General features: G+C 52.0%; 2 protein-coding genes across 4 annotated transcripts; both read left to right on the top strand.

Moving 5' to 3' along the window:
• Positions 1-47561: 47561 nt before the first annotated feature.
• ARSI (arylsulfatase family member I) lies at positions 47562-53384 on the top strand. The gene is made up of 2 exons (XM_010991169.3): positions 47562-48309; positions 51725-53384. Exons 1-2 carry the CDS (start codon positions 47993-47995, stop codon positions 53124-53126), a joined length of 1719 nt encoding a protein of 572 aa, XP_010989471.1. The 5' UTR covers positions 47562-47992; the 3' UTR covers positions 53127-53384.
• A 6989-nt stretch (positions 53385-60373) lies between these two features.
• Positions 60374-121022, top strand: CAMK2A (calcium/calmodulin dependent protein kinase II alpha). Of its 3 annotated transcripts, XM_031449336.2 has the most exons (19): positions 60374-60594; positions 75492-75586; positions 82320-82379; positions 88274-88328; positions 89067-89132; positions 89245-89317; positions 92355-92457; positions 93781-93864; positions 94003-94097; positions 95103-95225; positions 95607-95690; positions 97194-97236; positions 99741-99781; positions 104407-104439; positions 105438-105486; positions 112468-112543; positions 115144-115238; positions 118938-119166; positions 119459-121022. In XM_031449336.2, the coding sequence occupies exons 1-19, from the start codon at positions 60533-60535 to the stop codon at positions 119460-119462; spliced, it is 1470 nt and encodes a 489-aa protein (XP_031305196.1). In that variant the 5' UTR covers positions 60374-60532; the 3' UTR covers positions 119463-121022. The 3 variants fall into 3 exon arrangements, with proteins under 3 accessions (XP_031305196.1, XP_031305198.1, XP_064340507.1); XM_031449338.2 differs by lacking the exon at positions 104407-104439 and having other exon boundaries at positions 60375-60594; XM_064484437.1 differs by lacking the exons at positions 104407-104439; positions 119459-121022 and having other exon boundaries at positions 60375-60594; positions 118938-119170.
• The last annotated feature ends 3860 nt before the right edge of the window (positions 121023-124882 follow it).

Below are 124882 nucleotides of genomic sequence, written 5' to 3'. Positions count from 1 at the left end.
TGAATTTCCTAATCTGCATCTCTCTCTAGGCCTGAACTTCCAGTTACCCACTCATTTATTCACAGATTTTTTTAGAACCCATGAACTATTTGTCATCATTCATTCACTGAACAAATCCTTATTGAGCACCGTACTTTGGGCTAGCGCTTGTCTAGAACTGGGGGATAAAAAGTTGAATAAGACCTGGGAGCTGCTCTCAAAGCTCACAGGGCAGGAGAGAGACAGTCGGCAGCCAAAAAACCATGGTTCGGTGCCTTCTGTGCGTTGTCCGGGACAGGCGTAGCCTATGGAAGCAGGCAGGAGGCGCCCCTAACCCCAAAGAGACATCTAAGCTGATGCTTAAAGATGGAGTAGGAATTTCTAGGTGCAGATGAGAGGACTGGCATCCCAGGCAGAGGTCACTGCATGAGTACAGATAGGAGAAACCACACTGGTACAGGCTGGGAAACACAAACGTAAAACCGAGTCTGTACTGCTGGGCTGTAGAGTTGAGGGGAAGAGGGAACGAGTGAAGGCACAAAAGAATGGAGAAGTTAACAGGGCCTATAGCACCCTCTCCCTTCAGCAGAGTTTGAACTTTGTTCCAAGGGCGATATAGACTCTGACTGGTTTTATGCAGGAGGGTGACCTGGGTATGTGTTTTTAAAAGACTGCTATGACCAAAGCATGGAGGATGGATTTGTGGAGAATAAAGCTAGACGTGAGGGTGTTGTAGTTGTGGAGCGGAGGTTGGCAGGGAGAGGGTGAGCAAGGCTGGGGAATATTTGAATCACCAGTTCTCAACTTCATGGACCCATTGATAAACTGAAGACAACATGAACCACCTAGCCTTTGCTGTAGAAAATTTTGAAGGTGTCCAGACCCATAACATTTTCCATCCAACTTTAGGACACATACCTGAAACTCCTAGAGTTAGGAACTGCTGCTCCAGGAAGAAACAGGGACAGGACCAGGTGACTGTTGGAAGGTGGTGAGTGAGGAAGAGGGAGGAGACTAATGTACATTCAGCTATTTAGCAAACATTTATTGAGCACCTACTATTGGGGATAAAACGGTCTCTAGCCCAACAGAGTTTATAGTCTAATCTGGGAGACACAAACTAAACAAATATTCATACAAATATATTGTTACAAACAGTAAGTGCAGAAAGGAAAAGGATAGTGTTTTCTTATGGAATAGTAGAGTGTTTAAAACTATGCTGGAGTCATCCTAGTTGGGTTCAAATTCCAGCTTTGCCTCTCATTAACCAGGTGACCTTGGTGCATTACATAACTTCTCTGTGCCTCAGTTTCTTCACCTGTAAAATAGAGATAGTTATAATTTCTAGCTCATAGGATTGTTGCGAGGAGTAAATCAGGTCTAAGCAGAAGTGCATAGAAGAGTTCCAAAGGATAGTGCTGAGCTCGTGTGTATGTTAGCTGTTACTGTGAAAGCATTTGACAAGTAGGAGGGATTAATCTCTTCTGAGGGGTTAGGGAAGGATTCCCTGAGGAAGTGATATTTGTGAGGAAATCTGAATGATGTGCAAGAGAGGATGGGGTATTGGGGGGAATCCTAGGCAGACAAAAGAACCTGTGCAAAGGGCCTGAGGCAGAAGGTACAGCTGAGAGAAGAGGCAAGAAAAGGCCTTTGTAGCAGAACCCACGAGGGAGAGCAGGGAATAAGGGAGTGTAGAAGGTGAGCAGAGACAGATTCCACATTAAGGATCTTTCTCTTCATCTTCAGAGTGATGGGAAGCCACTGACAGTGTAGGTCTAAGAAGGACAGGATGACATTTGCATTTTAATGTGACCTGTGTGAATGCCTAGTGAAAAGTGAAGTGTGTATGAGTAGATGCAAGACAAGTTAGGGTCAGGGGTGCAAGCAGGCATCTGGGGAGAACATCATGGGGGCAGGGCCAGTGGCAGTGCAGCTGGACAGCGGTGGAAGATTCCAGTCATCAGGAAATAAAATCATCATAGAGATGTGTAGGAATGGAGGGTAATGGAGAGGGAGTGTCAGGTTGGACTCTGAGGTTTCTGGGCAAACAGGCAGGCAGTGGTTTTCACTGAGACAGGGGAAACTGGAGACAACTGGGATGGGGTGGGGGGCGGGTGAGTGCAAAGAGGAGGAGGGAGGAGTGAAAAGTGCAAGTTCCACTTTAGACATGGTGAGCTCGAAAGACCTTCGGGACACTGCGTGTAGATGTTGAGTAGGCACGTGGAGGCCTGGGTTTGGACTCACATGAGGATGGGAAGTTGTCAGTAGAGAGATAATCACGAGAATGAGGGCTGGATTGCTCAGAGAGATGAACTTGGAAAGAGAAGAGAAGGCACCCCAGGATGGAGCTCGGAGGCACACCCACAGGTTAGGGCTGTGAAAATGAAGATATACCTGCAGAGGCTGAGAAGGAGGGACCAAGAGGTGGGAGAAAACCCAGGAGAGTGGGCATAGGGAAGGAAATGAAAGGAAGGAAGCCAAGAGTATCAGGAGGGTAAGAGGAGTCAACGGGGAATGCTCTGAGAGTTGGGAAGGATGAGGATGGAACCACCAGCTTTGGTTCATGACAGGCATGGGGACTGTTGGTGGCTTTAGGGAGCGTTGTTCTGCAATGATCAGTACATATATGTAAACTAAAAAAAAATATGTGCAGTATATTGTATATATGTATTTAAATGCAATATAATGTATATGTGTAGTCAAACTGTAATAATTCTACCTAATAAAACTAAAAAAGGAAAGAAATCTCATTTTAAAAAAAGGGGTGCTGTTTTCTGCAGAGTGATGGAGAGGGTCAGATAGCGGTGGACTGAAGGCAAGGGATGAAGGAGGCAGTGGGTCTTTTGAGAATTTGTGTGAAGGGGAGGAGAGAGATGCTGTGATGGGGTCAGTGTGTGTGTTGGGGGGAGGCACGTTAAAAGGTGGAAGAGACCTGAGTTTGTTTTCAGGCTGATGGCAGGTTAAAGGGAGAGATTAATGAAGGGTGTGGGAAATAGGGGAGATAATCAGCGGGCGATGATCACGAGCGTGTGCAAGGTGTTGGGATCAGGCGTGTAGGTGGAGGGGCTGGTCTGGGAAAGGAGGAGGGATGACTTCTCTCGAACCAAAAGAAGGAACAAAGAGAGGACGGGTGCAGATGTAGATGTAGGTTTGTAGTGGGATGTTAAGGGAGATTTCATCTTGAGCTGCTATTTTTTTCTGCAAAGTGGGAGGCGAGGTCTTCTGCTGAGAGCGAGGAAGAGGTGGTGAGGAGTTTGAGGGAAGGAGGAGAGTTTGCATTCAGAGACTTGAGGAGCAAACTTGCCTACGAAATCCCCAACTGCCTGACAGTGTTGACAACCCAGCTGGTTGTGGTCACTAAATGCCGTGTGTCCTGTCAGCTGGGTGATTTCCCCCACCATGGCTCACCTGCCCACGTGCAAGCAGGGGAAAGTACTAGTGGGGTTTACCCAGGCCCAGGGCTTTGCCAGATGGCTAGGGGGAAAGGGCACAGGGATCTAAAGTTTTGGGAAAAGAGATGCCCAATTTTGGGGCCCTGGATCTAGGCTGGGCAGAGAAGGAATTGAAGACAGATGGGGTCAATTTTCAGGGAGAGTGAAAGCCTTTGTGGACTGGGCAGCCACAAGGTCAATAACCATGAACCTGAGCTCAGAGAGAACTAGCAACTCGAATTGATGGTTATGCCCTGGTTACTGACTGGGTGGCTGGATGGGCCACTCACTGAGGTAGTGAACAGGGTGATGAGCGTGCAAATCATTGGGAAGATGGAAGATTTTTTCATCCCTCCAAGAACCAGTTTTCATCCCCTTAGCCCCAGCTGAGAATGCCTGCCTTAGTAAATTCCCTGAAGGCAGACTAGGGGTCCTCCTGTTGGCTGTGTTATCCCCAGTCCTAGCCAATAAGTACTGGCCAATGACAGGAGCATATAGCCTGTCTCCTGAAGAAGAGGGGAGGGCAGAACAGGCAGGGCGTACACCGTGAATCCAGGCCTGGACACGGAAATGTAGAAGACTTCTAGGAGGCAGTAGAGAAGGAACTGGGTCTTCCATCTCTCTCCAACCTTGGAAGAAATAGAGAACTGATACCTGGTATTAAATTTAAAAAAGAAAAACAAAGACAAACCAGGATGGTTTAATACCTTTTGTCTGGCAACAGGTTGTTTGTTTTTGTTTTGTTCCTAATAAAACTCATTTTAGGCACTTATGTTTTATCCTTGGCTCCTGGGAGGCTGCCTCTTCTGTGGACAATTTCTTTATTTCCTTGATTTTCCAAATCATCCCCTTCACTGAATTGCCTTGGGCCCCAAGCACAAAATCAAAACATTAAACTGATCAAATATAACATGGCAACAATTAAGACAGCAACAAACAAAACAGTGCATTAAAAAAAAAATTGGCCTCAGAGCATTTTTCCACCAGTTAGAAAAAAGATGTCTTTGTTAGTGGTAGAAGCCAGAAGCTTCCAGACCACTCAACTGTGAGTGCCTCTTGGGTAAGCAGTATGCCTTAATTGTCCTGAATTCTCCAGCAGGGCTCTCAGGAAATGAGTGAAGGAAAGTCTGTCAGTAGAAGGGAAGGAAACTAAGCAGGTAGGGCTGTATACCCTTCTCTTCCCAGCAGGAGTGGCTTCTGCACAGAGGTGGAAGGCAGCACCATACAGGGAGAGGTTATTGGGCCAGGAGTCAGGAAACTACCTTTTTGGCCTGACTCTGCTGTGTAACCTTGGGCCAGTCTCTTGCCCTCTCTGATCTTCAACATTTCTTTCAGTTGGAGAGGTTGGACAAGACCCTTCCAAGACAGACACTCTCAAGAGAAAAGCCCACCTGGGAAGGCTGCTTTTGCCATCAGAACCCAAAGACAGCCCCTTCATCCACTGTGACAAAGGGTTCTCTCTGTGCCAAGTCACATGCGCCAGCAGATTTCCTATGGCCTCCTTCCCTCTCCTGGGATGACAATTTCTTTCTTTCCTTTTTTTCAACCTCACTGGAGATTTTAAAGGTTATACAAGATTTAAAAGTTACTTAAGTAACAAGTCAAACAATTCATAGATATATAAAGACCAAGTTACTCTTTCCCTCTCTCTTCCATTCCCAGCACACTTCCCCACACTCAGCCCCTCCCTTCCCCAAACAATCTTAGTGGCCTGACGTCAGATCCCTGCCCGTCCTTCCTCTGTGCTGACACAGACATGCTTCATAGGGTTTCAGTGCTCTTTTCCATTCTCTCTTCCTTCTTCTTCTTTTTTTTTTTTTTTACAAAAGGGGATCGTACTAAAGACACAAATCTGTAATTTGCTTTTTTCATTTAATAACACAGCAGAGCCATTTCTCCAGACAGGTGGATCTGCCACGGCCTTTTTGAGTAATAGTGACAGCTCACATTTGTGCAGTGGGTACCATGAGCCAGCACTATGCATCCTAGGAAACATGTAGCTGGTTATCAGCCCTGTTTATAGATGAGGAAACTGAGGTCCAGAGAGGCCGCACACCCAGTGGGCGGCAGGATTCAGACAGGCTCCAGCAGCTGGATGCTCTCAAACAGTTCCCGGTGGGATGACTGACAGACAGAGGTGGCAGATATGAGATAGGCTTGTTCCTTCTAGTTGCTTCACTACTACAACAGCGCCACTCTGAACCTAGTAAGTACAGCCATACAGACCGGAGCTTTAATTTTTGAATTCTGAATTTTAATTTGGAATTTGAAATCAAAAGTGGGCCGGATGAGAGGCATGGGTTTATGTTAATAGCTAAAGCCAGACTAAATGCCAAAAGGGTTGAAGCAATCCACAGTCTCATCAGCATCATTTCTTCTTTATCTGGTTTCATTTTTCAGAGCTGAAAGGGTCCTTGCAGGGCATGGAGCCCAGTTCTCTCCTCTTGCCCATAAGGAAACAGGCCCAGACGTAGGAACTGACTTCGCGAGGTCCCCAGTTGGGTAGAAGCAAAGTGGGCCCTGTCCCTCTTCGCCTGGATCACTGCCACATCTGCTCTTCCCTCCAGGCGGCCTCTGCCTCCACTCTCCTCTCCCCTGTCTGTTCTTCACACTGCGTTTGGCATTGCACCACTCCTCTGCTTTCCAAACCTCCCCCAGATGAACCACTGACCACGGGATCAAATCACAGCTTCCTAATAGGCATTCAAGACCATTCCAGTCTATTCACCCTTCAAAGCCAAGTGCAAATGCCGCCTCCTCAATGATGCCTTCCCTGACTACCCCAGCTTCTCATCTTCACCTCGTCATCTGCAAGGAGGTCCCTTTTTTCCCTACATTGCAGAAGGACTGGCCAGGAGGGGGCAGTGCACAACCAAAGGAAGGTATCCCTAAAGGTCAAGGTCACCAGGGCGCCAGGAACCCACGATGGGCCCTGTGGTGTGCACCCCTTTCTCTACAGTGTGGATGCCTGTGAGAATAATAGGACCACCCCCAGTGGTGTGACCTTTGGCAAACCCCACCCCTCCCCGCACCTCAGTCTGTATCCCTGTAAAACAAGAGGGATGGACCAGTTCAGTGTTTCTGAAAAGTACGGTAATGTACAAAGTGACTTCAGGAGATAAAGAGATGGACATTTAAAAATGGAAAGCATTATGTATTTATTTTGAAGTGTATTGGACAAAAAATAACTATCACATCAAACCTGTTATTTCACAGATATGATTGCTTAGAGTGGGGCTAAAGTAGGCATTCAAGTAAAAAAAACAGTGAGTCAATGTAAAAGAAAGTATCAATTAAATAATAGTATAGGTGATAAGACGGCGGTGAATGGCTGCAATTGTGAAAACACTGGTCTGCCTCTGACATTCTAGGACTCTGTGATTTGCAGTGACTCCTGCCCTCACTGGGAGTCAGGCAGGAAGGAAAGGGAAGAGCTGCCTCTAGGAGCTGGGCTGATGGTTCTTGGGGTGGAGGGACAGGAATTCAGCAGATGGGCCGTGCCCCCTACCTCTACCCGTGGAGGGTATGAGTGTTTGCCCCTCTCCCCGCCTTCTTTCTCAGCTTCCCTGCAGTTACCAAGGAGTGGGAGGCTGAGAGGGGCTGCATTCTGGAAGCTCATCTGCTCCCTCATTCTCACCCAGCACCCGGCTTGGCATAAACTATTCAGGGTGATGATTAACAAGGATGCAGAAAGGCGCTGGGGGCGGAGACAGAAAATAAGGCAGTGTGGACAGTTTTCTCACAGACATGAATGTCCAACCTGGAATGGCCGTCGAATGATTGCCAGACTAGCCCAGGCATTGGAATGACCTGGTGATTCACTAGAAAGACAATTCCAGGGCCCCACCTCAGGCAGTTCCAATTACAGGCCCCTACATCTGTGTCTTTCAAAGCTCCCTAGTCAACGCTTATGCTTCTAGGTTTGGAACTACCACGTTTAACCACCCATATCCCTCCGTGCACCTGGAGAGACATTGATTCTCAGAGAGGTTGTGTCACTTACCCAGAGTCACCCAGCAAATCAACAACATATGTCCTCACTCCCAGCTCAGTTCTTTCCACTGAGCATCCCTTGTTGAGTCTAGTCCACAGTTAGCAAAGAGAAATCAACTGACAAACGTGGTGCGGTTTCTTTGAGACTTCTTTGCCTCCAGGCTTCTCAAGGACTTTCCACAGAAAAGAACATGCTGTGTGTGCAGCCATCTGCTGAGAGGGCTGGGAAGGGTGATGAAGGGTGGGGAGGGATGGCAACGGAGCGGGTGGCTGAGAGATGTGGGCTCCTCTCTGCAGCTGGCAGCCTGCACAATTAACCTGCTGAGGGCAGGAGCCAATTCGGATGTATGCCACCAATTGTTGGGTTTTCACATGGGCTCCTAAAAGAACAGAACTAGGAGCAATGACTAGGAGGAAATTTCAGATCAAATTTTTGAACAGTGATCACTGACCTGGGAGACAATTGACCCTGGAGCCACTATCCAGCTCTCTGCTTTATTATAAAATATTTAACATGAAAAATATAGGGACAAATACATACAGCTCCCTTGTTCCCAGGACCTAGATTATGAAACAAGACATCACAAATAAATAGGAGCTTCTCAGCCCATTTCACTCCCTCCTACCTAGAGAGTCACCACCCCATTCCCTGAGGTTGGTGTGAATCCTTCCTGCACAGATTTTCATATTTATGCTACGTATGTGTATATTCATAGAACGTATAAAGTGTTGCTTTGCAGATTTTTAAAGTTTTCATAAACGATACAATATTGTACTTCGCCTTCTGCAACTTGTTTCCGTTCAACATTTTTATCTGAAATTTATCCACGTTGACATGCAGAGCTCTGCAGAATACACTGTCACTCTTCCAATCCATTTCATTATATGGATCACAATTATTAATCCATTCTCTTGTTGATGGGCACTTGAGTTATTTCCAGGTTCCCACCATACAGACCACACTGCCATGGACATCCTTGCATCTGAAGGCCTGGCCAGTTTCTGTTGCTTCACAGCCAGACTCAGGCTGACAATTGTCAGACTTCGGAATTTATGCCACTCTGAGAGGGGCCAAATGCCTCTCATTCGTATTTTTAATTTGTATGCCTCTGATTAGTGGAGCTGAAACTTTTTTTTATCATTTAATGGGCCTTTTGGATTTCCTCTCCTGTGAACTGCCTTTGCATCCTGGCCCATGTTTCCCTGGGTTGTTTGTGACGTTCTTAATGATTTGTGGCAGCTCTAATCCTGGGTCTGAGGCTACAATCTTATGCCAGTCGGTGGCTTATCTTTTCACTTTATTCATGGAGTCTTTTGATGCACAAGGGTTTCACTTCCCCTCTATGCTCCTTAATGGAGGCACTGGGGATTGAACCCAGGACCTCATGCATGCGAAGTGCTCGCTCTACCACTGTGCTATACCCCTCACCCTGGGTTTGACATTTTAATATAACCAACGGTGCTGATCTCTTCCTCTGCGGCCTGGGCTTCCGAGGGCTGCAGAAGCTGAGACCATTTTGTGGGAGTAGCGCCCTCCTTGGGGGGCCTTGCAGTGGAGGGAGAGGAGAGTGGGTCCTCCAGCTGGGCCAGCCTGGGCTGCATTCAGACTGACAGATTTACAGGCGAGGTGATCTTGGGAGGGAGTTAGTTTACTTCTGGGCTCCTCACTTGTGAAATAGGGATAAGGACAGTCTCGCGTTCTCTGGGGGGGCTGGGAGGTGGGGGGCAGTGGCAGAAAGTCCTGAGGCCCCAAGGCGAGGGAGGACTCACTGAGAAAAGTCTCTGGGGAAGCTGTCCCCTGAGACCCACTCGGTGTGGCTGCCCCAACCTTGTCTGGCCAAAGGGATCCACAAACCTCTTCACATCTTACTATCTCTCAGAGTGGAGCTGGGTCTCTGGAGGAACTGGGACAGGGGGAACCCAGGTCTACCATCCCTGGGTCCTAAGGCCGTGTTTGATGACTCTGGAGGCAGGGATGTGTGTGGAGTGGCATCCTGTTCTCGCACGAGTGGCGGGAGGACACACACCACAGCTGCTGAAAGCCGCCCATTCACCCATGGCAACCAGCTTGGGAGAGCATCTGATGGCTCCAAGGGAAATATTTGTCTGGGGAAAGAAAGGGGCACATGTGCCCAGTCACTTTCACTCATATGTGACCACATGACAGCCCACACAAACAGGTCTCTTGAGGTCACAGCAGGGAGGGCACTCCTGTTACCTCCAAGTAATTCATCCCGGGCACAGCACCCTGTTGGGAGGTGGGCGAGCAGAGCACTCTCGGGTCAGCAGCCTCTCAGATGAGGCCAAGAGCCATGGTCAACAGGGCCAGAAGATGCCTCTTTATTCACTCCACTTCCTGACCCCAAGTCACCGCCACTGACACCATCACCACCACGGAGGGGTCAGCTTGCTCAAATCCCCAGCGCACTGGGATGGCAGTCAGCAGCACTGTTTACATCAAAACTCATTTCTGGAGTAGGCGATACAAACCCATGGTGCAAAACTGTAAAGGTACAGAAAGGATGCAGAGAAAGGTAAGTCTCCCAGCTCCCCACCCCTCCCCCTGCGTCCCAGGAGGCAGCAATGTTCCCAGAGAGTATATACATATATGTCTGTACATGACGTTGATAGTGGCACATTCTACACACTGTGGTAAACCTTATTTTTTTTTCCTTCCCAATCTTCTCTCTGCCACGTTTAGGGCCTGGACTTTAACAGGCAGGAGTATATGTTTGAAGAATGATGGATTAGTGAATGGGGTGGTGGATGAAAGAATGCTGTTCGTCCAGGTTTAGGCCTTCTATGCTCTGCATTTCGAGACCCATCCCTGACCTTGGGAGGGTCACTCTTCCTTTGCATGTCGCTGCAGGTGGGTGAATGCAGGCCTTCTTGACCCTGGCACAGAGCCATAATGGGGGAACAAAGTGAACCAGGCAGCTGAACAGCTTAATTGTCATTTCCACCAGCAGATGGTTACCAGGGAAACTCAAAGAATGTTAGAACTGGGAGGGGCTTTTCAGCGATGTGGAGGCAGCCCGACAGAATCTCAGATGGGTTTGGGGGGAGGCCCACAAGTTCTTTAAGACTTTAATTTTTTCATGTTCAATGATATCTAAAACAATTAATTATATTTTTGGCTCATCAGGTTGTCTGCCTGATAACATTGTGTGGCCACATGACTATACCCTTGTTGGTGTTTGTATTTATGATCACATAGGGACTGGGATAATCAATGATTCCACAGCTTCTGAATAAACCAAGATTGTCACGTAGATCAAACCCAGCAGGTTCTTCTGTTTTGTGTCTGCGGACCCCTGCAGTTAAGATCCCTAGATATATTCTTAGGATTGGTGAGATTTTTTTTGTGTGTGTGAGAGAATTTTTCAAAGTCATCTGTACATTACTCTGGTACCAAAAACCCTGGTGAGATAAGAGGATGCCAGGCAAGGGTCAGGAGCCTGGATGCAGGCCCTGTCTCTGCCTCTGATTGGCTGGGTCACCTGGACTCTTCTGTCTCTTCTGCTTTAATTTGCCCGTCAATAAAATAGGGATCAGAATGCCTTCCTCGCAGGGTATTATGAAGGCAAAATGAGACAGTGAATGTGAAAGTTCAGTCTTTACAAGCATGTTCAGCCCTCTCATTTTACAAAGGAGGGAGACGAGGCCAGAGGAGGTGAAATGACTTTTCTAACAGCAGTTATCTGCTGAGCTGAGCTGGGAACTCAGGCTCCCAAACCCGCCTGGCACCTTCCCCACTGCCCGGGCACCTAGGCCATTAGCAGTAATGGTGTGATTCTAATTCTGGAAAGTGTCATAATAACTTCTCAGGTGGGGCCTGCCACTATTTGGGCAAACCTACTATCTTTATTTTTATTTGTTAAAGAGATTGAATTAAGGAAACCAGACAAATAAATGAGCACGTTGAATTCCCCACAGCTATAGCTCTCTTCCTGGAGCAAAACCAAATTCTTCCTCAGGCAAAAGGTCCAACAGGAGACCAGTAGAGACAGAACACCACCCAAGCACTGCAACACTGCCAACACTTTGATTTTCTACTTTGCCAGGGAGGAGGGCCACTGGGCCAGGGGCATGGGCTTCAGTTCAGCACCTGCTGCTCTGGGGGTGCGGTTTCAGGGTCTGGGTCACCCAAGGTGAGCTCCAGAAAGCAGGGACCGTGTCTGGTCAGTGCTGCTTCTCCCAAGCTCAAGGCCTGGCATACAGTAGGTGCTCAATCAATGTTTTGAGACTGAAGGAATGAGTGGCGTCACGTTCTTTGTGTTTAAAGACTTGGAGGGGCCTCTCAGGGGAGATGCGTCTCCCTCACAAATCCTCACTCAAAATTAGGAGATCGGAAAGTAAGACAGCTCAGCAGAGAAATGGCTTCTTGCCTGGATTTCAGGGACCAGGCAGGAGGGAAGCAGGGAGTGAGGCCCAGTCCAGAGGCTGAGGTTGGACACAGCAGGTTGATGGACTGATTGATTGATGATTGGTTGTATCAGGTCTCTGTGCCATGCATCTTCCTTATGTCAGGCTCTGGGCTGGATGCTGGAGATCCTGAGTGGAAAAAGTCCTCCACCCCAGGAACCTCCAGTCTGTGGTGATGAGCCCATAGTGGTGAAGAAGAGTCTGGGCTTTGGAATCAGACAGATGAGAGTGCAAACCTCAGCTCCACCATGTGTGACCCTGGGCAAGCCTTTTCACTCCTCTACAGGTCAGTTTCCTTCCCTGGAAAATGAAATGAAGACTAGTAACTGACTTCTTGGCTGGTAAATAAGATACAACCCGAAGGCCCAGAGTGGGTGGTTAGTATCTGCTGTCCAGCCTGACCATCTGATGGGGCCTGGGCCCTCCTAAATATGGGCCCACCTCCTCCATTTGCCCTCAGCCCCGAGTAGCTTCACTGACCCCGGCAGGAGGAAGCAGCTTGGATGGGCATCTCCTGTCCATGCATGTCAGGTTATTTATAGTTGATTTGCTATTGTGGCTCTTGTGGTTGTTATTTCTACTAAGAACATTGATGCTATGAATAAACTGTGCATTTCTCTTGGTGAATGTGGAAAAGAGTTTCTCTAGGGTGTACATAATAATAAACAACTGGAAAAATAGGGGTGCTGAGCAATCAGGATGAATGCTCTGGAGCTGGAAACTGGTCCTAGAGGTGTTCTGAGAGGCCAGGTGTTAACCTTATAGCTGCTTGATCATGCAGAGTTTGGGGAGGTCCCCAGAGGAGGAGCTGGGGTGGCTAGAGCACAGGGCATCTCATGGTGAAGGGGTTAGGGGGAGACTGCGAGTAGTAACTATTGACCAACTGGTATTAGTTGGTTACTGACACCAACATGGAATTATTTCAAAATTTTAACAAATTGGTCAAATCGGTAAGCACTGGCATATATGTGCCTGGGAGTACATATGGCCAGGAGTGGAACTGCTTATTTGTAGGCAAAGTAAACGATCAACTTTATAAAACATAATACCAGATCGTTTTCCAAATCACTTACCTGCACAGACATTTCCTCCAGTAGTAAGCATCCGGTTGATCCACATCCTTGGCAACACTTGCTATTGTCACGTTCCTTGTTTTTTGCCAATCTAGTCATGTAAAATGATGTAAAGGTCTTAGTTTGTATGTCTCTGAATCCTAATGAGGTTAAACATTTTTTCATATGTTTATGGGCCTAGAGCCATTTGCATAAAGGACCTGGGCGTCTGATATTGCAGAGAACTTTCTGCTACCTGCCATAATAAACAGTCAGGTCATCAACAGTCACGTAAGAGCACGGGGCAGGAAGCCCGGAGACCTGGGTTCCAGCCTCAGCATAGTCACACCCCTACTCGGTGGTTGTAGGCAAGGCATTTGCCTTTTCTGAGACTCAACTTGAGTGTCAGTCAAGTTGGGGAGAGCCTTATTCTGCTCACAGGTTGGGCAGCTAAGAGATCAAATGAGATCATGGAAGTAAAGGTGCTTTGGGGACTGAAAAATCCTGCACCAGGCAGGGATATGTCTCCCATCTTTGAAGACAATTTAAGGAGGCTTTGAAGCCCAGGGGAGCAGGAGCAGCCAGCAAGCCTCCTGGAAGCAGAGAGCATCAGCTCCAGCCTGAATGACTGTCTCCTTCCTTCCTTCCTGCCCTCCCTCAAGCATTTTCTACCCCCATTCGGCAAAGAAGGAACAAATTCCTTTAACTTACGGCACAAACATGCCTTAGGCACTCTGAGAGGTTTTGGGAACCCAAACTCGTGCCCAGGCTGCTCTAATAGAAAGATGGCAGGCCCCCTGGGGCCGAGTCGTTTCCTGGGAGGCCTGCAGGGGAGGCAGCTGGGCCAGCAGGTGGCCACGGGCTTAGCTGCTCAGGCTAAGACACAGAGATGCAGCCACACAACAGAGCCCAACTCTTAGGTTCATGGCTCTTTCCTCTGTTCCTTCTGATCTCATATTCCTCATCTGTTCAGCACTGGGGTGGTTGGGGCGCCTGGGGAAGGGGAAGGAAGAATCAATATGCGCTTTGCTTGACTCACCTCAGTGTCATATAGTGTCCCGCTGGCTGGTAGAGAAATACACGGTGGGGGGGAATCACCCCACTCTACCCTCAACCCCTGAACATTCGGTGAGGAGGAAGATTCAGCAGCGCACAACAGGACGCTGAGGTGGGTATGGAGAGACAAGGCTTCCTGAAGTGGTCTCTTTAAAGGCAAGACTTAAGGGACCACTAAACATGGGAAGAGGGCAGGAAAAGGGAGCCCCAGGCAGAAAGAATAGCACGTGCAAAGTCCGGGAGCTAAGGCAGAGCATGCAAACTCACATACACAGTGGACGGAAGGGTGGGGGCATGGGAGATGAGAGGCCTGGACGTCAGCAGAGGGTAGTATCACCCAATGCCTTGACTTTGAGGCTTCTAGATTGGGACTGGGACAAAGGAGGGGAGAGAATTTGAGCAATCACTGAGGCAACAGAGGGCTCTTGGCAGGAGCTGGGAACATGGGAGGGGGCAGAGGGAGGGGACAGGGTGGCGGTGGTAATGAGCTTGGCTCTGGCCTCTCCAATGTTGAGGTGGGTCACTGCTAAGGTTGCTTCCAGCGCTGACCTTCTCAACTTCCCTGGAAGGAAGGAACATCTCCCTGCGGCCCCTCCACCCCTAAATATTCCGAGCAGGAAGGATCGAGATCTGTTTTGTCAACGCAGCTTGCAATAAAGAGCCTCATTCAGGGAGGCAAACAGCTGCTTGACTATTAATAGGCAGGGGCCTCAGCCGCATCCTGCTGGGAGGGCCTGGGCATGCAATTCTCGAAAGGTGAATCGGCTCCTTCTGCCTGTCTGGATTTTGCACCCCGTGTTGGGACAATTGGCCAGGTGCTTATTTCTCAGAAGGTCAGTCACCCTAAGGCTTGGCTGGGGCTGATTGGAATGTGTGTGGCAGGCCCCGCTGGGATGCTGACCCTCCCGCTTCCTGCCAGACCCAGCCTGAGGGAGAGGGAGCCTGAGGACCCAGAGCTGGCCAGAGAAGCAGACATCCATGTGGGTGGCTGGTGCCGAGGAAATGTCTGGTTGGGGTCTCCACAGCTGCTCTTAGGGAGGATCAGGCACCCACCTTGGAGGGGGTCATGGAGAGACTCAGAGTTGGGTGACTGACGGCAGTTGGGGGTGGGGGTCGGGTCAGTCGAGAAACAAGGGAACTGACAAAAGAAAATGGAGGATAGAGGAGGCGGAGGTTAAGCCTGGGGTGGGTTAATAAGGGGAGGGCCTGTGCACCGGGCATCTCAGGTCATGAGCCAGACCAAGGCTCAGAGGAGCCTGGAAGTCCAGACCTGAGAGGGTGAGGCCTGGGGAAGGCCACAGGCTCCTTCTGGCTGCCGCCATCATGATGCACGACCTCATCTGTGGCTGGCCAGATCGCCCCTCTGAACCGGCCTGTGGAAAGGCCGGCTGGGAGCGAGCTAATGGAAACCCGCCGGGCGCCCTGGGCCACAGCGAGGCCCAGTCCTGCCGCCCGAGCGGCCCCGTGGCGCCTGCCGGAGCTGGGGAGTGGACGCGGGGCTCACAGGCTGGCTTTGTTCCCGCCCTCTCAGGTGGCTGCTTCAGGTGGTGGCCACTTCAAAGAAGCCTCATTTAAAGCAGGGCCTCGCCTCAAGTTTCCTCAGGGCCCTGTCCAGGCTAATGAGATCATTAAGAGGCGCCTTGTTAAATGGGTTTAAATAGGGTTTGCCTGCACAGCCTCTGGCTGAGCCCTGCGCTCTGGGTGCAGTATATATATATATATATTTTTTTTTTAATTTTAATGTGTGTGAATTTGTATCTGTGTATGTACTTAACAACATGTTTGACTGTGTAGGTTCTGGCCTTGGATGGCTGGGATTGAATCCTGCCCCCCTTACTTTCTGGTATTGTGACCTCAGGCCAGTTGCCGGCTCCACCCCTCAGTGCCTTGGTTCCCCCACCCATAGAAGGCGGCCGATGCCTGTACTGCTGAATCGCCTAGAACCATCCGGTGACCCCCACTGCCCTCAGGAGAGGGACCAGGTTCCTTAGAATGGCCTGTGCTTGGCCCCATTCCTCACCACACCCCTTCCTCATTCTTCCTCACTTGGACCCTGAGGACCAGCCTGTGAGATCAGCCTTCAGGAATGCTGTTTACTCATCGTGGGAAGATCTTGCCTTCACCTTTCCCTGCCTCACCTTCCTTCTCATTGAGGTCCCCTCCAGAGTACTGCTTCCCAGGGAGCCTCTGCTGGTCACTCACCAGTTCCATCTGTCCCTCATGACAGCGCCCTCTGCATTGTGCTGAAATGCCCTGCCAACTCAGTGGCTTTCTTTGCTAGGCTGTAAGCTCTGTGAGGACAGGGACTCAGCCATGTCCCCAGGGCCCAGTGCTACACATGATAGTTTCTTAATAAGCCTCTGCCATTTATTTGTAGTTTGTTTAAAGGTTAGGCTTCCTTGGGGTCTCTTGTCATTGGCTGTTCCTTGAAGTTGTCCCCCACTTCCTTCTCACTGGCTTTGACCCAGAATCCCAGTGCAGCGAAGCCTGTGCCAAGAGAGAAGTGCGGGGCGGTGCGGAGGGGAAGAGGTGGCACCCAGACCCAGGCTTCCTGGAAGCCAAGCCCACCTGGATGCAGGCTGTCATTCCTTCATCAATACCACGAACCCAACCTCTTGATTAGGCCTATCCGGGTCCGCTGGGCCTTCACCTGAGGTTGGTATGCAGATTTCCAGAGCATTCTGAATTTTTGTAATTGTTTTCCCCAGAACCCCACAACATTGGTGTCTAAGTTGATAGGGAGGCCCATGGAGGGGTGCCCAGCACTGAGTGGGAGGTCTAAGGCCATTTGGCCAGCGTAGCAGGAGGGAGCTCAGGATTCTTACTGAGGGGGGAGTAGCATTTTTAAGTCAAAGGGGTGAGGAAAGAGCAGATAAATGGAGGCAGAGTAAGAAAACTAAAGCTGGGGGTGGGACACTCAAGAGAGAACCAGGGCCAGCTTGGAGGAGGGAACGGAGGCTGGTGGTTCAGGACAAGTGTGTGAGCAGATGAACCCACCACTACTTGAGCCATCAGGGAAGCTTAGAGAGGCCACTCAGGCTAGATACTCATCTTCCCACTAAACCAGGAGGTCCTCAAGGAGACAGACCATGTACTCTTGACTTCTGTGTTCCCTGGATTGCAGAATGAATCTCAAATCTTTTCATTCAGTCAGCATTTAACAGAAGAGTTCTCTCCTCTGGGCGTGTGAAATTGACAATACTCCTCCTCTTCATAAAAATAGATCTAATTTGTCGAGCTCTTACCATGTACCAGGCACGGTGCTGAATACTCCACATCCATCATCTCCAACTCTGTCAAGTCCACAAGAGCAGGAACTGGGCCTGTTTGGGCTCACCACTGCGTCCCAGGGCCAAGCGCAAGCCTGACACAGAGCCGATGCTATATATGTATTTGTTGAATGAACAAATAATCCTGCCTATAACCTGTATTTTACAGATGAGGAGCCGAATCTCTAACAGACTGCATAACTAAGGTTATTCAGCTAGTGGGATGGGGAAGTCAGGATTTGTACACAGGGCTGTCTGACTCCAAAGTTCACGGGCTTAGCCTTGCTCTGCCGTCACCCCTGTTATCCCAGAACTCACTAGCAAAACGTGGCCTGAGAACCAGCATCATGGGCACCATCTGGGAGCTGACTGGAAATGCAGGCTCTCAGCTGCACCCCAGATCTATTGATTCAGAAGCCGCATTGTAACAAGCATGACGAGCCCGTTTTCAGTGGCACACACTTCTTCCCTCCTCCCCAGCCAATCCGCCCACTCCCACGGCCACTCAGGGGGTCTACACTTTTGGCTGCCAAGCAGCCTCAATCAGACTGCACTTGGCCATTGGGTCCTTTGTCCTTTGCCACGAGACTGCTGGGTGTAATTGTAGTGCTGGCAGCTTTGGCCGTGACTTTTAAAATTATTACCACGGAAGGATCAAAAGCATATTTTCACCTTTTAAATCTTGTACAAAGTCTCTAGCACCTTGAGGTTCATGTCCATGAAAATGGGGGCAGAGTTTTCTAGCTCGTGGTCTTGCCTCTGAACAGGACCGTTGGAGGGGGTCTCATCTGGACAGCGGCTCTTGATCCCCTGCTCCTCTGCATCTGATCGCAGAGGTGATGGATTCTCAGCCCGGCTTCTGTTTATTATGAACAGACAATTTAATCCAATAATTATATTCATGAGCAATTCCCCAATGATTTAAGAAACTCTGCCTGTTTACGTTTTGAAGATGATGAGTTTGGGCTTTCGAAACAGCTTAAAGAATTGTTTCGTCTAACCAAAGGAACAGAGAAGATGGCTCATGGTTTATTTCACCCAAGTTTCCCACTCCCCCACTTCTCTCTGGACGAGGCCTCCCAGGTCCCTAGGGCACTGACCCCCTTGGGTCTTTTGTCTCCCCTAATTCCTTTTGTGCTGCTCATGTTTGACAAGTCAACGTAGGGATTTTCTCCAGACTCACCTAACTTCTGCATATGGGTTTATCGAAGTTAAGAATTCTTAACCTGAGTTCTGTGAAATGAACTAGGAAACCTATGATCACCAAGACATTGTATGTGAAATTTGGTGCCTGTGAGCATTTTTATGGGGAAGAGTCAGTAATTTTCTCAGATTCTTAGTGGAATCTGTGACCTCTAAAATATCACTGGTCTTTCTTGCCTCTAAACTTTCAGGACCCACATCTGTCTTTCATTTTGTATTCGAGTGACTTGGATTCTACCTTATTTGAGAAACTGTGAGCTCCACATGAGTCAGGACTAGAACCAGTGCCACTCACATCAGAGGTTCTTCCTTTTAAAGTATGAGGCCCTTCTCTGAAGTGCATTAACCTCCTCATACCAACACACATGAAAGGAGTTGCAATTTCATTGTTTTCAGACAGTCCTTGATGTAACAACAACCTCCCGGACCACTTAAAAAAACCTCTGCCTCCTCGCCCCCCAGGAATCTGTAGCTCACAGGTTGAGACTTTGGTCATAGATAATAAGAAAGGAATGATTCTTAGATATTATCGAGTTCAATTCCCCCATTTCACAGATGAGGACACTAAGGCTACTAAGAAGAGAAGTGACTTGCCCAAGGTCATACAGAGTGTCTGTCAGAGCTGGGGCTAGGAAACAAGTGTTCTGATTCCCTGAATTCTATGCCTATCCCCCAGTGAGGCCTGTGTAGATGTTCTCAAGAAATGTTTGTGAAATAAATGAATGAATATTGGGCAGGGGAAGGATGCCTGTAGATCTGAAGTTTTCTCTAGTTAGCTAAAATAAGTTGACAGAGTCTGGTTCTCTCCCTCTGTCTCTCTCTCTCACACATATACCCCTAGACGGGGCTGATGGAGCAGTTTGAGCCTGGAGGAAAAGACCGAAAGGACAAGGGGGCTTCTCTCTTTGGAGCTTAAGGTTAAGGAGCCCTAACTTGATTTCATTTGAATCCCAACCTCAGTTTCTAACAATAATCCTTTTTTTTAAAATTTATTTTTACATTTTTTAGTTGGGGAGGTAATTAGGTTTCTTTTTTTATTTTATTTTATTATTTTTTTCAAATGGAGGTACTGGAGATTGAACCTAGGACCTCGTGCATGCTAAGCCCATGCTCTACCACTGAGCTAGACCCACCCTCCTCTAATAATAACACTTATCATTACCACTTTTCAAGCATGCATGCATTCATTTGATTATTATTTATTGAGCCACTTTTATGTGTTGAGCCCTGTGCTGGGCTGAGGATGTGAGGATCAGGAGATACAGGCATGGCCCCTGTCCTTTGGTTGCCTGCAGATGTGATGGCTATAAACCTTTAGAAACCAAAGAACCGATTGTCTCCACTCTCCTGACTGCAAGTCTGATAGATCTTTGTTGAGCCAAGGGAGTCCAAGCAGCCAGGATCACTTCCTCCTTGGGGTGGGCACTACTGCTCTTGCCGTTCCCAACGCCAGGACTGGAAGGAACTTGGAGGGCATGCAGTTCAATGTTTTGTTTCATATGGGGAAACTGAGGCCCAGAGCACCCATGAGACTTACCTAAAGTAATCAGAACCAGGGGTCCAGCCAGGATCAACACCTGGGTCTTGGAGGGTAGTCCTCAGGGCTGGATAAACCAGGGGCAGAGATGAGGGCATTCCGGGGGAAGGTGGGAGCAAGGGCAGAGGCCAAGAGGTGGGAACACACATGGGATGAAGGGAACAGGGAAGAAGGCAGCCCTGGCTTTTCATATGTTGCTCTGGAGTCAGACAAAGAGAGGCTGCCTTGGATGTGAGGGCAAGGTCACTATCACAGAGAAGTTGTCATGCGGCCAGCTGCAGAAGCTGAGTCCAACGCTGGCCTCAGGCACCAGGGGACCTGGCAGGAGGGAAACAGAATTGTTATCAAGTTTATGAAGTACCTCTTTGTACCAAAACATTTATATATATTGACCCTGTCAAGGAGAAACTTGCTGCCCATCCCACCATTCCCCAAAGAACCGTGAGGATCAAATAATAATTATTATTGTTACAACAACAGTAGCAGCATCCATTTATTTGAGATGCAAACGTGAGAGTCATGAGCTAGCAAGCAGTCAGATGTGATAGTCAGAGCCACTGTATCCATCCAATTTTACATCAAGGAAGTGGCTCCACAGAGAAGGAGACTTGCTCATGGTCCCACAGTGGGCCAGTGGTGGGTGGGGTTAGGACTTGGGTCCTCCTGCCCAGAGGTCAGGGCCTGGCCTGATGCTCCTTGCTCTACAGCCAGCCCCAAAGAGGGGGAGCACAGCCTTCAACCTCGAGGTATGGGCTGGGCCATGCCTTGCAGTTCCCGGAGCCCCCCACCCTCCCTGACTCTGGGGATGCAGCCCCATGGGGTCTGTGGCTGCCCTCTCTGCCTCGCAGGCAAAGACATCACCCACAGGTCCCGCTGTCATCAGACCTGCCCTGAAGCAAGTCCGCTTCTGCCTGGCCAAGTTGTGGCAGCGGCTCTGGGGCCGCTGATGTCTCTGGCAGTCACCAGGTTGTTGGCTTCGAGGGTTTCCAGTTTCCCTCTTCTTAGCCAGAGGGAGATGAGCAGAGGAAACCCCAGGCCTAAAGTTGAGGGCCTGGTTTTGCAATAATGCAAAAAGGACCTGGCACAAAGCTCGGAAGAGAAGAAATCAACTGGAAAAGTGTAGGCAATTATCTCTGGACAACATGTGTGTGGTCTGGGAGGTGAGAGCTCCAGGTGCCTGCACTCACATAGCAGAGCAGGGTGATTTACACAGCGAAGGGACACACTCTTGTGATGAATGTAGATGGTGTCTAGAGATGGTGCTGTCCATGGAATCCCTTAATGAGAAAGAACTGAAAAGTTCAGTTATATTTTCAGGCCTTCTCATTATACCATTTTAATTTGATGCTAACATGTCTTTAATACCTCTCTAAGCCTTGCTAGTGTGTGTGCGGTGTGTGTGTGTGTGTGTGTGTATATACACTGAAAAAAAAATGTTTTTAAAGCAGGCCTTGGGCTCGGAGCCTTTGGCAAGCAACAGTATCTAGTTAGAATTTAATAACATTGTTTTTATGGTATTTATTTTTACTTTTAGCTCCTATTTATGGCAGGTGAGACTGGTTTTCCATTTGCAGTAGTGATATAAAGTTTCCATTTTAAAGGTATTTGTTTAAGTTAAAAAGAGTCTATTTAAAGAAAAATACTAAATGAATAATAATACAGGTGGTATGCAGACATAACCTACTCGGTAAAGGTGGTACAGGTCCCACCGAAATTTGGGAAATACTGACATATGCAATCGTGGAACAAAAATGTCATGTATTCTCAGAATCAAAGACCGTTGAATTTTAGAAGCCCGGGATTCTAGAATCCCAGAACACAGAATCTTAGCACCATAAATCCTAAGACGAACAATATAATATATGAGATACTACAAAACACAGTCTGTCACAAAATCTTAGCATGCGGGGGAGAAAAGTCTTGAAGCCATCTGTTGGTTCAGTTTCCTGATGTTGATGTGGGGAAACTGAGGCCCCAAGAGATTAAGGATAGAATGAAATAACACATGTAAAAGAGCTTTGTAAAACATGTGTTCTTCAAACATTAGGGAGATTTATAAAAGGATCCCCCAAAGTCACAGGGCTTTCTGCACAGAACCCAGACTGAAATCAGCTTTCTTGACTCCTGCCCCTGCATGTGGCACCTTCTCGTCCCCCTCAGCTTATGATGAATTTCTTGAGGTTGCTCCGTCTCTGCTGGGAGCTGGGGGGACACCTGCTCAGCCTCCTCCAGAGCTGGGAGAAGAAGAAGGGGAGGCCGTGTTCAGGGGTCCTGGGTGTAGGGACTCATGCAGTGCAGTGGGGGGTGAGGGGGCACATTTAGTCCTCTCCCTTCTCTGAGCTGAGTTCCCACCTGTAAGACCAGTGTGCTGCCAGATGGCCTCTGAGGGAAAACCTATTTTATGATTCTAACTCAGCTTTTTTCTGGGGGCTCAATTTCTTCTTCTGTCTGATAGTCAGGAAACCAACCAACACTTTTGCTAACCCCCAGAGCTGTGGGCATAATTCCCAGAGTCTCATCTGTAAAGAGAGCAGGGGTCCATCCCAAAGGCATCTTGGAAGGTCTCACTGGAGACCAGGACAGTAGGCAAGGCGAAGTCCTGAGACCTATTGATGGGATGAAGGGAAAGACATCCATCACTGTGCTGGGAGAGACCCCTATCCCCAGCTTCTGCAAGAGTGACCGACCTTCCTTGCTCCATGTACCTGAAATTCCTGGGCTCTCCTTGGCCTGGGGCCAACTGCCCTGAGAGTTGGGGCTCTAAGATCCGGTGACAGACTGCACCGTGCAGGGAGGTAGGTGTGCTGTTCCAACTTAATGCCTCTGGGTACCCAGTTTTTAGAACTGCCCACCAGCCCACAGGCACAAAGTGTGGCCCCATCCAGGTCCCAGGCCTTCTTTACACTGCAGGGAGAGGACGCCTCTGCCAGGGGTCACGGGAGTAGCAGTTTCCTCCAACCACACAGCCAATGAGCCCTTTCTCCTGATGACCAGTCCTAAGGGAACTCCTTCAGATTAATTATCCTGGAGATCCAGGGCCACAGAGTTGCCCCCTTCTCATGGGGGCACCTCTTCTGCCAGGCCCAAATTTTCACACCCACTTCTGAAGTGTGTTCTCTCTCCCTCTCCCCCAAGAACTGTTTCATGTGGCTCTTGGGAGGGGAAATGCCAAGGGTAGTTGCTTCTCTGTAGCTGCCTGGCTGGGGCCGCAGCAACCCCCTTTTCCTGAGGTGGCCCGCAGCCCACCTCCCCGGTGCCAGGGGCCCTGGGTGTTCAGTGATGTGGATTCCTGTGCAAGTTCCAGGTGGCCCAGCAGCAGCCCCCACCAACACGACTGACCCTTCCCGGCCCACCGTCCTCCAGACAGGCGCCTAAGGAGGAGGAAAAAAAGGACCATTTCTGCTCGCCGCCGGCCCTCGGAAGCTTCTAAGCCATTCTCCCTACATTAATCATGGAAAAGACAGCATGCCCCAGCCTGGGAGGGAGAAAGCGCCTTTTTCATCTGTCTGGCTAGATGGGTCTCAACACAAAAGTTCAGCTCCGGCCAAGCTCTCGCTCTTGACAGCTGTCTCGCTGTCTCTGACCCATCTCGGCCTCTTCCAGCCACACCCGTAAAAGGTAACAGGATTAAGTCAATTTCACTCTGCTGAGAAAACGCTCCGCAGTCTGTCTTGTCCACTGTGCCATGGAGGCCAGCTCAGGCTCCTTGGCACCCATCAGCGGGATCCCCGCCCTCCCCGGCCGTTACCCTGGGCTGGGACTGTTAAGTATTTCCTCATTAAAGGCCTGGCAGCTCAGCTCAGGTCTGCAAGCCAACACCAATAGTTACAACCGCCCCAGAATGTTTGGACAGATTTCTGCAGTTACGAGTTTATGAAGTTGAAAGGTTTTATAGATGGGAGACCATGTTGGTGTTAGGGAGACCATTTCTCCGGGTGGAGGGGGGCACTAAGTCTGCTGTCTTAAGATTCTAGCGGCAGGAAGAGAAAGGGAGAGGCCAACCAACGAGCAAGAGTAATGAGCCCATATCACTGGGAGGTAGAGGCAGGAGTGAGAGGTGGCATCAAGGGGCACTTTTGCCTCCAAAGGAGGAAATGTAAACTCCACAAAAGGGGAGCGCCAAATCCTGAGCACCTTTTGCAACCAAAGGAACATACATTTGATCTTCGTGTTTTCTGTTCCCAAATCAGAAAACCTCAGCATGACCAGGGAGCCTGGGGTAGGTTACAAAGGGGCTGGACCCCCCCCCCCCAAACTGTATGCAAAATGTGTGTCTGTGCCCTTGGTGAGAGGTTCCCTAAGCTGTATTTCATTTGGAAAGGTATCTGTGCCCTGAGCTCCCGAGTTATACCTCCCCTCTCGTTGTATTGATAGGCAAATTGAGACCCATTCTAGTCATTCATCCACCTGTTCATCAAATATTTATTGACTGTCTAAGCACTGAGGTCACAATGGGGAGCAGACAGAAGGTCCCAGCTGGCATGATGCTGATCGTCTCAGGGAGGCAAAGGCGAGGTGGGGCGGGCGTGCACACAGACAATAAAGAGAACAAACAAACAGGATATGTTCAAATGGTGACGAGGCTGTGAGATGCTGACACAAGCTCGTGGGCAGCTGGGGAAACCTCTCTGAGAAGTGCTATTTCAGTTGGGGCTCCAGATTCAAGAAGGAGGCAGCCATGTAAAGATCTAATGAAGAGAGTTCCAGGCAGAGGGAACAGCCAGTGCAAAGGCCCTGAGGGTACAGGAGCTTGGAGGGAAGGCAGGGGGCTAGTGTGGCAAGAAGGGCATGAGCAAGAGGCAGGGATGTGAGGACAGGAGACCAGTGAGATGGATCGTGTAGGATCACGGCAAGGAATTCAGGATTTATTCTCAGGGCAGCTGGAAGCCACAGAATTTGGAGTAGAAGGGACAGAGGTCCCAAGAGGGGCACATATTGCCCATCTAGAGACTCAACTTAGAATGCCAGAAGGCAAGCCCAGCGTTCTTCCTGCTGTACCACAGGCCTCTCTCCCCAGGCTGCCCTGCATCACTCCCTCTCTGCTCTTTGTGGAAAAGGAGGAAACCCAAGAAGGGATCTGATGGGTGGGGTTGCCTCGTTGGCTATTACAGTAATTCAACTGTAGACCATGCTGTATGAAAGGGCCCTACTGTACCATTAGGCCCAGAGAGGGAAAGGGGCTTGCCCAAGGCCACACAGCGCGTTCATGGCAGAGCAGGGAGTAGACATACTTTCTCTCCCAGGCCCATGGTCTCGCCACTGGTCCACATGCTCTGGTTTATCACAGCACAGTCTGGTCCTGACGGTTAGCCATAGGTTAGGGCCAGGCTGGGGCCCTGAAAGGGGGTGGGCTAGAGTCTAGAGCCAGAGGGAATGACAAAGAGAAAGCAAGTGGCCCTAGAAGGGAAGCTTGGAGAATGGCCAGGAAACTCCATAAATCTTCCTGTCCTACAGGTAAAAACCACTAAAACAATGAATCCATGCACCCGCCTCTTTTCTATTTTAAAGAAATTCACACTTAAATTTAAAATGTTATACGGTGGGGGGAAGGGTGTAGCTCAGTGGTAGAGTGAGTGCTTAGCATGCACAAGGTTCTGGGTTCAATCCCCAGTATCTCCATTAAATAAATAAATAAGAACTTAATTAGCTGCCCCCCGCCCGCAATGAGTTACACAGAAAAGTAGAAAAAAATTCACCTCTGGTCTCATCTTCCCAAATAGCTACGGATGAACAGTTTGGTATGTTGTAGATCTGCTTTCTCTGTTGAAATTAACTTCACCACTGAATGGAAAGCGGCGACGTAGAAAGGAAAGAGCTTAGACTCTTGGGCCACTTTGCACATGGCTTTAACTTTGTTGGGCTTCCGTTTCCTGGGAGGTCAGATGGGGATAATTGAAGAAGACTTTTTTTGCAGGGTTGTCTTGGGAAGCACATGAGACCAGCTACTGGGGGGAGCCTGTGGGCAGGCAGGTACCCACTCAGGGATGTGCTGCGTATTCCTCCTCCGCTTTGCTCCCTCCCACACCCCACCCTGGAGCAGTCCCTTGGCCCTGGGTGTGCAGTGGTCCCTGCCCTTCCTGGCCTGGACCAGTGCCCCCTTCCCTGAGAGGCCTTCCCCAGGATCTGCGTGGAGAGACCTCCCCTGAAACTCTTTGGCACTTTGGCCGACGTCTTACCACTGTTTCTACTTTGGACTGTGATATCTTGTGTCCAGATGCTTCTTCCTCCTCAACTGTACACTCAGATCTGGGATTTCATAGACCACACACATTTCAAAGCTTTTTTTTAAATCAAAAACTGGGAGACTGAGATTGGATTGCCAACTACTTTCTTTTGCTAAATACATTTTTTTTTAAAGACTATTGTTTAATATAGTGATGATTACCTTAAAGAAAGAAATTTGGTTATCAAATAAAGCAGGAAGGGTATAACTCCTGAACAAAAGACCATTTTTTAAACTGAGCAAATGAAGCTTTAGGAAAAACTGCAATGTTCGCACTTTCACTTTGCTACAGAGCTATGAAGTCTTCCGTTTGGACCAGATTTGGAGCTGTTCCTCATCAGACTCTGCCTAGTTCTGCCTTAAGGAGCCCCTTGGCACTGCTCTCTGGACCAGCAGGCTATTCCCCCAGACCCTGAAAGCTGTGATAGCCAAGAGGTTATTTTTTTCACCTTGAAAGTGCAGCAGGGTCTGTGGATTCCAAAAACTGTTATTAATCCTTTAAAAAATTCCATGTTCCAACCAAAATGTGGACATGCTTGTAAATGTTTGTAGTGCCTCCCTCTCTCTCTCAGCTTTCAAGAAGTGAAGACTTCAAAGGCCACTTCCTTGCCGAAGTAAATACTTGGGGTTGGAGGTAGGGGAGAGAAACATGGGCTTGTTGAATGGAAAAGAAAATTGTATTTTCTTTCCAAGAGGCATCCAGTCCCATCACTGAGAAAACGGCCTCTGGTCTGGAGGACAAAAGTTCAGAAGGTTGAGGACAAGGGCTGGGGGGTGTATGTGGGCTGTGATGACCGTTCCCTTTGCCCTTGTGTGCTCCAACATGGGGCGGGGTAAGCCTGGGTCTCTGTACAAGAGCTATGTTGGTGCCTTCGAAATGCTTTATCAGTTGAGCTTAAGAGCTTGACTTTGCAGCCCACTGGCTTCAATTACAGCGCAGTCACTTAGCAGCTGTGTGGATATAACTTTTCCTTGCCTCAGTCTCCTCATCTGTAAAGTAGGGGCAATCGTTTTTGTGAAGCTCAAGCCAGTTGAACGCATGCGTAATGGCCTAGAGCAGTACCTGGCACACAGTAAGCACCAGATAAGTGATAATTTGTTGTAATAATTATTATTTATGAAGTTGTCTAGAGGGCAGGATGGCTACCTAATTCTTTTCCCCAAGGTTTTGCCCAAACTTGAAAAGATCTATAATTCTGATCTCTTCCCAACCCTATCCCACTCCCTCATCAGGGGAAACTGCTGAATTCCCTGGAGCAGGAGCAGACCGTTGGCTCACTCGGTGGCCCAGGCAAGCACCGCCATAGGAATGCAGAACTGGTGGGCTCTGCATGCTCTGCTTTTCCAAAAAGGGTGGAGGGGGAGATGGCGCAGAGGGCTTTGGTGCTGGCGCCCTGGCTTGGAGCCCCTGCTCGAACACCTACTAAGGCAAGGCAAGTGTTGTAGGCCTTCATCTGTAAAATGGGACTAACAAGAGAGTCCTTGTGGGGATGCAATGAGATGAGGCTTGTAAAGGGTGTGGTGCAGGGGAGCCCTGCTCCTTCTCTTCCTCCTCCTCATTCCTCTCTGTCTCCTTCTCCTTCTTCATCTTTGTCATCGTCTTCCCCCTCCTCAGTAGAGTCTGCCTGCAAAGGGCCTCCCTGCCCATCTTCCAACAACACCCGGGGCTGACCAGGGCCTGACTCTAGGAGGAAACACAGGGTTGCACCCAAGCTTCAGGGGAAGGGAAAAGATGGGTAGGGAGAAAAAGTAGAAGGAATCAGAGTGGCGATGCGCTGGAAGTGAGGCTGGAGAGAAAGGAGCCCAGTCTGGAAGCTGCAGCGCAGTAGAGATTGGGGGTGAGGGGTGTCCAGAGCCCTATCCCAGTGTGTGTGCCACAGTGGGAGGGAGGGCATGCTCCATGGTGGGGGTTAGGCAGCTGCCAGTCCACCACGAGACAAGGACACCTCAGAGAGAAAGGACCTGCCACCTCATGTGCAGAGTAGACAGAGGGCCTTGCTTGGTTGAGGGTGGGAAGGTCTAACCAGGCAGCTAGGGAGAAAGGGTTCCCAGGGAAACAGGTAGAGGAGGCCCAGGCCAGGATGGCTCAGCACTGCCCCTGGACTGACTGCCATGGTCCCCACCAGGCACCTGGTCACCCAACCTCCATCCCCTTCCCATGAGTGACCACTCAGGTCCCCTGTCACTTACGCTGAGAAGCTTTCCTCTAACTCCTCCCTGCCTCCCAGCCTGCTCTTAGTCCTATTTGTCACATGATGCCCTGTTCTCCGTGATTGCACTGACCACAAGACTGGTTTATTATTTGGCTCTTCCTCAGAGGCTGTAAGATCTGAGAGGAGACAGCCTGGAGCGCCAAGTTTTACTTCCATATCCCCTAGGCTCAGCTCCATGCCTGGGTTAGAGCCAGTGGGCAGTAAATATTGGTTGAATGATAAATACAAGCTAAAAAGACATTGCTTAGCAACCGCTATGGTGAGAAAGAACAGGCTTCGTAGGTGATCTTGGCTAAATTCATGGATGTAGGGAACATTCCCTTCCTTCTTTCCTTCTTCCCTTCCTTCCTTCCTTCCTTCCTTCCTTCCTTCCTTCCTTCCTTCCTCTCTCCCTCCTTTGCTTCCTTCCACAATATATCAAGCACCTACTATGTGCCTGGTCCTATGTTAAGCACTGAGATGCTGTGTTGAATAGGATGGAGAAGGTCCCCATCATTACAGGGCTTATGTGCTAGTGGGGGAGCCTGGGATGCAATAAGCTACAAATTAAGTGTACAGTGTGATATCAGGCAATGAGAAATGTTTTAAGGAAAAACAGTATCAGGGCTGTGTATACACATGTGGTTTCAGGTAGGGTGGGAAGGGAAGGCTTTCCTGAATCTTGAAGACCTGAATGAAGTGAAGCAGTGTACCGCGCACATGGAGGAACGGTGCTCCTGGCGGAGGGCACAGCTGGGGTTAAGGGCGGGTGGTGAGGGTAAACTTGACATGTTTCAAGGGGTGGCTGGTTGTTGAACTGGAGGACAGGAGACTGGCCTTTCATCCCCGCCAGCCTCTTCTGTGATAAAGGAGGAAAGATCCCAAAGAGGGGAAGGAATTGCCCAAGCATGTCAGTGGCAGAGCAGGAAGCGGAGCCAGGAGCCCTGGCCTTTGAGCTCCTGCCACTGTGCCCTCAGCCCCTCCTGGTCGGGGCCAGAAGTGCCCTAAAGGATCACCCCAGGCTAGAATCACACAACAGGAAAGCTGGTGGAACTCGCAGAGATTGCCCAGCCTCATGGTCTCATTGTGCAGACAAGAAGACGAAGGATCAGAGAAAGGACACCGTTCCCCAAGCCACACAGCAAGCCTAGCCAGTGCGATTTATAAACCAACCAGATCCATCCTCTTTGAAGCCTGGCAAGGCACTGAGTAGGGGGCTGAATCAAAGGCTGCTGGATGAAGGCATGAATGAAGGCCCAGAGCTAAGGGGAGATGCAATGGCTCCAACGCACTGTCTGTCCGTATGCTGTACGTGCTATTTCCCTGTGGTGATGATCGAATCAATATTAATGAATATTTATTCAAATGTACCATGTGTCAGGCACTGTGCTGACTTAACTGCACTACCTCTAAATTTAATCCTCCCAACAAGCATATGGGGTGGCAGCCAATCTTCCTACTTTACAGAGAAGGAAATGAAGACTTGGAGAGCCAAGGAATTGAACTAAGGAAGCCAGGAGAAAGGATGAGTTCACAAGGGAACCGCGGGGATGGAGAGGGTAGTGGGCTGAGCGTTCAGCCTCGGGCATGTCTGATCAGCGGGATCAGCAGAGAAACTGTCATTGCAGTAACTTCCCAGCTCAAGTGAGAGGATGAGAGAGAGGTCAAGGGCTCAGAGCAAGTCTTTGGATCTGTGCTCGGGGTTTCAGGTGGCAAAGCCCCACCTTGTTTGGGTCTCACAAGGACCTGGTTGGGGATGGCAGTGGGGGATGCTTTTCCTCTTCTTACCATGAAGAAGAATGAGGCCAGTAAGGGGAGCACCCAGGGTCACCCTGAGAGCTGAAGGCCGTGTCCAGGTGTCCTGGTGCCCAGGCCAGAGCTCCCCACTCACCTCCTCTGTCCCAGTTTCTATGGCCTCCATGGGGAAGCCAGAGGTCAAGGGGCCATGTCTCCCGACTCCTGGTGTTTTGGGTTAAATTTTGTCCCTCCAAAAGATATGTTGATGTCCTAACCCCAGTACCTGATTGTGACCTGATTTGGAAATAGAACCTTGCAGATGAAATCAAGTTAAAATGAGGTCATACTGGACTGGGAGGGAGGGCCAATCCAATAGGACTGGTGACCTTATAAAAAGAGAAGAGACAAACAGGAAGAGAATGCCACGTGACATGACAGGGCCAGAGACTGGAGAGATGTTTCTGCAAGTGAAGGACGACCCAGGATTGATGGCCGCCACCAGAAGTTGGGAGAGGCGAGCAAGGATTCTACCCAGAATCTCAAAGGGAACATGGCTCTACTGACACCTTGATTTTGGACACGTAGCCTCCAGAACTGTGAGAGGACAAATTTCTGTTGTTTTAAGCTACCTCAGCTTGTGGCACTTTATTTCGGCACCTCTGGCAAACTAATAGATTTGGTATCCAATCTTTCCACCTAGTATCCCAAGGGATCCTAAGGAGTAAGGGGGGAGGGTCCCAGGCCTCCCACGCCCCAGCCAGAAGCAAGGCCAAGACAGGATTCCAATGAGCAGGGATCGCAGTTTAGTTTAATGCTTACAAATGTCTTACTAAGCAGCAGACAGGGTTCCATGGGCTGTACCCGTATTAACACACTGACTCCTCACAACAGCTCTGTGAGTAGCAGAGTCATACTGCCATCTCCACGTTATAGATGAGGACACTGTCTCCCAGGGAGGTGAAGTGACACGTCTAGGATCACACAGCTAGCAACAGGCAGCGTCTGCATCCAGACACAGGCACTCTGCCTCTTGACCACCACACCGGGTTGGTGCAGAGATGGGGGTGTGTCTCACGCCTGCTAGAGCCAAGTGCACAAGCAAAGCTCCAGGAAGGGGAGAGTCAAGGGCACTTAGGGGAAATAGTTTGTTCTCCAAGGTAGTGAACTCAGGGAAGTGGATCTGATAAAGGTAAGAGCATTCGGTGAGAAAGACAAAGACTTGGCCTCAGTGTGACACCGCGTTTAAGACCGTGGGCTCTGCAGAGAGGGCTTCAACTTCAGTGCAATTCTGGATGACATGCTGCATTAGTCAGAATAGTCAGGTTGTGCCGTGTTAAATAAACAACCTGAAAGCTTTAATGGCTTATGACATCAGGGCTTATTTCTTGCCCATGTTATATATTCACTGTGGCCCCATGAGGGGTTCATCCTCCATGGCACTGGCCTCACTCTGGGAGCCAGACTATGAGGCATCCACTTTCTAGAAAAGAGAATTTTGGAGGTCCTCAAACAAGCAATTAAATGCTCCAGCCTAAAATAATGTACAATTCAGGACCAGAGCTGGTCACGTGACCCCACCCAACCACGAAAGGCCCAGGAGGTGCCATCCTTCCTTGTGCCTGGGGTTGGGGGGCGGGGTGCAGAGAACCAGAGATGTTTGGTGAACGGCACTAATGAGGACCACACAGTCGCGCTGCATTTTTAATGACTGGGAAGCACATGGTGAAAACCTGATTTCCTTTTCACTCTCATTTTCATTTCAGATTCCTTCAAGGAGAAAGCCTCCGTTCGGCACTCGTGTGTCATAGACAGTTTTTCAACGTGTGTTAATCTCTCTTTTTCATCAGTTGAGAGCCCCTCTCAAGTTCAGGCCTTTGAACAGCAACAGTATTTAGTTAGAATTTAGTTAGAATTTACTAACGTTAATTGGTTTTCATTGCATTTATTTTTACCTTTGCCCAATATGGGTTTTTCATTAATAGTTGTAATGAGAAGTTTCCTTTGAGAACAAAATTAATTTAAGTAAATAAAACAAGACCAGAAAAAAAAAAAAAAAAGAAAAAGCCAGAGTGAGCTTTAGACTCAGAAGGCCTAGGTTCAGATCCAGATTCTTCCATTTAATAGTTCCTGGACATTGGGCATGTAATTGAATCTCTCTAAGCCTCAGTTTCCCCATCTGTAAAATGGCAGTAACATGAGCAACCACATTACAGGATTGTTGTGAAATGTTGGTCAATCTCTGACCACAGTGCTGACCCAGAATAAGTCCACATCAGCAATTATTATGATCTAGCTGGTGGCCTCAGTTTCCCTGTCTCTGAAGTGGGTTCAGGTTACTACAGCAGGCTGTCATATTTGTTTAGGAGAGTCACTGTAGATGCAGGTCCTTGAATGCCAGTGTGAATGAACTCTGTAGGCAGGGAGAGGACCCCAGTGAGCCTGGCAGTCCCCCGACCATCCCCGGTCCCGGTCCCTCCCTGCAGGTGTTGTACTGGGTCTCTGGCTGACAGCTGTGTTTTCTCTGCTCAGCAAAGGCCTTAACCATAAACAGCAGAAATCAGTGAAATTCAGCCCCCAGAAAGCCTCACTCCAGGGGCCTGGGTGAGAAAAGGCTCCTTGTGTCTGGGGTAGGGGGTGATCCTGCATTCCTCAGGTCTGGCTAGTTGGGCAGATTTGCTCCAGGAATGCAGCTGGAAGGCCCAGGCCCCCCCCCCGCCAGAAGCAGCCGGCGCTGGGTGGCTTTGCTGTGGTCTCCCTGCTCCAGGGAGCGGCTCGCCTCCAAGGGCCCTGCTAATGCTGGGAGGGCTGAGGGTCACAGCAGCCTGGACAGGACACAGGCTGCCCCCTTGGGAAAATGGTCAAGCTCTTCCCAGCTGAGTTCTGATTCAGATGTTCAAGGGTCTTGCCCTGGAACCCCAGCCCACAGAGGCATGGAATTGCACTTAGAAAGACATGAACACGTTTTAACACAGCCTGAAGAGTCCTGCCACTCTGGGAGCCTCCTTGTCCTTCCTTCTGCAGCAGACCTTCCCTGGGCGCTGGAGCTTGCCCTTGCCCTGACTGAAGCCCTCCTCCCGGTTGGCCTCTGATGGTTCAACACTTGCATCTCATTGTAAGCATCACCCCATTAGAGAGGCCGCCTCTGGCCACACCATCTAAGTGGCCTCCCCTGAACACCCTCAACCATATCTGTCATTTTCTTGCTTATTATTCGTTTACCTATTTACGATGTCACTTTCCCCCACCAGGATGTAAGTTCCACGATCGTGGAGGTTGCAGCTATCAATATCTGTGCTTTCTCTGCTCAGCCAATGAACATCAGCAACTAGATGAACTCTAGTCTCTAGAAAGCCTGTTCTCAGCTCTGTCCCCACCTGGTAAGTACTCGGTAAATATTGGATGAGCAAATGAATGAGTGAATGGGTGAATGAATAAAAGAAGAATGCCAGGAGAGAGACTGGACAATATTTACTGTTCTCTTAATAAGAAGCACTCAGTTGTTAAGTGCTTTCTCTCTGCCCTGCACTCACTGTGCTGAGTGCAGTATATACATTATCTCATTTAGTCCTGCCGTAGCCCTCTGAGGTGGGTACTGTTTTCCCATTTTCAGAGAAAAGTTAAGTAACTTGCCAAGTTCCCACGTGCATAAGCAGCAGACCCCAACTGCAAACCAGGTTTGTCTCATGGTTAAGTCTGTGCTCTTAATATTCCCACCCTGCACCCAGAGGTGGGGCATGACTTGCCCAAAGAAGGGTGGAGGGGTTGTCGGAGAACCTTCTCACTGCCTCCCACCTCCTCTCCTATCCTAGACAGTCGCCAGGGCCTGCCACCCCAGGCTCCTTCACAGAGAGCACATGGGGTCAGCATCCAGGTTCTGGGCAGCCCAGAGGTAGCTGAGGTTTCTCTGAGTCATCCGAATCCCCAAGGCCCCCACAGTTCAGCTCCCAGGCTGTTAGGCCATGACCTGAGGCCACTCATCTGGCTGACTCTCGGACGTCCAGCCTAGCTGGAGGATGCGCCAGGCTCACAGAGGTGCAGGGGAGGGCCTTGTGGCTGTACTGTGGTGCTCTCAGCCCTGAAGAATGCTGCTGACTCACAGCAGGCTGGCTGGCCCGCTGTGACTCAGGCGTGGCACAGGCACAGCCCTGGGGAGAGGGGGAGGGGGCTCTAAGTGGAATGCAGGCTAAGCCCCAGCTCGGGACCTAACATGCCATGAGGGCTGTCTCTACGTGAGCCACTGTTACCCTCCTGCTCAGGGGTCTCAGACAGCCCTTCCCTCAATGGGCCTCGATTTCCCTGTCTGGGCATGGGCAGAGTGTGACCCATGACCGGCTGTCATCTTTGATTAAGATAAGGAAACAGGATGAGAACCAGGTGATGCAGGGCCTTGAGTGCTGTGTGAAGAAGCCAAAGTCCCAAACTGGGAATTGGGAATCTCGGGTTCAAGTTGCCCCACTTAACACTAACTCATTGTATGACCTTGGTCAAATTACCTCCCCCTCTGGCTCCTTCATCCATCAAAGGCTGGCTTCTAGTGGGCAGAGTGAATGGTCACTGACTTGACTTTCGTCCACAGTGTTTCCTCTGCTAAGAAAGCCCTGGCTGCCGTCTCTGCCTCTTGATCCTTTAAGGGCCTGTTCAAATGCCACTTCATCAAAGGAGTCTTTCAGAGCCTTCCACTCAAAATTGCTTCTCTCACAGATATTAAAATGATGGCATGAATCTACATTTGATGACATTAAAAAAGTCCAAAATAGATTAAGTGAAAAAAGCAAGAGACAGAATAAAATGTATTAAAGGCATTTTTATCCATACGTGTGTCTGTAATTGGAAATGTGCAGAAGAAAGGTCTCATGATAATGTGAGTCACGAAAGTTATGCTGATAATATTTTTCTAAGTATTTTCAAGGTTTTCTAAGTTGTATGCAATAAGCATGTTGCTTTTATAAACAGGACATTAGAACTTCTTTCTAGTTCTCTTTGAGCTCTGATGTTTAATGGTTCTCTTATTTATTAAACTATAGTTTCATCTCCTCAGATGAGCACCCTGTCTCCCACCTCTTCAGGATATGTAACTTCCCCCGACTGTAACTATGTGTCTCCAGTGGGAGCAGCCATCTCTTTGCAGATCTGCCCCCGAGTCCCTGTTGATTGCCTAGGGTTGGCACCTGACCCAAGCTAGGCCAGTCAGAGCTCTTCTTTGGGACTTTGACATTTTATTGTGGTGAAATTCACCTAACCTACAATTAACCTTTTAAAAGGGAGTGAACAATTCAATTCAATGTCACAACCATCACTTCTCTTGAGTTCCAAAACCTTTTCATCACCTCCAAAGGAAACCTCATATCAGTTAAGCAGTTGCTTCCAGTTACCCCTTTCCAATTCCCCTGACAACCTACCAGTCTACATTGTCTCTGTGGATTTACCTATTCTATTTATTTCACTTCGATGGAGTTATATAATATGTGAACTTTTGTGTTCAGCTTCTTTCGCTTAGTATATTAGTTCCGAGGTTCATCCACATTGTAGCATCTGTCAGTACTTTCCATCCTTTCCATGGCTGAGTACTATTTCATTGTATGCATTTTCTACAATTTGTTTATTCATTCATCCCTTGAAAGACATTTGGGCTGCTTCCACCTTTAGGCTGTTGTGAGTAGTGCTGCTCTGAACATTCACGTACAAGTATATATGTTTGGGTCCCTGTTTTCCATCTTTTTTGGTACATGGCTAGGAGTGGAATTGCTGGGTCATACGGTAATTCTAGGTTTAACTTTTTGTTTTTCACAATGATTGTCCCATTTTACACTTCCATCCTCAGTGTATAAGTTCTCCAGGACCTTTTAACTTGGACCAACAAAGAGCACTCCTGAGTTTCTTCCTGGTGAGCCTGGGGGCTACTTGTCTGGAAGAATGAAAATGACACTCTTGGAAGGGAAAAGGCAAAAGATGGAGAGAATGCAAGTCATTCCCAAAGCTTCCCTCCATCCCACCTCCTTCCGCATAGTTACACAAGTTGGAAAACTTCCCCCTCCTTGCCTAAGCTGGCAGGTTGGGTTTCTGTGCCCCCAAGCATCCTGATGGATACCCTCTTCTCAGAGATAGCTTCAGAATCTTGACGGCTCAAGTTGTGTTTGAGGGTGCTCCGGACACGACCCTCCACCTGGGGAACCACTGTGTCCCACCTGGACCCTGAAGCCAAACCACTCAACCAAAAGTTCCCTCTACTGCTCTCTGGGTCCTTAGACAAGAGCTCAGACAGACCCTAAGGAAATCTTGACCCTGGCTGGTCCTCTGATGACAGAGTCCGCCAAGAAGTCTGGTGGTAAGTACGGGCGGGAGGTGGGTTACAGGGGAGAAGACGGCAGGGGTTCCCCTGAGGACACCGTGGAGCAGAGAAAATGGAAGGGAGGCTGGAGGCCAGGTGGGGGGCAGGGGGAGGAGGAGGAAAAGGTGGAAAGAAAAACCTGGCAGAATCGCCAATGTTTAGATGGCCTTTCACAGGGTAACTGAGACAGCACGTCTGTGGCCAAACATGAGGGCACCGTTCCTTCAGGTTCTAAGAGGAAATAGCTCTGATTTTGTTTTCTGGGTGGGGAGAGGGACAGGAAGGGTGGCTTTGGAGATAGAGTCCAGGCTGCTCTGACCCCTTTATTCTCCAGAATCTCAAATCTGCTGTCTGGGCCCATGGGAACAGAGCCCAGCTGGTGGTTTTTCTCAGCCAGACCTGGGGAGCACACACCGGGCCCAGGATGAAGGTCCCAGGAGTGGAAATAGAAGAGTCCTAGTTGTGGACAATGGGAGAAAGTTCTGGATGGCTGGAGCAGTGTAGTATTTGGAGGATGAGGAGAGGCCACCCGTGCCATCTTAGCTTTACTCTTGGTAGGAAACTGATTTTGTAATCATTTCCTACAGAGAAAACAGAAAGGTAATCCATTCTTTCCTCATACATGGTTAGTTGCCTTTTTACAAAAATTCTGATAGTTGGAATGCACAGCACATGGGACTTCACACAAGGGTGTGCTCACTGTCCACGGTACTGTTCCAGGTCTGTGGCCTACAGACCCCGGTCTTCTAGCAAATTCTATTTCACAGGTGTATTTGTTCACCAGAGCTGCCATAACAAAGGACACAAACTGGGTGGCTTAAACACCAGAAATGTATTACCCGTCTCCTGTTTCGGGAGGCTAGAAGTCTAAGGTCAAGGTGTTGGCAGGGCTGTTCCTTCTGAGGTCTGTGAGGGGGACTCTGTCCCAGCCTCTCTCCTGGCTTCTGGTCCTTTGCTGGTAATCTTCAGCTTCCCTTGGCTTGTAGATGCATCACCCTGATTGCTGCCTTCATCTTTACATGGGGTCTTCCCTGTGTTTGTGTCTCTGTGTCCAACTTCCCTTTTTCATAAGGACATCTGTCACACAGGGGTTGGGCCTACCCTATTGATGTAATTTTAACTTGAGAACTTCTGTAAAGACACTTTCCCCAAATAGGATCACATTCTGAGGAGGGGGAGGCTATAGCTGAAGTGGTAGAACACATGCTTAGCATGCACGAGGTCCTGGGTTCAATCCCCAGTCCCTCCTCTTAAAAAAAAAAAAAAAAAAAAGAATAAACTTAACTACCTCCCCCCTCAAAAATAAAAAGAAAAAAAAGAAAGATCGCAGTCTGAGGTAGTGGAGTTTAGGGCTTCAGCATATCTTTTCCGAGGGACACAGTTCAATCCATTGCCAAAATGATACTTACCAAAAGGGGAAAAAAAAGTTGTGGTGTGCATATAATTGTATCAGTTGTGTTACAGGGAATATTCCTGGCAGGAAATAACTTCCATTGTGTCTAAGTACCTCTGAGCACCAAGTCCTCTGCTTACAATTGGACAGGCTTGATAACTGGAAAAATTTTCCACAGCCTAGTTTCTGGCTTCCCAGATTTCAAACTGTCTGTCCTCTCCAAGACACGGAGTTCTGTTGCAAGATACTGGGGGACACACTCACATCAGTGTGAAAGCTCAGAGCCCGGACCGTTGTACAGGTGAGTGGGCTCAGTGGACAGAAAGAGGGTCCTGTAAGACATTTCTATACAAGACAGCTGACTTAACTAGACATGGAACTTACACAGTCACCATACGCAAACTAAATGTTTCCCCAGTTCACCTTCCCCTTAGCCAGACCCCAAAATGCCACAGCCATTCTAAAGCCATCCGACATGAGGAAAATATGACAGCGAGGAAAGAGGTCAGAGAAGAGTCAGTGATCTCAACCTACTGCAGTTAAAATGACTTGTGCAAATTTCACAGAAGCACATGACCATGCGAACACATTGCTAGGGCCCCTCCCAGGGGTTAGGGAGGGGCCTGTGCCAGCAAGGGATCCTGAGGCTTAAGATGTACTCATTTCAGCATCAGTCTGCCTCAGGACGGGCGCCTCTCTCCATCTTAAAAAACCCCACAAACATTCATTTAAGAAAAATTTTTTCATCTACTATATGCCAGACCCTGTGCTAGACACGGATGAGTCTCAGACAGATAAAGCAAGCTGAGTGCAAATCCAACTTCTAGACATCACAGCCTCCCAGAGGGGCCCGGCCCTGGAGAGACTGGGCTTTCCCAAGGGTGAGTCATCAGATGAAACAGAAAAACTAGCCTCAGTTTAGGCTAGAAAATGGGGCCTTTCCCTTTGAGAAGTATAGCGAAAGCCCCTGGGAGAAGCAGCCTCCTCCTAGATTTATCCCCCCAGGATTATCTTGATGCTGGACAGCTTTTAAAAATCAGAGTTCCAGCTCAAAAGGAGAGGTTGTCCATTAAGCCAAGAGCATGGGAGTCAAATCCCCCAAATCAGACCTCAGAGCCATGCTACTCCCAGGAAACTGTCCCCTCCCTGGAGCTCTGAACCCAGGGGATTAGAGCCTCAGCCTCTGCATCCAACTTTAGCCCTTGGGCCAGAACCTTCCTGCTTTGACCTGGGCTGAGCAAAAACTCACGAATCCCTAACTCAGCGCTTCCTACCAGTGGCTGACCCGTCCCAGCTGCCTGCCTCAGCTCCTGCCTTGCTCAGGACCTTGGCATTCTGTATTATCTGAAGGACTAGTATACTTTGGGGCGTTCCCCTCTCTGAGCCTCAGTGTCTTCACATGTGAAGTGGGATGACAATTGACTCACCAGTTCCAAGGGGGCCTGATGCTTTGTCTGGTCCACCCCTGTGGTCTCAGTCCAGGGGAGTGAACAGCACACAGTCGGTGCTCAGTAAGTATTTGTCGAGTGAATGAGCCGGATAGATACTTGGCTTGTTGTGTGGTACTTGTTCAGTTGCAAGTGATAGACACCAATGCAAACTGGCACAAGAAAGACTGTATTGGTTACATCCCTGATGTCCAGGGGGTTCTAGGTTCAGGATTCACATGCTCAGATGATGTTTTCATGATCTAACTGCCTCTGCCTCTGCTGTCTGCTTTCCTGTCTGTTAGGGTTAGCCCCAGGCAGGCCCAGGCTGATAGTCCAGCAGAAAAGAGACAATCTTGTTCTCAAAAATGCAAACAAAAATCTCAGAATCGAGTCTCACTAGACAGACTTGGGTCATTTGTCCTTCCCTGAACTAATCACTGTGGCCGGGAGATATCTGATGCTCTGACTGTCCAAGCCTGTCCCTGGAGTTGACCCACCAGTGGGGAGGAGGAGTTCTGCAAAGGAAAATCTGGGTTCTGTCCCCAGGAACGGGGAAATGGCTCCAAGGCAGACAGCATGTGCCCCACAGCACTCGACTGATGTCTGAACATCTGGGCAACTCTTCCCCTCTCTGAGCCTCTGTCTCTTCATGTGTCATTGACGGTGACACTAACGAAAGCTCTGCCCCTCTCCACATCCCAGAGCTTTTGTGGGGTCCAAATGAGACCACGAGTTCTAATAATAGCTAACATTTATTGAGGCATCACTAGATATCTGGCCCTGTGCTAAGTAAACTATTTACACATTTATTTTAGTATTTACAACAATCCATTTTACTGATGAGAAGCAGGTTGAGAGCAGTTATAAGGCTTGCATGCTGTCACACAGCTAGCAAGGGTGGAGCTGAGGTTTAAAGCTGTGCCCTCAAGCATGAAGCTATATATAAACTGTAAATAATTTTACAAGCATAAGGGATTATTAGTAATGGTCTGTACTGTTAATAATAGTAATTTTTAAAAACCCTGAAAGGGAAATTCAAATAAATTCAAACAAATGTTTGTTTAGCACCTACTATGGGCTGATCACTCACCAGGGGCTCAGAAGGAGACACATAATAACTGTGAAACAGGCAGACTGTGATCTAATAAAGCCATAAACACGCCCCAGGGGAGTGTGGGGAGCAAGAGAGCAACTCCACATGGGGAGGGGAGGGGTGAGAGGATCTGGAAAGGTCTCTTCGAAGAGGTGGGATTTGAGCAGAGCTTTAAAGATGAAAGAACTTCAGTAAAGGGAGGAAAGAGAAAATCAACTTTGTAAGGGACCTGGAAGGATCTGAAGACCCGGAGCAGAGTTCCTGGATAAGAGTTAAGCATTTCTTTGCAAAATAACTTTCACACCAGCAGGAGCTTCAAAAAGTGATTGACTAAGTAGAGTGCAGCAGTTGCCATGGGAACAGAGGCAAGCCTCATCCCTGTCATTAGTGTGCATCCCTCCCTTGGAACTGTCTAGCCAAGGCCAGGAGGCAGCGGGGGCTGGGCTGGGCTGTCCCTGAGAAGAAAAAGCCCAGCATGATTGCTGCCCTGAGAGGCTGACTCTTGTTTCACAGGGAAGCAGAGCTGACAGGTGACATCTGGGTCGGAGAAGATAGACAGCCAGGGGAAGCCTCTGCCTCGAAGGGCTTTGGGACATCTCAAAGCTACTGGAGTTGGCAGTGGGGCCTCAGAGAGGGGGATTTGAGGGCAGAGAACAGGCCCGAGAGCAGGCTTTCAAGGTGCTACATTCTCACTCGGGGCCTGAGGGGCAAAGCAGTGCGAAAGGCAGCCCCACCCAGGGTGCTGGTGCAAGGGAGCCTCCCAGAGTCTGTATCTGTGACATTTCCAGCCCATTCAGACCTCCCAGGGCCCCTGGGTCTGCCAGGGCATTTCAGGACAGTGAGAGACTTGACATTTAACCACTCAAGTGCAGAAGGGAAAGTGGAAGTAAAGATACTCTTGGCAGGCCAGATGTCTCTAATGGAAGGGAGAATGGTGTGGTATTTAACACAGCAGTCATTAGATTTTAGACCTAGGTTCAAATCCTAGCATTTCCCAATGTGTGACCCTGGGCAATTACTTACTCTTTGTGGTTCTCAGTTTCTCCATCTGTAAGATGCGGATGATGGTAGTAATTTGACCTACATCGTAGGCCTACCTGAGAATTTTGAGATAATAGATCTAGAGTCATGCATGGTACCAGGCGCATAGTAGATGTCCAATGCATGTAAGCTATTTTATTATTATTTTCAAATTTCAATTTGGTATTGATTCAGAGTCTTTTTCCCCCCAGGTAGGGTCTTCTTATATATTTATGCGAAAAGCCAGTTTTCCAAGTAGTACAGTAAATTATGACAATGACAACTGTAATACAGTGGTGGGAGCCATTTATCTTCCATGTATCCAGTGACTATGATGAAGGAAGAATTCAAAGTTCTACCCCTAAGTGCCAGGCCAAGGAACTGGATTTCTTTTTTACTGCAAGCAGGTGGTAGCCATTGAAAATTTTGGAGGAGAGGAATGACTTGATTAGGGGAATGTAGATATTTGCCCCTGAGGCCACACACTTGTAGGAATAGACTCTAAGTATAGTAACAGTAATAACAAAAGCTGTCCGTTCACAAGAGCTTATTATGCACCAGGCTCTGTGCTGAGTTTCACTTGCCTTGTCTGTTGTAATCCTGACAACAATCCTATGAGGTGGGTGCTGTTATTATTTGCATTTTACAGATAAGAAAACTAGGGAACTGTGAGGTTAGCACAGATAACTAAGTCACGCAGCTAGCAAATGGCAGAGCGGGGCTGGAACACAGGGAATCTGGCCCGGGGGTCTCACATTTAACTGGGACACTCCTGCCTTCCCTGAACCTGCAAGGAACTTGGAGCCTCGGGGTTGGGGGCAGGGGGCAGGGGGCAGTGGCGCTGGTGGGCAGCCTGCCATCCTTACTTTTAGGAGCCCTTCCATTTATCTGGGACTCAGTGGCCCCCACTCTCCATCTGATTCTCTGAGACTTCACCTCTTGCTTTGAAAGTCCCATCTGTGTGTGTATATGTGTGCGTATGTGTGTGTGCACCCGTATCTACATGTGTGTGTGTAAGAAAGAGAGAAATTTCAGCTGCCCGGTGAGGACAGAAGCCTCAGGTCACAAAGTGGGCAGAGCCCCGGATGGATGGATGGATGAGCCGGAGGCATGCCTGGGAATGCTAACGCCTCCCATGGCTGGCAGAGGCCACGGCGGGAACTTCTGAGAAGGCGGAGAACAAGTCCTTTCATACGGCCTCCCTTTGAGCTGGCCTCGAGGTGGGGCCGGGGTCGGGTAGGTGGAGGGTGGGGAGTGTGCGGAGAGGCGAGGCCGCAGTCGGGCTGGGCAAACAGATTGGGCAGCGGCTGTGAGCACAGAGCGCCCATTGTGTACCCAGAGCTCTGCTTTCAATAATCTGCTCGAAAGAATGTTTCATTGAGTGCCAGAGAAAGGAGCCATTGAAATGCCCAGGGCCAGGGCCCCGGGAAGGGTTAAAGGCAAGGGGCTTCGGGTGCCCGGGCTCTTGCCACTCCAGGCTCAGATGTGTGATAACGGGATCCTGACAGACAAGGGGCACTCAGCGAAACCACCAAGAGGGCCCGGAAGCAAGGGTCAGGGGGATGTGTGTCTCTCCCGGAAATGCTAAAGGGGGTGCCCCGGCATCAAGGAGGAAAGCACTTTTCCTCCCAGAACAATTTTGCTCAAATACAACACAATCCAGCAGGAACCAGGCCTCAGATGCCCCTCAGCCTGCCCACTGGGGAGACCAGCTCATCTGGGCAGGCTGGTCTCTCCCTGGACTTCTTTCATGTACCATTAGCTAGGGCCCTGGCGATACATTCTCCATAAGGCTATACATTCTCCGTGGCTTTATTAAACACCCCTGGCCTTACCATAGATCATTAATTAGGTATAATTAATGATGCACTTAATTAGTCTTAATTTGGTTGAGAGCGTGGGGTTTAAAGTGAGAACCAGTGATCGCTAGACGAGGTGAACAAAGGCACCTGTGGAATTCTCTCCTGCTGAGGTCTTTACTCCCATGCTCCCACTCAGGGTGCTGCTTTCCTGAGCACCACTCGCCCTTTCAAGCTACAGAGAACTATGGGGCTTGAAGTGCAGGGAACATAATGCTGGGCTGCAAAGAGGAGGCAGAAGGTGGATGAGCCGGGCCTTCCACCGGGGAGCCTGCCCCACGGGTGCTGAGCCTGAGCTCCAGCATCACAGCAGTGCAGCATCCTCATCACCACGGCACCACTGCAGACGATACCGCCTCCTGAGTCTGCAACTTTAGGCTGTTCTACAACTGAAGCTGAGCTTAGACCATGACTTTGTCATAGTAATCATTTTGGATGGGAAAAATCATTGATGTCTTCCCCAGCTTTCTTAAAAAGAGGATACTGAACAGGATTTAAACTCTGGAGGGCATTCCATCAGTCAGTTCTGTGCTGGACTGTGATACGGTGATGTCCTTGGTTCTATTCCGGTGGATATGGCTCTTTGCTCCTTCACCAAATGGCTCCAAACTCCTGGGTTTTGGAATTTACCAGCCTGATTTTTATGCTTATTCTTTTGTTTCTTCCTATGAAATGTTTTCATTATGAAACTGTAGTATTATAAACAGGCAAGTCCCTCAAGCCACCTTCTTATGTATTCCCTCTGAGCTGCTTCCAGCATTCTTGGGCTGGGAAGTCAAGTCATTAGCCTTGTAAGAATTGTGTATGGAGTTAAGAGTCAATAGACTTGGAGTGAGGAAGGCCTGAGGAGCTCTCCTCTAAGTTAGAAGATTGAACTCCGCAACATTTTTGTCTGCCCAGAGACCATCTGTGTTTTCTTTCAAGTCCTTGATTTGGTCCAGCCTAGGCAAACTGACTTCCAGAGGACAGCAGCATGCATAATCTGTGCATAAGATCTTTGCCAAGGTCAATTAAGTCAGAAGGAAATAATATCTGTACGAAGATAATTTTAGTTCAAAGATGGCTAAACATACATACACACCTACACACACACACACCTCTACACAAATACACACACACCTACACACACACATACCACGCATAGCAATGAAAGACAAAGTGACAGAAAAAGACTCACCCATTTTTCACTTTTATAGCTCCGTGTACTAAAAAATTTTCTGGGGCTAAATAATTAGGTTCATAATATTTTCAGGCTGGAAAGAACTTTCAAAAAGTCTTTGAGTTTTGCTAAAAGAATCTCTAGTTCAAGAATCTCTCCTATTACCTCCTGGACAGATGGGCACTTTATCCCCTCCTTGCGCAGTTCCAGTAATGAGGAGCTCAGTGCTTTTTGAAGTCTGATTTCATCAATGGAGATCTGCCACATCTGATCTGCATTTCGCGTGCAGGCGTTAGGCTTCTTGTAGGGTTTTGATGCAGCTGTCCTTTGGGGGTTACGAGGTAAGTGTGCACCTATGTGAATGAGGGGCACGGGGCTTCCCGGTTGTCAATCATCTTGTAAACAGATGGGTCCTGACATGCAAACTGCAAAGGCTGGTTTAGCTGGAGAGGGAACTTCTGTTTCTCTGAGCCTTACTTCTTGGGCCTGAACTTGAGACGTCTTGGAGTTCTTGAGTGTCTACCTGGATGGGGGTAGAGCTGATGGACACTGTCCCAGGGAAGAGGGCAGTTGGCATACAGTAGAGAACACAAAGGGAAGATGAGTGAGCCACATCTTGAAAGTGACATGACCTGGATTCACAGTACTCTTTGTGTTTTACTTCCCCCCTTGTCATCCCTGAGCCTTTGGAAATGTCTGGCTTCAGTGTTGCAGCCTGGCCCAGTTGTGTAATGGCATTAAAGGAAGAGTCGAGGGACAGTGTTTATTTCCCTAGAGCATTAGAGGGGAGATGGAGCCCTCTGAAGCCACTGTGGGTTTCAGTGATTACTGAAGACTCTTAAAAGAAATGTGAATATTGGGGAACAAGAGTCCACCCACTCCTCTCCACATGGTGATTCACCCATCACTGCCATCCTTTTATTAAGCAAGCTGCCAGATCTCCTACAAAAGCAATCCCTTAAATTGGCCTGAAATCTGTTTCCCAGTAACTTTCACCTACAGGACTAAGTCTTTTCTCTCAGAAGCCCAGAGAACAATCATCGTAACCATTCACATTCACTGAGTGCTTACTATGGGCTGGGCATTTACTGAGCACTGTATTATATCTCATTTATATTATCATCCCACTTTTCAGATGAAGAAATTGAGGCTGAGAGAGGCAAAATACTTTGCCCAAGGCTTGACCCCAAATAAGTGGCAGGATTTAAACTCAAGTAGTCTGATGTCAGAACCCACAGTCTTGAGCGTTCAGAAATTCTGCTGGCCTTGTCCCTGTGGCAGCTGGCAGCCTGTGAGCTGGCCTCCTTGGACATAGTTCTTCTAGGCTGAATCCCCACCCTTTCCCCCTTGCCGTTTCCTCCTCATTCTATATCTCCAGTTCCTCCTGACTCAAGTCTGGGACAACGCAAAGAATACAAAGCCCAAATCCACCTGACCTCCTGTGACCTGTCCCACTTTGACCCCCTGGACAGCCTCAGGCTGAAGCCTCCGGAAGCACCATTTTAGCAGCATTCCCTCAGGAAGCTGTATTTTTCCTGTCTGTCCTCAACATTTCTTCTGCCAGAACAACAGGCTCAGTTTTCCCTTCTGATAAATCTGGTCATCCTAAATATGGGGCTCTGAGCAAACAGGAGTGGTCAGCCCCACGCAGCCCTCATTTCAAAATGCAGATTCACTTGGGCTGCTATTTTGGAAGTCTGGTTTCTTTCCCCACACGCAGTGGTTTTAAAGAAAAGGGAAAGGATCACGGCAGAATATTGGCAGGGGAAAGATGCTGAGAGAGAAGACCCACCTGGGCAGTTTTTGTTTTTCAAAGTTCCCCAAACACTGGCTCTTGGAGAAGCTCTGTGAAAAAGAGGGTCCTTGGTCACATAAAATTGGGAAATACAGTTTTAGCAATGCCTGCTTTTGGAGATCAGTATATTAAAGACTGAACTCCCAGTAGTTAAAAAAAAAGCCTAATTGGTTTTGTTTAATTCAGTTTTCCCATTAAAAAATACAGCCTAGTTAAAATCTGGAAAACAATGATGCAGGGTGGAAGTTGCAAACAGGTACCTAATGGCCTAAAATAGTCCTCAGATAGATTTTATTTGGCCTGTATAGTGCTTACATTTGCTTTAAATTAGTTATTAGCTCTTAACAATTGGAATGTTTCTCATTATAATCTGGATTTGGGCGTTCTTGGAAAATCGGAAGATCTGAAAACACCAGTCCAGATTCTTGCATGACAATGGTTAGCTGGACACAAGGCTGCAGCCTTTTGCTCCATGCAGCCCGTGCCTTCCTCTGGCAATACAGCAGTCCCCTTCTTTACTCATTTATGATACTTGCCTGGCCCAGGAGTGCCCCAAGCTTGCCTTCCCTGTTGCAGAGATTTCCTTGGGTGGGTGTTGGCCTGGGTGACACTCAAGGCCCATTCATCCATTCATACCTGCAGTATACACTGATTGAGCTTCTGGACCCTGTGCATAACAAGATGTATACAACAGCTCCTGCCCTCTGGATTCTAGCACTGGCATTCTAAGAGTCTAGCTGTGAATTGCAGAATGAGGAGGGGGAGGATTTGGGGAGAGAGGGAAGCTGGCAAGACCAGAACCTAGTTTCCTGATTTCCAGCCCCTGGTGCTTGCCAAAGTCGTCTCTATTCTCCATTGCTGTCTCTGCTGCCACTCAAACAACCATTGTGCAGCCCAGGGAAGAACTAACTTGCTCTGTGATATAGACGTGTTCCCTGCCATCTCAGGGCCTCAGTTTCTCCAGCTGTAGAATGACCCGGTTGGAATAGAAATTTTTGCATGTTCCTTCCAGAACTGGCACTCAGAGAAGCTGAGACTCCATGATCGAGGAATGTCTGACCGGGCCATTCCAGAGCTATTCCATCGAATTCCAAGGAGCCCCCCTCCCTCCTTTCCTGAGTCTGGCCAGGGCGGAGGCTGGAGCCAGAGGGCCCAGCCGGCCTGGGCTTCCCGCCCGGGGGCGGAGCCGCCGCTGGACGCCCCTCCCCTCCACCTGGGGCTCGGTCCGGCAGATGTTACAACTTTTTCGCATTCTCTCCAGCGGTGTCCCCCACAGACCCGCCCAATCCTTGCCTCCCTCCCCTTCCCCGCTGGGGTCCTGCCCACCTCCCTACGGGGAGCCGACTGTTCTCGGGACTCCGGGCGGGGCGAGAGGCCGGCCCGGGGTCTGGAGGGTCGGGAGGAGGAGAAAGGGAAAGCAGAGGCGAGAGAAATTAGGAGGCGGGAGAAATCGAGGGCTAGAAGGAAGAGGGGAGTCAGAGGATGGTGGAGAGCACTTTTTGGAAGCCTCCACACCGAGTCTCAGGCTGGCCCGGCTGAACTGGGGGAGAGGGAGCGAGGGCGGCTCCGGGCGGGCGCTCAGGCGGCGGGAGGCAGCTCGGCGCGGGCCTGACCTCCCCAGAGCGCCCCTCTGCGGCCACGCAGGTCCGACCTCGCCGTCCAGCCAGCCCCGGACCCGCCGCTGGGCCGCCCCCGGGGAACGCTGAGCGCTCTCGAAGCGTCGGGACCGGCCGGCTGGCGGGCGTGCGGGCCGTGCGCCCAGGGCGCGCGAGGCGGGGAGGCCCTGGGAGCCCTGCGCGCCGGGACGCACGGGCCGGCATGGCGATGCACGCCCTCACCGGCTTCTCTCTGGTCAGCCTGCTCAGCTTCGGTTACCTGTCCTGGAACTGGGCCAAGCCGAGCCTGGTGGCCGACGCACCCGCGGAGGCCAGCGAGCAGCCCTCGGCCGCCCCATCCCAGCCTCCCCACATCATTTTCATCCTCACCGACGACCAGGGCTACCACGACGTGGGCTACCATGGCTCAGATATCGAAACCCCTACGCTGGACCGGCTGGCGGCCGAGGGTGTCAAATTGGAAAACTATTATATCCAGCCCATCTGCACGCCTTCGCGGAGCCAACTTCTCACCGGCAGGTAGGCACAGGCCGGGCTGCTGATGCTGGTGGTCCAAGCCCCAAATGAACCCAGCTGTAGGTTTCCCCTGTACTGACAGTCCCCCGTTGGGACCTGGGAAACCAGAGCTCAAGGCTAATTCTGTCTTATGTCTCCAGTTGGCTGTGTGATCATTAGTAAGTCCTTTGCCCTTTCTGGGCCTTGATTTCTCTACCTGTACACTGAATGGGTTGGATCATCCTTGAGGTCTTCTCCCTCTGATGTTCTAGGACATTCACACTCCACACCATGTGAAAGAGACGCTGAAGCTTGAATGCTGCTTTTATTAACATACCCTGAGGCCCTGAGCAAATCACTTAACTTCTCTAAGCCTCAGTTTTCTTATCCATAAAATGGATTGAAGAACAGTTTTTAATCTTGAAAAGGAGTGATGAGGGTTGAACGAGTTGCATATAACCTACTTGACTGTCAATAATGGAAGCTTCTATGTCGCTGGAGGAATTAGGGTCCCCCAACTGTTTGATGACAACATTGGGAAGAAACCAAGGAATTGATAGGTGGCCGAGAAAAACACACACAGGATGTCTTGACATGTGTAGCCTTAGACTAGTTACATCATTTCTCCAAGCCTGTTTTTTCATCTGTGAAACCCTCCCAAGTTGGCTGGGAGCCCCAAGGAGACGTGCTACTTTCTTGGTAAGGAGTTGTCCCAGGCAAGGTGGTAGGATTACAGGATTAAAAGAGCAGGGAAACAGGAGGTGGGGGTGTGGAAGGCAAACTCTGGCCACTTAGGAGAAAATCCTTTGGCAAGGCTGAAGCTAATCCTCCTTGGATGGAGTCCAAGGCATGCTTTCTCCCAAGTTCCACTCAAAAGCCACTGGTGTGATTTCAGGAACCAGGGCTGTGTAGTTTCCCTGTTTCCTGGATGGGAGAAACTGAGGCACGGAGTCAGGGAGGGCCAAATTCTGGGCCTGTGCCCAACTTCAGGTCTGTACGAGAGAAGGCTGAGAGGCCAGTGCTTAGAGGAGCCCTGTAGCTGGGAGTCAAGTAGGTGCCTTTTCTTCCTTCAATCTGGCTCTCAGCATTTAGATCTAGGAACAGAGAGAGAGAACAGGAAAGAGGAAGGGGAATCAATGTATGTGTTAGGGGTGGGGGCAGATGGTAAAGACCAAACGTTGACCTATCTCCAGAAGAGGGAAGAGGAATCTGCATTCCCCAGAGCGATGCACAAGTTAGCATTTCTCTCCCCAGAGATGACTTTTGGTTTGGGCAGGGGAATGAGCAGCATACAGGGCAGCATTCCAGCTCCCGCCCCAATCTGCAAAGTTAGCTGAGTGTGGCTGGGCAGCGTCTGCCCTCCGCCCCCTACAGCTGGCTCCATCTGACTGATGCTGACTACTCTCATTAGTGTTTGTTAGTGCATCCAGTCGTGTTTGGTGAAGCTGGAGAGAGCCAGTTTCCCATGTTACTCACTTGCAGACAGGCTTCGGTGACTCTTACCTGGCTCACCCACTTTACAAACCAGCATTCCAAGGTGCCCAGCCCCTGTGAAGAGAGGCTCATTACAACTCGGGGCCCTAGGGTACATCTTATATCAAATCTAATTGTTCATTAGCTTGACTGTGGTCTGCAGAGGCCGCGTGACTGAGACATTCTGAGCGTGAGTTGCACAGACCTGGGTTCAAAAATCAGCTCCACTGCTTGCCAGCTGTCTGAACTTGGGCCCGTTGCTGCACTTTTGGGAGCCTCAGTTTCATCATCTGTAGAATGGGTTTAATAGGCTCTGTAGGTTTTTAATGCAGATTAAATGAAATACTATATGTGACATACAGTATTTAAAAATGGCAGTAGTAGCTAGTGATAACTAACAACAAACAGCTTTAAGATAAGAAAAGCAAAACAGAAAAACCCACCCCAGGTCCTGGCTTAGAGGTGTCAAGAATTTACGTCTCCGCTTAACTTGGATGCCTGGGCGTGAGAAAAAGGAGTAGGATTCTAAGACATGTGTGAGGTTCCAGGCTTCTTATTTAGTCTGGGACTTGTAAGACTTGAGTAAAGGCAGGACACCATAAGCAGATCACATGAGTGCCTTGACCACAGAAGAAGGAATGGGATGTGAATGAATAAATGAGGAATGCAGGGTTCTGCTAACCACTTGCTCCTGCCTCGGGGTGTTAGCCTGTGTGATCCAGGATCCAGGGGCCCCATAAACTTTGTGGGCAGGCACATGGGAACTGGTCTCATAAAATTTGAGAACTGGAAGGTTTTTAGAGGTGTCTCATTCCAACCAACTCACTCCTACAGATGAGCAAACTGAGGCCTCTGTGGGGAAAGAGAAGTGGCTGCCTAGTTTGCCAGCAAAGGATCTGTGCTTGGACTTTGATTGGATTTATGTTCGAGTCTGGGCTCTGCTCCTGACCACTGAGTGAGCTTGGGCAAGGTCTTTCCCCTCCTCTGGACCTTAGTTTCTTTTTAAGTCAAGGTAAATAAACTTGAAAATGACTTGGGCCCCTTCTGGCTCTAAAATCCTTTGAGTGTCATTCTTCATTCTTCCATTTCATAAGTAATTGAGTGTCCTTGAAATATCACCTGAGTGCTGGGAATACAAGGATGAATAAGGGACAGTCTCATTACATATCACTGGGCCCAAGAGCATGTACATACAACTGAGTAGAATCTTATGGCCAAGTTGGACAATGAAGGTTTGCACTAAATGCTGTGGGAACCCAGAAGCAAAAGTGACTCATTCTTTGAGAGAGTTATGAGAAAGTTTATAGTGAGGATAACATTTGGGCTGGGCTTTGAAGAGTGAATAGGAGTTTTCCTGAGAGAGTGGGACTGGCTCTCGGCCCCATGGCAAGTTAGTGGCTTAGAGTGTAGGGACTCTGAAATCTGGAGCCAGATTCCTGGGGATACAAATCTCAACTCCACTTACTAATTGTGTGAATCACTGGGCAAATGATTTAGTTTATTGAGCCTTAGTTTCCTTATTTGAGAGATGAGAATAATAATAATGAAATGCACCTTTTAGGCTGTGGTGAGGATTTAGTGAGATGATTCATTTAAGGGGCTCAGGTGAGCAAACAGTGTGTGCGTGGTGTCAGCTATTATTATTCTTGTTGTCATCATTAGCCTGGGTTCAGCTCTTATCTCCTCAACTTCTTAGCGGTGTGATCTTGTATGAGTGACTTAACCATTCTGAGCTTCAGCCTCCACATCTGTAAGATGAGGATAATACCTACTTCAGTAGATTTTGAGCATTCAGTGAGATAATGTATTCGAAGTGCTTAACACATTTGGTAATACATACCGTCGCTTTGCTTGCTGGACGCGCTGGGGCGAGAGCCCACCTCAGGGTGAGTGTTGGGGGCTGGGTGGCCAGAGCAGTGGTTTGTAGCTCACTGGTGCCTTCTGTGTCCTTCCCTCTTCCCACCAGATACCAGATCCACACAGGACTTCAGCACTCCATCATCCGCCCTCGGCAGCCCAACTGCCTGCCCCTGGACCAGGTGACACTGCCCCAGAAGCTGCAGGAGCTGGGTTACTCGACCCACATGGTGGGCAAGTGGCACCTGGGCTTCTACCGGAAGGAGTGCCTGCCCACCCGCCGGGGCTTTGACACCTTCCTGGGCTCGCTCACGGGCAACGTGGACTACTACACCTATGACAACTGCGACGGCCCAGGGGTGTGTGGCTTTGACCTGCACGAGGGCGAGAGTGTGGCCTGGGGGCTCAGCGGCCAGTATTCCACTCTGCTCTATGCCCAGCGCGTCAGCCACATCCTAGCCAGCCAAAGTCCCCGGCAGCCCCTCTTCCTCTATGTGGCCTTCCAGGCGGTACACACACCCCTGCAGTCCCCTCGTGAGTACCTGTACCGCTACCGCACCATGGGCAATGTGGCCCGGCGCAAGTACGCGGCCATGGTGACCTGCATGGATGAGGCCGTGCGCAATATCACCTGGGCCCTCAAGCGCTACGGTTTCTATAACAACAGTGTCATCATCTTCTCCAGTGACAATGGTGGCCAGACCTTCTCGGGGGGCAGCAACTGGCCACTGCGAGGACGCAAGGGCACCTACTGGGAAGGGGGTGTGCGGGGCTTGGGCTTCGTCCACAGCCCCCTTCTCAAGAGAAAGCGACGGACAAGCCGGGCGCTGGTGCACATCACTGACTGGTACCCAACCCTGGTGGGTCTGGCAGGTGGCACCGCCTCGGCGGCCGATGGGCTGGATGGCTATGACGTGTGGCCAGCCATCAGCGAGGGCCGGGCCTCGCCACGCACAGAGATCCTGCACAACATTGACCCGCTCTACAACCACGCCCGGCACGGCTCCCTGGAGGGTGGCTTTGGCATCTGGAACACCGCTGTGCAGGCCGCCATCCGTGTGGGTGAGTGGAAGCTGTTGACAGGAGACCCCGGCTATGGTGATTGGATCCCACCGCAGACGCTAGCTGCCTTCCCTGGCAGCTGGTGGAACCTGGAGCGGATGGCCAGTGCTCGCCAGGCTGTGTGGCTCTTCAACATCAGTGCTGACCCCTACGAACGGGAGGACCTCGCTGGCCAGCGGCCGGATGTGGTCCGAGCCCTGCTGGCCCGCCTGGTGGACTATAACCGCACAGCCATCCCCGTGCGCTACCCGGCTGAGAATCCCCGGGCCCATCCTGACTTTAATGGGGGTGCTTGGGGGCCCTGGGCCAGTGAGGAAGAAGAGGAAGAGGAGGAGGAAGGCAGGGCTCGAAGCTTCTCCCGGGGGCGCCGCAAGAAAAAATGCAAGATTTGCAAGCTGCGGTCCTTTTTCCGTAAACTCAACACCAGACTGATGTCCCACCGGATCTGATGGGGTGGGGGAGGTGAGATACTTCCCCACTCAAGCCTGGCCCTGCCCCTTTTCTTGGGGGGCCCTAGGTCATTTCCCCATCTGCAAGGAAATGGAGGGCGTAGAGCGCCTCAGTTGAAGAGTGGGGAGTTTGGCTTGGGGGTAGGGGAGAATAAACCAGACAGGATGGCTGGGTCCCAGTCCTGCCTCTATTGACTTGTTCTGTGACCTCGGGTGACCTGCACAAGCTCCCTAGGCCTCAATTTCCTCATCTGGAAAATAAGCTCTAATAACTTTATGGCTCTGTGGTGTGGACCTGGTGCCTGGGGCCGTGGTGGAGTTCCCACCATCCTTGTTCACCCCCTAGCTCATTTAAGGCCTTCCCTGGACCTCTGTGGTACCTCTCGGGTGAGAAGCCACAAGGAGGCAACTCTAGGCCTGGACCCCAGCCAAGGAGTGGTGATCTGGCCGCTCTCTGAAAGGATCCCCTGAGTGATGAAGGTGGAGGTGCAGGGACCTGGGGGCGACCTTCCTGCATCCTCACGTGGCCTAGGCCAGTCCTGGGGCCCGAGCGGTGGTGGGGGTAGTGGTGGCAAGCTCTCCTTCCTGCCCCCAGTCCCCAGAGGACTGGGCCTGGCTGTTAAAGCTGCTGCAGGATCAAGGGTAGTGGAAACAGGTGTGAAAAGAGCACTACACCAATCAGTACATCTGGGCTCTGCTCTGACCTTGGGCCCAGTCCTTTTTCTCTGGGCCTTGATTTCCCCACCTGCAAATGGGGATGCTAGCCCTGGTTCTGCCTACCTCACAGGGCTGTAGAGGCCGAGGTAATGGTTGTGGAGGAGGCCCTGGACTTGATTAAAATGCAGTAACACGGAAGCCAGGGCTGCAGTGCTGTCTGTGAGCACGTGGGTGTGTGCACGTGCGTCCTGGGGGCAGGTGTGAGTGCACCGCTGGCCCAGGGAATGGAAGAGGAGGTGGGCGGCCTGGCCAGGAGGCAGAAGATACGGGTTCTGGTGCAGTCCTGCTGCAGATCCAGTGCGGCCTCCGGCAAGTCTCCGGCCCTCTGTGGGCCTCACTGCCCTCCTGTGTAGAGTGGATGAGCTCAGAGCGCTCTCCCAGGTGTTCCGGGTGCCCTCGGTGTGTGTGTGTTGGGGGACACGGGCTGGGCCGTGGTGGGGAGGGGTGCGGGGGTTTCCGGGCTCGCTGGCTGCACCGAGGGCCTTCTTCCGCACGCTGCGTTCTGCATGGCTCCCTTCAGCTTCCAGTCGGTGCGGCGTGTGTAGGCGAAAGCCCTGCTGTGAATTTTGAAAATAGTTATTTTTGTCACTGGCAAAGGAGGCCTGTTAGGACTCGTCAGCTTGTGGATGAGCAGGACGGGCGGGGCGGGTGCCGTGCAGTGAGGGGGGCTCAAGAGTCGGATACAGAGCTGCATCCCCATCGCAGAGGTGCCGAGTGCAGGAGTGAGGGTCTGGCCTGGGGCTGCTCAGTGGAGGTGACCATCTGTGTCCTGGGCCCCTTCCTCCCAGCCCTGATCTCTTGACCTCTTATGGCCTCCCCCGACTGGAACCCTTCTCTGTCTCCAAGACGGCGATGCCTTGGTCGTGGTGGGGCGGGGGCCAGGACTAGCTGAGGCCTCCGAGACCCAGCCACCCCCAGCACTTCTGCCTGCTCTGGAGGGAAACTGCAGAAGTTCTAGGCCCGGAGTACCCCAGGGATGGGTTATCCATGGTCTGCCCATTGTTCAGGCTATTCCAGCTCTGCTGGATGCTTGACCTAGCTGCGTGGGCTGGGCCCTTCCAGAGAGAGTGGTGTGGAGCCAGGGCGCCCCTGACACCCCAGGTTTGCCCAGCTGAGTGGAGGTCTCTCCTGTGCTTGTTGAGTTGACCCTGCCCAAGGTGGCCCAGCCTCCGGTTCCAGCCCTGCTTCTCTTCCTGGGTCCCTACCCTTTGAGGCCACAAGTGCAGGACCATAAAGGCCTATTTCTGCTCTTCCCTGGGCACCAAGAACTACCCCCTGTGGCCACCCTGGCCCCAAGCATGGAGAGTGCAGCTGGAGTTGAGGGTTGGGGGCTGGTGCCTGCTCCTGGTGCCCTGAGAAGGAGGCTTCATCTAATCTTAAACCCAGCCTAGAGCTCATCTGCTTCAGAGTCCTGCCTAACCCAGAACCCAGCAAACAGCCCAGGAGCCCCACTCAAGCTTTAGCCTGCAAACCTGTCCATCACCTGGCTGTCCCCAGGCCTACCAAATCCGGGCGCCATCAGCTGGCCAGTGCCTGGCATTGGTGGAGGTTCTCAGGGTGAGGAGCAACTCAGGGCTCAGGACATTGTGCTGAGCAGCTCGGCCTGCTTGCTGTGGCTTCTGCTCTGCCTAGCAATCCGCGTGGCTCCCATCCACCTCTCCTGCCTCCTGTGGCTCCTGCATTCCCCCCAGCCAGGGCACCTGGGGCTGGACTCTGTCAGGCCCCTGAGTGGCATCACCAGGCAGATGCTTGTACCACCTATGTGGGGAGGGATGGAAGGGAGAGCAGACCAGAAGCAGCTCTGGCCCCTTGGGTACTGTGCCAGCTGGGCCTGCAAGGGGGAATGGAGCCCAGAGATGCTAGACAGGACCCCTCTTTCCCCCTTGGCTGGGCCAGATGTCAGCAGAACTGCCAGCCAGATGGGTCAGAGCCAGGGGCAGCCCTGTCCAAACTGGGCCCTGCCTATGGAGTCCGTGGCAGGGATGACATGTTCCCTAGGAGCCAGGAGAGAATCCCAGACCTGGCTGGAGAGGCAGGGCTCTGATCTCTGCCCTGGGCCTTGGCACCATTTCCTTTTCTTGCTTGATGCCTACTGGCAAGTAGCCCTGAGCATAGGAAAGGGGAGCGGAGGAGGGTTAGGGAAGGAGTATGTTGTGGGAGCCAGGAGTTCTGGATTGTCATCCAGACTCCACCCCTGAATTGTGTGACTGCGGGAGGGCAGCTTCCTCTCTTTGGGCCTGAGTCCCATGTCTGTAAAGGGCGTGGGCCCCCTCAGGGCCCTTCCAGACCTAGTGGAGGCTGAAGAGCCCAGGGCAGGAGTGCTGGAGTCACACAGACCCTAGGTGGGTACGTCCCACCGTGTCTCTGCAAACAGGCGGTGATTGCACCCATCTCACGGACGTTTGTTGTGAGGTATAAATAGTGCAGTATGCAAAGTGCTTAGCACAGGGCTTGGCTCAGAAGTGGAAAGAACTATTTTTCACGTCCTTGGAGTCAGTGAAGGAACATCTTGTCTTTACATTCTCAGGAAGAAATGGAGGCCCCAGTGGGAAAGAGACCTGCCATAAGCACTCACAGCCAATGGCAGGACTTGAACTTGGGTCCTCCCTCTAGCTGCAGGTCATGCTGTGCGGACGTGGGCCCGGCAGCTGGAGTCCTCAGTAGTCCCTTGACTCCCTGCTTCCCTCTTCTCTGCAAGGAGTGCCTCCTATGTGGGACATCTCAGGGGACAGAGCTGCTCTCTGACCTTTGATTTCTCTCCCTTCTGAATTCCAGTCTGGCATTACTTACTGCTGTTAATGAACCAAATCACCCTCCACCTAGACCCTCTGCAGGATCATTTCTCTCTTGGCCCACTTTCCACGGATTCTGCCCCCACGCTCACTGCCCTTAATGGGACAGGCCTCGTGGGAAACGTGCGGATGGCACGTTTTCCATGGTGCCTGCCCAGGCCCTGCAGGACCCCAAGGCACTCAGGCATGTGCATGTGAGCACGTGCGGAGGCTGTGGAAGAAGGTGGGATTTGAGTCGGCTGTCAGCCCCCCCGCTATGGCCCAGGAACTTGGTCCTGGCCCCCGCTCGCCCCTCCGGAGCTATATGGGGTACAGCCTGTGTTCACGTTCCCGTTCCCTCTCTGAGTGTGTCAGAGCTGTGCTCAGCGCCCTCCAGGGCGCCCACCCCTGGCCTCCAGCCTGTGGCAGGCAGGCCTGCTCTTGAGTACTGCACTGCAAGTTGCAGATGGGGGCATGTGTGCTGGCTCTCCTGCCTGCTGCTGCCCTGGGGAGCAGGGAGTCTGGCGAGAACGGTCCCCTGATGCAATCATCAGCTCATTCTCTCAGCGCCATGGAGGCAGGGCTGGCTCCTCGCTGCCTGCCACCACCGGGCACAGCTGCCAGCCTCTTGGGCACAGGGGAGGCAGTGAATTAGCGGTTGTGCCTCCTTGGCAGGGTGGCAGTTACAGTCAGGATGGAAGTGCCCCTCCGAGGCAGTGCCTACACCCCTGTGCTAGGCTCTCGAGGGTTCGGAGAGTATGTATGTGTGTGTGTGTGTAAATGAGAGTTGCCAAGGAGATCTTTTCCTTTTCCACATCTACCTCCCGCTCTGTGGTCTCCAGCCATCTCTGCACCACCAGCATCCTGCAGCCTGCCCATCCTCCATTACCATGTACACAGGGTCCGGGCCAGCATGGGGAGGGAGAGGAGAGTGACTGAGACTGAGAGAAAGGGAGGAAGGCAATAGAAACAAGAAAGGGGGTGAAAGGAATAGGAAGGATGGGGACACCTGAGAAGGAAGGATTCAAGGGAGGGAAGAAAGAGGTGGGGAGGGGGAGCAGATCAGGCCAGCTCTAAACCAAGCAGGATTATCACCTCCTTTATTCAGAACATTAGACTTCCATTAATACAGCCTCAGGGCACCTTTGCCTTTTGTTTTCTTTGTTAATTTCAAATTTGTTCGTTTGCTTGTTGGCACCTGATGTGCTGGAGGCCTTGTGACCCCTGCCCTCTAGCCCCAGTCCTTTGTTCTACAGGAATGCTGCAAACCTGGCCTGGGCAAGGTGATGTTCAAACCATGAGCTCAACTCCAGTGGGGACTCAGAGAACAGCACCCAAAGTGCTGGCACTTGATGATACTGATGATACTTCCAGGATTCAGAGACAGCGGTGTGACGAGGGAGGGGCTTGAGTCCCTTAATAAGAGTAATTTTTCCACCTGCTGAGCATTTACAGTGTATCAGCCACTGTGCTCACCTCATTTAATCCTTACAACAGCCCTGGAGCTAGGCAATGTTTAACCCTGTTTTGCAGACTAAGAAATTGAGGCACAGAAAAGTTAGGATATTCATCCCAAATCACACAGCCTATGGGTCATGGAGTCTCACTAACCACTGCATGACACTGCCTCTCCTCTCCCCTGGGCAATGACCGAGGTGGCCTCAGTGGTCACTAAGGGCTGTTCCCGTGCTTTCATGCATGGAAGCCATCCCCTCCCGGGGGCAGGCTAGAGGGTCTGGGGCAGGAAGGTGGCAGTGCAGCCTTCTCCCGCTTGCCTGAATCTACCTCTAGCCTCTAACAGCGTTTCGTGCTCTGCCTGCTGCCCACCGGCTGTGCAGCCCCCAAGCAAGGGCCTCTCTTCTCTGCCTCTGAATTGCAACGTTGGCGGCAGAAGCGGGAAGCATATTGTGCGCAGAAACAAAACTGAGTGGTTTTTCCTTTTTCTGAAGGTGGTAATGGTGCAATTAGTGGCTAAGCCATTACCCCCTCCTCCCTGGCTCTCCTCCTCTCCTTCCCCTCTGCCTCCCTCCTGTTTCTCTCCTGGGAAGAAATGGCTGCATCAGAGAGCCAAACCTCATCATCTTCTCCCACTTCCAGCTCCCAGGAAGAGGGGCAGAATTGGTGGGGGGTACCCAGATGTCTCCAGGGGTCCCTGGACCTAAAATAGTGAGTCAGGGATCTGCTGACAACAGACAACATGTCCAGCAAGTGAGATGACCACTAAGGCAGTCTGAAAGTTTCAAAGGGGTGGGCTGGAAACCCAGAGGGTTTGGATCCTGGATGCATTTATCCTGTGCTCTTTGCCGGCCAGTGCTGGTGTGAGACAGCCTGGTGGGCTGTGAAGTGAGCCTGAATGGAGGAAGGGTGGGGTGTGAGGGTCTGAGATTCTAAGTTCAAGCTAGAGTGATGGGGGTGGTCATGGTCATACTTTAGACCTTCCTTTTCCTCTTCTAGAAACTAAAAAGAAGCCTCATGTTTACATACTTCCCAAAGGCCTCCACAGCCCTCAGCCTGCTCCATCTTCGCAGCCTTCCTCTGCAGTGGCACCTTAGTTCTGTTTTGTAGAAAAGGGGCTGAAGGCTCAGAGAGGGGCTGTGACTTCCAGGGAGACACAGCTAATATATGTTGGGATTGGAATTGAACTCAGATCTTTATATGCCAGTCCCTTTTCTTCTTAACTCCCTAGGCCTAGGGGCTCACCTTTGGGCTATAGATGTGATTACAGCCCTGAAGAGTTGAAGCTGGCAGGGAAAGTGCCTGCAAAAATTTGGGAATGAGGATTTCAAGGCAGTCTCTGGCCACTCCCCTCCAAGCCAGGCCATGCTCCCCTCCCCGCTGCCGCCTCCGCGTCTTTCACCTTGACTTGAAACATAAGCAGAAACTGGGACATGAGCCCCAGGAGACCAGATCTCCATGGCCCCTCTGGGGGCCTGGGGTGGGGAAGTGGTTATGGAAGAGACCTCAGGAGGGGACCAGTTGTCATAGTTGAGGGGGTGGGGCTGAGCAGGCAGCTAAGGGTGTTCCTTCCAGAATTCTGGTAGTCCTCTGCACTTCTCCCCCAAGCTAGAGTGCCAGTATGATGGACAGGGTGGCAGGGAACAGAGAGAGGGAGAGCAGAATAAGAAAGAGAGATACAGAGGCAAAAAAAAAAAAAAAACTCAAAAAAAAACCCCCCAAAACAGGAGCAGAGAGATAGTTACAGAGACTATAGTCACCCACTGAGAGAGAGAGATCCCAATGAATTAGCCATCGTTTCCCTGTAAACCTTAGAACCTGGATGTTGCCAGGGCAACGGGGCAATACCTGTCTCTCCATAGGAGATGAAGTTGCCAGGGTAACTGCGTCCTGTCTTTCCTGGGGACCATCCCGGAAAGTGGCACCCACTGGCCGTTACCATGGCAACTGCCTTTTTGCCCCACTTAATCCCATCCTATCTGCTATAAGGGCCCCATAGTTGGAAGTGGGGGAGGTGGGAATATTGAAGATCACTTGCGGACTAAGTTTGTTCTTCTCCTCCTCCTCCAGCCCCTCCCTTGGTCCATCACCTTGGGGGTGCTGGGTCCACCCGCCCCCAGGTCCCACACAAGCCTACAGTATTGTGTGCAGTAAGGCTAGGGCGTCCAGGAGCAGGTTTTGCAGTGGAAGGCAGGCAGGTGTTGGGGAGGCAGTTACCGGGGCAACGGGAACAGGGCGTTTCGGAGGTGGTTGCCATGGGGACCTGGATGCTGACGAAGGCTCGCGAGGCTGTGAGCAGCCACAGTGCTCTGCTCAGAAGCCCCGGGCTCGTCAGTCAAGCCGGTTCTCAGTTCGCACTTGGCAGCACGGGCAGGCGAGTGGCTCCTGATTCCGGGAGCAGAGCAGCAGTGCCTCAGTCCTGGTCCTCCAGCCCTAAGCCTCGCCTGCCCGCCGAGTGCCAGGATGGCCACCATCACCTGCACCCGCTTCACGGAAGAGTACCAGCTCTTCGAGGAACTGGGAAAGTGAGTTGCACCTCAGAGAGTCCTGGAGGGCTCAGGGGGGTCAGTGTCATGGGTTGGGGGTGTGCACCTGCAGTAATTTCAGTGCAAACACAGGAAGGAAGGCTGCATGTGTTTGGGGGCACTTGTATGTGCAGAGTGCCCAGAGCCGGGCACGGGCATGTTTGCCAAGATGTGCTGAGGTCAGCTGGGGGAGTGTGTGTGTAGAGGTGAAGGGTTGACAGTGGACAGCAGCATGTGTGTGCACACGCACACACAAGTGCACATGACCTGGGCACACAGAGATTCTTAGAAACTCAGGATTAAAAAGGGATCTTCCCAGTCAGCTGAGTCCAAGGCTGGAATCCCCTGTAGAGTTTCTCTTGAGATGGCCATCTGGCCTCAACTTGGTTACTTTTGGTGACAGAGAGCTCACCATCTCCCAGGTAGTCCCTCCTGACTTTAGACACCTCCAGAGGCTGTGTAGCGTGGCCAACTGCTCCCTCCCTGTAAGCACATCCTCTCGCCACCCTCCCCCTGCCAGCTCCTGCTAGGGGTGAGCGCATTGGTAGAGCAGAGGTTAATAACTGAGCCATTGGTGAGGCATCCTGGGTTTTAGGAGGAGGGGAAGGGCAAGCAGGTGAGCTGTGAGGGGGGACACTGCTGTTGCAGGGGCTAGTGATGTGAGTGAGGGTGCACCAGCTCTGGTCCCCTGGCAAAGTTGTCCAGCCCCAGAGCTCATTTCCTGTTTCTGATGACTGATGTAGAGAGAAGGATGGGAGGATGGGAGGATGGGGGGAGAGGAGAGCACCTTGGGGTAGCTTCATAGGTTGAGGATTGTCAGGGAAGCATTCCTGGATACCCTGGGCTAGGATGTCCCCTGGTGGATCTGGGGATGGATTCAGGGCAGGGGTACAGTTTGGAGGCAGAGTTTGCCCTGTGGGCAAATCGGCTCCAATGCCCTGAGTGGTCCCTGCTGGAGCAGCAGGAATGCAGGGGACAGGGGCCCTGTAAGCATGTATGTGCTGGTGTGAGGTCTGGATGGGCACACACAGGAGTGCACTTTGACATGAGTTGTGTGAGGACTGACTCTGGAGGACACTTGTGTGCACTGAAAAGGTGTGCAAGTGTTCACGAGTGTGTGCATAGGGGAAGGGGCTGAGGAGTGCTTCATGTGAGGCCTGAAAATGCAAGTGTGCCCTGCAGGGGTGGGTGGATGCAAGTGGCACAAAGGGGTACGCTGGCTGGCTTGCACGGGAGTGAAGGTGTGCACGTGCGTCACTATGCATACACATTATGGCAGGTCAGAGCTGTGTGCACGTCAGCTGTGTGTAAATATATGTCTGCGTAAGGATGTACAGGTGGGACTTCGGCTCACTGGTGTTCCTGGGAGGTCTGGACATGCACATTTGTGAGGACTAGGGGGCATGCCCATGGAAAGGTTTATGTGTGTGCGTGTGAAGATTGGCCCCACGGGCTCGAGTGGGAGTGTGGGTGCTGAAGGCATGTGTGAGCTCGGGCTGGTGTCTACATATGTGTGGGAGGTGGGCCTGTGTAGAAGCAGGCTGCCCGCGCGCACACACACACACACACACACTTGCGCACTGGGCTATCCTGACACCTACAGGCACACACTGGCTCCCTTGTATAGACACACTCCCATGTGCAGACGTGTGCTCACTCTTGTCTGCAGACTTCCTGTCTTTCTGAGTATATTTTTGTGCTGGGGGTTGGGTGGGGGGACAGCAGGAACAAAATGTTTAGGGCCGCTCTGGGTGTGTGCTGTGTGCTGCCTCTTCTCTGGGTTCCGGTGCCCGCTGGAGGCAAGGATTCCCTAATCAGCAGGGAGCTGCCTCTCAGGGTGCGACTAAGGCTTGGTTCTGGAAGGACTGCGTCACAGAGTGCAGTGAAATGGAGTTGAGATGTGACTCAGGCACTCAAAGTGAAAATAAAAGTGATGTTTTGCCCCAAGAGGAGATGGATATCATGCAGACTGGGTGCTGTGGGCGGGACTTGGCGGAGAGCGCCTTCATGAGCCTTCTCAGCCCCACTGTCTGCCGGGGCGCTTGGAGGGACTGGGTGCAGGCAGAATTTCAGGGGACGCGGAGCTCTTTTGTGGCCATGGCAGGAAAACCAAGGGTGGCAGGCATGGCCAGGTCTAATCTCATCACTTTCAGACCTCTTCCTTCCACAGCTGTCACTACTCTTAACCTTTTTTAGGTCACATATTCTTCCAGATATCTGATTAAAGTCTAAGTCTACCTTCCCTAGAAAAATGTGCAAACCTATGAAATGTTGCAGGCAATGTCAGGAGCTTGCAGGACATCATGGGGGCTGAGGATGGGCCTGCGGTTCAGGGTGCTTGTATTGGAAAAAAGGAGATGAGGCCATACACCTCTGATGCCCGGGCTTGAAAGCCTGGGGTGCATCACCGAGGAAGCAGGGCTCTCCTGCTCTGCGTGCAGCTTCAGTCCAAGCGCCCAGTGGGGGACGCAGTGGCAGTGCCCGGCACAGGCCACAGGCCCCGCACCTCCCCACCCACAGCACTGTAATACCGGGGAGGTTTGGGCACCTCTTTTCCCCAACATGTAACCTGGAGATGAAAAAAATAAAAGGGCTGTGAGGATGAAATGAGATGGTTCTCTAGAAGACATAGGGACAAGCCCGGCACACTGGGATCATTGTTGCCCTCAGAGGCTGGGCAGGGTGAAGCCGAGGGCTAGGACCTGCCATGTGTTTACCTTTTGTCTAGAGTTTGCCCAGCTTAGATGAGGGGGCTGACTAACCCCCACATCCCTGCCCATCCACCCCTTGCCTCCGGGATGGCAGCGATTCAACAACTCCTGTTGAGAGAGGCACTGAAGATGCCTGCAGAGCCCATACTTCACTTGGTGACCCAAGGTCTCTGCCAGCTGGGACCCTGCAGTTATCTCCCAGAAGCTGAGCCCCCGCTCCGGGAGCCCACTTCAGATCACTGGCATGGTGGCCGGCGGAGGCAGCTGGGCTGGCTCTACAAGGGGACATGGGGGTCTTTGGACCTCCTTCTGCAGGGCCCTGGCTGCCCAGCTGGAGAGGAGGGCACGTGCCTCTCGAAGGCTTCTTGGCGCCCTGCCCAGTGAGGACTGGCTCATGACTGCAGGCCTTCGAGGAGCTCGGGTGGGGCTGGCGATGGATGTCAGAGGAGCTGTTCCTCCCCCACCCGGTGGACAGCCAGCCAAGCGGGTGTGGGCTGGAATCAGGGCCCTGTGGCCTCTTAATACTACTGGATGCAGGTCCCACTGCAGCGTATGATTCAGGATAAGCTGGGAAGTTGATTCCTGGTCCCTTAGAGGGTTAAAGTGGGGCTGTCTCTTGGGACCCAGAGACAAGCTTACTCCCTCCTCTCTTGACCCCAATCCTCCTTCCTCCCAGGGGTGAGAGGAACAGAAGCCCAGACCTTCGCAGCACAGAAGCTAGTTCAGAAGCAGGCTGCAGTGATGCCAGCTCCAGGGTCAGGGTGGGCCTGGGTTGGTGGGCAGAGCTCCAGGCAGACCCGACCTTCTCGAAGACCAGAATCAGGGGAAAGAGTCAGGTTCCAGGAGGTGGAGAAGGAGGACGCTTCCTCCAGCGTTTGACATTCTCTGGGCTTTGGATCCCACTCCCAGGAGAGGTTAGGAAAGCAGAATTACCCTGCAGCCTGTGTAATCACTGGGCTGTGCAGAAAGAGCCTCCAAAGGAGATTTTACTTGAGAGAGGGGGAGGGGGGAAGGGAGGGAGGCTGGAGAGAGCGTGCAACCCACTCTTTTCTCTCTAGAAACGGATCTGAAGTTGACTCATGGGCAGTCCTGGGGCTGGGGGAGGGGCTGCAGGGGCCAGCAAGGTTGCCAGAGGGAGGGGAGAGAGCTGGTTCTGGAGCCCCTGTCCCCTCTTCCCTCCACCTTTTTGTATCAGGAATGGGGCTTGGGCTGGGCTGATTAGTAGGGGACAGTGGGGCCCAGAGACAGCTCCTTGCCCTGGGTGGGGGGATCCTAGGTCTTGGGTGCTTAGTCTCCCTCTTGAGACACAAGCTCTAATGTCTGTAAAATGTGTTTAGTAATCCCATCCTTCCCTTGCTGTGAGAAGGATCGATGGTGTGATATTGGAGGAGAGAACACCTGGGCATTGATGCACCAAAGATGGGTGTTGTGCTTGTATTTTGATTCTAATAACCTCTCACATTCGCAGCACTTTGGGGCCAGTGAGGCACTTCTCCACTCATTAGCTCATCTCTCAGGGAGGCAGGGGACTGACTTACCCATCTTACAGATAGGCAGACTGAGGCTTGAGAAGGTGAAATGACCAGCTCAGAGGACTGGTGGCAGTGTGGCTTGCCTGTGGGTCTCCAGAACTCTGCATGTGGGAGGAGGGTTGATGAGAGGTACCACTCCTGGTGCGGTGTCTGGGGAAAACTTCCAGGGAATTGGGGCACTGGCCTTGTGGATGAGGGAACTTTGAGCTGTCACTTATTTTCCAATTATGGTTTTGCCTCTATAATTTACTGCGTCACCCTGGGTGGATCCCTTGGTGTTGTGTACCTCAAATTTACCATCTGTGAAATGGGGATCAGAATACTTCTGCGGATGCTGACATGCGCCACTACAGTTGCTACCCTCTTTAGCTTCCTTCTGGGGAAGGCACCTGTGGGAAATTTTAGGCTCCCAGAACATCAGAACGGGAAGCACCATAGATACTGTCTCCTCACAGCCTCGATGGTGGAGCCAATACCCAGGGAGAAATGTTTTACCCAAGGCCACAGGGAGAGGTAGTGGCAAAGTCAGGGTAGGGGACCAGATGATGTGCAGGGGCCAGAGGCCAAGGATGGGATGTTGGGGGACAGGTAGGACAAGGGAAGGGGACAGCCTTTCCTCCCTCCCACTCCAAGCTACCAGAGCGGAAGGCACGCACATGTTCTGGTGCATGCCGCAGCCCTCCGCCCCCACGCAGCCGCCCCCACACAGGCTGAGACACACTGACACTGCCGAGCCTCCCTCCCGCCTGCCCGCCTCCCTGCTCAAGCACACGGTGACTGCTGCCAGCACCCCTGCAGTCTGGGCCCCGGCCCTCGCAGTGGGGTGAGGGCAGAGCCTTGGAATGCAGCGCCCGTGTCCTGCTGCTATTGCGCGCGTGCGCACACACACGCGCGCGCACACACACACACACACACACACACGGGTGCATCTGGACACGCATACACGCACTGGCTCCAACAGGGCATCGAGCAAGAGTCTACCTCCCAGTGCAAGGAGAGCAAGATGATGCCGGCTGGGCTTCTGGGCTGTCTCTCTGTCTCTGTCTCTCCCCTCCCTTTCCTCTCATCTCTGTCTCTCTCTGTCTCTCTGTCTCTCTCTCTGTCTCGGCCCTTCTCTCTCTTCCTTGCCTGTATCTCTCTGGTCTCTGTCTCTGTTCCTCTCTCTCCGCTCCCCTCTCTCTTGTGCAGGTCCCTTGGCCAAAGTACCCCCTCTCCTGCATGCATACTGTCCATGGCACAGTCCCTTCTGAGCCTCTCTGTGGCGCATTAGGCAGCCTCCCACCCCAGGCCAGCCTGGCACAGGCCCCAGCGCATGTCCCAGTCTGCTGAGGCCCAGCCAAGGCACTAGATCTAGGTCCTCATAGGGCTTGGCTACCAACCAAGGCGTCAGGTGGGGCTATAAGGCCAGAGGGACTTTCTGTGCTGGGGAAGGCTGAGGTCCTTGGTGTCCTGGGATCACATCAAAGGAGGAACATGTCTGTGACTCTTGCATCCACTCAACGAGTGTTTCCTGAGCACATACTCTGTTTCCAGCCCTGGGCTGTGCCCAGCAGTACCACATGCCAGATTTATGTCATCTTTGCCCCCCTGGGGCTCATGGTCTAGTGGGAAGCTGAGGTTAATTAAATCACTTCAGATATTATTATTTAAGTGCAACTGGATAAGGATTATGGGCGCAGACATGGGGCTATGAGCTGTAAAGAGACTTCAACTAGTTAGGGTGAGGGAGGTATCAGGGAAGTCTCCCCTGAGGAGGTGGCATTGGGGAGCTGGAAGCCTAATAAGAGTCAGTCAGAGGGAAGAGGGTGGAACAGTGTTCTTCAGAGTGGGAACAGCATAGGCAAAGGCTCTGAGGTGTGCATTTTGATGGAGCACATCAGCCCTGGGGGGGTTGGGGGGTTCCATTCTTCTTAGGCCTGCTCAGCCTGCCTCCAACTTTTGGATGCCTGGGGGCTAGAAGGGCATTAAAAAGCTGTAGATTGTCTAGAAGAGGGGGCCAGGCAGGGTGGCCAAGGTCTGGAAGCCAAATCAAGTGAGACAGGGCTGAGAAGCTGGAGGACTTCAGCAGGGAGAAGAGACCCTCGGGCAGGGGAGGTGTTCTCTCCTCTCATCTCTGCAGGGTCATCTTGGGGTCCCAGATGATGAGAGAAGACTGCTGTGTGCGGCCCTGGAGGGCAGAGCAGGGCCCCATGTGTAGAGGAACAGGGAGGTGGATTTCAGCTCGGCGTAAGGGAGAGCTTTCTAATGGCCAGAACCGCTCCTCTACCTGCTTGATGGACGCGGCCTCGGGAGACAGCACTCTGCTAGCAGAGATAGATATGCACTCCACAGCCCTCCTCTCGCCCCTGTGCCTCAATTTCCCTCCTGCCCTGCATCCTTGTTCTCATCCGGTGAGATGCTTTGCTGAGTGCATGAGGCAGGAGATGGTTTAGGGGCCAGAACATCCTCAGTCCCACACTGAGGATGAAGAGTACTTTCTTGTCTTGTGGACGGAGCCTTGTCTGAGGTCACACAAGCTAGTGACACATGCGAATTGGGCACTCTGGCCACTTTCCAGCCCAATGCTTGGCTTCTTAACCCTTGGCGCCTCTCTCGCTCAACCTCTGAAGGTCTTTGGGGTGTGTGTGGACAGAGCCAGGCCAGAAGGCCAGCTGAGCCGGGGGAGAAAACAGCCCCTCAGCATTTCCCTGCTTTGCCTGCTCTGATCCTGTCACCGAGCTCTGTGGATATATATATTTTTAAATTTTCCTTTTTGTAACCTATTCAAGAAAACCCAGGCACAGCCAAAACAAGGAATATGTTGGAACTTCTGTTGGTTCAATGTTCCCTGCAGCAAACAGAATCTTCCGGTTCTCAGGCCTTCTGTGTCCCCCATGAGACTTCTGCTGGGTTGGCGTGGGGCAGGCCTGGGGGATGCGGGACAGCTCGAAGACACAGTGTCCCCGCAGCATCTTCTGGAGTCTGGGAGTAGGCGGTACAGCCCAGGCGGGGAGGAGGGAAGATGTGTGGTTTCAGTAAAAGGTCCTAGGATTTTCTGGCTCTACAGTGCTGCAGTTTGAGGAGTTTGGGGCAGCACTGCTATGCTGAGCTGGGGGGAGGAGAGAGAAAACCAAGCAAAGAGGATCCTGAGCTCCCAGTCCCTATCTCCTCTGCCCTGTTTGCCAACTGAGGACCTGCGTTGCTGTGTTTTATTTGTTATTAAGAAAGGACACTATATATATATATATATATATATATATATATATATATATATATATTTTTTTTTTTTTTTGCAGGGGGAGGTAATTAGGTTTATTTATGTATTATTTGGTTTTTCAGTGGAGGCACTGGGGACTGAACCCAGGACCTCGTGCATGCTAAGCAGGCCCTCTACCACTTGAGCTATACCCTCCCCCCTTACGAAAGGACATTTTGCTTAAAAAGAAGTAAGTAAAAAGAGAGAGAGGTCTTAAAAATGAGCAACAGTTTACTTCACAGATGGGTAAACTGAGGCCCCCAAAAGTGAAGGGATTTGCTTAAAGTATATAGAGGTGGATATCACGGAAACAGGTTATTCACTTTGTTTCTGAACAAATTTGATCTCAGGTTGGTAAGTGTTTGAGGAATCTAGGAGCCCTCAGAGAATTTCATACGAGCCACGATCACTCTCCCTCACGAAACACTCTCACTCCAACTCACAGAATGTTGTGTATTATTTCCCACAGACCCCCCGACCCCAAAGCCCATCTCAACTCCACGGTAGGGCCCTTTGATCCAAGCGTATGGGGTACTGGAAAAACCAAAGATGATGAATCAGGAGTCCTGGGTTCAAGGTCTTGGCCTCAGTTTCTTTATCTGTAAAATGGGGAGAGGGTGGACCTCAATGGCAAAATTACTGGGCATACCAGCCTCTGATGCAGCCACTTATGGCCCACACTCTGGCCTCTCGGGTGGAGTGGTTTCAGTGGCCAACTCCAACTCTGTCCCTCCCCACAGACATTCAAACCCCGTCTGCTCTGGGTTCCATGCTCCCAGGCCTTGCTCCGTGCCAAGTGACCAGATTAGCTAACCTGGGCTGTGATTACTGACCATCAAGAGGTATTGGATGCTAATACTCTCACAGATAACTTTCTGAAACCACCCAGCTTGTCTCTGAGAGGTAGCAGGCTTATGGGTACTAACTGAGTGTGGGGAGATTTGGGGGAGGAGTCTGGACTCTGATTAGGAGGGGCTTATCACCGAGCATCCAGGCAAGATGGTGAGTAGCTGGAAATTTGGGACTAGAATCTGAAAAGAGGAGGGGCTCATTAGAAGCAGATTTCAATCTTAGGTGATGGTCAGTGGCTTTCATCATTTTGGGGACGGGGTCACAGATTCCTTTGTGAAGCTAATGAAAAATACGCATCCTCTGCCCAGAACAATGCAGAGACACAGACTAATTTTGTTAAAATTTTAGGTGTGTTCATGAACCCCCAGAGCCTCCCCAGAGACCCTGGCTAACGGCCCTGGGGGGAAGAAATGGAGTGGGGAGTGGTGAGAATAGGGGGAGGGAGAACAGGGAGCAGCCCAGTTGAGGGGGGATGAAGATATGAAAGCGCTGTCGTTGCTGGGGGGGCGGGTACCAGGGAGAGGGCGGCGACCCAGAAACAAGAGGGAAGGTGGGTCTCAAAGCTGGGTGGCCAGTGGAGCCAAATGCCACCTGGTGTGGGGCAGGCGAGGCAGACCAGGCCCAGTGGGGACTGCAGGGGCTAGGGGGGACGGGCATCGGGTTGGCGGGCCTGGCACAACTTTTCTTCCAGGGAGCTGGGGGTGGGAACCAGATTGTGGTGGGTTCAGGGCGTGTGGGAGGTGGGAAGAGGAGGCGGCGGATGTCGGACACTTGTTCTGGAAGTTTGGCAGCAAAGAAGAGGGGAAGTGGCTCAGGCTGCTGGGTCGAGAGAAAGGCTCTTGGCTTTAAAATATTTTTAAGTTTAGGGGAATGATAGTTGTTTCATTTTCCAGAATGAGGGAGACCAGGGTGTGTTTGAAGAGGCAGCCACTGAAGGGAAGGCTTGAAAGGTTGTCAGGACCAACAATCAGACCCTCAAGGAGGGCAGAGTGGAGGGGGGGTCTGGTGATTGTGCCCCCATCCACAGTGCTCTTGTCTGCTGACACCCACAGGCACACTCTGGGCTCTGGATGGCCCGGGGGGAAGGTGGGGAGGTTCCCTTTAGAGGAAGTTGACAATAACTAGCCTTGGGTACCAGGAACCTCTTCCCATCCCTACGTAGTGGAGACTCCTCACCGATGGCCCAGGAGGAAGCCGGGCTGGGGCTTCTCATCTCCGTCTTTCAAATGGAAGGATAAGCAAACTGGCGGCCAAGCTGAGTGAGGACCCTGGTCTTTCGCGTCCCGACCTAATGCTCCTGGTGCTGCCAAGTCAGCATTTTGGGGTGTTTGAGACCAGAGAGGGTGATAAGCCCCCTATGGGCTGGCAGTCAGCAACTCCCAGGACACCGTGCCTGCCAGGCAGCCGGAAAGCAACTTCCAAGCGTGACTCTTGCTTTTCATGGCCCATTAGCACATTCCCACATTCTCAGCCACGCTGGACCCACTATCACTCTGCCCTCCCCATCCGTCTGTCAGAGGCAGGTGCGGCCTCCCTGCCGGCTCACACCCAGGGGCAGGCTGCTCGCCCCAGGGAGCACCCCGTCCCCCTCACGTGCCCCCCCCCCCAGCACCTCTCCTGGCTTGCTTCTTCCCTGAGCTTGGCAAACAAGATCCATTTTGCTTCTCATAATGCCAGCTGTTCTCGTCATCTTGGAGATAATGATCTCAGTAAAAGGTGGTGTTTCTTGAGCCTTTACTGTATTCCAGAGACTGGGCTAAACCCACCATATACCATATTCTCTCATTGAATCCTTGAAACAGCTGCTCACAGTGGGTATTTTTCTTACCTACATTTTACAGAGGAGGAGACAGGCTTACCGAGGTGAAGTCACTTGTTCGAAAGAGACTGAACCACGATTTGAACTCTGGTTGGGCTCGTTCAGGAGCGCCTGTTCAGATTCACACAGAACTTCGCTAGCCGATATGGTAGTCACTAGCCACTTCTAATGATTTAAATGAAATAAAGTTAAAAATTCGTTTCCTCAGTTCTTTTAGCCATATTTCAAGTGCTCTCTAACCATATGAGGCTACTGGCTGCCACACTGGACAACATAGACTATTTCCACCATCGCAGAGAGTTCTGTTGGCCAGCCCTGATATAGAATATTGAAGGTGGAAAGGCCTCCGTACTGTTTAGCTTCACGCTAACCCCAACTCCCACGTTGCAGATGAAGAAACTGAGGCCCACGTTGGGGCAGACCTCCCAGCAGGACTGAGATCTCCAGTGTCTGTCTCATGCACACACCCCTCCTTGCCCACATTCTGTGACCCTCTCGCTAACACGGGTACACACTTCATACCCAGGGTGATGCACGTGTACTTTGACACACCCAGAGCCTCATGGCGTCACATCCACAAGGGCGCAGATGGGCTGCCAACACACACCTGCGGGCAGACACACCCCCTGAACTCTTTGCACCCAGGAAGACTATCACAGGTGCTCCCAGGACCTGCCCACGGACGCCCCCCACTCACTCAGGGCCCTCACTGCAGGTCTCACCCCTTCCTTCCGGTCACTCTCGCCCACCCTGCCCTCCACACCTGGGCCTCCTCCTCTCTTCCACCCTGTCCAGTTTCCATACTCCTGCCCACCCACCCGCTGGCCACCTGCTCAGCTCGGGGCCGTGGGAGGAGTGGGCTGGCCCTTCCTCTTGCCAAGGCTGCTGGGCTGTGGCCACTCGCTCACGCAGGACAAGAATGCAGAAACATGACTTTTTTAAACAAAAGATTAAAAAGAGAGGAAGTTAAGGCTGCAAGCTTACTGCCCGCACTCTTATTTTTGCCACAGATTCTCCTCTGCCCCTCAGCTCCCCGATCCCCAGCACCGTGGCAGGCGGGGAGGAGCCTTTCCACTTGTGGACAGAGACCTGAGGCAGCATAGGTAGAGAGAGGGGCTCCTCGGCCCAGGCCCTCTCCTCGCCCTATTTGATGATTGTGTGCGTGGCACCATGCCCAATGTTTTACATGTGTTACCTCACTTAATTTCCCCAACAAACCCAGGAGCTAGATACTATTATTGCCCCCATTTTACAGGAGGAAACAGAGAGGGGAAGAGCCAAGTTGAGTCATGATCAGACCACAGGCGTTTGTGAGCCCAGAGCCCCTGCCTTTGAGGGCCGCACTCTTGCCTTTGGTGGAGACAGAAGACCAAGGGCAGGTGACCTGGTTCTCTTCACAGCCTCATGAGGAGAACGCCTGCTCACTTGAGGCTTCAGGTTCCTGATCTGTTAAATGGGAGAATCATAATCCCCACTTTGCAGGGTTGCTGGAAGGAACAGGGAGCTTAGCGGTGAAAGTGCATTTAAAGGGAGGACACATTCTGGGTATGTGAGAGGCTGATGTCCTCTGGATCAGCAGCTCTGAACTAGTTTTGATCAACTCCTCCCTCTGAGCATCTGCTAAAAGCTATGCATCCTTGCCCCAGAAAAAAATTAAAAAAACAAAAAGCATATACCTCCACTCAGAGGCACAGGATCTCCTTCAGGGGGTGGAGGGTTCCTGCAGCCTCTCTGCCCATGGCCTGGGCGCCTAGTTAGAATCTGGGATTTACACAAAAGCTTGGCTCTGTGTTGTGAGGAAGAAGTTCAGCAACTGTGTCTTCTTGTCTTACTGACATGGCTCCTAGGTCCTCAGCTCCTGGGGCAGAGCCCCGGTTCGTGGGGCCTGTCAAGCCCCTTCTCATAGAGCCCCATGTGATGGCCCATCGGTGCTGAGTTCCAGGGGGCCGGGCACCTAACAGGACTTCCCCAGAAGGCCGGCAGGACAGTGCCAAGCTGGCTGTGAAACAATCACCCGGGCAGCCTGTTAACTGAGAATACAGATTCCTGGGCCCACACTCAGAGACTCTGATTTGGTGGGTCGGGGTGTAGACTTGGAATATGTACTTTTAAAAGATCCCCAAGAGATTCTGAAACAGCCAGCTCAACAACCATTGGTCTAAGGTCTTTATCTAGGTTGGAGTTTTGTTTCTCTCAAGGAGAAATTTTCTCTCTCCCTCCGTCCCTCACATCCTCCCTCTCTCCCTCCATCTCTCTGTCATCAATATCATGTTAATTAAAGTCCAGCTCTGACCCAAGCATGAGGTGGATGCCAGGGAGCGAGCTGAGCCCTGCCCCTGCACTCAGAAACTTATCACCTCCCTCCTTCCCTGCCTTTCAGAAACCAGTGTGCCCACCTTTCTCAGATACCTATTCTTGTTCCTAACACCCCTGAATGAAGTCCTCTTCCCTGTCTCATTTCCATCCCTCTCAGTGAAATCTCCCTCCTGTTCCTACAGTAACATTTATGGAGGCCCTGTTGGTAGCAAAGATGGGGTACCTGTGCATGGGGTGTGAAGAGGAAAGTTCAAGTCCTGGCCCTCAGGAACTCTCTGTTGGGTGGACAGACAAGCTGGATGAGCAACCACAGTCCCGTGCTAGATGGGGAGGGGTGAGGGGCTCTGGGAGCACAAACAAGGGGCCCTGTCATGGCGAGACTTCTCAGGGAAGGAGACCCGGGTCTGCTGCTCTCCTCCAGGTGAACAGCAGACAGGGCTGCCCACCCCAGGACGGTCTGTTGCCATGCCCGTGAATTCTGGCCTTCTCCGGCTTTCCTATGAAGGCATATTTCCTGGTCTCTAGCCCCCCTTCCAGATCTTTGTTCCGCATCCTGCTCCGCAACTTCCCACCCGCTCCCTTGATGCCGCCCAGACATGAAGCCAGTGACATTATGCCCAGGGCTATGTGCGCAGCGGGCATCTCCGCCAGCCTGCAGGCTCCTCAGCGCCCGCCAGTGTCTGCCCCTACTCCCATCAGCCTCATCTTTGTGGCTTGGAGCTGCCTGCATGCTTACGAGAGGGGACCAAAGTTTGGAGGATATGGTGGGATGCGGCTGTGTCAGGAACCTGGACCTGCAGGCCAGGAAGTGGCAGGCACACTGGGTGGGGAAGAAGCCAAAAACCTGGGATTATGGATATCTGAGTTCCAGACGCAGCACGGCCTGTTACCTGCTGTGTGACCTTGAGCAGTCTACTCTGAGCTATGCTGAGCTCAAAGTCTTGGGCTCCACTTCAAACTTAAGGAATCAGAATCACATTTTAACAAGATGCTGGGTGATTCGTATGCACATTAAAATTGGAGAAGGCTGTCCAGGAGACTTGCTTCTTGCCATTCGCCTGTGCTTAGGGTGGTAATGGTGGCGACCACAGTTAGTGTCGGGCCCTTTAGGGGCCTCCTCTGTGATATTCAGGGGTTGGACCCGATGAGCTTTGGGACAATATGGCACCTAAATGCCAGATCTAGCTCTCAAACTAGTTTTGTTTGGCAAGATATTATGCTTAATTTTTTTTTGGAATGAAGTGCTAGTACTTAAAAATTGGGAAATGTCACATAAATATCCAGACTTCCGGCTCTTCTTGAAAAAATCAAGCAATCTGGGTAATGGGCCACATTTCACACAGCAACAATGTCTCCTGGGAGCAGTGAAGTTCACAGCCCTTGCTCCAAGTTCTTCAGCCACAAATACTTTGACGGTGAAATCTCAGGAGTGTCTTAAAACATATGAAAAGATGCTCAACTTCACTCTGAATGTGAGAATTCCAAATCAAATCCACACCGAGTCGCATGTTCCACCTGTCTCACTAGCAAAAATATGAACGTTTGATAACACATTGTGCTAAGGGCAGAGGAAATGGTCCCCTCATATACTGGTAGGTTCATCTCTAAGATGGATAGTCTCTCATTATCTGTCAATATTATCAAATAACACCTACCCTTTGACCAAATAATACCAACTCTGGAAGTTTATCCACAGACACCTGCACGCAGGGGAAATGTAATTCTAATGCACACATATAAGGTTAGTCATTGCAGTACTGTTTGTAATAGTTATGAATTGGAACTAACCTAATTGCCCATCAATAGGGGACGGGCTAGGTAAATTACAGGGCAGCCATACAATTAAATAATGGGGAACTCTGTGTTATAATATGGAAGGAGGATCTGTAAACAAATTTCTGAATAAAAGGAGGGTACAGAACAGCACGCAAAGGCCAGGACCATTTGCGAGGGGGAGAGCATCTGTGGAAAGCTGCTCTGGCCGCACTGGCCATCTCTGGGGAAGGGACTTTGGAGACTGGGGTACAGGGATGGGAAGGAGTCTTTTAACTATCTCCATCTTTGTGTCTTTTGAACTTTGAACCATGTCGTGTGTTACATACTCAAAGAATAAAAAACTGAAAGCTTCCAGGGACCTAGATTCTGTGATTCTAACACTGTATGATGCTAATATTTTAGAACTTGGTGAACCTAACTTATGACTCTAGAAGGCTCATCTCTCATGAGGCCAAGCTCCTAATAATTTACTACTAGTGGTTCTTCTGGGTCTCTGGGCTACTCTGTCCCCGAGTCGGATCACGGCAGCCGCTGTGAGCTCGAGCAGCCCTGGAGGAGGGACCCCTCCCAGCACAGTGCTGCTGCACAAACTCTGGTGTCTCCTGGGGATGCAGCCCTTGCGCCCTCCCTCACCGTCTTTGCCTCCTCTGCCCTAGGGGAGCCTTCTCGGTGGTACGCAGGTGTGTGAAGGTTCTGGCCGGCCAGGAATATGCTGCCAAGATTATCAACACTAAGAAGCTCTCTGCCAGAGGTAGGTGGCTGATCCATGCCTGACCCGCCCTCCGGGGATCTCCTCCCTTCACCCCTCCCTCCAACGTTTGGGTTGGAACCAGGACGTGGGTCTGCCCCCCAGGGTATGCTGCTGTTAGAGGTGGGGCTCTTCATCCTATGGGTGTTATGAGAACAGACCCCTCCATATTCCTTCCTTAGGGGTCTAGGCTGGAGGCCACAGCCTCTCTGACAGGCCAGGCTCCCTGCCCTCCACCCACCCAGCCAGATGAAGGTTAAGGTGCCAGGTGGGCCCTCCTTTCCTTGTTCTTCTGCCACTTGCCTCCACTCTCACTGCCAGACCTCTGCCCCTAGCGTTCCTTCTGCCTGGATGCCCTTACCTGGCTCCTTACAAGGCTGGCTCTTTCTCAACCTTTGAGTCTCAGCTCAATGCCACATCCTTTAAGAGGTTTCCCTGACCTCCAAATCTGAGGGGATCTTCCCCATTTTTTCTCTTTCATTACTGTTTACTTTCTTTGTGGCTTTCTCCCAACCTGGATTTAACCCACTTACTGGCTTGGGTCCTTGTTTAATATCCATATTCCCTCTTGACCATAATAAGCACCAAGAAGGTAGGGATGGGTCTCACTCCCTATAAATGCCCAGCACCTAGGACAGCACCTGACACATCCAGGGCTGAACCAGTGTCCAGTGAACACCATGTGTACCCTGCTTCAGCCACACCAGTCCACCTCTGGTCCCTAAATACTCCCTAGGACAGTAGTTCCCAAGCCTGGAATCCCTGGAGCACTTCAAACACCCCTGATGCCTGGATCCCACCCCCAAGTGTTGTGATTTAATTAGTCTGGGCTGTGACTTGAGTGTTGGAAATGATTCCCAGGTGATTCTAATTTGGAAGTGGTCCTAGACCAGCAACATCGGCATCACCAGGAGGTTGTTAGAAATGCAAATTCATGATTCCAGATGTAATGAATCAGAATCTGCATTTTTAACAAGACACCAGTGATTCGTGTGGACATTAAAACTTGGGACGCATGCTCAGAAGCTTTTCTTCGTGCCCTTAGCATGTGATGTGGTTAGGCTGGTAATGGTGGTGACCATGGTCAGCATGTTAGAGAAGATTATCTTCAAAGATCTATTATTCCCCACTCTCAACGGTGGGTCTGAGCTGCCTTGGGGACCCCTAGGGGTGATGGGAATTCTGTTGGGTGAGGCAGGTACTGGTGCGAACTGTGCAGTGTGGAAGACATCGTGTGAGGAGCTTGCGCAGCGTCCAGGTGTTTGCCTGGCATAGTGGCAGCTGTGTCTGTGCCGGCGCCCAGCAGGTGTGGGTTTCACGGTGGCTGGTACAGGATGTTCACATTGTCCCCCACGGGCCTCCCAGCAGGCTCCGTGTCAGACCGTGTGTTGCTGCCTTTCATCTCTCTGGCTCAGAGTTGCTGGGAGCCCAATACTTTCTCCCAGTTACCGAACTCCCTGGCAGGGAGGATAGCGTCCTGCAGGGAGAGGAGGCTGGGGTGGGGGTAAGTGTGGTTCTCTGATGAGCAGGGCCCGCAGTGGCACACAGTCAGCATGAACGCTGGTGTGGAAGGGCTGGAGCCGGAGCCGGGGCAGGGAGTCAGGGAGGGCAGGCAGGCTAACAGGAGTGCTGCCTCATGGCCAGATGCTGGGGCTCGCCTTGCCATTGCTGTGGGACTAGTGGCGATCTAATGCCCTCTCTGCTTTGTTTCTAGTGAGGAATGGAGAGATGTCCCCACCCATGAGATACAGTAGGGGCAGGACGAGAGCCACAGTCCTGTGGGGTGGCACAGGATGTCTTGGGGTGACATGTTGTGTTGCCCCAAAATGAATAAGGATCAGGAACCAAAGTCCTCCTTGGAAGCTGGCACTCTCAGAGCCACATCCACACACACACACACACACCCACCCACAAACATAGGACAGAAAGAGACAGATGTGTATGGGCAGAATGGAAGGGGCATTGCCTATTTGCCGGCTGGTGACTAAGCATTACTGGGGCAGTGTAGACTCTGGGCTGTGCAGTAACCACCCAGCCCAGTCTCTGGCAATTTGTGGAGCCTTTGACCTCTTGGGAGGAAGATGTCCAGGCCTTGGTGAGTGTGAGGGTGGGAGTGGGGATGCTCTCAGGGGAACCTTCCCAAAGAAGTCTGCAAACTGCCAACGCTTTTCTCCCCAGCAGGAGAGGAGGGGCAGAGCTTCTTTTAGCAGGTTTCTTTGTTTGCCACTCATGGGGCCCGGGGTGGGAGCGGTTTGATGTTGAATATTTGGAAACACACTCTAAGCTTCTCCTGAGAGCACACCCTGGTGACTTTGGCAGCTCCCAGCAGGGGTCGTGCCCACCCGGGGCATCCGACCACCCCCCTTCCTTCCCCACGGGGCCAGCCTTTTCTATCGAGTGGTTCCCAAACCCAGGAGACAGGTTTTGTGTGTATTTTTAAACTAGTCTTTTGTATAAAATGATCATAGTATAAATTCCAAGAAGCCATAAAGACATGAAATGAGAGGTAAAAAAAAAAAATTTCCTGTCCCAATCCCTGCCTAATCCCCTTGGGAGGCTTTTGAAAAATGCAGCTGCCCCAGTTCCTCCCCTGAGGGTGGGGGATTCAGTAGGTGAGACCCAAGCCCCTGAATTTAAAAAATCCTGCTGGCCGTGACAATAGCCAGTCCATGCTCAGAGCTAACTCCCTGCCAGGGGCTCTGGATGCTTCCCTAGCCACAGTCTCACCAGGAAGAATTCATCAACATTTTAGGGCAGGCTGGGTGCACGAATGTGGCTGGTGCAGCCATATGTGACTGGCCCTCAGGTACAGCATCCTCTACAGGCCCCGCTGTCCACCTGAGTGCTGACGGGTCTCTTCCTTGGCTCCCTGGTGACCAGTCCCAGGACACCAGGTGGGAAGCATGGTGTGAGCTCATTGGGGCTGCCCCTGAGCTTCAGGGCCAAGCAAGGGAGCATGTGAGGAAGCAGTAAGACACGTCTTTCCGGTCTGCCTCATTCGCTCCCCACCCCTGCCTGGTGTTCTTGGTCCGTGGGATTATTTCGCCCACCTCCCAGGATCTGGAGGGCTGTTGAGGCCCTGTGGAAGGAGGGGGCATTTCCCGTTCTAAGACTTGGAGATCTGTTTTCTCCTTTGGTTCCTGTACTTCCAGTCAGAATCCCACTGCCTGTCTGCCTGACGTCCCTTCCCTGGGCCGTGCTCTGCCCGACCCTGCCCTACTGGCACCGGCCCAGGAATCTCTCCCCAGAGTTTCCACCCATCCCCCACCTGCTAAGCTCTGGGCAAGGCCAGCCTCCTTAACCCCAACACCCTGGAGGCCTGCCCCCAGGGAGGGAGGGAGAAGCACCCATCATAATGGGCATTGGGAGCAACCCTTCCATGGGCTCGGGCAGGAGGGTAAAGACTAGCTTCTCTCAGACATCTCACTGTCACGGGACTCTGCTGAGCCGGATGGATGTATGTATCAGTTATGAGAATGCAATACAGTACAGTAATTATGAACATGGGCTGAGATCCCAGCTCTGCCATTTCTTGGCTCTGGGAACTTGAACAAGCTGCTTAGTGGCTTTAGGCCCTGGGAACATGGCAGATACTGACAGACAAGGTCTTGATCTCATTGCACCTGTTTTCTAGGGAGGGGAACTGAAAAGAACATTAAACACACAAATAAGCTGGGTGATTTCAGGTAGTGATGAGTGTTATAAAGAAAATAAACCAGGAAAATGGGGAAATTATAGGGCAGGAGGGATACTCAGAAAAGGCAGCTGGGGAAGCTGTCTGAGGAGGTGACATTGTGCTGGGATCTGCCTGAGGTGAAGAAGGCTGCCATGAGAAGACTCTCCCAGGCAGAGGGCACAGCCAGTGCAAAGGCCTTGTAGTAGGAAGGGGACTGCAGTGCCTGAGGCCACAAAGGAGCCCAGTGTGGCTGGAGCTTCAGATGAAAATGAGACAGGACCCAGCAGGATCTTGCTGGATGTGGTGATGAGTTTGGATTGTATTATAAGTACATTAGGAAGCTGTTAGAAAGTTGGAAGTCAGGGAGTTACAAGATTTAATTTATATTTTAACTAGAAGTCCTTGGCTGTCCAGGGGTTGTGGGAACTGTTCAGGAGTAGTTCCTCAGAGCTCTGAGTTGTAATAAAGCTTGACCACCTTGACGACCACCTTGATTTTGATAAAGAGACTGCTCCTGTATCATTAGGCCTCATTTTCCCCATCTACATAACGGAGCAAGGCCTCAGAGGTCAAGAGAAACTGTCCCTACATTTCTTGAGGTTCCCTGTATACAAGAAAGTGAAAACCTTTCAAAACAGAGTTAAAAAATTATTGTATAAAGTGTGTGTTTACATTCAACAAATTAATGTTTTTAGCACTGAAAGTTGCAATGCAATGTAATTGTACTATGCATCAGATGATTACAACATTTATAAAAACAATTAGTTCCCAGCATTTCCAGCTATGAGGTCTGGTAACCAGGCCCATGTTTGAAGCTGTGTGACCAACATTTCTTCCATTAATCCTGTCAGTTGTAACTGCTCCTGGGTGACCTCACCTGGAGAAAACATCAGAATTCTGGATTTAGGTCCTTTGTCCCCTGAATGTGTAGCCTGGGCAAGGAGGAGCCCAGCCCCCTCTGATAGGCCCCACTTTGACCTGCCTGGTTTCTGGTTCTGCTTGGGATGGGTGGGGTGGGGGACAGGGTGTGGAGGCAGGGAAGATCCAGCCTTCTTCAGGTCATTGAGGGCCCTTGGCCAGCCCTGGATGGGGATTCCCCCTCCTTTCCCCAGGGAACCACCCTGGAGGATACGAAAGGAGGCAGAGAGAGAGGGGAACCAGAGGGATGTCCCCAGCCTGCGCCAGCTCCCCCTCCCCCGTCCCCCCCCCCCCCGCAGCCGCCTTCAGCTGGGGAGTGGAGCTTACACTCTACAGAAAGAGGATTGGACTTAATTGCTTTGCTGATGGAAAAGCCACATTTCAGTATTGATCTCAGCTTCTGCAGCCCTTGGAGGATGCCCAGTGATTGCTGTAATGGAGAGGGAAGGGGAGAGGGGAGCCAGCTGCCTGGGGACAGGGCTGGAACTTTCTCTATCCTCATCGCCCTCCCTGGGGCCCACCTGCTCTGGAGGGGCCAGAGACCGGGGTTCTAGTCCTGGCTCTGCCTCCTGTGGGCCTCAATTTTCCCAGTCGGGAATTGGGGCATGGGGATAGGTGGAAGTGGTGGTGATGAGTCAAGGTGTGGAGAACAGGATAGCACGGGGTTTTAAAGCTCACCCTTGGTTTCTGACTGCCTGGGTACACAGTGTGGCTCTACTGTTCACCACAGTGTGACTTTGGGCCAGGTACTTAACCTCTGTTGACTCCTCTGTAAAGCCAGCATGGTGATAGTACTGCTTTCAGAGGACTGGTGGGAGGACTTGAGATGTGTTTAGAGTGCTCTGCATAACACCTGGCACATAGTAAATATTCTACATTTGCTCCTGACTCCCCCCCCCCATTTTTTTTCCATTTTGTTGTTTTAAATTAAGGTATTAACTACCAAGTTGTGAGAAAAGCACCAAAAAGGGAATTGAGAAATGCATAAAAACAGTGATGCCCACAGCCCAGGGAGGTGTGGAGGTGATTGCGGTCAACAGCCTCAGAGTCAGAGACCACAGGTGCAGATCCTGAACTAGGCCTTTCTCCCAGATGGGAGGGGAAGTCCTGGAAAGTAGGTGTTCTGAGTCCTCTCAAGGGAGGCGGCTTCAGCAAATCAATACAGCCCTTCTCCCATAGAGAATACCCACTCCTTTAGAAAGGTTCATTCATTCATTCCTTTGCTTTTTATTAACTTTATTCTTATGTTTAAAGAATCAATATGGGTTGAACGGGTCATTTAAATGTCCTAGTTATATTCGTGCTACATTACACAGAAGAAATGATAAGTATATATCTTTTTTTAAATGGAGTTATTTGGAATTGAACCCAGGATCTTGTGCATGTTAAACACACACTCTACCACTGAGCTGCACCCTCCCTACCATTCAGTTATCTCTTGAGCACCTCCTATAGGCCAGGCCTTTGGGTAGATGCCAGGGGTACATTGGAGACCAAGTCCTTGCCCTCAAGAATAGCAATATCCGTGAGACACAGTGGGACGTGCTGTCCAGGGACCCTGAGAGCAGGGAGGAGCCCCTGCTAGCCTGGCAGTCAGGGCAGGCTGCCGGGAGAAGGCGCCATTGAAGGATGGGTTGGAGAGAGTGATGGCTGGTGAAGGACAGATGGTTGGCTAAGAAGGAGTATTGCAAGCCCAGAGAACCACACGTGAGAAGCCCCAGAGTGAGAGGGCTGAGCAGGGGGTGCCGGGAGAGGTGAAATTCAGCAGTTCAGTCCGGCTGGAGTGTAGTCTGAGGGGCAGGGCTGGAGGAGGGGAGCAGAAGCCTTACCGGCGGTGGGGGCGTTCCAGGCTGCATGGAGCTTGGCTCTTACACAGGCAGGGGATGCCCCTTACTTGAGAGCCCAGGAAACTGAGGCCCAGAGAGGGGAAGGGACCTGTGAATCACTGCAGCGCCAGGCTCTCTCTCTTGGGCTGCTTCCCGCAGCCTTCCTGGAGGACCCAGAGGCTCCGCCCCAAAGGCGAGCTTTTCCAGGGGCGGGGCTGCCCTGGGAGGTGGAGGTCATCCGAGGCCGTGAGGGGGGAGAGGTGGGGTGGGTGCAGGTGCCTCCCTCACCTGGGCTCACTGGGCACCTTTGTTTCAGACCACCAGAAGCTGGAGCGTGAAGCGCGCATCTGCCGGCTCCTGAAGCACCCCAACATCGGTGAGTGTGGGGGAGGGGCGGGGGCTGCGGGGGGGGGGCGGCCGCCTCTCCTGCCCAACCCCCCGGTGGGTGGGTGTTGGGGCAGCTGCTCTCTTTTCCAGGGACGGCGGCAATAGTGGTGGGAAAAGGGGGTGTCGTTAATGGTTTCCATTCTCCTCAGCGAGCAGCTTGGTTGGGGGGAAGGTGAAGAAGGGGCCCTTCCTCTCAGCCCACACTGCCGGCAGCCTCCTTCAGAAAAGCTGTTTCAGGAAAAGTCCCGAAGCTCTGCGAGAGACGAAAATAGGCCCAGCTTGGCCTTGACCAGCGCAGCCCACTCCCCAAACCCACCCCCATGCTGAGTCAGCACGGCGCCGCCGCCCTGCCCCCTGCCTAGTGCTAGGCAAGCCCCAGGGCGGCCCCTGCCCCCGGGTGGACTAGGCCAGGCTGCGTGGAGAGGCTGAGCCCAGGGCCGGCGGGGATGGCACTGAAACAGCACCTCACTGCCTGACCTCCCCTCCCCCATCCCTGCACAACTGGAGGGCTGCATCCCCGCCTGTCGGGGTTCTGAGTCATGGGGGGGAAGGAGTGCAGATTCCAGATATAGTTATGTCAGGGAATGGCTATGTGACCTTGCGTAGGAGCACTACCCTCTCTGAGCCACTTTGCCCTATCCTTATAAGGAGAGGGCTGTCTGGACCAGCTGGGCATCTTGTTAAACAGTAGATTCTAGTTGAGTGGGTTGGTCTGGATGGGACCTGAGGTTTTACATTCCTAACACGCTCCAAGCTGATGCCAAGGCTGCTGACTCACCACCCACACTTGAGGAGCAAGGTCTAGGTGCTCTGTAAGGAATATTCCTACTCTGACAGCCACCAAGTCTTTTCCTTTGGGAGAGAAGCATCTCTCCGTGTCCAGGGCCCCAAGGGTTAACTCTCCTGCTGAAGAAAAGCATCTTCATCTGCTATTTATACCCAGAAGGCACCTCCCCTTCCCTGTGCCTGGGAAGGGGAGCAGAGCTGCACACACAGCAGCCAGAGGCTCCAGAGCCAGAATCAGAGAAGGGGCAGCAAGGTGGCTGACGGGGAGCAACCCTGGTTGGACCCTGGCCCCTGATCTGCTTATGGCCATGGGTGGCTTCTACCCTCCCTGGGCCTCCACCTCCCCTTGACCAGTGCAAATGGTCAGCACAAATGGAGGGTTTGTGAGTGGTCTCTGACTATAAAATCCCATGGTTTTTACAAATGCCATCATTCCTGGAGGAAGGAGGTGGGGACTGTGTGTGTGTGTGTGTGTGTGTTGCTCCACAATTGCAACTGTCTCAGGTCAGTGCTGCCACCTCCCATTTGTGCCTCCTTCTCCAGTTATAATGGGGAGCAGTAAGTTATGGGATCTGGGGCTGGGAGACTTCAGCTCAAATCCTAGGTTTGCTGCTTACTTGCTGTGTGACCTGGGACATATTGCTTAACCACTCTGAAGCTCAATTTTCTCATTGGAAAAATGGAAATGATATATACCTTGTAGGATTGTGATGATTAAATAAAGCATAGCACCATGACGTCCCAAAGTAAGGGCTTCATTATCATTAAGCTGCCCCCTTTTCTCTCAGTCTACACCCTCCCACAGAACAACCTTACCTGAAGACTTATCCTCTTTCCTGAATCTTCATATGATTCTCCTTCCTTTGAGCCATCTGGATTTTGGGTCATCAGTTTGGAGCATTATATATATTATGGCGGTTAAGAGAATGGAGTTTGCAGTCAGACACACCAGCTCTGCCTTTTATTAGGTGTTTGAGCTTTGACAGGCTGTGATGCTCTCAGACTCAGTATCCTCCTCTCTGCAATGAAGAATATCATGGTACCCATTTTCTAGAACTTTTGGGAGGGTTAAATGAGATATTGCAAGTAAAGCACTTGACACAAGCCTGGCAAGTAGCCAAACCTCAGAAGCAGCAGCCATCATCTTCATCATCACTGAGTCATTTGCTCCATTCATTCATCCACTTTAGGTCAAGGGCATCTGAGGCCCCACCATGTGCCAAGGCCTCTGCTAGTCACTGAGGATGTGCGGAAGAAATGAGGAGGGGCTTGGGGCAGAGTGGCTGATGCGCAGGGAACTGGGGAGCAGAGCTGAGATACAGAACAGGAAGATGCTTAGAAGATCCTGAAGCTATTGTCAGGGCTGAAAGGGTCCTCAGAGGATACTGCTTCCTGAGCCTCCAAGCATCTCACTTAAAAGTAGATTGCAATCTGCCCCAAGTTCAGAGAGGTACAGATGTGGATGCAGAACCTAGGGGCTGAGACTGTGCCTAGAGAAACCAGACTGAGTCCTGTTCAGCCTGCTTGGCAAGTCCAGCCAAGGGTACTGGCTGCTGCCTTTGTGTGGTCACTTCCCAGCCCCAAAGCGACCAGGTCAGGGAGGTCCCTGGCTTAGTGCAGGTGGGTCCAACTGTGCGATGCACGAGCATTTACCTCCTGGATCCTGCTTGGGGGAGGATAGTACCCTGCTCTCTGCACCTTCAGCACCTGTTGCTGAGGTAGACTCCCCAAAGGCCACCCTGGGGAGCAGGAGACAACCTGCTGGTTTAGCAGGTGATTTAGGTTGGGCAGGAGAAGTGAGGGTGGTTGATGAAGATGATGATGTCTTCGTGTATTAAGTTCCTCCTAGTGCCAGGCCCCGTGCTGGGGGCTTTACGAGCATCACTGCGTTAATCCCCCACAGCACTCCAGTGGTATTAGCACTGCCACTAGGAGACGAGGCTCAGAGAGGTTACATAATTTGCCCAAAGTTACATAGCTTTTACGAGGTGGAAGCTCTGGAAGGCAAAGCCAGCGAGTCTGACTGTTGAGCCCGTGTTCTGAGCCATCCTGTGGACATCAGGAGTGTGTTGTCAGCAGGGCGGCAGCCAGGGGAACAAGGATGACCCTTCAGTTGCCGAGAGAAAAATGGTAACTGTTGGAAATGTCAGAAATTCATGAATCCCACTACATAAATGAAAAGTAGATTACAGATTGGTTTGTTCTGTGACAATATTTTAAAACGTCAAAAAGTGACAGTGTGAGTCAATGAGCACAGGCACACCAATCTCCCCACCATGAGAGGGGACTGTTACATAGACCGTGGCCCTTGCACCTCTTGGATTCAGGGTTGAGTGTTTCTTCAGGGCAGCCTCCATCCATGGGAGGGGATGATTTGTGCACCCAAAGGAGGACTCCTGTCTCTGGGGCTCAGAGCTGTGATTCGACCACCTCTCAGGGATTGAAGCCAACTCCAGTCAGCAGGTGGGGGCTGGAATCCAGCCCATATCCCCCTCAACTGGCTGCTTAGAGGGCCAGCCTTTTACAATCAGCACAAAGGTACCATCTGAGCTAGAGTGAGCTTTGGAGACGGCCCCCCGTCCTCATGCCCCACGCCAATTCTGTCCATTTCTTTGAGCCCTGAGGACCTTGTCTAAAAGGTGCTGAGGCTCCTGGACAGAGGGTGGCTCTGGGTCCCCAGTCTTCTTGGAGCTTCTCCCTAGAGGCTGTTGACTCAGTTCTAAAAGCCCTCTCTGAGATGGTTCTGGATGCAGCCTGGCTTCTCACAGCTTCTCACACTCAGGAAAGAGACGTTGAAAACACACACCTGAGCAGGGTAGACGGGCCGGAGTCTGCTCCCCGAGAATCCTCTTGGAGGAAAGGGTCTTTTTCAAAACTTGACGTTGGTGCACTATTAATGCAAGCTTATGGTAGATAGATGAGAAGACAGGTACTCTTAAAAGTATCTCCTGTGACCTGAGCATCCAGAGCTGACACTGATGCTGTATGCTTCTGTGTGATATTTGATGTCTGTGCCTTCTCAAGTATGTTATCTCAGGTCAGGTTTCCTAGAAGCAGAGCCCGAGGCAGGGAATCAGGTGCTTGTGATTTACTGAAGGTGTGCTCTCAGGGGAGGCCCGTCAGGGGTGGGGTGGAGCAGGATGGAGGAAGAGCAGGAACGGAGCAGAGATGAGACCTCAGGTCAAATCTAACTCTGACCTGATCCCAGGTGGAGGGTGCAGTGGCGAGGCCTCTGGAACATAAATCCCATCTTGCCTCCCCCTTAAGGCAACGAGACGGGCCTTTTGCGCAGACTCTGCCTCCCCACGTTAGTCAGTCATCTGCTGAGAGCTGCCGGTAACCTTGCGGGCCAGGTGGCTCCATCAGCCATGGACAGTTCTCCAAAGAAGGGGGGCAAATAGCCAGCCCCCTAACAGCTGCAGGATGGCTGCACCATCTTACTAACGGGGGTCTGGGCAGGACACCAGATTCTGCACACAGAAAATACAGGCTGCCTATTTAAAAACACATAGATATTTTTTTAAAAAAATCAAGCCTACCTTTGCTTTTAAATGAATTAAAAAATTGAAATAGATGAAAGGATAGAGGAGTAGATAGAATCGTAGCAGAGCAAGTATAAGAAAACATTAATGATAGACTCGAGGTGGTGGACGTGTGGGTGTTCACTTGACTGTATGTTTGAATTTTTTATAATAAAACGTTGATAAAAAAATCAAAGCAGGATTATGTTATATGTGCTTACTCTTAGGCTACCTGCTTTTTAGTGTTGCTTTGAAATAGTTGAAAAATGTATTTCAGTTACTACTTATATAGATCATTTACTATTTTAAAAACATTTTTATTTAAATTTGCATCCCCTTCATCCTCCATCTCTGGTCCCCATTTCCCCTGCCTTGTAGGCACCCACTGGGATATTTGATGCCTGCTTCTCCAAATGTTCTGTGCAGATACGAGAGCCATAAGCTATTTAGGGGACTTGATATTGAGTCAGAAATAATGCATATGGCAAGAATTCAGATGGCACTAGGGTTTACAGTGAAAAGTCTCACCAGCCCATGACCCCAGCTGTCCCAATTCCCCTCCCCAAGGCACCCTCAATGCTCACATCTCTGTATCCTTGCAGAGAGATTTATGCCATACACAAGCTTAAATACATCCTTTTAAAAAATGACTCTGCATAGTGTTTTGCACTTTGCTTTTTCACCAAACAGCATAATTTAGAGATGATTCCAAACCAGTGGATACGTAACTGCTGCGTTATTTTAACAGCTGTGTAATTTTCCATTGTGCGATGCACCATAATTCTTTGGGCCCACACGCCGCCCCCTCCCCTCCGTGGACATTTTTAGGTTGTGGTGCAGGGAAGGACATGAATTTGTCCTGGGAGGATTTGCCCTTGGCTGGCAGGGTGAGGGTCCCCCCCCAAAGTCAGCCCCAGGCCTTGGGCCCTTTTTTCCAGAAGCTCAGGGGGTGATTTTGGAAGCTCTGGGCTCCTAGGAGCTTGCCTCTGTTCTTGGTAAATGAAGTATGAAGAGATGACAGTTTCTCAGCACGCCAGAAACTCAGGGACTGCTGTCACTCCTTCATCCACCAGCTCTATTACTTCCTCAGACGTGGACGCAGAGCAGGGGCATTAGCTCTGGGCCAGCACCAAGTAAGCACCGATGTGTGCCTCGCGGAATTTTCCCAGCAAGCCTGCCATTCCAGGAGTTTCATTCTGGTTGTCAAGGCAAGGAAAGAGAGGCTCAGAAAAGTGTAGTAACTTGCCCAAAGTCACACAGCTAGCAAGTGGCAGAGATCTGAGCCATGGTCTCTTTCCATGATGCTGACCAGCCCAGCAGGGAAACTGAGGGTTGGATGGGGAAGGGGATCAAACTTTGACCAAAGCAGCGGTCTTAGTCTTGAACCCGAGGAGTCTTTCAGGAATGCCTGAGGTCAGTGAGCCATGTACATCTGTTTGTCAAAGCACCTGATAACTGTCTTGTACTCAGTGACTGTCTGAGAAATTGGGATGTTGGCTATTCAAGGGGTAAGAGGGAGGCCAGGGGTGCAGAGCGGTGTGTCCTGTGTAACCGACTGCCTCGGCCCCTCCTGCAGTCCGGCTCCATGACAGCATCTCTGAGGAGGGACACCACTACCTGATCTTCGACCTGTGAGTCTGGCCCCACCCTGGGATGTATACAAAGTTTCCCACAACATGGTAGGCCTGCCACCCGAGCAGTGCAGGCTGGTTTTCCTGACACACCAACAAACACTTTTAACTTTCATCATCATATATTTAGTTTTGTTTCTATTTGTGGCCAGTGGTGCTGGTTTTCCATTTCTGGTGGGGATATAAAGTTGCCTTTTGGGATAAATTTAAAGTTTTTAGAGCCAAGTCGATGGAATGAAAAACAATCATGAACTGATAGACCTTGGTGGTTCCTGGTCTCACTTGTAAATAAAACAGTTATTTGAGATGATGAGTGAGACTATGAGGAGGGGTGGGGGCAGCAGGGATACAGGAAATCTCTGTACCTTCTGCTTAATTTTGATGTGAACCTAAAGCTACTCTAAAAAATAGTCTATTAAAAAGACAAGCTCCAGCCCTTGGGTTCCTAGGCGCCTAATGAATCTTAGTGATGTATTCTGAGTACCCCATCCCCGGTCTTAACTCCAGCCTGCCCCTGGCTGGGGAGAAGGGCTGAGGGTGGAGGGGAGGAGGTCAGTGAGAGGGTGGACTGGAAGTCAGGAAGGGAGTTGTAGCTGGAGGCACCACCCCCTGTGTCTCCTTGCTTTGGGGCTGAGATTCTGAGGTCACTGACCCCATCCTTAGCTCCCTGGAGACTGTTCCAGAAGAGGTGGCACCTGGGGCCTTTGTGGGAGGGTGACTCTGTGCCTGTCTTCGTAGGGTCACAGGAGGTGAGCTGTTTGAAGACATCGTGGCCCGGGAGTATTACAGTGAGGCTGATGCCAGGTGAGTGCCAGGTGCAGCCTGGCAGTGGTGCCTGGGGGCAGGGCACTCCCTCCTGCTGGCTTCCCAGGGGAGGCCCGCACTCCCACCCTGACCCCTGCCTCTGTCTCCCCAGTCACTGTATCCAGCAGATCCTGGAGGCCGTGCTGCACTGCCACCAGATGGGGGTGGTGCACCGGGACCTGAAGGTGAGTGGCCCACCTGAGGGCACTGCTCCCTGGAAGCCTGTTCCTCTGCCCCCTGCCCTTCCCTCCACCTGCAGAGCCAGAGTATTATCAGAGGCATTATTAGCTTCTCCGAGTGGGGCTGGATGGGGAATATTCCCCCTACTGTTCAGATGAGGAAACTGGGTTCAGGAAGTTGAGCATCTGGGCTCAAGACCCAGGTTTGCCGAATCCCAGGCCCATGTGCTTTGTGCCAGGCCAGGTGAGACGCCGGTAGACTGCCAAGGCTGGCTCTGGTGGAATCCAGATCCCAGCTAGGCCACTTTCCATCTGCACGGCCTCAGCTTCGTTGCAGTGGTAGTTGCCATAGCAACCTCAGAACAGGGTCGGTGAGGATGTCAAAGGAGACGGCACAATGCCTGATACACAGATGCATTGCTAATCTTGTTTCCGGGTCTCTGGAGCAGAGTGGTGGGGTAGGAAAGCAGGCCTCCAAGCCCTCAGAGTCCTCACCTGAAGGAGACGGACCAGACTAAGCAGACGTGGAGTCTGAGCTTGGCACCAGCTGCACAGCCTTGCCTGGTCAGCACACACGTCATGGTTCTCCTCTGCTGGGCCTTGAGACGTCGGTGCCTGGTAACTGTGGAACATCACCCCCATTTTGCAGAGTAGGAAACTGGGCCCTAAAGAGTCCAAGGGATTTACCCAAGAGCATGCAATGCAGTTCAGTTGTGCCTGAACTAGGACTGGGGACCTGGCCTTCTGACCCCGGATCACATGCCCTTGGTGGGCTGGGGCCAAAAGCCACCCAGTCGGCTTCCTGCTTCTCTAGCCACCCCTTCTAGGTGACCCTGCTGGGTATTTGTCAAACCTCTTCTTTTTGGCCTTCAATGACTATGAACTCACTTTTTATGGGGTAGCTCCTTGAATTATTAGGAAATACTCCTTCAGTCTTTCCCACTGTTGGGGCTTGTCTGTGAACCCCAGTTCTACCCTGGAGTCACTTGGGTGGCTTTGCAGCAGCTCCTAAGACATCTGCAGGCTGTTCTCCATCCCCCACCCCCACCCCCGGGAAGGGATTTCCAAGCCCTCCTCATCCTGGGTGCCCTCCCTGTGCATCCTCTGGTCAGTCCAGGTCCCTTTTGGGGGTACAGTGCTCTGACCAGAACCCCTGCGCACCTCTGACTGTCATGAGCCATTTGTGGCTTCACACCTGAGCCCAGATGAGCTCCCTGTGGTTCAGTCCAGACCCTCACACAAGTGTGCACTCAAAGAGGGTCTCTGGCCAGACATCAGGGCGGCTCTCCCTGAGGAACCGTCCCCATTAAAACCACATCCCCTGCTCGGGAGAGGAACAGGAAGAGGCAGCACAAATTTAGGCCACTCTGGATAGATTAATTAGTGGCACATTCATCAAATCAGGGCAGGACAGCTACTAAGACCCAGGACATGTTGGGAACACAGTCCCCAGAGGCCAAAAGAGGCCTTAACAAGGGGCAGTTGGAGCTATATTTGTTTGCATCCTGCCTAGCTTTGGGCAGTGGAAAGGTCAGATGTAGGAGCCCTTGGAAGTCCCAGTAAGGAAGGGGGTCAGAGGAAACCAGCAGTCCCCAGAGACTTGGAGCCCACACTCTCCCTCCCCAAGCAAAAAACAAAATATGTGTACTGATGCTTTTCAAGCACTTTTAGGCCACTGCAAAGCGCTTTATATGGATTATCATAATTAATCCGTATGTCACTCCATGAGGCAGGCATTATCTCATCTTTTGGAGAGGAAACCAAAGCTCAGAGAGGTGCGATAATTTGCCCAAGTTCCCTAGCATAGAAGTCGCAGCACTAGAATCAGAAGCTGAAGATTTCTTTTTTTTTTTTTTTTAACATTTTTTATTGATTTATAATCATTTTACAATGTTGTGTGAAATTCCAGTGTTCAGAAGCTGAAGATTTCTAACTGAAAAGTTTCCACTCTTGGTACTCTCTGTCCTGAAGAGGGGGATTTCCTGTCCTCTAGACCCAGGAGAAGACAGCAGCCTCGATGCCCCACAGAGCAGGTGGCACATAGCAAGTCCCCCATCTCTCAGCTCAGAGTGGTTCAGAGCATAGCTCTGGAGCCAAAATATGCCTCGATTCTGGCTCTCTCACTTACCAGCTCTGTGGTCTCGGTCAAATCACTTAACCTCTCTGAGCTTCATTTTCTTCATCTTTATACATAAGACAAATACTCAAGTCCCTGCTATGTGTTGCCCACTGTCTTAGGAGCTGGTGATACAGTGGTGGACAGGACACATAAGAAACTCACATTCTTAAAAAAAGAAGAAGAAGAAACATTCTACAGGGGTGACAGATAATGAACAAGCACATAGATAGGTGGAAAAAATGCACTATAAATTGTGATGAGATCTATGACAGTAACAACAAGGACCTAAGACAGAAGATACCTTGGGGCTCCTTGTTTAGCTAGAGTAGTCATGGAGAGCTTCTTGGAGGGGGTGACATGAAAGTGAGAGCCAGATGATGAGAAGGCGCCAGATCTGTGAAGCTCAGAGGGAGAACAAGTCAGGCAGGGGGAGCAGGAAGTGCAAAGGCCCTGAGGTAGGAACAGGCATGACTGTTTGAAGGCATGTAAGAAGGCCACTGTGCAGAATGGGAATAATAATGCTTACCCCAAAGGGTTGTTGAGATGATAAATAGGATGATGTATGCAAATGGCTGGCACATAATAGAAGCACAATAAATGTTGTTTCCTTTTCCTCACTGTGGTGGTGGCTATTCTCCCACCATCTCAGCCCCAGTCCCAGACCCCGAGGGAAGAGGGAGGAGCGGGTGGAAGGGTCTTCCTTTTGCAGGAGACAGAGAACTACAATGAGGCAGTCCTCTCTTTGGGCAGCTCAGAGCCCCATGGTTGGGGCTGGTGTGGCAGGGCAGGCAGGATGCCTCTAGATTGTTCAGCTGCTCCTCTTGTAATGTAAGCCCAGGCCCCCAGAGGTGACGTTCTAAGTCCGCTCACTGTCTTCTGGCCCTTTCGTCTCCCCCTTCCCCTCTTCCCTCTGGTTCTGTGAAGCCGGAGAATCTGTTGCTGGCCTCCAAGCTCAAGGGCGCTGCGGTGAAGCTGGCGGACTTTGGCCTGGCCATAGAGGTGGAGGGGGAACAGCAGGCATGGTTTGGTGAGTGGGGACAGGGGTGGCAGGGGTGTTGGGGGCCAGCCTCATATCGACACATTGGCCTCTAGGAACCCTCTGCCCAAGTAAGGGCCGGTTGGAGGTGGCTGTTGCACCAGCCAGGGATCAGGGAGCAGAGGTCCTACCCCCCAGCCTCTAGGTCTGTGGGTGTCACCCATGCTAGCTCCCTGGGGGCCAGGTGCAGGGACATGGTTGTCATTAAAACAGAACGTGGCTTCCTCACAGGTGCACACCCGGCACTGTCGGCTAGCAGCTTCCATGGGTTCCCCAACAATCTGGGTGCTAGAGATTATTATCCTGATTTGACAAATGAGGAAGAGAGGCTAAGCAACTAAGAGAAGATCCGGCGAGGTTAGAAGAGGTAGAGCCAAGATTTAAGCTTAGCTGACCCAGCCTGCTCTGAGATTCTGACATAACTGAGTCCTTTCAGCTGTCTGGGAATACTCTTTAGAGAGCAATACTGATCAGTGGTTGAGAGCCGGAGTTCTGGGTTCGAATCCCAACTCTGCTACTTAGGAGGTCTGTGACTTTGGGTGAGTCGTTTCACCCCTGAGCCTTCATTTCATCATCTGTAAAAAAGGGTAATAATAATATTATGTTCCTCGAGGTGTGTGAGAATTAAATGAGATCGAGCACAGAAAATTCTTGGCCCTGCTTAGCACACACACTCAATACACAGGAACTGTTCTCATGATTACTTGTTAAAACACTTTGGGTGTCTGTTATTTCAACTGATTCTCCCAATAGTGCTGGGAGGTGTTTAGGGTAGGAATCCCAAACCCTTTATTTGATGGAGGAGGAAACTGAGGCCCAGAAAGAAAAGAGACCTACCTCTAAGGGACTTAGGGCAAAGCCAGAGTTAGGGCCGGGCCTCCCGCCATACCAGGACCAGCTCCTGGAAGGGTGGGGAGTGGGCAAGGGTTCAGCTCAGCCTGGAGCTGACAGGCAAGGACAGTTCATCTCAAGGGCCCTGAGCAATTAATGGGTATTGGCTGCTGGGAAGGCTGTGCCAGAAGTTTGTGGCTGAGTCAGGACCCTGGGGGAAGGACCTTGGGTGGACCCATGACTTCTGCCATGAGGGTCTGGAGTGGGGTGGTGGCAGATACACTCTGTCTTGTTCACCCAGGTCTAGCGGTATCGCTGGCTTGTCAGGCCAGGGCTTCTGGCCCTTGGCCGGCTCTGGGGGGCAAGGGGTGTTTTCCCCATCACCAGGGCAACCTCATCCCTCTTCCAGCAGGATCTCGTTCCGGGTTACTTACGTGCCAACCTCTGTGTGTGTGTCTGCCTGTCTGTGTGTCTGGGGAGCAGGGTTCGCAGGGACTCCTGGATACCTCTCCCCAGAAGTGCTGCGGAAGGACCCATACGGGAAGCCTGTGGACCTGTGGGCCTGCGGTGAGTCCATCCGAAGGCCCCTTAGCTCCCCTGGCCGCCTGCATCTCTGGTGCCCTTTCTCTCCTTGCCCATCACTCTCCTCCCTGTGCCCCCATCACTCCTCACAGAAGGTTGAAGTTTCTCCTGGTCCCTTCCCAGGGGTCATTCTCTACATCCTACTGGTTGGCTATCCCCCATTTTGGGATGAGGACCAGCACCGCCTGTACCAGCAGATCAAAGCCGGCGCCTATGATGTGAGTGTTGCTCCTCTCTCCAGCCTTCCTGTCATCCTAGGGGCCCCCTCCAGTGAAAGCCAAGGCCCAGTGACATCAGAGACCCGAGGGTATTTCCCTCCTGCCCTCCCCACCCATTCAGGCCTCCTGCCACTCTCTAGGTATGGGGTGGGGGTAAACATCAGGTGAAGCTTGAGGGCTGACCGGGGCCAGGCAGTGAGCTGGCTATGCCTAAAGACTGGGGCCTCTAAGTGATGGGATTTGGTCCATGGGGTCCTAGATGGTAGAAGCAGCACTAAAATGGGGCAAGAGTTTGGGTGATGGGCAGGCCCCAGGAGCCAGGTTCTCTCTCTATAGATATATACATACACACATATTATATATTGTATGTACAAATAGTAATAATAACTACCACATATTTTTGCAGTTAATCCTCACACCAATCCTGACATAGGTACTGTTATTAACCCCATTGTACAGATAGGGAGGCTGAGGCACAGAGAGGTTAAATAACTGCCGAGACCACTTAGCTAAGAAATGGTAGAGCTGGGATTTGCACCCAGGCAGTCTGGCTCTAGTGTCTTTGCTTCTAACTACCAAGCTATACTGCTTTTCTGCACAGCAGATATCTCTGGAGCTATGTCATATGTTTTATATCATATTTAATTCTCACAACATCTAGGGACAGCTCAGGGGTCACATGACTTGCCCAAGGTCTCACAGCCCAGGAGGCGGATTTGGGACTTGAACCCAATCTTCCAATTCTGAAGTCTGGGCTATAACCACTGGCCTGCTGCTCCCCAGATAAGGCACAGCTCAGAAGAGCAGAGGGAGGCCTCCTTTCCCCCGACCATTGTTCTGATTTGTCTTGGGGTCAGGAAATCCTATCCCTGGTCCTCCTGGTTGTGGACGCCCGAGTGGACGGGTAGCAGGACCCCTGCCTGCTCCCCTGCCAGTCAGGGGCTGGGGGATCGCAGGGGTGGCCTGGGGTAGGCTGGGCAAACCTGGCCCCTCTGCCCCTTCCAGTTTCCATCACCAGAATGGGACACCGTCACCCCAGAAGCAAAAGATCTGATCAACAAGATGCTGACCATCAACCCGTCCAAACGTATCACGGCCGCTGAGGCCCTCAAGCACCCCTGGATCTCGGTGAGCCTTCCTCAGTAAGACCCTTCGCAGGAGCCCCTCCAGACTTCAGGATTAAGGCCCTCAAGGAGTCCCGGCCCTGCCCCTGGCCCCTCAGGCCCACCATGGGGCCAAGGGGGATTAATCCAATGGACACTGATCCTGCTGTGATTCTCATAGGGAAAGTGTCAGTGGGAGGTATTCTGGGTTGGCACCATGACTTGGGGTGCTACTGGCACCCAACGTCCAGTGCCGGGAATGCTAAGCCCCTGTAATGTTTATAACATCCCCTAGAACAAAGACTCATTCCCCAAAGATGCCAGCCACATTCATAGGATGCTCTGCAGGGGGGCCCTTGGGTAGGTCCCGCCTTGTACTGACAAGCCCTCTCCCAACTTCCTCCAGCACCGGTCCACCGTGGCCTCCTGCATGCACAGACAGGAGACCGTGGACTGCCTGAAGAAGTTCAACGCCAGGAGAAAACTGAAGGTAACAACAGGTCCTCACCCTCCATGCGCCCCGGACGCAGGAGTAACTTGGCCTGGGTCTCCACAGTGGCCTAGAGGTCTGCTTACTAGCTCTTTCCTTCATTGAGTCAACAAGCATTTATTGAACACCAGCTGTCTGGGCTGGGCAGTGAGCGGTGGCGAGGACAGACAAGTGACCGGGACATTACGGGGCAGTGGTGAGTGCTGTGACCGCACACCCTGAGGCTGTGGGAGTGTATAGCAGGGCCACGAAGCAGGTCTCGAAGCACCAGGGGAGGATCCCAGAAGGCTTCCTGGGCAAGTGGCCTTTGAGCTAAGATCCCAAAGGATAAGCAGGTGTTAGCAGTATGGAGACAGATCGGGCAGGTGTTCCAGACACAGAGAAAAGCCTCTGCAGAAGTCTGGAAGCAGGAGCTTGACCCCTTAGGGGGACGGCAAGTGTTTCAACATGGCTGGGAGAGGTTGCAGAGGGTGATGTGTGACTGGACAGGAGGCCATGGTAAGGGTGAGAGGTCCCAGATGCCAAGTTCTGGAGAGGAATGGCTGAGGGACTTGGACAGGACTTGTGGCCTCAAGGAAGTGACCCTGATGGACCCTGAGCCTCTGGCCTCTTGGCAGCTCTGTGTATTCTCAGGGCCGTAGCAGCTCCTGGCCTAGACCTTGCCAGGGGACCCCGTAAGCAGGTAGGAAGAGCAACTGAGGGATCCCCCGCTGGTTGAAACAGAGAGGCCATCAGCATGCTAAGTGACAGCTGCTGAGGCCTCCGGCTCCTTCAGAACCAACTGCTCCCAGGTCTGGCATGGTGGCTCGGGATAAGGACATGGGCCAAGGGGGTGGTAGCCAGCATGATGCCAGAACTGAGTCTAACCCTTAACCCCCAGTGGGAGCTTTCCCAGAAGTCTCAAAATGTCAGAACCAGTGATTCTTAAAATCACAGACTGGTGGGCCCTGATAGTGTCCAGATCAGACAGCGTCAGAACCAGCGTTGGTCCTTGCCCCCATGGACAGAGGAGGCTTATTCCTCATGAACCCTCCAGGGTTCTGAGCCCAGGAGCCACAGAAGAATGAACTAGTACTGGAGTGAGGAGCTGGGTGTCCCAGGCAGAAGATGGAGGCAGGGAGGGGCCGAGGGGTACAGGGTCTACTGTCTTTGCCCTGGCAGGAGATTTCCTTGGTGCTTAGGAGCCACCACTGACAGGTATCCCCAAGTTCATCCACCAGGTATGGCCAGGCTGATGGAACCTATTAATATCTGCTTCTAGGATGACCCTGCCCCCGGAACTGTGCCAGCTAAAACCTAGATCATCCTGATTTCTCCAGGGAGGCAGGGATGGTCTCTGGGCTGTGGGTGGGAGAAATGGAGGCCCGAGGCAGAAGGCTTTGGCCTTGTGTCTGAATGGAGCCCCTGCCTTCCCTTCCCCACTCCCCTCCCATTTCTGTCTCTCCTCTCCCTCCTGATCTCCCACCTCCTCTCCCCCACATCCCCTCCTCTTGTCTGTTTCAGGGAGCCATCCTCACCACTATGCTGGCCACCAGGAACTTCTCTGGTAGGTGGTAGGACCTCAGAGTCCCAAATATATCCTGCAGGAGTTGGACAAGTTGCCAAATGGGCTATCTGGGTGCCCTCAGGCCAGAGGGCCTGAGGAGAGTAGGAGCTACAGAGGACCCCATGACTAGAGGCTTAACTCACCTGATGCAAACCTGTGGAAGTGGGTAAAGGTCAAAGGTCAGCAAGCCAAGGGCCCACCAGGAAGGGTTAGAGGTTAAGTGTGGCTTCCCCAGCTCACAGCAGTGCTGGGTTTCTCAGACTGGGCCAGCCAGAGGAGAAGGCCTCCTGAATGCTGGTGGACAGGTCCAAGAGGGACTGAGCCAGGCCCAGGAAGTACCAGTATTCCTGTTCCCCACAGTTACTAAGCCATCCCCATGCTTTCACTCAGGTGGCCTTTGTGACAAGACAGTTGCCATCCCTGTTTACTGAGTGGGGAAACAGAGGCTTAGGGAGGTAGACTTGCCTCGGGTCACACTGCTAGAGGCAGGCTTTCAGTGCAGGTCTGACCTGCCCCAGAGCAAGTGCCCTTACCAGGCTGGGTCACCAAGGAGTCCAGGGTAGAAGCCTTTGGCCTTGGCCAAAGCCAGGCTGGTTAAGGCGGGGAGTGCCCAATGACTGGCGGCATGTGGACCCGAAGACAGAAGGGGAAGGGATTAGTGTCAGGGCTTAGCAAGAAGCTCCCCTTGGCACGCTGGGGAGGGCTGCGGCCAGCACCCGCCAGAGGCTTCTCTCTGGGGAGCCCAGGATGGCTGACGGGGCAACTGAGCAGATATAGCAAAGCTCACCTGAGGGGCCCTCAGGCTAGCGCTGGGGCTGGGGCCAGCCAGAGAGGGCTGCTGTGCACACATGGCTGCTCCCACCACAAGCGGTTGGCTCTGGGAAGCTACACCCCTGGCTTTGCTGAAGGAGGGTCCACCTGCCCATTTAACCAGCCAGGAGGTTGAGACCCGGCGGTGGGATGGGGTAAGACCCTGGAACTTCAGATGTGGGCTTTCCCCAGCACACTGAACTGCTTTCCAACTCTCTTCCAGCCCAGACAAGGATCCTGTAGTTCCTTAAACTGAAAGATGAGCCACCCAGGCAGTCAGAGTCTTTTTTTAACAACTGAAGTGCCCTTAGGGAACTCTATTCCAGAGCTCACAAAATGGGGGAGGGCATGGCTTAGTTCTCCTCTCTTTATGTTCTTGGTGGGGGGAGCCAATGATGTTTAAAAAAATTTTTTTTTCTTAGAGTTTCCAGCACTTAAAACCCAGGAGATTTCATAGAAAATCCCAGATTTCTGACTTCTCTCAAAGATCACGATATGTGACCTCACTTGACCCAGAGTCCTGGAGTAGTGGGCCGGAGCTGAGAGGGTCCCCCTTTGAGGCTTGAGGGGAGACCACAAAGCCCATGGAGGATGGGCATCTGTTTCTTTCTTTCAGCTTTGGGATCCAGGGGTACTCAACCCACCCCCCTTACTTTGCAAGAGGGAAATTTTCCATCAGAGCCTGAGAGGGTCATAGGTACCAATGTGAGGATGACTGGGGAGCTGGACCACCCATGAGCCCCATCCCTCCAAGCCTCTGGGTTGTTGGTGTCCTGTACCTCTCCTCCCCTCCCTCCCAGCTCGCCCTCTCTGGGCCACCAGGAGAAGGACTTTGAGTGGCTGCCATTTACCGAACACCTACTACATACACGTCAAGTGCTGTGCTGAGCACCTTCTAGATACTGTCTCCTTTAACTTAAGGCCGTTTGCTTGAGGTTTGAAGCAGTCAGATGTCAGACTGCACAGAGCTGGGCATTTATGCCATTTCCTGGGTGGTGCCCTCTCCAAGGGCTCTGGCCAGGAGGTGAGAAGGGAGGGAAAGGGGAATGACAGCTGGGGCCTCCCTGAGAGTCATTGCTTTGCTTTTCCCAGACACCCAGGACACAGCCAGCCCCAGCATGGTGCTCTGGGGTTTGAGGGTGGGGAGGCCTCTGCCAGGGATGGGTGCTCTGGCAGGGATGGGCCCAGAGGAGTGGGCATCTGCTTCTTGTCACAGGCAAAACACAGCTTGCAGCTGTCCAGAGTAGGCAGGGCTGACACATGACCTCCGCAGCAGCATGGGGCTAAAATTAGAGCAGGCTGGGGTGGGGAGGGAGTGTCCAGCCCCGGGCTGGGCAGCCAGGCCTCTGGGTTGGCCACCACCAACACGGGTGGTGACCGGGATCTAGAGGGAATCCCCGGACTAAAACAGCAACCACACGGTCCTGGGACACATTGGGCACCTCTCTCAACCCATGGGGCCAGAGTGTCACAGTTGAGATTGCTGAGAACTGGGGGGAGCCCAGGCCCAGCCAGTGGGCCACCGGCAGCCCCGGGGCTGCCCAGGAAGGAAGAGGAGCACGGGGAGGAGGTCTCCCCCAGATCGCTGCTCTGCTCTGTGCCCGCCGGCTGCCTGTGGATGCTGCTCTTCCTCGCCCTGTGGGCCCTGGTGCCCTGCCTGGTGTTGGTAACCCTCTACTTTTTCTCCTCCGCAGGGGGGAAGAGTGGAGGAAACAAGAAGAACGATGGTGTGAAGGTAAGCCCCTGAGAGCCTGGCACGGCCTGCCTCCGGCAGCGTCCCAGCCAGCACGGCCCGGCTTGCAGGGCTGGGGTGAGAGCCAGGCCTTGCTAACGGTGTTCTGGGCGGATGTGCTCACCCGGGCAGCCTGGCGTCCCCAGGCCCAGAGATCTGGGCTTCGGTGCCCACTGACCTGCCACAATTGGGGGGGGGGGGCAGGTGGGGGAAGGGAGGGTTGCTTAAAAGAGGGTGGGAGAGGCAGGTGGCCTGGGTTAGGATGGGCGTTAGGGCAGATCAAAGGAGATTTCTGTGGTTTTCCCGGACTGGGGGACTGGTGAGCGGAAGGGTGCAAAGAAGGGAAAGAGATGTTATGAGGGGTGACCTCCTTCCTGAACGTGGGCTGGCTGGAACGTGGGCCCCTGACCCAATGCATGCCCCAGTCCAACCTACAAAGCCTGTGGGGGATGGACAGCCATTCCTCTCAGCTTTGGGATCCAGATGTACCCACCCCCATCAAGGCCTGCTGGTTCAGTGCCAAAAATCCCCTCCTCCCCCGACCCAGGCCTACCCTGTCCCCATCCCTGATGCCCGAGCTACTTCCCTCTACACCCTGCTGACCCCTCTCTCCCTCTTCTCTCTTCTCCCTCTGCTCTCTGGGGCCTGGTCCCCTGCTCTCTGCAGCCCCTTCCTCCCCTGCCACTGGCTCGCCTTGTGGGTTCTCCTCTTTTGAGACCCTGCCTTTTTCTGGGCTCAGAGTCCTGCCTGGTCAGGGCCCCAGGGCTGGGCTGTGCCCAGGAGACTAGAAGATATGAGATGCTGTCCAAACACAGCCACCCAGGTGGGCTGATGGCTTCTGGCTTGATTTGTAGTGGCATTTAGAGTCTCAGGCCCCTGGCTTCAGTCTGTCAGGGGTTGCATGGGAGAGGATCTGGGTGTCTGCTTGCGGCCAGGATACGGGCCTCCCCTCTGCTTTCAGTGCCCTGGTGGCTTGAGTTACCCCATAGGTGCACTGGGTGAGGCAGGAAGGGTGTGAACTCGATGATTTCCAAGATTTCAGCTTTAAAAACAAAGAAGAAAAAAAAGCAATCAAAAGAAGCACCCTTCTTATCTTGGGTGCTTGAGGAATATGTCATTATTCGGTTATCAGCCAAAGCCAGTGGTTTTCAAACAGAACTCCTTGGAGTCCAGAAGTTCTGGGGAGGCACCTCTGGCAGCAGGTGACGAGGGATTGGAAAGGGAGAGGCTGAGCAGGGAGCGGTTTAGGCTGCTCACGCCCACTTCAGCCAGAATAGCTGTGGACCAGCCAGTGCCATGGCTGAGAGAGCCTGGGTGGGTGTACAGTCGTTATTTGAATCCCCCGAGCCTATTTCCTCATTCAAGCAATGGAGGGAGAGGATCTCCCACCTCCCAGGGCTGTTTGTGAAGATGAAGCAAGATGCTGCACACTGGGGACTTAGCATGGGACTGGCGTGTAACTCGTGCTCATTGGATGCTCATCAGTAGTGGTACCTTTCCTGCTTTATGTGCTGGACTTGCGAGTAAAGATTTCTCTTGAAAACAAAGTTTGCTAAAGAAAATGTTTGGAAACCAGAGATCTGAAGCCAGCCCAATTTATAAAGTTAAAATGCATCCTTTCCAAATGCTGTAAGAGAATCCAGCATTGAGTTTTGGCTTACCTGCTGTTTTAGGTTACTCATGAGTCAGTCCCCCTCCCCTCCCAATTTGAAAGAGTGATGGAGGGATGTGCAAGGTTGGGGGTCTCTTCTGGCCCTAGTGTGTACACACTGGAGGTACTGGGTTCCCTGGGGAAAGTCATATTTGGAGGGATATGGGGCAGAAGCCATAGGCACTGGTGGGCTGTGGTCCACGCTGGTGGAGAAGGAGGGGCAGAGGTGGGGTGGTTGTCGTCTGTTTGGCACTCTGGTGTGCTGTGGCCGGGCTGCTGGCTGTGAGGTCAGGGCCTCCCTCAGGCCAGGTCTTGGGTCGAAGCTCCAGTATGGCTCCTCTCCAGGCAAGGCCAGGAGGCAGAGGCAGTCTGAGGGCAAGGACATGTCAGCGCGGCGGGGCTCTGGCTGGTCACTGCACCGCTGAAGAAAGTGCCGTAGCCTCCAGTGGTGCAGGACAGACCCAGAGTGACTTCTCAGAGTGGCCGGGCTGTGGAGAAAGAGATGCTCAAAGGCTATTCCTGATCTGACCCTCTCTCTGCAGTTCAGCCTCCTCCTCTTCCTTGGGATGGAGGAGCGGGGACATCCAGCAGGAAGATGGGAGTAACCCTGGGGGCCTTGCCCAGGATTTGGGGAGCCTGGCCTGCAAGATGTCATTCTGGGGGTCCAATCACATTTTCACAATGATTGAAATGGGACCTCAAGTCAAGAAGCCAGGCGTTTGAGCTCGGGCCCCACTGCTCCCTCCCTTGGTGGCCTGGGCCATTGGTTCTGTCATCTGTGCAGAGGTAGAAAGAGCTGTTTGTGGGGGCTGGTGAGAGACTCCCACCAGGGTGGGCCTGGTGGGGTCACTCCTGTCACCCACACACGTTCAGCCAGAGTGGGAAATACACATTCTTCCTACAACTTGGTTTCCAGAAACAAACCACTGTTTCCATCTGGAGCTTAGCTGAAGAAGCAGTGACTGGTCCCAGTGCTGGAGGAAAAACTGTCCTGATGGAGTTAGAGATATGACATGATCCTGTATTTATGGGCTTTTAAGGACTTTTCAAGGCGAATTTTGACCGTAATTCATTTTTATCATTCTTGCCAACCTTAGGACCATGTTTCTACACATGGTTCTAAGAGATGTGAATACTTGTGGTGGCCACTTGCAAATTAAACTAACGTGCTGGTTAGTGTGGGAATATTATTAGTATCATCATCATTCTGTGATTCAGGAAAATTGAGTCTTTCTAGCACCAAGAAGCAATGCCCCTGTCCCCACCACCACCACTCCTAGGCCTCTACTTCAACCAAGAGGGGCCGACTGACCCTCAACACCACTCACTGCCCCCTGTTGGTGTCCCATCCGTCCGTCATGACTCCTCTCCCCCATGTCCCATCCTGTCACTGTACGTCCGAATCTGATGCAGTCTCTGCTCTGTGTTCCCTCCTCGTGTCCCGCCTGGAACCTCCTGGCCCCCGCGCCACTCCTCAGGTTTCTGCTGACAGCCAGGCTGTGTGGGCCTGTCCCCTCTGACACATGCTGTGCCTGGCCCAGCTCCAGCCAGGAGTGAGGCTGACACTGGGAGGACAGGGAAGAAGAGGAGGGGAGAGGGGAGGGGAGGAGGGGATGGCTGCAGACTTCCAGCTATGAAAGTCACACTGTCCAGGCTGGCTGGGGCAGAGGCAGGGGCATTGATGCTGGAAGTGCCCAGTGAGCCACCACAGCCACGTCTGTGGAGGCCCTGGATGGAGAGGACAGGCTCTAAGGCTCCTGGCACTCAGAGGCCCCTGGATCTTGGAGTCAGAAAGCCTAGAATTAGACCCGAGGACCCTCAGAGTATATCCAGTGCCTCCCCCAGCAAAGGCTTACCGTGAGGTCATCTCAAGTGCTTCCTCTGCTCCCACATGGAGCAGCAAGGGGAGCAGCCTCCTGGCCTCTCACATGTGGGTGCTTCCAGGGAGGGTGAGCCTTTGAAGAGCCGTCAGGCTGCAGGGACCTGGACACCTGGACAGAGAAGCGGCCTACATCAGGGGTTCCAGACTCTGCTTTGCTAGTGCTGGCTGAGCAGCCTTGGGCAGATCACTGCCCATCTCTGGGCCCCAGTTTTCCACATGTGCAATGCAAGTGTCAGTCTTGACCTGCAACCTTCTATGAGTGCAAGTGTTTAAGACTCCTGGCTTAGAGCTGAAAGGAGAAGATAATCTACACTTTCCTCTCTCCTTCTCTTCTTCCCTTGGGTCCATAGCCAATAATACAGGGGAAGCTACAAATCCCCCTGAAGCTAGAATAGGTGGATGGCAGGGCCCAAAGACTCGAATTCTGGGCTCAGCTCTGTGTCTGCCAGGATTTCTGAGGCCTCTTAGAGGACTGGTTCCCACACCTGTCCCTGCCTTGGAATCACCTGGGGATATTGTTTAAAATAAAGATGCTCAGGCCCCAGCACAGACCTAGTTATCAGACTCCTCAAGAGGCCTGGTTATGCATATTTTTGACAAGTTTCTTAAGTGACTATGACACTCAACCAAACCAGGACATTCATCCTTTCCTCAGAGATGCTTGGGGAGTCTAGGAGGAGACATTGGGCCTCATCTCCAGCACTGAGGGCCTTTTTGTCCAAGAGTTTTGGATTCTGGAGGCCTTAGGCATCTGGCACCCCAGACCCAAGATTTGCTTCCCGCATCAGAGCTCGGCGTAGGGGCAGCCCTGGTCCAAGAAAGGCTTGGCCTGGAGCTTGGAGGTTGGATGGTTGAGGCCCAGGCAGCTGTGCGTGAGGCCCTAGAACTCCAGGCTGAGAGAGGACTGGCCCTGCCAGGTCAGCTGCTGCTAGTGGCCCTGACTCCTTGTCCCAATGCCGTTGCCGGCAAGGGACCACCGAGGATGACCCCGAGGCCAATCCTCCTTCCAACCCCTCTTTGTCGTTTGTTCCTCTGCTCCCTGCCGTTTTCATGCTGTGTCTTTTCCTGTCCCATCTCTTCTCCTTGTTTTTCCAGAAAAGAAAGTCCAGTTCCAGCGTTCAGTTAATGGTGAGTGTCTGCCGTCTCCCAAACGCCGGTAAATCCTGGGCCTCGAACCCTCGCTCCTGCCTCCCTCCTGCAGGCTGCACTGGGAACCCGGGGCGGGGAGAGGGTGCTCAGGGCGTGCTTGGTACGTGTGCCTCGTGTGACAATATGTGTGTTGTGTGTGTGTGTTGTTGGCGTGTTTCTGTTGACACCTCCAACTCCATGGCCCAGACCAGCAGCCTGATGGTAGACCTGAGAACTCCCTGGGATGCAAAGGTTGATTTGAAGCCCATCCCACATCCAGTCCTTGGCTTCTCGCTTCTCCCCGCCCTCTGCTCTGGAACTCATCTCGGGGCTTGGTTTGTGCCAGTTGTGGCCTCTAGGGGGCTTGATTTGGCCAAAGGAGTGGGCGCCATAGAGGCCCTTCTTGAGCTTCTGCGAGGCTACCCAGGGCCCGCCGGTGGCAGAGGAGCCACCAGCCCCTGCCTCTGTCTAGGGGTTCCTGCGGTGGCATGGTGGCCCACATCCCTCTTCTTCTGACTCCATTGCTGTCTCCACAACTGTGTGATTTTTCTCCCCTTGAAAAGCCCAGCTTCTCTCACGCTGGGCCTCACCACTCCCCTCTCTTCTTCTCCTGCCAGTGTGTGCATTCCTTCCCTATTCTGCGGCCACCATGTGCCTCTCTGCTCCTCCAGGCCCCCTCTCTGCTCCCTCAAGCAGATAGGGCCCAGGACCCTCTCCCAGCCCTTTCAGAAAGGCCAGGGCTCTCCATGCATCCATCCCTTCAGCCACGCCCCCGCCCCCGCCCCACTCCTCCCACCCCCACCAGCCACTGGCTTAGCAGGGGCCCTTCTTTAGGCTTGAAGTCTGATAGGGTTTTCAGTACAGCATCTGGATGGCAGAGCCGATGAGGTTTACAGACACTGGGCCGCAGCATCAGGCCGCCGGGGCAGCCCCCAACTGGCCACACCTCTTCCTGCTGGCCAAGCGGGCCTCACCACCTCCCATGTTCTCTTTGGCAGGAATCTTCCGAGAGCACCAACACCACCATTGAGGATGAAGACACCAAAGGTAGGAGGGGCCTGGCCTTCAGCCCCTGGGCCTCTTGGCAGGCCCCCTTCATGGACAGCCCCTGGCTTGAAAGGGCCCCAAGGCTGACCTTGTGTCCTGTTTCTCTACAAAGAGCCACGCTTTGGCTCCTTATAGACCGGGTGCACTGCGGGGCCTTTGCCCACACGAGGGACCTGGCCCACCAGCGGTCCCCAGGTGGACTTTTCTTCTTGTAGGGGTTATGTGTTTAATTTAACATGTATCAGAAAACGTTAATGTAACACAGTCAAGTCGTAGATGTATCAGAGCAGTATAAATTTTCCTTTTGAAGTGTTTGTGAATTTTTAAAAAATGAATTGATTTAAAAAACTTGAAGGAATCATAGTAAAGGAAGGGAAAGCAAAAATTCAGAAAGTTCAGCCAACTGGAACATGGGAAATACTGCCCAAGACCAACTCCAAATGCTGGGGTTGCTGTAGCCAGCGGCTAACAGTTTTCACAAGCCCTCAGATGAAAGGGAGCAAAACCCCAGATAACCATGGTCTGATAGTAGGAGAGGAAATACCAGGACGGTACTAGGAGTAATGGCTGCCTTTCGTGGGGCCCTCGCTGTGTGCTAGACCTGTTTTCAAGTGCTTTATATTCACCTGAGCTTCACAACAAACCTAGGAGGTAGGGACTGTGATCAACCCCATTCTATAGCCCAGAAACTGAGGGTTGGGTAAACTGGCCCAACGTCCCAGAGCTCCTGTAGGGTAGGGTTAGGATATGAACCCAGGCAGCATGGCTCCAGGGCCGGGCTCACAACCTTGACTAGGGTGGCTGGGGTATGTGGAAAGTATGCTTGGAGCTTGGAGGAGGGAGGAGGGAGCGTCGACTTCTGCCCATGGGACACCAAGTCCTTGGATGTGTTAGTGACGTCCTGTTGCTCTTTCTATACCCAGCTCTCCTTGTTCCCCCGGGACAGGGACCGGCGAGGGTGGGAGTTTCACACTGGGGTGTGTGTCAGAGACACCTGGGGAGCCTCTGAAGTGTAGAAAAATAGCGTTGACCTGGAGAGATCACAGCTGTGCCAGTTTAGAGATGTCCAGGTGTTTAGATGATTTGCCTCTAAAGGCTTTCAATGACGTGGGAAAGAGCATTTTATTATGTAATATTTTTGCACAATTGCCATTTAGGCTTATTTAAGGCAGTTTTAACACACCAAACGCCATGACTGCCTCCTGACTCTGTCGGGATGTTTGGAAGCCCAGCCCCACCCTGTGGGTGTCCCTCTCTGGTCACTCCCGGATGGAGGGGGACGAGGGTGGCTGGAGACAGTCACTTCATCACCACAGCCTGATGCTAGAGCAAATCAAGCTTCTATAATGGCACTAGGGACAACCTTTAAAAACTCATTATCGTGAAGACTTCCCATGGGATCAGGTCAGCATTTTGAGTATGACTTTCTAACTGCATTCTTGGCCTGCCCCTGTGGATTCCGATTCCACAGGTTTCAAGTGGGTTGAAACATTCCCCATATTTGAGGCATGCTGTCCCAATGGTAAGAGTTAGGTGCTGGAATTTTGAGGAGACTCGTTGTGACCCCATCATTCTAGTCTCAGAACAGACAGGGACTAGCTACCATCTGTGGGATTATGACTGAACGCCTCTAAGTCAGAATCCCGCCCAGGCTGAACGATACGGCAGCGCCACGAGAGCCTCGGTTGGCCTCAGAGAGCCGGTCCCCCGCCGTCCCCGCCGTAGGGCCCTCGCCCGCGTGCCCGCGCCGCGCAGCATGCCCGGCCGTGTGTGGGGACCAGGGTCCGGTGCGGAGAGGCCTTCGTCCTGGGACACGGGGCGCGGCCAGGAAGGCGGCCGCCCTCTCGCCCGTCGCGCAACGCACGTTTGTGGGGAACCTGGTGCTAAACCATTCGTAGATGACCTGCTTCTGAGTCAGGGTTTCGTAAATAGCAGAGCAGCTCCCTTGCTGCGATCTATTGAAAGTCAGCCCTCGACACAAGGGTTTGTTAAAAAAAAAAAAAAAAAAAAAAAAAAAAAAAAAAAAAAGAACAGACAGGGACTGTGGAGGCAAACTGGCTCTGTGCTTCTTCCCTGGAGTCCATTTGCTGGGCGACCTTAGACAACTCACTCAACTTCTCTGAGCCTCAGTTTCATTGACAGTAAAGACGTGATGATAATAGTATCAATCTCAGAGGACTGTTGTGCAGATCGAATGAGAGGCTGCATATAAAGTGCTTACACAGTGTTTGGCACATGGTCATTGCTGAATGAATCTTAATTTCTTTTTTTTTCCCCCAAACTAGATCTTATGGTTGAATGATAGGAAGCCATATGACATTTTCTTGGAGCATCAGTTTTACTCAGAATGATTTTAAGACAAATATTTATATGTTAAACAGAGAAATATTTGTAATAGAATGTAAAATTTGTATGCACTATTAACGTAGAATGTGACCCATTAAAGACATTTTGCCCCTGGGGTAATGGCTCTGGGTTGCATCCCTGAGGTCTGACATTACCCTCTGCTTTAGAGACATCAGAATGGGAACATTTGTGAAGTGCTGAATTTTAATTCACATGTGCCCCTTTTAAAAGAGGTGAATCTGAGGCCCGGAAAAGAGAAAGGGCAGATCCAAGTTATTAATGGCAGAACTGGGTCCCCGTTTCCTGCCTCAGTTTCCCCACATGTAAAATGTCATGTCTGATGAAAGATGCTGGCTCAGCCAGGAGCTTCTACCCCTTTTTGGCAGGAGAGAGAGCCCTGTGCCTCCCCCAGCTTCTCCAGGCCTCAGAGAGAGTTTCCAGAGAACTATTTTCTGGTGTTAATTCGTTAAGTCTTCTTACTAAGTGAGAATAGCAGCTGGCCGGTGGATTCTGACCTAACATTAAAGTTAATTAGAAATGTCATCCTCCAGGGAACATTTTCCCCTGAGCAAAGAAAGGGACATTAATATTTCAGAACACCTTAGGCTTAATACACAGGCCTCTCACCTTCTGAATGGCACAGGGCTCTACCAGGCCTCCTCCCCACTGCCCTACCTCCGCCTGGTCAGCCCCTTGAAAGTTTAATTGCCTCTCCTACCCAAAGTGTTGTCTCAGAAGCTGGGCAGAGACATTCTGAGAAATATTAGTTAGGAATGCTGATCCCATTTCAGCTTTGGCATGCTGTGTGACCTAGAGAGAGTGTCTTAACCTCTCTGGGGCTCCAGCTTTCCCATCGATAGGGGAGCACTCTTGGTTGGGTGAACACTTGGTACGTAAGAAATGCCAGAAGTTGTTACTGAGCAGCTGCTGAATGAATCTTTCATATAGCAATGGGACTGCTGAGGGCAGGGGAGGGGATCAGAACCAGAATGAATTTCTCCAGCTCTAAGGAGCACCACAACCCCAGATCTTTGGTCCCAGGGAATGAAGCTAGGGAGATTCCTGGCCACTAGGCTTTGACTATTGGCAAACTTGGTGTCCTGAGTGGCTGGAGGCCAAGTTAGGCACTGTCTCAGGCTGCATTAATAGTGGTATTGTGCCCAGAACTGGGGAGGGCATAAAGTGCTACCCTAGATCTGATATTCTGCAATATTCAAGTCTCACCAGGGATTGTGTGCTCACACTCACAGAAGCAGCTAAACAGCTCAAGTACCCCTGAAGAGTAGATGGCCAGCCTGAGTCAGATCCTGCAAACCACATCCTGGAGGCCTTAAGCCCTGAGAAGAAAAGACTGGTAGCAGGGACAGCATAGAGTCTGGGGGAGCAGGTGCATGCTGCAGGGCCCTAGAAGGCAGAAAGGGGACCAGAACTATCACCAGGGCTTTTAGGGGGAGATTTCGACTCAAAAGGAGGTGAATGCAAATGGCGTAAGCTGTCCAGCAGGCTGCAAGCCCCAAGGTTCCAACCAAGACTGAACCGTCACGTATCAGGCTGCTGGGAAGTGTCCCTGCCTGGGCTAGAGGCTAGAGGATGTCCTCAGGGGAAACTTCCAATTCAGAGCCTTCCAGTGATAACAAGCAGAGCTCTCACTTCGGGGGTACCAGGCGCTGCTCTCAAGCTTTACATAATGCATCATTATTTACAGAAATGAGTTGATATAAAGGGCTTGGAACAGTAGCTCTTTCTGAGTAAGGACCATATGTGTGTTAGTTATTTTTATTGATTTATTCTTAACTCCATCCTCAGAACCACTCTATGAGGTAAGTACTATTAGTAGCTCCATTATACATATGGGAAACTGAGGTCCTGGGCCGTACCTTGCCCCAGAGCACGCAGTTATTAAATAGCAGAACCCGGATCCAAACTCGGGATCTGGCTCTAGAATCCATGCCCTTCACCACTTTGCCAGCCCCTCTGAGGTGGCAGTGAGAAGCAGCCCATAGGAGACAGGACATTAAGCACAGGCTCGTGGAATGTCAAGCTGGAAGGGCTCCTAACATTGCGCAGAGCAGGCAAGGGAGGGGCACAGGCCCCATAGCCTGCCAGGAGCACGGGGATTCGCACTGGGTCGTCACCCTGATTCTGTGTTGGAGAGGCTGAAGTGAGGTGTCTCCTGGTGGAGGTGGGTTTCTCCCCATCCTCAGTCTCTAGCATCTATGAAGGAGGGCAGAGGTGACCAGGAGGTCAGGCTATTGGGCTCCTAGGGACAGCGGCCACCGGGCAACTTGGGCAGTTCCAGGGAACCGGCAAAGCAGCAGCGCCAGACCCTGATCTGGTCCATCTCTTGTTCATTCATTCATGCCGCCTCTGTCCCTGCCCCAGTCAAGGCCCCAGAGTGACCCGGCAGAGCTCGTGGTCTAAGACAGACTCATTCCCAGCCCTGGTGATTCTTAGCAGAGCCAGGAGATAAAGAATTGGTGGCTCACTGCAGTGACTGGCTTTGAAAATGGTAACTTCGATGACGTTACGTCTACTGAGCACCCACCGTGTGCCAAGAGCTGTGTGCCAAGAGCTATGCAGGGCACGGGGCCCTGCCCTGAGGGGCAGGTGGTGTGGGGGAGAGGGGGATGGGCTTGGGAGCTGCATGGTCTGCTGGGGAGGGGTGGTCCACTGGAGCAGACTCTTTAACCTGTTGCCTCCAGTGTGACTGGAGTTCACCTCTGACTCCGAGGTGAAAATCACATGAGATTGTGCCGAGAAGCCGTAAGATTTGCAGGTTGAGCACCCAGCACCAAGCGCACACACTCAATAACAAATGCCTGTGGGGCCAGGCCTGCTGCAGGCTCCAGGGATCAGTGAGCCTCCACGGAGCTCGTATTTGAGCTGGGAAAAAGACAAGGACAGGGGCCCAACATGACAGGGAGCGTGTTGGATCTCCTGGGTCCTGTCAAAAAGGCCTTGGGCTGGAGCCAAACACTGCACTCAAAATGTTCTGTGTCCTTGGGCAAGTCATAGCCCTTACCAGGCTTCTGTTTCTCCAGTATTTTGATGAGGAGTCTGAGTCCCTGGTCTCCAAGGGTTCTTGCAGCCTGAGTGTCCTGTGATTCTGTGTCCTCTGGGCCTGGGGTGAGCTCCCTGGTGTGAGGTGAGACGGGGGGGGGGGCACTGGTCATTGGTGAGGAAAGGGTGGGGACTGGGCCTCCACCAGGGGTGGTCGCCCTCCCACGCTCCCAGCCTGAGATGGACAATGTGTCACCTATGTCCACCTACCTCACCTGAGACTGCTCCAGCACACCAGCTAGCTGACCAGGTTTGAGGATAAGCTTGAGCCTGGGGGAGCAGGGGAGGAGGGCCTGCCCCTGGGAAACCACGTGAGGCTTCTGATAGGACGGTCCCGCTGGGGTCGGGACACTTGGCTTCAAATTCCCTCATCGCTGAGGCTGAATCTCCTCATGTGTCAGAGCAGGGGAAACTGGCCTTGCCTGCTCCCCACTCCCAGGGTGTCTGTGGGGAGCAGATGCAGTAACGCGTGTGGGAGGATGCAGGAAATGGCACTTACAATGTGGACCTACTACATGCTAGGCACATCTCATCCCACAGGCACATCTCATCCCACGCTAATGACAAACCTGGGAGAAGGGCACTGTTATCTCCATCTGATGGACTAGGAGACAACCTTGTGGCCCACAGTTGCACAGCTCATGAGGACCTGGGCTGGGGTTTAAATAAAACCCTGTCTGGTACTGAAGTCTGGGTTCTATTCCCAACATGTTTGGCATTGAATGTATGAGAGGTGATGGTGTCCCCATTATACAGATGGGAAAACGGGCTCAGAACATCATTCATCTAATATGAAAGCTGACAGGGGAGGGTACAGTGCATGCTTGGCATGCATGAGGTCCTGGGTTCAATCCCCAGTACCTCCATTAAAATAAATAAACCTGATTACCTCCCCTCACCCCCCTAAATTATAAGGGTTCAAAGAAAAAGAAAATATGTCTAATCCTGTGCCAGAAAGACAGCAGCTGTTTGTGGTGTGGCAGTGGCAGACGGGGGAGGCCAGGGCTTAGCAACTGGGATTCATTATGCCTAGGAAGTTCTGGAAAGCTCAGTGCCTGACTCCTACAGGCACCCAAATAGCGCAAAAACTCACCCAGACCTAAGGGATGAGTAAGTCCCAAGCCCTTCCTTAGTGGCCCCAGTTTGGGCAGTGGGGGAGTCCCTGGTTTGTGGCTGTTGGTGACAATGACCACAGGTGACCTTGATGGGATTCAGATGGCCAAGCAAGGTGATGGGGAAGCATGTTTTGGAGTCAAGACCTGAGTTCAAATCAGCCTAGAGTCAGAATGTCCAGCATGCATGCTGTTGGGAGGCAGAGGCTGCCAACTGAGGCACTGGCTCTGCCCTTTGTGGTTGAGGGCACTTGCGCACCGTTTCACCTTTCTGGGCCTCATTTCTTCTTCCATGAAATGGGAGTAATGATGCCCAGGAACAGTGTGTGTGAGGATAGAGACAAACTGTATGCAGCCCTCAGGTCCCAGGACAGGGACTGGTGCATGATGAGGACTCAGGAAATGGTGGTTGGTGCTCCATCACTGTCACTGTTATTTCTCTGTGTCCCCTCCTGCCTTACAGTGCGGAAACAGGAAATTATAAAAGTGACAGAGCAGCTGATTGAAGCCATAAGCAATGGAGATTTTGAGTCCTACACGTGAGTCGGCTGGGCCCATTCTGCATGTCCTGCCTGGATTGTTGATCAGGGGTCACTGATGGCTAATTTGGGGGTCCTCATCTCTGACCCTCATTCACTCACTCTGCATGTGCTGTGAATCAGGCTGAACTCATATTTCCGGTTTGCATTCAGACTTTATGCTTTTATTAAGCTTTCAGCTCACACCACTTGTTTATATCTCAGTCCTGCTCCTCCTCCTTCTCCTATCTTGTTCCCCAGGAGGAATGCCGACAAAACTCTTTTGCTTCCCCAAGCATGAACCTCCTCAGGAGATGAGCTGGGCAGGAGGGAGGCAGGCCCCTCCTCAGTCCTGCTTCATGGGCCTGAGTCCTCACCCTGGACCTCTTCAGTTCTCTGACCTCACATGGGCAGGAGTGGGCAGGAATCCATAGGGTGTGATCTCCAGTGAGCAGGGGTGAGCAAAAGAACCCCTAAAAGTAACCTTACATCCTCTGGAGGATAAGGCAGAGCGCACAAAAATAACATAAAATGAAACAGGTGGCATGAGACATCCCTACACACCTGGACCAGCCTTGGAGGGGCAGCTGTATGCAAAGGCTTGGCTGGAGCGCCCCCTGGTGGTCACCATCACCCTTGCTGGTCTGGCCCCAAACAGGCCCTCAGCTGGCCCCAGGGTGATCTGGCTAGGATTCTGGGCTGAGGCCTCAACGTCTTGGCCAGAGCTGGCAAGGCCTGGGCCTGGAGACCCAACATGTACTTTCTGGCGGACAAAAGCTGCCAACTAAGGGCCTATTGGGATCAGGTAAAGTGGGACTAACCTGGCCAGGCTTTGCTCTTTGGGCTTCCTGTTCCTGGTTTCCATTATGCCCAGGAGCTAAAATTTGTCTCCCAGAGGCTTGGCAGGCCAGGTGCATTCTAACTGTGGGAGGGTCTCAGCAGCAGTGGGTGGCAAAGCCCCAGCAAGCTACTGATTATCTCTGGAGGAACAAGGACCTTGGAAGGTGCAGGTGTGAGACCGAGGCCGCATGTACATGTAAGTGTGATGCACTTGGCCACACGTGCACGTTTGTGACTATGTGCACAAGGGGTGTGCGTGGGTGTGTGTGCACGTGTGCTCCTGGGGGTTGCATAAAAACATGGAAATGCGTTGTTGAATGGGTCTTGCATTCAGCCCTAGAAAGAGTTAAGTCAGCCATGGGAGACCCGGAAAGTGGGTCTGGAGGACACAGCCAAGGCGGGAGGGGTGAGAGGTGGCTCCTCTGGACCCCAAGCCTCCCGCCTCTGTGATGTCACTTCCTCTGGCACCTGCAGCCTACTCTAGGTTCTGACCTCTTGCCCTGACCTCTGGGGCCTGTGGTACCCTGAGTCTGGCCCTGCTAAGCCTCTGCTTCCCAGCTTGTGGTATGGAGTTGGAGCAGACGGTCTCTGAGTCCCTTCAGAGGCTGGGAAGCCCAGAGACTTCCTGGAGAGGGGTTCCTCTGGGGAAGTGGTTGGGGGTGCTCAGTCTCCCAGACGATCAGGACTAAGACCCCCAGCTTTGGATGATTCTGGAGCTGGAAGAGCCCCAAGCATCCCATGTGGTCTGAGCACAACCCCCCGGCCCCTAGCTAATCCATCTGGAGAAACTGAGGTCCTGAGTAGAGAAGCAAGTTGTTTGGAGTCACAAAGACCAGGCAGTCAGCACAGAGCAAGGACGGAGCACCCTGCACTCACCACGGAGTCCGGCTCAGATGATGCTGGGCCTGGCACTCTCCTCCAGTATCTTCAGTCCCTCCCCAAGTCCGGATCTTTGCTTGTCCTGGGGGACATCCTGTCCCTGGCTTCACTGTCGTCATCACAGGGATCCATGTTGGGCCACAACAATCCCAGAGCCCTGGGGGTGGAGGAGACAGTTTTTTCCTGCCTCAGTCTGGCTGTCAGGGCCTCCCAGAAAACAGACCTGGGAGGGAGCACTGAGCTGAAAATACACGGCAGAGGGCCTCCTCGGCCAGGCCCTGGGCTCCTTCCTCCCAGGCACTACTTCTTGGAGTGATGTTTTCCTCAACTTACGGAAGAAGGAACTATGGGAAGGCTGCTGCCAACAATAGGGCGCCTTTGTTTAACATAGCAAAATGCTGTTCCTTCCAGGGACACACCTGCTTGGTGAACAGAAGTTACTTTAAAGTGAAGGAAAATGTGTCTCTGCCCTAGGAAGACAAATTAGGAACCGCACCCTCTGGATGGATCTGCTGTCCTGAGCAGGGGATGCAATATCGGGAGTGGTGTACAGGCTGAATTATCCCCGTTGGTGCCTTAGTGCAGCGCACAATTGCACGACATTCACGTTGCTGTCACTTAGAGAGGTTAAGCCACTTGTTGAGGGTCTCATAACCTATAAGTGGCAGGGCCACGACCTGGCCCCAGGCTTCCCAGTTCTGAATGGCACTGGCCAGTCCACAGTGCCCCTCAAGGTCACTGTATAAGCCCTTTCCCATCCGCCAACCTCAGTGACCCTGTGAGGTGGGTGCAGTCACTAATTTCACAGGCTCAGCCTCCTGGGGTCCAGGCCCCTGGAATTGGAGGAGGGGGGCTCCGAGAGGCCATCCCAGCCCCTCTCTCCTCTGACTTCCTCCCTCCAGGAAGATGTGTGACCCCGGGATGACAGCCTTCGAACCCGAGGCCCTGGGGAACCTGGTCGAGGGCCTGGACTTCCATCGATTCTATTTTGAAAACCGTGAGCAATCCCTTCCCTCTGGGCTGCCTGTTGTCTGCTCTTGTTCGTGTCCTGCCGGATGGCACAGCAGGGTGACAGGCAGGGCCCCCCAGGGCATCTCAGGAACCAGCGAAGAGGAAGAGCCCATGTGGACAGGGGTTGGTACCATCTTGGTTCCCTCTCCTAACTCTGGCCCATCCGCCTGTCCCTGCTGTGGCTGAGGATGGGGACCTGGGATAAGTGTGACAAGCTCTCCCAGCCCTCTCCTGCCGATGACGCTGGGAGGGCCTGGGGAAGGCCTTTACTCACACTCCACACATCAGGGAGCCTTCCCACCACGGTGCACCCCCAAGTTACAGTCACCTTAATGCCTGTGGCCACCCCAGCTGCCCAGCTGGTTACAAACTGGCGTGTGGATGGGCAGTCTGGGGAAGAGAGGACCAAGCTCACACTGCTGTGCCCTGCCTGTTTGTCTAGGTCTCTGTCCGCATGTCTGTCCTTCCCGGGTTTCTCCTTTGCAGGAGAGACCTTGGCAGCTTTGCAACCAGGGGCTGTCAGGGGGCTGAGGCTGGGCCTGACCTAGGGCACTTTCTGCCTGTGTCCGCATCTCACCTTGGCCAGGGGTCAGATAAGGACAAACCATAGCATGTGCAGGTTAGACTCATGCAGCTCAGGACCCAGAGGAAGGCCCTGGAGGTGGTCCAGGGTCCTCCAGAGGGAAGGCACGTATTGCTGAGGCTACATTAGGTGATTTCTGGTGCTTTGGGGCACCAATGGAAAAAGCACTGGTTCACACAGCGAGAAAGTTGGTCCCTTTCTAAATTCTCCTCAATACATCTGGCTCCTTCAAGAGGAAAGGCTCAGTTTGGTGCTAGTCTGTCTTAAACATCCAGTGCTTTATAATTCACCTTGTTACCAAAAAGAGAGCAGTCTCAGGCTCAGATCCCATGCAGGCAGAAGCATGGAGCTCGGATTACATAACTTGATTTCATTTTCACTGGACTTACTATTAAAATTGTATTCTGTGGGACTGGTTGTTCATTAATGATTGTGGTAGTAATTTTTCTTTTAAAATAAATTATAAATTAATGAAGTGAATTGATTTAAGGAAATAGGTTCAGGAAGTAAGCACAGGTGGCACTCATAGATGGTAAAAATACAGGTGGTACTTAAGCGACTGAATTCGGACCTAGTCCAACTCTTCATCATACAGAAGGGGAAACTGAGGTCCAGAGAGGGGAAGTGACTTGTCCAAAGGAACCCAGAAAGCGGGTGGTAGAACCCCATCCTGACTCCCTCCAGCGCCCCCTTCTTTCCCGTGCTCCCCTCTCACCTGGGCATTAATGCCCCCTAACTGGATACCCCTCTCCTGCCTTCACGCGGTCTGACTGCATGTTAGTATAAGGGCTCAAGAGCACCCCCAAAATAGCTGTGAAGAAGGAAGCTGCATTTTTCCTTTGACAAATCAGACTCTGATTTTCTAAGGCTAGCAATGCAGGTTGAATGTGAAAAGAGGTGGCTGGCCCCACTGTCCCCATCACCCTGGAGCTCCCTAGCTGATCATGGCGGCCATCTCTATACTGGCCTGTCCTCTAGGGGGCGCTGGTTCCCCAGAGTGAACGCAATCCCCACAGAGCAGAGACCAAACGGAGCTGGCTCTAAAGACTCCGGGATGGCAAAAGGGGAAAAAACAGGGGAGGCCGTGCCAGCCCGTGGCCTGTATTCAGGCAGCGAGCCCATCATAGCACCGGCCCCCTGCACTCTGGGCTTGGACGTCTAGTCACATCAAAGGACCCACGAGAGCAAGACCCAGGGTAACTGCATGCCCTCAGCCAAGTCCCACCCTCCTGTCTGCTTTTACCAGCTGGAGGACCTGGCCCCTTCTCCTACCCTAGCCACGAAGGTGGATGTGGGAAGCCTACAGTCTGTTCAAAAGTTACCACATTAGGGTGGCCCTCTCTCAGGACCCCAGCTCTTGCCGACAGTAGCAAGGCCCAGTGCCCTCAACAGCGCTAAGTTCTGTTTGTCCCTTTTGGGATTGTTCTGGATAGTCCTCATTCAGTCCCACCTGGAGACTGACTTCTTTTAGGTTCTACTGTATTTCTTTCAGAAACTGGCCCAGCTTTGGATAAGTCTGATTGTTTCTCTGGACCTCAGTTTCCAGGTCTGCTCAGGGATACAGTGAACCAGACGGTGTTGAGTGCCTCCAGCCCTGGATGCTGTCAAAGATGCTTATGGAGGCCTCCTTGCGCTTTGTGGGAGGGCCCCTGGGTGACCTCTGAGGTCACTCCCAAGCCTATAAAGCAAAAGCTCTGCACTCTCTCTGTGCAAGAGACCAGAATTGTAAAAGTCTGTTAGTCAACGTATTTAAGGCTTAGTGATTTTGAGTCATTTATCCAAAGTCTATGTATAGTTGACTGTAATATTTAGGAGTGGATATTATTGGATGCTTTCTGTAGTCCTTGAAAAAAAAATAACAATTTTACGTTTTTCAGGAAATCATTGGCTTACAGACTTGGCTGGGCATCAGAACCAGAGGATGAGAAAGGGGAGGGAGCTTTTTAATATTATAGATTCTTGAACTGGCATCACCAAGGGTGGGGCTGGGCAGTCTATATTTAATGTCAGCTCTCCATGGGGTTCAGACCTACATTTGGGCTACACTAAAGGGAGGCACGAGGGTTCCTCTGAAGCCCAAGACCCTGGTGACCCCTGTCCAGCCCCTCCCTAGGCTGTTGTCTTTCTATGCTTTTGGTTTTTATCTTGCTGAAGAAATTGAGAGTTCCTAGAACCAAGATGATGATGATGATAATAGTAATAACAGCTCCTGTTTCACGTAGAGAGAGCTGGCTTCCAGTCCTTTTGTCGGTTCTCTCGTGATTATAAGAGCCAAGCATTTCCCCTCTGGAAAGCTCCATGAACTCACCCCATGACCGCCAGCACCATCCTTATAATTCCAAGCTTCTAAGATTCTATCATTTTAATATTCTCCAAATTTCCATAATGCTATACGTTGAGAACAGAGGTGGCAAATGAGGGGCCCACAAGCCACATCGGGACTACATGTATGTTTCGTGTGGTCTACATGATGCTTTAAATTTGAATTAGATGCTAATAATTTAAAATGAGGCACTTACATGTAAAAATCCGGATTTCTGGATTCTCTTGAAAAATCAGAAAGTGTGGCAACATGGGTCCCACTTACTCACATAGCAAATACCAGGGAAGCTGCGTACAGGGCACCTCTGTAGAAGGGACGTAGTGCCCTGTCTCCACCACTCCCTATTGCTCCCTGACCCAGAGACAAAAGGTCAGTTGTCATTTAGCATCTTAGACCCAGCTCAGCCCCCTTGCTTATGTACTCGCCTGGCCTCTGTAGGGATCTGGGTTGAGACTCTGGTCTAAGTTCATCTGATTCTACGTTCATCTGTGTGTGTGGTGAGATACTGTGATTCTAAAATTCCATTTCCCTGTGTTTGAAGAATTCAGCTTGTCTTGCAGTCCTCTGTAGCTAAGCTGGGATATGCTCTAGTCAACTACAGGTTCTGCCTTGACTCCCAGGTAGCTGAGCCCTGTCACAGAGACCCCCCTCCTCTGGAAATGAGGCAGGCAGAGGTGCCTGTGCTGAGGGGGTTGCTGAAAGCTGGGGAAGTGAAGGAAATGAGAGTCAGGAGGCCCCCCGGGTGCAACTCCTCTGCCCCCTCCCATCCCCGCCTCCAGTGTGGTCCCGGAACAGCAAGCCTGTGCACACCACCATCCTGAACCCCCACATCCACCTGATGGGCGACGAGTCAGCCTGCATCGCCTACATCCGCATCACGCAGTACCTGGACGCAGGCGGCATCCCTCGCACTGCGCAGTCAGAGGAGACCCGCGTGTGGCACCGCCGAGATGGCAAATGGCAGATCGTCCACTTCCACAGATCTGGGGCGCCCTCCGTCCTGCCCCAGTAAGAGCCTCTCCTTCCTGCCACCTGTCATTTAGGACCATCTAAAGGAATGGGGTGGTGTCAGTCTGGAGGTGGTACACCTTGGGGAACCTGGCTGCTGGATGGCTGTGAGGTGGGGGTGGGAGGACCACAGTGGGGAGATCAGGCCTGCAGGTCTGGGAGCAGGGGCGGGGGGCGGTGCATGAGGTGGGTGGGACCCACAGGAGGCAGCGTGTACTCCCTCTAAGGAGGTGCGGGAGGGTGGTTGCTCAAGGAAGCACCACATCACCACTGCACATACCATGTCTTACAGCTGAAGGATCAGGCTGGGGGCACCGTACCGCAGAGATCCACTCTTTGTCCGTGGAATGTGGCTGCTGGTTCTCCCACATGGATTTTGCTGGAATTCCCTCAATCACACCATCCCGCTGCCATCACTATCACCTTCATACCTGTGTCAAGAAAACCTGCCTGTTTGCAAAAGCTATCACGACTTCAGAGCAAATGGCCACATCACCCCATCCCCACCTGTCACTCTCGTTCTCTGTCCCCGGCCAGGGAGGGGCTTCCTCAGGCCTGGGTGCCCAGGGTGCCAGTCCCTGGACCCCCCTCCCAGCTGCCATTGGCCTGGTCTTGCCTTGGCTGTAGGCCCGAGCGCCCAGCTGTGTGTTCCCTCAGGGGCTGGGGAGGAGGGGCGCAGTCAGGAGGAATGTGGCATCTGCCTGGCCCTCTCCCTGATCTCTCCTCTTCCTGGGCCTCCTGGGGAAGGGCAGATGAAGCCCCAACTCCCCGAGCCAACCTCCCCTGCGGGAGAGGGCAAGAGAGGAGCAGACGCCAGGAGCCTCCTGCCTCAAACTGCCTTCCTAGATCTTCTCCCGTCCTGTCCTGCCCTCCTGGTCTGCAGCTGACCCTCCTCCCTCAGTGTGGGGGGGCGCGATCCTCTCAGGGTGCCCCCATTTCTTTCCTCCTTCTGCTGATGTCCCCTCCAGCACTAACCGCCCCTTCCACCCTTCCATCAGGCCCGGGGAATTCCAGCTTCGTCACATCCGAGGAGAGAATCTGATTGCTTTTTGGGGGCAAAAGAAAACAACGTTTAGGTATCACTTCTACTTGGACCGCATGCCTTTTTATAGCCAAACTTCTGTGTGTTTCGTAAATGGATTTCGCGTTAATGGATATTTATGTAATAACTAGACCTCTCAGATTATTGTGAGAACAGTTGGGTAGGGAAGGAAAGTGGGAAGAGGTTGAGGGGTAGTTTTTTCTGTTCAAGGTCTTTTTGTTTTTTTCTTTCTTTCCTTTTTTTTTTTTTTTGGTCATCTCTGAGATGGACTTTGTCACTTGTGGTTATCTGGGGCGGAGGTGGACTCAGCCCCGGGGAAAGGATCTCTCTGACATTTCAGACCCAAGTTTCCCTTCAGGACTGGAGAAGCATCACATGGTGGTGCTGACGAAGAAACAGCAAATCAGGGCAGAGAGAGTAGGGGAGGTTGTCAGGATGGCAGTGTCTAGGCTTTTCCTTGCTTGCCTCCCAAACCGGGGTCCTTACTACCATGCTTCCCAGGATTTCCTCCCACCACATCTGTGTACCACCCCTGGCGCCCCCCGCCACCTCTGAGGGGTTCACGAGCATGTGTCTTCATGTGGGTCCAAAAGCAGCGCTGGAATTTCTACTCTTCACAACTCCTCCTGCAGTCATGGGTTCATATCTTTCTTTTCCTTTCTCTTTCCCTCTTCCCTTGGGAATTGACTCTGATGTGGAATGCCTTGGCACGTCCACTAGGATCTACTGTCTGCACTGTTTTCTTTGCATGACTTTATATGCAGTAAGTATGTTGAAAAAAAAAAAAGAAAAGAGGAAAAAACACTCAGCAAAATCAATCTACATGTTTTGGACAAAAAAAAAAAAAAAAAGAGGTTGTATTCTCAGTGTCCGACTCGGAATTATGTTGCTGCCTCTCTGTGCTTTTGGCCTCTGTGTGGCCGTGTTTTGCCAGCATGAGATACTGTCCCCTCTTGGAGGATTTTAGGGGAGGAAGAGCCACATCCCCAGGGATTTGTAGGAGGCTCTGGTTCCCCCAAACCCCTGGGGAATCCTGGGTGTTGAGTGGAGCAGGACTGATGTGGGTGTTTGACCCAGGACTTTCTGAGTTTTCCCCAATCACAAGCTGTCTGCTAGGCTCATTCTGTCGGCAAGGGCTGCTGCCCCCGGGACAGGTGAGGCAGGCTGGGCGGGGGCTGCAGGCCAGGAGAGAGGCTGCCCAGCCCTCCTGGTCTCCAAACTGGTCGATCACTGGCCTCCACCCTTGGCAGAGACCCTACTGCCGAGGCCCAGGGTGGGCACTTGACCTGCCCCAGGTCCAGAGGGCTTCCCAGTAAGGCCCAGTGATCCCAGCATCCCAGCAGCAAAACCACCTGCCTCCCTTGTGAGCTGCCAGCTCCCACAGCCATCCCCAAGCCAAAGGTGAGGGGTTGCTGCTATTACCAAGGCAAAGTCTGGTCCTTCTTCAGCCTCAGTTTCCCCTCCCCTCCGTTCAAAGGGTTAAATGTTCCCGCCCAGCCTATGTTGCAGGGCTGCTGGGGTGGGGATCAAATAAGATGGTGAGGTGAAGCCCAGTACGCCCATGAGAACCAACAGGGTGAGTCACTGGCTGGTCTTCCATTCCTCTCTGGGCCTGGCCAGTCCCCCTGCCCTCCCCCGCCCATCCCTCATCCCCCGCTTTGGTGCCTGTCTGCTGCTGATTCGCAGTGGACTGTGGGGGAAAGAGCCATGGTTTGGGGGTTGTTAGGATTCCATTCACATCTCTGATCAGACTCACTCTGTGACCTTGGGCAGGTCCTTTCCTTGCTCTGGCCCTCGGTTCCCCACCAGAGGACGCTGAGCTAGAGGACACCAAAGTCCTGCCTTTTACCTGCTGACACACTTCCTGTCCACTGTGCCCCTCTCTGGGTACCAGAGAAGTAGAGGCCAGTCCCTACCCCAGGCCAAGATGGCCCCACTGTAAAGGCCACACCTGTGGGTGGGCAGTCAGCTGGTGTAGACGCCAGGGCACCAGCGTGATCCTGAGGCAGCCGGCAGGGGAGACTGGCAGACAAAGTAGCCCAGAGCCGACCCCCTCACCAGACAGTCAGACATCCTGTAGATGCAAAAAATCCAGCCCTAAGACAAGTCCTCGGCTCCAGCATGCAAACACGTTAACGGGAAAGCATTCTCCCGGACGTGCGCTCAGCGAGCGCTGATCCTGACCCCTGGCCTCCTGTCTCCCTTCAAGGGGAGACCCCTTAGGGGATGTATTTGCCAGACTCCCCGTGCTGGTTTCTTTGTTACTATTTGTTTGGGGGTTTGTTTCAATTCTCTCTTTTCTTTTTTTAAAAAATACGTGGCTGTGAACTTGAATGACCACTGCTCAAACTTTCTGCTATTTTGGGCTTGGGGGTGGGAAGAAGGGGTGTCTGTTTTATTCTTGGTGTTTTCAGTGCAATAAATAGCTACAAACTTCTGTGCCCTCGCTGTCTCCCTGTCTCCGTCAAGCAGGGCCCTGGGAGAGTATTTCCTGTTCTAGATCTCTCCGGTTGTGAAATACAAGCCCAGGTCTTCATTCTGATTGGACCCACTTGGTCACATGCTCAAGGCTGAGCCAATCACTGTGGGATTATGCTCGGACCATGTGCCCCAGCCTTAGAGCCAGAGATGGGGCTGGCTACCTCTCAGGCGCACGAGGTGCCCTTACTAGAGCAAGGGGTGGACATGGGTTGCCACCAACAGCCAACAGCAGTCTCCCTCAGTGGCCAGGGACAAGGCTCTTCTCCTCCAGGCCTCGGTTTCCTTGTATAGTGAGGCGGTTTTTCCAAAAGTCCCTCCCCACCTGTTCTCTTTCCTCCACCCAGTCTCACAGACAAGCCCCCAGGATTCAGAGCCCCGGTAGAGGGGTTGGGGGAAGGGCTTCTTCCCACAGACTGTCTGCAGACAGAGTGCCTGGGGTGGGGGCCTTGGGGCTGGAGAGAGGGATGGCGTGAGAGGCTCCATGGGGGGAAGGGAGGCCACTGCCGCATTAGAGGCTGCTTTGGTTCCCTGAGCCCAAGCTGCTCAGGCTGAGCCAGGGTGGTAATGCAGAGGCTTCTGCCCCCTCAGGCCACGACAGGGTGACTGGCCACCCATCCTGTTTGCTGACAAGTAATTTCCAGTGTGAAACCAGCAGTCCCAGGCTAACCAGATGAGTTGCTCATTGTAAGCCATTCCTTCACCAAAGAGGACTGATTTCACAGCGCTGGGGGCTGTGTCTTCTGAAGCTTAAGGTCCTGTCCCAACCATGCTCCAGAATTCCCACACCAGCCGCTCTCTGTCCTGGTCTATCCTGGCTGCTGGCATGGGAGGCGGCCAGGGGGCATGTCTGTGGGGTTGTGCTCCTTGCACATGTGAGGCCCTTGCTGAAAAGGGCAAGGGGGTGGGTCTCAGAGGGACTTAGGGCTTCCATTTGCACTCTTGCCCTGGAGCCTGGCATGTCAGCACCAGAACTGCTTGCACCTCAGCCTTCATGTGTCCCGGGATCTCCCGCCTGGGTAGGAGGAAGGACTTGAGACTTGGGCTGCCATTGCAGACACTTGCCAGCAGGTGTCAGGGCAGGAGCAGTCACGGAGGCTCGGGGTTCTGTGAGCCCACTAAGCAAGCTCTGGGAGCTCCCAGTGGACCTCAAAAGTGCCGACTCCACTTAAAGCACTATTATTATCTCACAGGAGCATGATTGTTTGTCGTTCACAAAGTGCTTTCACAATTCTTGTCCCAGTTACAACAGCCCTGTTCTGAAGATGAAGAAAATGAGACTCAAAGGCAAAGAGGCTTCTTGCAAGACAAAGAGCCAGGACTTGCGCACACAGAGCTCTGTTCCCTCTAGGTGCTCCAGGGCCCCAGTGTGGGTTTCCCTGTCTCTGGAGGGCCAGCAAACAGTGGCTGGGATTCTCAGGAGCCCTCTCTCTTTAACTCCTGTCCCTTCCAGCTGCTGCCTCGTCTCTAGTTGTCTCCACCTGCAGTCTTCACCCCCCTCAGCGCCCATTTACCCCAAAACTCACTGCAGAGGGCTGGCTTCCCTCATTCCTTGCTCAGTGCATAGCAACACCTCTGCACCCTTTAGGACACCGCTTCGGTACCTTCTCCGGGAAGCCCCCCTCTCTCCCAGCACGTACTGCTTTAGATCCCTCTATGGGCTCCAGAACCCCCCTACCCACCTCACTGATTTGAAGTCACCTGAGCAAGTGTCTGCCAAACCGTGTGCTCTTTGAAGGCGGTGAGCATTTTGTCCATGCTCAGGATGCACGCAGCAGGTACCATCATCCTTGCCCCAAGCAGACCCCTGACAAATGTGTGCTGCTGGAGTGAAGAGGAGTGGACGCTGCAGGAGCAGGAGCATCCCACCCACCTCCGCAATAACAATGGCGAGCATTTAACACGGTGTGCCAGGCACACCCAACCTCCTTTCTATGTGCTCCCGTGACCATCAGTTCACCCCTCTGCTGGGCACTACTATTCTCTTCATTCCATGAACAAGGAGACTGTGGTGCAGAAAGTGAAGGCACCTGCCCAAAATGCCACAGGGAAGGAAGTGAGATTCAGAGTTGTAACCACTCGGAACACCTGCTAGGGGATGCTGCAGCCAGCTGGGCTCTGTGGAGGACTCAGAGATGAGCTATCCTGTCGCTTGTCTCCAGGAATCCCTGATGCCACGCCGGAGGGTGAGAACCA

The sequence above is a fragment of the Camelus dromedarius genome, chromosome 3, assembly GCF_036321535.1.
Source record: "Camelus dromedarius isolate mCamDro1 chromosome 3, mCamDro1.pat, whole genome shotgun sequence".
Taxonomy (NCBI): Eukaryota; Metazoa; Chordata; class Mammalia; order Artiodactyla; family Camelidae; genus Camelus; species Camelus dromedarius.
Note: the sequence above shows the minus strand (reverse complement) of the source record. Positions and strands in the feature narration are given on the sequence as shown.

Bases quoted from the DNA above. Each gene is read 5' to 3' on its own strand.
- ARSI (XM_010991169.3), top strand. From the start codon at position 47,993: ATGGCGATGCACGCCCTCACCGGCTTCTCTCTGGTCAGCCTGCTCAGC. The intron at 48,310-51,724 runs GTAGGCACAGGC...TCTTCCCACCAG, and splicing joins AGCCAACTTCTCACCGGCAG to ATACCAGATCCACACAGGAC.
- CAMK2A (XM_031449336.2), top strand. From the start codon at position 60,533: ATGGCCACCATCACCTGCACCCGCTTCACGGAAGAGTACCAGCTCTTC. The intron at 75,587-82,319 runs GTAGGTGGCTGA...CCTTTGTTTCAG, and splicing joins TAAGAAGCTCTCTGCCAGAG to ACCACCAGAAGCTGGAGCGT. The intron at 93,865-94,002 runs GTGAGTCCATCC...GTCCCTTCCCAG, and splicing joins TGTGGACCTGTGGGCCTGCG to GGGTCATTCTCTACATCCTA.